Source organism: Vitis vinifera, chromosome 5 (genome assembly GCF_030704535.1).
Source record: "Vitis vinifera cultivar Pinot Noir 40024 chromosome 5, ASM3070453v1".
Lineage (NCBI taxonomy): Eukaryota > Viridiplantae > Streptophyta > Magnoliopsida > Vitales > Vitaceae > Vitis > Vitis vinifera.
Window position 1 is genome coordinate 18,973,129 of NC_081809.1, and position 124,193 is coordinate 19,097,321.

Below are 124,193 nucleotides of genomic sequence, written 5' to 3' on the forward strand. Positions count from 1 at the left end.
ATAAGTCTTTATTTGTTCCGGTTTTTTAAATAATTTTAAAAAATAATTTTTAAGATTTTTCAAAATTATTATATAATGTTTTATAAAATAATTTTTTTTTTAAATCTAAAATATTTTTAACTTATTTTTAAATATATTTTAAAAATAATTTTTATGTTTAGTGTTTTATTTTTAATCATTTTACATGTTTGTAAAATTATTTATTAATACGAAACGATATAAAATAATTAAAATATGTTTTTTAAAAATAACATGTTTTCTATTATTAAGAATAGAAAATAAAAAATAGTTTTTGATTGTGAAACATGTTTCCTAAATTGTATGTTTTGAATAACAAAAGATTGTTTTTTAAAACAGTTATCAAACAATTCCTTAATTTATAGAATTTTGTGTCAAAATGACCTTATACTCAAACAAAATATATTGTCATGAGGCAAATTAAGTCAAGTTTTTAGTTTTTAAAAATAAAAAAAAATTAAAATTTTTTACATGTTTGATGGTAGTTTTTAAGTTACAATTTTAAAAATAAGATTAAAAATAATATTTTTTTAGAGAACAAGCTCAAGTTGTTCTCTATTGTTTTTTATAAGTAAAAGATGATAAAAAAAATTTTAAAAAGAAAAAAAGAAACTCACGATAAAAAGTCATGATAGAGAAAGGAGAGGTTCTTGGTATTCAAAATGCAAAAAGATAGAATGAAGAAGAGACGTGTCTCTTAGGTTAGGGTTTTCCTCTCATATCATGCACATTTCTTTGGCTTCCTCATAAAGATTTCTTCTAGTTTTAACATTTTCCACTTTTTTTGAGTTTATGAACTTTTATTCTTCGTTTTTTGTGTTTGATTTATACATTTTATATATTTTTATTTGCATTGTTAGAGAAATCTAACTTATGATGATTTGAAAGCAAGCCTTTGATTTTTAGATTAGATGTGATGTGGGTTTTGCTTGTTTGGATGCTATTTTTGTGAAATGAATTATATGTTTCGGCCTAATTTTGGTAAATGTATTATGTAATTTCCTAATAATAAATTTTTTTTTCCAATTTTACTAGGTAATTATCAATGATTTTGGTTTGATTTTTCTTATTATGAAGGTTTTCTAGCTAAAGTTAGATTATTTCAAAAGAAAAATTATCATTTGATTGTCAAATTAATCTATTGTAAATATTGTGATATTATATTAAATATCATCTATCATGTTATCTATATTTGAATCATAGAATTGATCTTTTGTAACCTCAACTATATTGTCGTCCTAGACTCGAAAGCTTTGATATTAGTACAAATTTTATTTTCTAAAAGTGATTTTTTTAATGGCATTGAATCTTGTTGTATAGACTTACATGTTGGAAATTGTCTTCCACTTATACCATTTTACATCAATTATATCATCTCTTTTATCTATGTAAAACCCACATAGAGTGGTTACAATCCTTTTATGTTCTAAAAGTACCATATAGGGTGGGTTGGGTGTGAAAATGACCCGAAAGGGTCACTCAATGTGATAGGTCCTCGGAGGGTCAGGAGAAATTTTGAAAATTCCGCCAAATGCCAAACTTTTTTAAATTGCCAAAACTACCCTTAACAACCCAAAAAAAAAAAGAACAAGAAAAGGAACCTATGTGAAGTCAAAACCCTTAAAAAGTTGTTGTCTATGTATATCAAGCAAAGAAAAAAAGGAAAATTACTGATTCGTCCCTAGCAGCGGCAGTGGCAACGGCACCATTTGATTCGGGGTTCGATCCTCGGCAACGGCGCCATTTGATTCGTCCTTAGCAGCGGTAGTGGCAACGGCACCATTTGATTCGGGGTTCGATCCCCGGCAACGGCGCCATTTGATTCGTCCCTAGCAGCGGCAGTGGCAACGACACCATTTGATTCGAGGTTCGATTCCCCGGCAACGACGCCATTTGATTCGTCCCTAGCAGCGGCAGTGGCAACGGCACCATTTGATTCGGGGTTCGATCCCCGGCAACGGCGCCATTTGATTCGTGCCCAATTAGTGTCTTAGCTGATTCGTGTCCAGCTAGTGCTCCTTGATTGAGGGAGTAATCAACAAAATTTATAACCTATTACACCATATACTAGGGTAGCAAAGACAAAGCTACTATAGCATAGTGGCTCTAGGATCGTTCACTGGGATGGGTTTTCACTTTGCAAATGATATTAATTCAAAGCTGAATTGGTGTCTTTTCATTTCAAGGTTAGCTTTAAAAGAAAACATAAAGATGTTTGAATGAAAAAGGTTTAGATTTAAACTAACCAAAAATAGTAACTGATTTTACTTACAAAGAAAAGTGTTTCTTGGAGTTTAGATCACTAGGCTCAGGTTCCTCATACAAAAAGGGAGAGTTCCGGTCACTTGTTTCTTTTCCTCACATTAGAGAATTAACATATAGTTAATTCTCTAACCGGTGTTGTACAGATGCTTCCCATTAATGGGTTCAAACACTAAATCTCTCTCACTGATGTACCTTGCAATGACTCATACCTCTCACCTAGCACTTGCCATTCAAGATGATCTTTAACCTTGGACTTCCCTTCAAAAGCTCGCAAGAGATAACTAATGGATGTCTCCTTGGAGTCCAAAAGCATACCAAGTGTTGGCTATTCCAGAAAATCCTACCTTCAAGTCACCTCCCAAAGGCTCGCAAGAGATAAACTAGTGAATCTTCATGGACGGAGATCACTTGCCTTACCAAGTGTTGGCCCAGGTGATTTAAAGGTGTTTTAAGTTAACTAAAAAGATAAAAACCATTAACGGGTCACACTTTCTCTTCATTAAAAACTAAAATAACAAAACTTCCAATTTATGCATGTGGAAACTTACCCGGATTTCCTCACTCCAAGAGACAAAGAATCTAGCCTCTCATCCTCTAAGGAAAAATCCTCAGAGTTTGGTTGGCTAGAAAATGAAAATGAAAGAGAAGACAAGAATATATATGAAAAACAGAGCAAGTGCTCTGTTAGTTGATTCTATATATGATATATCTATCTATTGATCGATTACATGATCCTATATGATGGATCTCCTGGAACAAGCTCCTCCGAGAGTCCCCCAAGAGTCCCCTTTTTTAGTGTTTACAAGAGAGTTTATATAGGAAGGTAATTTACCCATCCTTGGATACTTCCTAGCTAAGGAATTACATGAGTGGTTGAATACAAGGAGAAAATGGAAATTTAGACACAAAAATCTGAAGAAAAATATCTCAAAGTGTCGGTCGCAAATATCGGGAAGCACTAAGGACCATTTCGCAGGTGAAAACGAGGTCTGCAAGATTTCGCAGACGCACAAAAAGGGCTGCGAAATCACTTCGCAGCAAAAGGTTATTCTCGCAGGGCTGCGAAGTTGGCTTTCATCTTGAGGTGCTCAGCTTCCAACTTGCGGCATATATCGGGCAACTTCAGGAGGAATTTCAAAACACTGTACAAAAAGGCTGCGAAATCATCTCGCAACAAAAGGGTGATTTCGCAACACTTTGCAAATTTCTTCCTTCAGCTTGGAGTGATCGACTTGTAGTGGCTGTAACTTCTTCGTTTCAACTCCAAATTGTGCACCGTTTGAAGCATTGGATTCTTGACTTCCTGAGCTTTGAAATGGTATATAGCATGTACAAAATGGACTTTGGGAAGTACTCCAAAAGTGCGCAAGAAGACTGCAGCTACTGTCCTCTGTTTTCTTCACTCTGTTTTTCCTCTCTCCATTGTTCTTTCCTTGCATACTTTGAACGACTAAGGCAAAGGAATATGAGGCTCCAAAGCTTGGTTCTTCATGAATTTGAGCTTCCAAAAGCTTTGCCATAACTTGTCCAAGTAGCTCCTCCATCATTTGGCATGCTTGAATTGATTCATAAGCTGATAAAAACATGTAAACTTGCCACAAAATGGTTAAAACCAATTACTAAGGACCTTAATGAATTAATTGGGTTAAATGAATATGATTACTACTCAAAGGTGCTTAAAACCATTATAATTAGGTCTACAAAATAACACTTTTTGGTAGTAATCAATTACTATAGCCCAACCTTAGGTTTGTGAACTTCAATTTCTGCAAAAAGTTTTTTTATTTATGAATCCAATAAAGAATCTATCAAGGGTAAGAAGAAATAATTTTTTAAAATACTCAAAAAACACGAAAGTACCCCTGTCTATGAAGTGAAGAATAGATACATGCTTTATTTATTTTTTTCTATATGTAATTTTTTTTTTAAAAAGGAATAGTTTAAAACTTGCATTAAAGAATGAGATGTTCACGATTTTAACAATATAGATCTAATAAATTAGATCTGATAGATTAAAAAGGGTTTAAGAAAAAAAATGTCCATATTTTTTTTATATAAAATGTTGTCAAATATTTTTTCTAATTGTTTGATATGATTTTGGTCATTTTGAGTGTAACGGTCAGAGCATTTTATATAAAAAAATGTCCATATATTTTTTATATAAAATGTTGTCAAATATTTTTTCTAATTATTTGATATGATTTTGGTCATTTTGAGTGTAATGGTTGGAGGCCTTTTTTTTTTTTCCTAAGTGTTTGATATAATTCTCATTGATTCTCATTAAAAAGGTTTTCACTCTAGCTTTGTTGTTAGAGACGGTTTAAAATGACATAGAAAAAAAAATCTCATTTATTTTATGCTTGTTTGAGACCACTTCCTTTGTATAATTGTGAACTAGTTTAGAGTGTCATTGAAAATTGGAATCACTTTGGCTATGTTTTGTTTCCGAAAAATTCGAGGGAAAATGTGAGGGAAAGAAAATAGAAACGAAAAGTGGAAGAAAATAAAAAATGAAGGAAAATAAAAAATAGATTCAAAATTAATAAATTATTTTTACATGTTTCTTCAAACCCATTTCACTTAATTTCCTCTATTATATAAAGATTAAATAATTTTAAAATGTATAAATTTCTAACTAATTTTAATTATATTTAAAAAAATTTATAGTGAAACAAAACATGAGAAAATCATTTTTTTTTTTTTTCTTTCCTTGCTACTTTCCGGGAACCAAACATAACCTTTGTATATGACAACTTTGTCTTTTATTATGAATTTGTTAAAGGATTAGGATCATTATATTTTTGTTATGAATTTGTTACCTTTTGTACGAGTAATATATTTGTATAATGTGTTGGATGCCAACTAGTTTGAAGGTTTTGTAAAATCATTACTTTTATTATAAAATACAAGTACGATACAAATTTGCTATAGTTACAATATAAACACATTAATATTACAATACATTATAATATACCACTTCACAAAATATTGAATTGATTTTTACTCAACTAATATTTGTGCACTATTATGTTGTATTCCTAGTATGCTCAATGTTGTACAACAACCTTGGAAGCCAAATGAAGTAGTAATATGAATTCACAATGATTTTATGCTTTTTATAAAAATTAATTAGTAATTTCAATACATCGGGTTGTTAATAGTAATTCAATAATGTATAAATAGACATCTATAAAATTATTTTTTTTATAAAAAAAAATATATGGGTACAATACAAATACACTACACTTACAATACAAATACAATAACATTACGATAAAATATAATTTTGAAAATTTAAAATTTCTTACAAAACTAGGTAATTGTGGGTTAGTTTGCTATATCTCTAGCATGCCTTATGAATTACAAATATTGTTCTTTATGATACAAGATATTTTAAAATTAATTATGATTTTTATTAATTGGTTTTCTATTTATTATAACATTTACCTTGGTTGTAATATTGTAAAATAAAATGATTTGATTGTCATTGAAATAAGGCTTACTTTTCCATTGGTAAATGGACTTAAGAAATTCTATTTATAGTTACCTTTATGAAGGAGGAGAAATTGTACCTAGAATGATAAACAAATACAATACAAGAGTGAACAACAAAAAGACATACATTGAATTAGGAATGTCATATAATGATTTTGTTTCAAAGGCATGTGAATGGTTGGATATTAATCCAAGTACGCATTTTATTACACCCCTCAGTTTGATCCATCCACACTTTAGCAATTGAATATCTACTATACCATAATTGTATGTGTAAATGTACACCAATGCATAGGGTGACTATTAGAATTTCTAAATCAAAAGATAACCTAAATAAGTTATAATTTTGTTGTCAATATGCTAATATTATAGACAACTATCATATCTTTAAATGGGTGTCCCCTGAAGAATTTGGTGATAATAACACCTACCAAGAACAACAAGAGGTTGTTGAAAGAAGAATGTATGCAGTGAATAAAGATGGCAAAAATATTTTAACAAAAACAGAGTTAATGCATAAAGCAATTTTAGTTGGACTATTTCTTTTATTTTTGGTTGTATGTTTCAAAATTAATTAATTGGATGCTTAATGTCTATTATGTTTTAGACTATATCTATGTAATGTTTTATGCTTTTATATTTGGATGTATTTGTATTTGGAGTTGTTTGTACTTTTGAACATTATCTTCATAATATAGATTTGTGTTAGATTTTTAATGGCAATATGTTAAAGTACTTTTTTGGTACTCATATTACATTTACAACATAAATTTATTAACATTACGATATAGAAGCACTAACATTATAATACATTACAACATGTTCAAATAAAGTGGTCTTATGACTTAATCAAGTCCAAATTCTTGGTTCCACTAGCATTTTTTATTATATATGAAGTAGTTAAATGACAATAGTGGTTCAACAAATATGAATCAATTAAAAGCAAAAAAGGAAAAGTTGATTTGTCATGTCAAAATGAAAAATAGTATGCATTTGCAATTGGAATATATTCGTAACACCCCAGTCAAGTTATTCTTTTGGAAAATTAAAATACTTTTTACATATACAATCGAAATTGTATGGTCTTTTCAACATGACCATAACATAGAAGCTTCAATTGGACAACCTTCACTTTAATGCTCAAAAATCAAGTACCAACTTTTTTTAAACAAAAAAAAAATTCCTATTTTGGAAATAAAGTGAACCAATATAGCAAACAAATAGAACAAAATGAACTTTTATAAATCAAAGTTTTTAGAATATGATATATGCAGTAGTCTAATGAAACAATAGTAACTCACAATTTTTTTATTTTCCCTTAACAAAGATGTTTTGGCAAATAACATTCTTAATATAAAAGCAAATTATAGACAGAAGATTAAACCTACAAAATATGAAGCCCATGGTCCAAGTACCAATAATACAAAATATAACAAAAACTATTGCAGTTTTAAAAAAATAGCTCAATGTTTTTAAAGTTTACATCAAATTGCTTATCATATTGGAATAAAATTCATCCACCCACACTGATCATGAACTAGCTACATTGTCATCTATCGATCAGTAGATCATTTCTCTAACTTAATTTTGTTGAGACACTATCAATTGTACAAACACATTTTCCCTATACTTGTCATCTTGTCATGGAAATGAGAATAAATAATAGAATATTAAAAAAAATCATAGTTTTTTCAATGAAATTAACATGGTTTTCATATTATAGTATGAATGATATAATATATTTGTAATGGAACGAGAAAGTCCATTACTCTATAATTGTATAAACTTGATAATGAATACCCACAATCAATCCTACAAATAATAATTAAGCAAATCTTGAATAATTTACAAAGTAAATATGTACGGTCAAAACCTCCAAGTTTTCTTGTCAATCATACATAATTTATAAAAATTAGGTATGAAATTTAAAATAAGTTGGAACTTGATTTAATCCCATTCAAAAATTTCAAAAGTAAAATACATAAAATATCTTTATAATTTGTTGTACTTCTAGTGTGATTGTGTTGTAAGTGTAGGACATTTGTGTCATACCCTTATTATTTCATATAGTCATTGTTAGTAATCTCTATTGGAATTCCATTCACATTGCTATAAACACACCAAGTCAATGTACTATTGGAGAACATGTATAAGATGTTTATTCTCTATTTACATACAATAGAATTGGTTAAAAGGGTAGTGATTTAGTTAATTGAAATGATTAATAATATTGGAAATTCAATTTTGAAATCTAATTTTCAATTCATACATCATAAATGATTATAAGTAGGTGACCTTATGAATGCAATTGATTTAAAAATTTACTTTTATAAAAACAAGTATGCAAATCAAATTAAGTTGGAACTTAATTTGCCCTCTAATGTCCATTTATGACATAAACCATGCTAGGCTTATGGATAGAGAGTTGAGAACATCAAATTTCATTCAAAATTTTAAAACTTCAATACATAAGGTGAGTTATAATCTATTGTACTACTAGTATAATTGTGTTGTAAGTGCATGACATTTGTATCATGCCCTTATTTATTTCTTATAGCTACTGTTAATATCCTTATTGAAATTCCATTCACACAGCTATAAATATACTAAGTTATTGTATCATTGGAGAACAAGTTTAGAGTGTTTGTAATCTACTTATAAAATAATTGGTTAAAAAAGTGGTGATCTAATTGAATAAGGTTAATTGAAAGGATTAGTAATATTGGAGATGCAATTTTCAAATCCAATTTTCGATCCATACATCATAAATATGTAGGAAAAGGTCACCTCATGAATGTACTTCATTTAAAAAATTACTTTTATAAAAACTAGTGCGTAAATTAAATTAAGTTGAAACTTAATTTTCCCTCTAAGTTCATTACTAACATAAACCATACAAGGCCTATGGAAGGAGAGTTGAAAACATCTAACTGGAGTCAAAATTTTAAAAGTACAATATAGAAGGTATTGTTGTAATCTATTATACTAATAGTGAAGTTATATTATAAGTGCAGGACATTAGTGTGTGTTGTACCTTTATTTATTTCTTACCCTAAAAGTTTTAGATTTTTTTTTATGAAAATAGTATGACTATGTAATACTACAATGTGATGAATAAAAGCTCACAAAGCATCCAAGAATTTTCCTTAAATGAAAAGCTCACATAACATTACCTTTTGGAGATGATAATTGTCTTTCCCAATTAAAACCCCTAAATCAACAATCAAGCTCAACCAAGAAAGAGATGTTTGGATTGAAGGGTACACAGTTGTCTGAATTATAGGGAAACTAAGCAGGTATTCATGATTGAAGGGTACACTATGATTGAAGAGTTTTTGCCTTGATTAACAATTAAATTCTATGTTTGTTTGCTTTTTGGCTTATAGAAGCTAAGGTAAATTGGGAATTAATCTAGTGTGATTAACATCCATACATCTATTAGGCCCTGGAAATGATGACATGATGTAACATATAAAGATTTATTTATAAATTTATTTATTTATATTTTTTGGTTTATCATTATCCCTTTTGCATTAATTGGTCATTTGAGCATACACACCTCATACCACTTGCATTGTACATGACTTGGGTGCATTAGAAATTGCACAAAAGATCCAAGTCATGAGTTCCTTATAGATTGATGAGTTGTCCACAATTTTTTCATGAATTTGGGTAATTCATTTGAGACTGTAGTGTATTACGTTCTAATTGGAGGGATGACTTGTTTTGACTGTCAAAATGGTTTTCCCATAGTGAGTGTACTAATGCATGTGATGCGCACTAGATAGAACCTTCGGTGAATCATGATGCAAGATTATCAATTGTCATAATTTACCAAACTATTATACCACATGGAATCTCAACCTTGAAAAGGTATTAAGTCTATGCCAAGGTCAACAAGAGGCTTTCACCTATGGGTAAGACTCTAAAGTGGTCATATATTCTTATGGATCAAGTCACTATTAATGAAGGCTAGTGACAATAGATACTCTTAATATAGGTACCATGATATCTCATGGATTGAGATAATGTGTCTCCATGGGTGATCCAAAGGACATGTGATCTAAAAGACTATGGTCATAACATTTCCTTTTATAGAAATTTGACATATGTTTTTTGATAAGTGATAAGTGACTCAAATATTGAAGAGGTAATCTTGATAGGTGATAACACTACCTTGTTAGATTACGGACACCCATTCATGGGGAGTTTGCATATAATGGATAATAAGTCATTGACTCGAGCTTCGTCTTGTTGTTATTTACATAGGGTACTAGAGTATAGTAGATTCTCTTTAGTGGAATATTGAATCAACTTCAGAATTGGATTTTGAGGGAGTTAGTACTCCTATGGGTCCTAATGGTCCCTGCTTTGAGCTCATATACCAAGATGACATAGTTCATGAGGGCTAGATTGACTCTTTGGTTCACTCTTGTGCATAAGGGTATTTTGGTAATTATATAATATTGCATAAGGGATAGTGAATAAGTTATATAGATTAGGCTAATTGATTAATTAGATGACCCTGCGTGGTTAATTAATCAATTAAGACTCGTTTTAGGCTAGATTAAGTAACTCAAGCCTTCCTTAGTGGGCTCAAATCACTTAAACCCAGTAGGGATTAGGGTTTCCATCACCCTTTGAGAGATAGTCTTCTTCCACCTCCAGAGAGAAAGATATTAGGATTCCTCACTTCTAAAGCTCACACTTTGGAGTACCAAGATTGTGATTCGAGTCATCGAGTGGAAGATTTAGAGTGTACAAGAACTTCTAATTCTTAAGGCTTCATCTTCACCAAGTGAAATTGACCTAGGAACATCCAAATTGCATGTATAAGTTTCAAATATGTAGTTATTTATTCTAAAATGGTTTTGAAGTTTTTTTTTCTATTATATTAGATCTAGAGATCCCTTGGGATAGATGCATGCCTCTTACGAGATCCAGAGTATGAGAACAGAGTAATTTAGGATTCCCAACATTTTTCTAATAGAAATAATAAAAAGATGATGTTATTTTAATGGTAACTTTTTAGTTTTATATAAATCTTGAAACATTGATGAGAATATGATGAAGTATGACGAAAAAATGAAAATGAATGGAAGGAAACCAAATAATAGATTTAAGGGACTTTTGTTTTTGTTTCACTTATTTCTAATTTATTAATTAATTTAATTAATATATTTAGAGTGTGTTTGACAATGATTTTAGGAAATGTTTCTACCCCTTTTAACACATGAATGATAAAAAATTTCAAGTAGTAAAAATATTATAAACACTTTCTAGAATCACTACCAAACAAGCTCTTAATAAAAGTACATGTAAAACGATTTTTTTGCCAAGATATAAATGGGATAGGACAGGGTTGAGGAAGGCTTCCCCATCCTCATCCTTGTTTGTAAATTTATTCTCCATCCTTGCCCCATCCCAATTTTAAACCATGTGAGGCGGGGATGAGAATCCCTATTAGGCAAATAAATTCCTCATATTTGATGGAGAATTATCATTAATTTTTTTAGTTTTAGAATTTTACATTTAGCTTTTAGTTGTTAAAAATAAAATTATATATAAACTAAACTATTTAATATAAATATTTATGTTTTAAAAATATATAAATATAAAAACTATATGATGTTGGTGATAATAATAGTGAGAAGGTGGTTGGTTTAGGACAAAGAATAGGGGTCCATGTTCACACCCCTTCCCCAATTTTTTAAAATTTTCCTATCCGTAACATTTAACCTTATTCCATCCCATCTAAAACCCTTAAGCCTTTACATTCACCATTTTCCCTTTCCTCTACCCTCTTTCCTTCTACAACATCATTTTCTTTGACTCATTGATTTTCTCTTTGTTGCTTGGAAATTTGAAGTTTTAAGATATAAAATGGTCATGGTTACACTTCTTTCCAAAACTATGGTTATGAAAGGGACTGTCAAATTCATATTCCATAACAATGTGACAAGCCCCTACCACCCATCATTTTGTGGGTTTCTACAAAAGTACATGATTTTTTTAAAATATTTATTAAAATGTCATTGTCCCCAAAATATTTCTAAAACTACAACAATTTGCCTTGAGTGGGATTCCATGTAGACCTTGTATGTTGAAAAGACAAGTTCAATGTAAAATGTAGAACTTGTCTGTTAAGAAGACAAGTTCAATGTAAAATTGAAATTGGTTTTGTCAATAGATGAGTTTAATATAAAATTCAAAACTCGTCTGTTGAAAAAACGAGTTCAGTGTAAAATTGGAATTCATTTTCTCAATAGACAACTAATGTAAAAACTCAGAACTCGTTTGTTGAAAAAACAAGTTTAGTGTAAAATTGGAACTAAGATCGATTAAGTAATTGAGATCTTTGACTCAAATCAGCAAGTGCCACACTCAAATTGATAAATAAATTTTCATAAATATGCACTCTTAGCCATTGCACATATCTATGATCTATCTATGAATTTTAAACCAATAACAAAGCTTATCCTGAAATTTTTCCATTAATTATTACCAATAAACTAGATAGGATCCATCAAAATGTCACTACTAGTAAAACATCACATTTTGGTAAAATGTTTAGTGTAATGATCTCAGATGGAATATTAAATTCTGATTTTCCTCCACCATAAGTAACCATCATTTTGGCATCATCTTAAAGCAAATTGAAACATACCCTCTAACCCTTTTATGGGATAATTTCCTTGCTTAGGAAGCTCAGTTGCATCACATTGAGGATGAAATAGGTAACAAACAACAACCCAATTTAATATTCATTCTTGTCATTTACCAAAGATTTTTCTATCCTTACTTGTATAACTTATTAAAACCAAATGGAAAATGTACAATTGCTAAAATTCACTTCAATACCCATCATTCAGTACTAATCCCATCCCCATTCAAATCATTGTAACTGTATATTAAATAGAAATCCTGTTTAATTTTAATACATTAAAGAACTAATGAGATTTGGGACCATTAACTTTGCTTGTTTTGCAAGCTCCACTACTTGAGTATTAATTTAGTTTCATTTTGCCATCATCTTGCAAGACGAAGCCTAATCATACCCTACTCTGCATCTAACTCAAAGTGGGCTCTAGAGAATTGAGTGCTTGAAAATAATGGTTTAAGATCATAGATTTCATAATCATGTGCCTACTAAAAATGAAACCAATTCCAAAGTTTAAGATGGTCGTACGACCATTTGGTTGAATTATATGATGATGATAATGAAGAAGAGTTCTAATTTCATTTCCTTGCTTTGCAACTCCTCCACATTTACATCAATATGGGTAAGTCCTAAACTTGACCCAGATACAATTTCTTCAAAGTGTAGTGCATTCTTGACAAGCCCTCTTAGGAGATACAAGAGCAATTCATTGTAATCCTTTTTTATGGTCATGTACTTTTTGAAGCTCTACAACAAATTCCCAATACTTTTAAACCAATTATCTGGGAAATGAATTATTGATAGACTTGAAAATTTTATGTAACAAGCTGCAATTGATTCTTAGAAAGGTAGAATTTCACATGTTTAAACAAGTCAAGTCATCTACATGCATTCCCTAAGTATGGCCATTGTTAACTTCTCCTACTTAGCATCTATAGAAATCCCAAATTCATGACAAATCAATAAACTAGAAAATTCAACCATCCAAACCTCACTTTAAGAAGTTTCTCATATTGTTGACAAAACTTGAACTTGACCAACCAAATCGACGATGGTTGTTTGGAACCACCACTGGTTTAGAATGAAGTAGAGTAAACTTGCGAAACAACTCGCCTATTTGATATAAACAAGCTAAAAACAAGTCATATTTTGAAACCTAATAGCTTTACGACACATGCTTCTACATTATGTTTTCCTAATTCGTTACAATAATAAAAAATGAAAGCAATAGAAAATGATGCAACTTATGTTTGTATGCAAATCTTTGATGTGCCTCAAAATCAATGGTAATTAGCTAGGCTAAAAACCTAATTAGCATTGGTGAGATGCATGAGCCACACATAAGCCAAAACATCAGTGAATGTTGAGTAATAAAAAATGGACTACAAACTTCCCATGGATGAAACTCAAAATTCGGTACATTGTGCTTAAGGCATTTTCTAGAAGAATTGCCCAAAAACAAAAAAAAAACCTCCCAACACCTATAATAATTGAAGAGTTAGTATTCAAATCAATATATGTTAAACATGGTTTAAAGTAAATGAAATAATAAGAGGTAGGAATTGAAGAAGTAGCTATACAAAGTTGAGCATAAGTTAATTGACCTAGGAAAAATATTAATTTTTATGTTCTCAATTTCAACCCAGTACTCCTCAATTTGATTTAAATTAGTTGAAAATTTTCCTTACATCACATTGAGAATAAAATTAAAATCTTTGAATACTTATATATGATCTTCAACTTAACACTAAATATCAAAAGCAAAATGTATTCACTAACATCCATACAAAATTAATATGTGCTTATAGAATTCAAATTAAAAAGATGATAGAAATATTTTGACATAAGTTCATGCAAAATTTACTAGGTTGAAGAAAGATGGATCAAGATACTAAACTTGGTTGTTTGCAGCATCTATAGTCTAATTGACTAAGGCAAGACCTTCATCAGTAACACGCTACACCATGGAAATTCTCAAAAGTTTTAGCAAGTGAAAATGATCATATAATAGATGTTTTTTTGAATAATAAACCAATTGACTTGTATAAATATGCTAAAAGCAAGTTCCAAGCCTTGAGGTATTTTATGATAGAGCCTATATATCCTAAAGAGATCATTCACCTAATACAAAAATAAGTGGACAATTTATATATGATTTGTTTATAAATTGCTAGAGCACAATTTTTTTTAAAAAAAAATCAATTGACGAGATTCTACAAAATACCTTGTCATCTCTAAGCAAGGCATGACAATTATATTGCTACTTTCCAAGCAACTGGTTTGCATATACCACTAACAACTCAATTTTCACTTTCTATAAAAAAAAAACATTAATGAAATTGAAAACAAATAGAACCTTACTGAAACCTAAAATATCAAGTATTTAAAGTATTCATTAATTATATTTACAAGTTACTCCATGAGCTCCTTAAGACAAGTTTTACTTCATTGCAAGTTAGGAATTTAATGTCATTATACATATAACATGATCAATTGTTCATGTACTTGGTCTAGATCTACTAGGAATTTATATAAAAACACATCTATATGAATTTATACAAAAGTACTTGTTAGCGGTGCTTGTCTTCCAATCTCATAATGTCTTCACTAATTTCTTCATCCTTCATATATGCTCTGTCAAGATGAAAACAAAGGGAAATGATATCATAGGAACCATTAACAGGTCTCATACCAAAGTTGAAAAGCAGAAAGTGAAACAAATCATTTGAAGTACTGCAATAAGAAAAAGAGGGATAAAGAAAAAAAAAACCGCAACTTCATGCCAAACCCTATAAATAGTCCACTTCCTATCAATAGTTAAACAAAAGAAAACTTGATAAAACCTTAAGCTATAAAAAAATAAAATAAAAAATAAAAAATTAACATAGGATTGTTATGTAACCACACCTAACAATATCTACCACATACCATATCTTAATTACAATACATTCATCAATTGTTCAATGACAATCTCAAGTGTCCTTAAGCATAAAAGAAGTTGTCATTCCAAATAGAAAAAAACAACACATGTAGAGGTAATGTGGACTTAAAAATGCCACATGAAAGGATCAAGTGGCACATGGAGAGGCTCTTCTCTTACATCTTAGATGTCTTTAGTAAGTCACATTAAAAGCATCGATATTAAAAGTAATGTGGACATTTAAAGGAACATCACAAGCAACCTAAACATCACAAACAACTTGAACATCATAAGCATCCTAAACATCACAAGTAGCTTAAACATCACAAGCAATCAAATCAATAGAAGCAATCGGAACATCACAAGCAATCAAATCAATAGAAGCAATCGGAATGTCACAAGCAATCTGATTATCAAAAGCAACCAGAACATCACAAGCAACCTGAACATCAAAAGCAATGGAATCATCAGAAGCAACTAGAATAGCTAAAACAATAGGAACATTAGAAGCATTTACAACATCAGAAGCACTTAGAACATAAAAAATGACATCGGTATCCTCTACATCATTTATAGGGTTTACTACGACATCATCAAGAGGAAAATCGATAGCATGAGAACTAATCCATCATGCTCTGGACGTGTACTCCCTTGTTCTCAACATCGAACTTGATGTTGGCCTTTATGAGGTTCTACTAGAAGTGGAATAGATGAGGATGATATCATGAATGATGTCGATTATTGATGACATGTTGCAATTGGGGTGCTATAAGGCTGAACAAGTGTTTGCCCTGATGTGGATACTCGATCTTGTATAGGAATCTATTCCTAGATAATAGGTGCTATAGGAGTCTAAGAGTGTTGATGTTGCTTCATAACATGTCCTCTACACCCCCCTCTTCTTCTACCTTGTCATGAAGATAACTATGAGACTGTGGTAGTGGGACTAACATGTAATAGACTCATCTCATCCATTGCTTGCAAGGTATTGTAAGATAATGAATGTATATCCTTCTTTGTTGTTGGTGGGGTATTTGGCCTTGACAACTCATTTATTCGTTCCAAGTTGTTGGCCTACATGTCCAAAGTAAAATATGTTAATTAAAATTGAAGAGAAACCAAAAGAGAAAGAATGGAAAAGTGATGTTCTTGAAATTACCATGATATCATGGAAGGATCCCTGCTTAATGATAAATTGACATATGATTGAACGATACCACTCCATATAAGGGGTCATAATATGAAATATCCCCAGATACTAACTCATTACTAATTACATGATCACGATAGTAGCTCCATCTCTCTATATACTCTTTATGCTCAACCCTTCAATCAAGATCATGTCGACCTCGTAAGTCAATGTTATGTATTTTAATGCTAGTATCACATGACTTCAATATATGCTGACTCATACCAAATTGGCATAAAACTCGATTTGGCCTGTCACTCAACAATATGGAAACAAATAAGTGATGATGCAGTACGCTAAATGTCATCACCAATAGTACAATAGTCTGTCCATGTAGACATGATATCAAACGTGTAAGGCTGCCATATAATGTGACTTGGCCTTTGTATTTCAAAGGTAAATCTATATTGGCCAAGGACAAACATAGATACCTCTATGACAGAGAAAACATCTCTTCACCTAAGATTAAGTAGTAACATGTTAGTTGAGATCAAATGTAAGTAAAGTTCTTAATGAATTTTTTATACAAAAAAAAAAATATCAATTGTTGTATATATCGTGCGCCCAATGGAAGTGGTGGGAATGGAAGACCATCATCACCAATTATATCATGTGGAAATACCTCTAATTTCTTATGGACAATACATGGAAATCTCTCCCATGCCCATAGTTGCAATAATATAGGTGGGCCAATTATATCACACGTTTGAACTTGGGATGCTTGACACATCTCCCTATAAAGCCAAGCTAAGCAAGCACTATCCCAACTATACCCACCAAGAACCCTAAAATCTGATAAAAATTGAAGAAACATGAGATGCACAAAGCAACTAGACTTGTATACAAATAAACATCCTCCTATAAGTTGTAAGATATATGCTTTGGCATAATACTAAATAGCAATATCATCAGCTTCAAAGGGTAGAGTGGGAAATTTTTTTGTTAATCATGTTATATTAAGTTGTGATCCATCTATGTCATCCTCTTCAAGTGTGTGTCCTAACAAAGACTCGCATAACTCAAGCCAATATTGTGACTTCAAACGAATAAGAGGAAGTCTATCAACTGGTAGTCCAAGTATAATGATGACATATTATGGAGTAATCGTCATCTCTCCATGTGGCATGTGGAATGCATGGGTCTCAAGGCTCTATATTTCAATTAAGATAATGACCAAGTGCTAGTCCAATGTAACAAATCCAAGTCATGCTATACCATAGAAGCCCATTTGCTGCAAATATGGAATAATTTGTCGATCTAGGGACATTGTATGATGGAATATAGCCTCATGTTGTCTACAATGAAGAATTTGTGTCCTAGCTACCTTTGTATCCTATAAAATGCACGATTGATGTACATGTTGTGAAGATAACACTAATGAGTCATAAGATTGGGGATCCATGAGACTTACAAAACAAGGTTTCTTATTATATGTTTTTTTATATTTTAAAAGTTCATACATATGAAGAGCTCATACATCATTAAGTAAGAGTTCATATATTACCAAAAGTTCATACATCACCAAAGTTCATACATCGATTAAAGTCAATACATTATGAAAAGTTCATACATCAATAAGAGTTACATTGGTAAAAGTTCATACATTACCAAAAGTTCATGCATCACCAAAAGTTCATACATCATTACATATTTCAAAATTTTTTAGGACCTTGTGCCGATTATGACTCTCTTACTTGCATGCACCACACCTAACCTTTACACTAGGTTTTCTCCAATCCATCTCATTTTGTATGCATGATGATCTAGGTCGCCCGTGTTCTCGTAACATTGCTTGATCGAGATGCAAAATTGGGAAATCTGGTTTAGGTTTATAGTCTTCATGTGGTATTGGACTAAATTTTGGGGCATAACAAGCTGCATATTTTTCTATCCTATAATAAGAATCCACAAATTGCCAATTGTTTAACATTGCATACACACAAATAGTTAGGACATAGGAACAAGACAACCCAAATGATTGCCATTTGTTACAAGTATAAGTACCTTCCTTAAGCTTTATGATTTGCTTCTTATTGTCCTTATCCATATGGAACCCATGAACATTAGTGGTTACGTCAAATACCTCATTTGCTTGATGAAATATTGTAATACTATGTCCACTTGCCTTAACTTCCCAAATAATGATTTTATTCTTCACATAAGAAGTATACATTTCATATTTTTTGCGTTTAGATTGTTTTTTTGCTCTATGCCTTCCAATATAGGCAACAGACATATAGAAAGTTAGTTGCACCAATGCAGTAATAGTTAACATACAAGCTCCCTTAAACACCCCATTAATGCTCTCTGCAATATTTGTTGTCATACAACCATACTAAAATCCTTCATCATATGCTTGTGTCCATCCTTTTATCTACTTTATCAAAGAAATGCACTAGTCATTCAACTTCTATAGTTTCTCCATGCACAATTGAAACTTGCGAGGTTGATGTTGGGATCCAACCTTGTACGCTAATTCTTTCAAGACTTTGGTTCTATACTTCTCATTGAAATTGCTTGCCACATGTTTTAGACAATATCTATGATAAGCACGAGGTGGAGTCCATCCAACTTTAACATTCTATACTATTGTCATGATTCCTGCATGACAATAAAAAATTAAAGATATCTCATCTCTTTGAGTAACATGAAACCTTAATGCAAAAAGGAACCAAGACCAACTGTTTGTTGTTTCCTCCTCAACAAGTGCAAAGGTAAAATGGAAGAGATGTCTATTGGTCATCAATTTGAATGATTGACCTACAATGCTTGAATCCTTATATAGGAGCTCTAAATGCCCAAAACAATCTTTTAAATCTTACATTGCCATTAAAGTTTCCTAAGGGAGTTGTTTTCCAAACAACTTTTGTACCATGATTAGTTGCTTGAAGAACATTCATCCACTTGGGTAAAAGGTAGTAAGATGTATCCCAATCACCAAACACTACCATAAGTCTTTTTCTTTTTGCTTCCCAAACTCTTCTATTGTGAACTTCATATCCATATTTATCTTTTATTATATGATGCAATGTTGGTGTTGACATAGATGGATCATTCCTTACAACATTTTGGATCTCTCTAGCAATTAAGATGGACCCCAATTGAGAGTGGTCGTAGGAGAGTTTAGGATATACACAAGGGTGAAAACTTGTGTACTATGTTATCTGAAACAAGTGGTGAGTTTTACATCGAGAAGCATGAAGTTCCCACTTATAACCTTCATCCCACCTCTCGCATTTTATCGACAATAAATGTGACTTTGATTTAACTACAACCACATCCTAATTGTTGTATATGCAATATCTTTTAACAACATACTGTAAGTCTTTCTTATTCTCAAACTATAAGCCTTTGTACAATATATCATGGTCTTTCCACATTCCACTACGTGACTCTAAGTTCTTCAAAGGCATGACATTTATCACATCCTAATTCAACTCACTCAACATCAAGGAAGGGATGACATATTCATGATCAAGGTGTGTAGACTCATTTCCTAGATACTCCAATTTCTCAACACCTATCTTCAACATCATGGTTTCCAAGGGCCTCATAAACATACCATTCACTCATGACCATATCATGCACCGCATTGGAATCTATATTCATTAGAGGATCATCATCATCTTTACTCATTTCAAGTGCATCATCAACATCTACCATCTTTTGTGATGGGATAGGTGGTACATCAATTGACAATTCAATGGTGCATTCAACATTCTCCGTTTGTACTGATAGGATTTCTACATACAACTCAATAGTAGGAGGTGAAAGGAACTTTGTTGCTATACTGAACTTAAACTCACATCATCATTGTCATTTATGGATAATGCTACAAAGTTGAAATTACCATGTCCAAGATTAATTGAATAATGATAAACCAACTTCAACTTCACTTGAGATGAGCCTTTGCATAATGCATCACATAAACATGTAACTAAGTCATAGAATGTTGTGTTGCTTTTTACTAACACAACCTTTGATAGGGAAGAATTGTAGCAAATCCCGTTAAGTACATTGATCATATTACTATTAATGTAATAGAACACCGTGATTGAATTGTCCCCCATTTTTTATCCTAAAGTTTTTAGATCAACACAAGAATTCCATGTTGGTGTCACCAATAATCCAATACACAGTAACCCCACAATAATTCCCAATAACAATATCAATCAAATGATACACAATCAATAGGAACATTTGAGGCTAGAACATGATTCAATCCTAAATATTATTCACTTTTAGATGTTTATCTAAGAACCATTGCAATACCATATTGAAATAAATCTCAAGAATTAAGGAAAAGCTTTAGTATGACCTTAATAACCTCAATGGAATAAAATGTTGTCTAACCTAAAAAAACAATACCAGAACCATATTTTTAATTTTTATTGTCAATTCAATATTTATTTGATTTCAATATGGTTCAATTAGTTCTTTTCTTGGGAGTTATTTTTAATTAGTATTCAACATTGGCAACACATTCATAACTCATAATCATGGTTTTACAATGATGTTTGTAACAATTCAAAAAGCTAATAAAATCTAGGTAGAAAAATAATTACTTTCAAACCCAAGGAGAATTCCATTTCAAATGACACAAGCACAACCTCAACAAGAAATGTATCTCAACATATCATAAGCCATGAGAAGCCTTAAATGGGCTTTACCTACTACTATCAATAGGAAGATGAATAAACATTTACAACACAATTTATTAACTATATTTGCAAAAATATGAAACATCTAATGCCAAAAATTTATTTATTAATTAATTAGCACAATTTTATTGCATGCTTTACCTTAATTTGATTTAAAAATAAATAGTGGAAAATGAAATAAAGTTGGAAAACAACATTTTGGAGACAAAGAATTAACCTTCAACGAGTTTTTACCAAACAATGGATGAAATTGTTTGTGTCATCCTACCCTCATTTGCACATATTTGGGACCCTCCACCTGTATAACAAGAAACCTTAAATCTAAAATTTTTCTAAAATAAATATAGAACTAATTACAAAAAGATGAGGAAAAATTCAAAAAGATGATTTTCAAGCTTACCTTGTTGACAGTTGAAAATGGTGAAAAGTTTTGTGGTTCTCCAACAACTTCTGTGCGAAATGGAGTTAGAATATGAAAGCGTAGAAAATGGATTAGGATTTTTAGAAAATGGGAGAAAGGAACCACTTTACAAATAAAGTTATTAGAGAAAAAAAGGTGATAAAAAGCAAAAGTGAAGAGAAAATCAATGGTCTACAGTAACAAGATCCAGAGAATGATAAGTAAGATGAGCAGATAACTTGATTGAATAAGGAAAAAAAGATGATAACTTGACAACTCCTCCTCAACAACCCATAATCATAGAAATCAGGTGAATCAAGTGAGGAATATTAGGGTGAAGAAAAGGGAATAAGGTTTCAGAAAATGAGAAAAATGAAGAAGAGGTTTTTTGAAATGGGGAAAAAGGGTTTTCTAAATCCTTATGGTGCTTACGTGGCATCCATGTGGCAAAATGTGTCATGTTTCTATCAATAGTTTTTAATGTGCATTCTTTTAAAAAGTATATATTTTTTTAAATATTATATTTTAATATAAAAAATCCATCATTTTGCCCTTAAAATAATGTGGAAAGCAATTTTAAGTTAACATAAAAGGGTTATCTCGCCATCATTATAAATGTTACCTGCTAACATGACCACTTGCTTTTCACCCAAATAATCAATTAGAATGAGATTTAGGTAAATGAAATAACCAAATTCACTTAGTTATATTTGCAAAGAGCTTGGATTATATTGCATGTTCCCTAACATCCATGGTTGACTGCAAATTCATATTTGGTTAAGTTAAACTCACACACATGGATTGAAATATCGGTACTTGGATTTTACGGATATATCGGAGAAATATCAGTGGATTTTTTTACACAAATATTGGTGAGACAAAAATTATCCAAAATTGATGGGAATGCTTAGAAAAATCCAAAGAATGATAAAATAAGTAAGAATATACATGTTAAAGTTATTTTATAAATGTAATTGACATAAATATGGTCAAAGAAAAAAAATCGGTAAATAGTTTACAATACTTGGAATTTAAGAATAGAAAATATGAATTTTGGAATTGTACACTTAGAAAGTTAGAATTGAGTTAAGAAATATTTGATTTTATTAAATGAAAACAATTTATACATAAACATAATACATATGACATTGTAATAGTCCTTAATACCAAAATGTAGATCGATGTGGTTCCATCATATTGTTAGATGAAGGGAGCCCATCTTGTTGAAGACAATATTCATACTAGGACATGGAGTTTCGATAGTATTGATTCCAAGTATGAATATGCCATGCATAAATGAGATAAACATAAAAAATAGTTAAAAATAAAATGATAATATAGATTTAAAATAAAAAAACCAGTTAAAAATGAATAATTTAAAAATAAAAAAAGTTAATATAAAAAAAAAAAGCTTTCAATTTTTTTTCTTTGATATTTCCCTGATATATCAGCGATATATCTGACATATTCGCCGATATATCTGATATATTCACCGATATATTTGATATATTCGTTGGTATATTCAATATATCGCCAATATATCTATGATATTTTGACAGGCTCCTCCATTGCTCTACGCGTCGCTTCACGCTTGATTTTTTTGCCGATTTTATCGTTTTTTTTGCCAATATTCTTCTTGTTCGATAATCGATGTTGAATTTCGTTTTGAAGCCGCTCGATATTTGATATATTGTTGATAAAATCCGATTTTTCAATCCATGCTCACACGTGCGTTAAAATAGAGCTAAGGTCATAATGTGTTAAGCATAAGTAATTATTGAGAATTTAAAGTGGGAAATGTCATGTCTCAAATGCTTAGAGAGTGGACTATCGAGTTGCATGCCGTTTCACTCGAGGCAACCATATTTTAGGTGAAAGACGAGTAGATGGTGGGTCAAAAAGAAAGAAAAGATAGCGAAAAAAGAAAGAGTGAAGTGGAAGACACTAATAAGAATGAGATAATTTTTTTTTATAGATAAATGGTAAATAATTTAGATATGGATTTGGAGATTTTTTACTTTTTTTAAATACCCAAAACGAGTTTAAATGTTTTCTTATCTCATTGTATTTATATATATAATCAAATGAAAAACTAATTCAATTTATTTTATTTTATTTCTTTTTTAACACATTTTTTCTTTAAAAAAAAAAACAAATGATAAAAATGTATAATATTTATTTATAAATTATTATTATTATTAATTTAATAAAAATTCTTGAAAAAATTTACAAAAATAAAAAATTCAAGATGAAACAAGTCCTATTTACTTTGGACAATGATGAAATAAATTCAAATAACGGGGACGAGATTGGAATGAGCGGACCAATCCCAAACTTTGATGTTGTTATCCCAATTGAAGAATATGGTAAAAAGACAATTCCATAATAATTAATTTTTTTTATCCCATTTTATTATTTTTGTTGCTTTCTAATTCAAAGAAAAATTTAAACTACCAAATCAATATTATTAAGCGTTATTACAAATAAAGGAGACAATGATATAAAAATAATAAGAGTAAGGTCGAACCGAGTTGCATAAATATAATTGAATATTAATAAATGTTGATCCAAGTCACGTGCATAAAGTTATAAACCAATCAAATGGATCTACGTCACTTCCCATTCCCCAGCCCATCAATTTTATTCTATAAATTTTATTTCTAAACTTCCTTGCATTCCCTCTGAGAACATCAAAGTTGCAGAAAACAAAGACAACATCATGAGAAGGTAAACACCTACCCATACTTTTCCTTTCATTTTCTTTCATTTTCTTTCATTTTCTTTCATATTCCACACAACCAAACACACAGACACCTGCCTAGATCTTACTTGTTGCTGCTCGTGTTGTTGTTGTTGTTGTTGTTGCAGATACGGGCACCATAGGCAGCCCAAGCATCAGAGTGGAGGAGGATTGAAGGCTGTCTTGGGGAGAGTTTCAGTGGCAGTCACGGCTCTCTTGATCTGCACCGTTTGGTTGCTCTTCTCTTCGTCTTCGGTCAGCAACGGCAATCGTTCCTTTCGATATGGATCTAAGGTCAGTGGAAGAAGAGTGAATGCGAAGCATTTGAATTATTGGATTGCCAGTGATGTTTTTTCAGTGCTGTGATGCTGACATGTTGGTTCTGTTGTTTGGAAGCGGTTTTCAGAAAGTAAGATTTAGGAATAAGAAAAGGAAAAGATTTTATAGGGTTTTTAGCTGAAAAACATGTTTAGGTATGTAAATTGGAGAACAGTTTTTAAAAATGAAAACTAAGTGACACTTGTAACTTGTTTGATTTTATTGGTTGAAAACAATATTACAAACAATAAAGATGGAGAGGTTGATTAAAGCAACAGATTCACAAATAATTTGATTGGAATATTATCGCTTGAGGTTCTCCTTATGGATCTCGGGTGGCATCAGGCAAAGGAAAATAGGAGTTTGATGTTATCTTGTTTGGTTTGTTATGGAAAATACGAGGAAAATTGAACTATAATGAAGCTTATTAGAAAACTTATGCATTTGATTGTCTGTATAAAAGGGTAGTAAAATTGGAGAAGGATGACAAAGAACTTTAATGGGTTGAAACTTATTTTTTCTCTCCCTTTCCCCCCTCTTTCCCTCATGCTTCCATGATTTTTTGAATCTAAGCAGAGCTGATGTGATAAAAGGAAGTAGGAGAAAATCAGTTTTTATTTCTTTCTTGTTATCTTCATCCTGTATCAATAAGACTGGATCCATTGGATTTCTAAATAGGATTAACATCCCTTCATGTGTGGTTGTCAAAGAATTTTTTGTCCAATCATTTCAACCTTTCATCCATAAAAGCAAATAAGAAAGATTGCAAAATAGAACCATGGGATTTGATTTGTTCTTGATAGCCATGAGATCATCCTGTTCTTGTAGCTTTGATTAAAATAGAACCTAAAAAGGCCCTTGTTTGCTATAATAATTCGTATAGCATAATTATAGTAGATAGTATAAATTTTTTCAGAAGCCGTTTCCATTTTTTGTTCCATGTCTTGGGTTTGTGTGGTGTTGTTTTCAGAAAGTTCCCTGTTTTTAGGTCAGGAAAATGTGAAAATGACACAGGTAACACATTTGGTGAAAATGCAATAGGGAACAGATTTAGTGAACATGACAAAAGGGAACACATAACATTGTGTTATCTTCTCTGAAAGCTGCCAAATTTATATTGGGACACAAAATTAGTTTCCCACCTTTTATTTTATAAAGACAATATTTTCTTTTCTTTCTTGTTCCTTGCTGGCAATTGAACTTGGAACCTCCTATCTCCTCACCTTAACACTTTGCTACTTGAGCTAGGTATCGAGGAAATAATTTCCCACTTTTTCATTTTTAATTTCTAAAAATGGAAAAGAAAGTAAAAATAGCATTCTCAAAAGTTATCACTTTGTTTATTTTGTGAGTTTTATCTCACTGTAAGAGAATTCTATAGAAGCACATAAATGGGTGCAAATCCAGTATGTGCTAGGTGTACAAGGGAACTCTAAGTTTGTGGCAGGAGCAGAGTAGAAGTACTTTTGAAGACCTGAAGTTTTGGCGAGGAGGCCTAGGTAGCAAAGGCCTGGAGCAAGAATGAGGAGGTTCAAGGTTCGATTGTAAACACAAAAAAAGGGGTTTAGGGTTTAGGGGGTGCTTATTAGAAACAAATAGAATTTCATGTAGATGATGATGCATAGTGTGAATCTCAATGCTACTCACTGAGCACCAATAGTTATCTCCCACTCAATTCATCAATAAAATGAAAAATATGAACTTTTAAGGTCCAAGCTAGAAGTTGATATTCAAGCAGAAACAGGGCATTAAATCATTCAGTTGATCCCCTTTATGTGTTTTTACTGCAATTGTAAGTTCCCAATGAGCAAATGGGATTAAAATATTGTAACACATAAGATCAATGAACCTTAGCGGATAGAAATAGCAAATGGAAGCAACAGATCCTCTATTACTTTCTTGTTCTTCATTATCACAATTCTTTGCTGTTGTTATTAATGTTATAATGGGGAATCTCAAATATATTTTTGTAAATGGTTGTTTATGTGTTGACACTGCAAATGACAGTTGACAAAGTCAGGTTTGAATCATTGAAATTAAGGGGTTGTTGTGGTTGGGGATCATGCGTTTTATTGGTATGCGGACTAAGTGGATGTTTATGGGCTGGAAGAGTCATTAAGGAGTTTAAACTGACAAAGAACTAAGTAGATCTGGTCATTGGATTTAATGGTTCTCTACTTTAATCCTCATTTGTTTTAAACTTACTAACTTAAATATGCTTGTATATGCTACCTAGTAAGGAGGAGAGGAGATTATGGGAAAGATGGATGTAAACAACATTGTCAAATGTCTTAAATTATAGAAAGAGAGTGTGAGTATTTGACAAGTTAAAAGACTGATGAGGATGAATATCAAAGTTCTAACTGAGAAAGGAATATAAGAAGAAAGAAATCCTAAATTACTCTATCAAGGGTAATTAAGTAACTTTGTTATTTCTTGGGTGTCATAATTAATTAATATTTGGTATTTGAATTTTATTTAGAATTTAGAAAGTTTTAGTTAAAAGAAATCTTAACATTTTCTATTTTCTAAATTAATCTCTTTTTAAAAGGTATCTATTTTGAGCCTTTAGAATCTAGAAGTATTTTTTAGTATAACTTTATTATAAGAAGTTTCTACACCTAACTCTAAAGAGAAAGTTCTGATTTTTTATTTTTTATTTTAGAAGATTTAATAGTCTTAGGAAAGGGATAAAAGTCCTAATAAGTTACTACACGGATAAGGTTAACTTTTTCATAGTTTTATTCAAATTCTAGTTTCTACTACCTATAATTGATGTAAAATGGGATTAAGGATTGATAGTGAAACAATATTAAGTTTTGCATATTTTGAAATTGAGATGCCATTGGTTTTCTTCTTGGTGAGATTCCTAGACGACCTTAATGAGACTCTAAAGTTTCTATCTTTTATTTATTTTTATTTTTTTGTTTTTTATCTTTGTTTTCCTATAGTTTATTTTACTTTTCTCTAGTGGCATAATTTTTATTTGTTCATTTCCTTAAATCCCAGGCCCACTTATTTGATCGTAGACAACTATCTTAGGGTTGTTCTACATTAGTGAGATCCTTGGCTTGAAGGTGCATGCAACTAAGGAGTATAACAATTACCCAAACATGAGCTCTGAGAATCTTAATGATCAAGATTCTACTTCAATATGTTTGGAGGAAATTTCTAATACATAACAATCCCAACAAGGGACATCCTTGAAACTCAACAACTTGGTGGATGATAGAGTAAGACTAATGGAAAGAAGTTTTTTCTTTTGATAAGAAGAGACTATTGAAAATAAGTTAAGAAAAACAATCCATCGAAGGAGGGGGTGGGAACCATCACTATGATCAATCACCTAATAAAGTATGTGAATTGCAAAGTAATTTTATGATGGGTAATCCACCTAGGGGTGCAATAGGTGACATGCATCATAATATGAATATTGAGAGATGCACAAACTTTAAGCAAGATCACGACGTGACAAGAAAGATACGAATTAAAGTTGTTGGATTTTTGGGAAAATTGAATCTTACAACTTCTTCTTGATTGACTTATGCCCATGGAAGACTACTTTGATTAATATACTATGCTTAAGACTATTAAAGTTTGTTTTCTGAAGGCATAGTGTGTTTATGGTGGCGTAATATTGAAGATCAACTCTGTAGAACCAACCAGCTACCTATGAGCACATGGAATGAGATTAAATTAGATATGAAAGAATGCTTTCTCCCAACTGATAATGAACAACTCTTCTACGCTAAGATGTTTAAAATCAAGTAAGGTAATAAATTCTTTGAAAAATATACAAAAAAATTTCATGAGTTTGAGTATTCAAAATAAAGTGAAGGAAGGTAAGGCTCAAATTGTTGCTTGCTATAAAGTTGGACTTCTAATGAAGATCCGACTTGAGATGGCTGCACAAACTTACACCATAGATAATGCTTATCAACTAGCCCTTTAAATTGAATAAACACTATATTTTTGGGTTTTTAGATGTTTGCGGTTACAAAGTGGAAGGCCTTTCTCTAATCAAGGTAGGAAGTAAACACCCAAGTAACACAAATTCCAACACTCATTGTGTGAATGGTAGAGGTGGCAATCAACAATCTTAGAATCCAACTAAGGGAAAGGTTAATAAGGGAAAAACACCCATGAGTGTTGTTGGAAAAAGGGTTAACAACTCCATTATGCTTCAAGTGTGGAGGGCATGGTCATTATTTCATTATTTGTCAAAGTAAAAGGTTACACTTCTGTATTGAAGAAGTAGAATCTGAATCGAAAGTTGATCCAAAGGAAGTTGAAAGCCACAAAAAAGAACAACTTGGAGAAGAAGGTGATTATTTAAAGGGCATATGCTCATGTTAACTAGGCTCATGTTAAATAGTGGATATCTATAGTAAGATTCTCAACACTTGTTAATGGAACTCCCTTTGATTTTTTTCAAAGCTCTAAGGGTTTGAAACAAGGGGATGCTTTCTTGTCGTATTTATTTGTGTTAGCTATGGAAGTGGTGAGTTGCCTCTTGTAAAGGGCCAGGGAGGTTGGTTTTTGGTCAGGTTTAAAGGCAAGGAAGGGTGGTGAGGGTTTGGAGGTTTCCCACCTTTTGTTTATAGATGATACTCTAGTTTTTTGCTAGGATCCTTAAGATCAAATGGTTCATTTGAGTTGACTTCTTATGTGGTTTGAAGCAACCTTAGGGCTGAAAATAAACCTGTACAAAAGTAAGTTAATTCCAAATGGAGGGGGGGTTACCGGATGTGGTGAAGTTGGGTTGCAAGGTGGGAGAGCTTACGTTTACTTATTTAGGTTTGCCTTTGGGTGCTCCATTCAAATCTAGTTCAATTTGGGATGGGGTAGAGGAGACTTTTCGTAGAAGGCCCTCAATGTGGATGAGGTAGTATTTTCTATGGGGGAAGACTCACGTTGATTTGAAACACTTTATCTAGTATGCCTATCTAGTACATGTCCTTATTTGCTACCTTAGAAAGGTAAGGTTGAGACTAGAGAAGATTCAAAGAGACTTTTATAGGGAGGAGGGGCTTTAGAGAATAAGCCTCATTTAGTTAAATGGGCTACTATTTGCATGGATAGGAGGACGAGGGGTTTGGGAATTAGCAGCCTGTCATCCCTTAATTAGGCTCTTCTTGGTAAGTGGAGTTGGAGGTTCGCTTCTAAAGGGGATATTTCTTGGAAACAAGTTATAGAGGGAAAGTATGGAAAGGAAGAAGGCAGTTGATGTTCTTGTGATGTGAGAGGTGAGTGTGGGTTGGTGTTTGGAAAGTTACTAGGAAGGTATAAGGCCTTCTTATTAGTAAGGTGACTTTTGAAGTGCATGATGGTGTGAGGGTGAAATTTTGGGAAGATAGATAGTGTGAGAAGGAGCCCTTGTGTGTGCCCTTTCTCCTTGTTTGCTTTTTCATTGTCTAAAAACGCTTGGGTGGCAGATGTCTGGGATGCGTTGGTTTTGTTTTTTTTTTTGGTTTGGATGGGGGTGGGGTGGGGTTACTAGATTTGTGCTTCTTTAGACGCTTTAATGATTGATAGTTTGATATTGTTGAGTCCTTTCCTCACGATTGCAAGATAATTTGGTGAGGAGGGATGTCACTGATAGAATAATTTGGAAGGAGTTGAAGAATGGTGTTTCAATAGTCATATCCCTTGTCTGTCTTGGAGCCATGGAAGTTGATTCCTTTCCCCTCGGACATTATCTTGAATTCTTGGGTGTTGCCAAAAGTGAGTTTTTTTTGCTTGGAAAACCAATTGGCAAATAGATGTTTTCTTTGTAAAATTGAGGTGGAATTAATGGCCTTTGCCTGGTTTGTGACACATAAGATGGTAAATACCATTGACATGTTACAATTGAGAAGGCCTTTCAAAGCCCTTAGCCTTGATTGGTGCATCATATGTAGGAGTAGAGAGATGATTGATCTTCTTCTCTTACATTGTTTGATTACTTTGGGATTGTGGTGTAGAATATATATTTTTTTTTGATAGATAAAAGCACAGAAATATATTAAAAAGGGGGCATGAAAGGCGACCCAGAGTATACAGGGAGTATACAAGCATCACCTACAAAAACCGGAAACAAAAAGGACAAACCCTTACCAGCCCTCAACAAGAACCCAACCAGTCCACAAAATTTAACAAAGAAAGGGGGCCTTCAACTATGGAAGAATTAGCCCAAGATAAGAGATTACAAATGAAGGAATTTTTCAATCTTTGAAGTGATAGGACCTCATTTTCAAAAACTATCCTATTTCTTTCCTTCCATACCATCCAAAATAAGCAAAGAGGAGCTGCCCGCCAAACCTTACTATGCTTCTTATCCTTTAAGGGAATATGCCAACCTAAAAGAGTGTCTCTAACCGAAAATGGGAGGACCCAATTAACACCAAATAAGGAGAACAAGAGATCCCACAAAGCCTTCGCCTTAGAACAGTGAATAAGGATGTGATTTATCGTCTCTTCTTCATCACAACACAAGGGGCACCTGTTAGCTAAATTCCAGCCCCTCCTCTTTAGTTGGTCTTGAGTGAGCACCTTCCCCCAAGAAGCTTCCCAAGCAAAAAAGCCCACCTTGGTAGGAACAAACGTACTCCAAATAATTCTCCATGGAAACGGGACTGCACTGCTGTGGTCAAGAGAATTGAAACAGGTTTTTAAGAGAAAATCCCATCTTTCGTCTCATTCCACACCATCCTATCCTCCAAATCAACATTCAGCCTCTTTCCTTGAATGATCAGAAGGAGTCTCTCCACCTCCTCCACCTCCCAATCATTGAAGGGTCTAAGGAAGCGGGGATTCCACCCTCCCACTTCCCCCATTGAGTCCCAACAGTCCACAACCCTCGCGTCTTTAGAAACCGCTAAATCAAACAAGGAGGGGTAGGCCTCACAAAGAGGAGTGTTCCCGCACCAAGTATCTTTCCAAAACCTCACCCTTTTACCATCCCCCACCGAAAAAGAAACATTGTTGAGCAACAACAACCCTTCCTTACTGATTTCTTTCCAGAGCCCCACCCCAAAGCCCTCCCTACCCCCGCAAGTGCTCCACCCTCCTCTAACAACCCCAAACTTCGTGCCAATTATAAGCTTCCAATAGGAATCCCTTTCAACCGCAAACCGCCAACTCCATTTGCACAGAAGGGCCCTATTGAGAGTAGTGAGGTCTCTAATCCCCAACCCACCCTTCTTTTTATGAGAACAAACAATACCCCATTTTATTAGGTGGGGCTTCTTCTCCAACGCTCCCCCTCCCCAAAGGAAATCCCTTTGAATTTTCTCAAGTCTTAATTTAACCACTCTTGGCATACGCATTAAGGACATGAGGTAGGTTGGCATACTCGCCAAAGTGCTCCGAATGAGAGTGATTCTTCCACCCTTGGAAATGAATTGCCTCTTCCATAAGGCAAGTCTCTTGCGCATCCTCTCTTCCATTCCGTCCCAAACCATCACCGACTTATGCGAAGCACCCAAAGGGAGCCCCAAATAGGTAGAAGGGAGAGATCCCACTTTACAGCCCAGTTCAACAGCTAGTAATTCAGCGTTCTCCACTCTACCCACCGGCAAAATTTCACTTTTGTTCAGATTAATGTGCAATCCAGAGGTGGCTTTAAACCACAAGAGTAACCAACTTAAAAAAGCCAATTGCTCTTGGGAATCCTCGCAGAAGACCAGCGTATCATCAGCGAACAGCAGGTGTGAAACTTGAATTCCTGCTCCTTCCCTTCCCCTTATCCTGCAGCCTGAAAGATAACCCCCTCTCACTGCCCTATTAATGAGGCTAGTCAAAGCCTCCATTCCTAAAACAAAAAGGTAAGGGGATAGGGGGTCCCCTTGCCTTAACCCCCTAGTGCTTCGGAAAAAACCGGTTGGAGAGCCGTTGATCAGAACAGAAAACGACGCTGTGGATAAACACCATTTGATCCACCCAGCCCATTTCTCCCCAAAGCCCATTTTTTGCATCATTGACAGCAAAAAAATCCCAATTGATACGATCGTAGGCCTTCTCTAAATCCAATTTACATAGAACCCCACTTTCCTTCCTTTTCAGCAAGGAGTCTATGACCTCATTGGCTATTAACGCTGCATCAAGAATCTGCCTATCCTCAACAAATGCATTTTGGGTAGTAGACACCACTTTTCCCACAACCTTTTTCAATCTATTGGCTAAGACCTTTGCAAGCAGCTTGTAGAGGCTTCCCACCAAACTGATGGGTCTAAAATCGGTCAAGTCTTCAGCCCCGCCCTTTTTTGGGATTAAGACAAGGAATGTGGTGTTCAGACTTCGGACAAACTTTCCCATCCCAAAGAAATCTTTGAAAAATCCCATAATCTCGTCTTTGACGAAGTCCCAGCAAAAGTGCCAGAAAGCTAGGGCAAACCCATCCGGGCTAGGGGCTTTGTCCCCATTCAACTCTGAAAGAGCCAGGAAAACCTCCTCCACAGTGAACATTAGCTCCAGCCTAGCTGCCTCCTCTGCCCCAATGCTATCAAACTCAAGATTGTTCACACTAGGGCGCCAGCCACCTGGATCCGATAAAAGAGACTGAAAGGCCCTCACTACTCCCCTTTGAATATCTTGCTCTTCTGACAGCCAGGTGCCATTGACTTTAATTTTTTTCAGGCAGTTCTTCCTTCTGTTGGAATTTGCCATCTTGTGAAAAAATCCCGTGTTCTTGTCACCTTCCTTCAGCCAAATCTGTCTTGATTTTTGTCTCCATGAAATCTCCTCCATAAGCACCCATTTCTTGAAGTCCTCCTTAGCCTCCTTTCTCGCTTCTAACTCCCAGTCATTTAAAACTCTTAGCCGTTCCTGATTATCCCAATAAGACACCTTGTCCAAAGCCAGCCTCTTGTTCACTTCAACTTTGCCGAAAACTTCCGAGTTCCACTCCTTCAACTTAATTTTTAAAGCCTTTAATTTTTCTGTCAAGATAAAACTATAGGACCCACTATAACTGAAACCTTGCCACCAGCCTTTTAACAGATCCTTAAACCTGTCCTCCTTTAACCACATATTCTCAAATCGAAACGGAGTTGGACCTCTCCTCACTCCTCCCCCATCTAACAGAATAGGAAAGTGATCAGACACCGGTCTTGGAAGAGAACACTGGAATACCCCACTGAAGTGATTCTCCCACTTCTCCGAAATTAGAAAACGATCCAACCTAGACCTGGAGATACCATTCAGCCCTCCAGTCCACGTGAACGACCCCCCATGGAGAGGCAAATCTCTCAAGGCCAACTCCTCAATCACCTCCGAAAATCTTTCCATGGATCTAGTGATTCTGCCTTCTCTACTACGCTCACTGGGAAATATGACCACATTGAAATCCCCACCAATACACCAAGGGTCCGACCATAACCCTCGAATGGCACCTAATTCTTCCCAAAACAGCTCCCTATTACGTTTCAAGGTGGGTCCATACACTCCCGTAAAGGTCCACAAGAAGCCATCCTCGCAGTTTTTGAAACGACACGAAATTGAGAAGAGTCCCGCCTCCATGCCTTCTAACTCCAAGACTCTCTTGTCCCAAAACACTACGACCCCACCAGCAGCCCCCCTAGCACTCATAGCACCCTAGCCTAAAAATCTTCCCACTCCAAGACTGTGGACAATCTCCCTGGACATATCTTGAATTTTGGTCTCCTGCAGACACACCAAATCCGCTCTTTGCGATCTGATCAAAGCCTTAATAACCTTCCTTTTGGCCCTATCATTGGCCCCTCTAACGTTCCATGATAGTATCTTTATCTTCATCTAAGAATCGAAGTTCTAACCCCACCAACTCTGACCAAAGATTTCTTCTTCTTCGCATCATTATAATTAACGGACCACTCCAATTTTTTCAACTCACGGTCAAACTTAGTGGATCCAGAAATCTCTTGCTTGATGTTCTGCTCCCTTCTTCTCTTAGTCCTTAGGAGCAGATTCAATATTTCACCTTCAATACCATCCGTCGAAAAACCCAAGAACTTACTGAATCTCGCCAAACAACTATCGTCCCACCGACCTCCTTTTCCTTCCAAATCTTGTAACAAAACCTCAACCTCAACCTCACCCCCCCCCCCCCCCCTCCAACACCACCCAAGGATTTCTCCCCCTCGGTATCCATTTCCCCAGTGCTGCCATTTGCCAGAATAATGCTCAAAGGAATCTGCTCCTTTCCCTCAGTCACCGAGATCAAACCAGACAAGGCTGCCTCCTTCGCTCCAGCCCGGGCAAACCCAGAAGAAAGAGAAGAAGAAGAGAGCACCCGACCCCCCACAGAAAACGAAGAAATGTCGACATACCTGGAGGCTTCGACACGCAACGCTTCGTCGGTCATCTCCCCTCTTACCACCTCAGAGACTTCCAGCGGCTTCGGAGCTCTTGACAAGCCGACAAAAGGGTCAGCGTCACCAGAAGCGCCTCTCGCCAAACTGATCGCTTGAGCCCTAGGACGAGAGGCTAAAGGAACTTTCCTTGGGTCAAGGGGGTCGGCGGCTCCAATCGCTTCTACCTCCAGGCTTGTCGAAATTGCCCTAGGACGAGAAGCCAAAGGTCCTTCCCCAGTTAAAGCCACTCCAGCCACTGCTACGAGGCCTTCGAGCCCAAAGCCCGCGCCCTTCTCCCCTTCTCTGCATCCCAGCTCATCAAGAGAGTTAATGGGCCTGGATTTGTGGCCCACACTCTTTAGAGAAACATTAAGAGGGCCCTGGCTCTCCCCTCTTACAAAGGAAGGGCCCTGAACCACCCCAAAGTCAGATCCGTTGGGCCCAGAATTTGGCCCAAAAACAGAACCATCCAACAAATTACAAGCAGACTGCTTGTCCCCTGTCACACGTCCATCAGCCGAACCTACCCTACCCTCCACTGCAGTGCCTGCATCAGAGAACACAACAGGAGGGGAGGGAGAAACTCCTCCAGTGGACGACACGTCAAGCCTACCCTGCTGTACACTCCATTGCTCCACCTTCTCCCTTTGACTTCCACCATCTTCTTCTCCACCGTTGAGACTTCCCGCCGACACCACCTGCGTGAACCAAGGATGAAGCTCCCACCAAAGTTGCAGGGAATAACATCCCGACCCCACAACGATTTGGACAGAGCTGGGAAACTCCCTTTCCACGCACTTCACAAGGATCCGGGCCCACTGCATCTCAGACGAAGACAACGAGTTATCGTCTAAAGCTACAAAACCTCCACACCCATCCCCTATTCTTTTAAAAATCTCCGTGCTCCACAAATGAAGGGGGAGCCCAACCACCCTTACCCAGACTTCTTTAGCGCTTGAATCCTTGCAGAGACACCCCACCTCAGGGTTCCATCTATTCAAAACAATAACATTCTCCTTAATGTTTCTTACACCTCTAGCTAAAACACGTTTAGCCTCCCTTGAAGATTCGAACTCAAACAACAAGAAGCCTCTGCCTAACATAGCAACCCTTAGATTCCCCTTCAGAGCCCAATGCTGCGACGCCCATCTCCTAACATACTCCAACTCAGGAACGGGAGCTGAGTTGAGACCCCACCAACCTACCAAAAACTGTCTCAACTGATCAATCCTTTCTCGCACCTCTCTTTCCCCCACCTCTAACCAGACAGACTGTCCTACCCTTCTCGGACTTATCTTAACAACTTCTGCATAGGATTTCAGCTCCACCCCTTTCTCCCGCCACTGAACCTTCGATCCTCCTTTCTCCCTCGTCAAGTCCTCTGGTCCTTTGGGAGCCAGAAAGACACCTGATGGGGCCACGCCAAGATCTCTCAACCTCACGGCCAATAAATTCCAACCAAGGGACTGTCCCTTCCCCTCTGGAAAGATTAAACTGAACTTTTTTTATTCAGAGTTGCGCACTGAGCAGAGGATGAATCCCCCTGCCTCATTCAACCGTCGGTCCAACTTATACTTCCTGTTCCCCTCCTCCCAGCCAATGGCCCATCCTCGATTATTAGACTCTCTGCAGCAAGTTTCTACTCCATCCAGTAAGCACCGTAAGCTCGCCTCCCCGAATCTAATCCAAGAGGAGATACCTTTGCATCTCTCCCATATGCACCCTTTCAACTTTCCTCCCAACTCCTCAACCAGAATCTCGAAAGATTTGGACTCCACCACAAAACAGCTTCTTCCTCCCCTGGGGCCACCAGCTTCTCTCCAAGCTCTCATATTAGACTTTCAATTCTTGTGGCGTAGAATATTCTCACAGGCTGGGATGGTGTGGGTTCAGCTAGACACCATTCACGATATGATGGTGATTTCTCTCAAGTGCTTTGAGAATTCTATTAGAGACAAGACTCTTTGGAGGATCGCGTGTCTCTCTTTGTTGTGGATTGTGTGGAGAGAAAGGAATGCTAAGATTTTCGAGGACACTTGGAAAACGTTGGAGATGATGTGAGATTTTCTATGTTTCTTTTTAGGCTTATCATACAGACGTTTTTAAACCCTATCATTTGAGTGTAATTCAACTTAGTTGGCTTTGGATATGTACACGTTTGGGTTAGGCCTATAGGGTCTGGTTCCTAGATGAGTTTCAGGAGATGTTATACTTGAATAGGCCTTTTTGTTCTTTTTGTATAGCCCTCCCTGTATAATGGAGGTTTCTTTGGGTTTTTTTTATCAGGTTTGTATATCATGGGGTGTATTTCACATCCTTCTCATGTTTTATTTATTCTTAATTAATATATCTATTTGTTTTTGAAAAAAAAAAAAAATTAAAAAATCGAGGTGGAATCAATTGATCAAAAGTTTCTTCATTGCGTCAAATCAAGGGTCCAATGGCAGTTGTTCTCTTTATTTGGGGTAGTTTGAGTGCTTCCTTCCACAATTAGACAAACTCTTTTAAGTTGGCTAACTCTTTCCTAGGGAGAAAATAGAAGAAGGTTTGGAAGGCTTGCTCCCCTATGCATATTTTAGATTTGGGGAAGGAAAGAAATCAACAAGCATTTGAAAAATAGGAGATGTCAAATCAAAAGTTGAAATGTTTATTCTTAAGTAACCTCTTGGTATGGGTGGGAATGCACATAAAGGAAGACTCAATGTCTTTGATTGATTTTGTTCATTGGTTAGGATCTTATTGAGAGGGAGAGAGAATTGTTTTTAAGTTCTCTCTTATGTGGCTTTGACTTTTTGTGCCTGTTGTATGGTTCCTGTGTACTTTTTTCTTTTGTGTAGCCTGCTTATATGCGTAAAAGAAGACATTTAATAATTTGTTTCTCTTTTTTATTTTCAATTAAATTAAGAGTGATATGTTATGTGGGTTAACTTTTGAACTTGAGTTACAGAGGAGAGAAAAATGAGGTGTCAACCTTTTTATTAGTATGGATTTTTTTTTTTTTTTGTTTGGTAGAGATCATTATATAAGAAGCCTAAAAAAGTGAGTGCTAACCTTGAGTACACTGCATGTATACAAAGGGAGGCATATGCTAACAAGAAAAAGGAAAATATGAAACCACCTAGCTAATGTGATCCAAAATAATCAATAAAATCTAACAAGGATAAGTAGCCAACTTGAAGAGGCTTTTCTAGATTGAAGGAAAAGATTTTAAGTGATTGACCCTAGTGCTTTGTATCTTTGAATGATTTATGATTGTGCTCTTGCCAAATGGTCTGGAATGGACATAAAAGGTTGTTCTCCACATCTTTCTATGCTTCTTCTGAACAAAACTTCTATGCCAACTGAATAAGAACTCCCTCATTGATTAGTGAAGCACCCAAGAGATATGGAAAAGAAAGAAGATAAAATGCCATACCTAGATTTGGATCATATGTTGGAAGTTGATGATCTTTCCAATCCTTAGGGATTTGGTGCATATTCTGTAATTTAAATTAGTCAAGTTTGCATGTATTATGTTCCTTTCCTTTGTTGTAAAACTTAATCCCTGATTTCTAGGGATCAATTTGCTAGGTAGTTATTTCCTTTTAGGCATATAGGAGAGCTCAATGAATTACTGTACAGATTCATATTCTTAATAATAAAGAGGAATTGTGTTTTCCCACAGGGTATGGGAGCATCTAGGGTTGTTTTGACTTTTCCCCCCTTGATCTTTGGCCTCCATAGCTGAGAGTTATTCTGTGATTGCACGACATTTTGTTGGCAACACAATTTGTCCTTTTTTTCCCTTTGATCATAACAACTCCTCCTTCATCAGGCTTCATAGGCTATGATTTTCAAGTTTTTCATTCCATAAAATCCCGAATTCTTTCTTTGCTTCCTGAATATGTTGCAAACAGCAAAAGCTACCTTTACAGCTGAAGGTTTAAGTGAGAACACTCAATCTTCATCATTAGACGACTACCATAATCTCCAACCTTAAATTCATTTTAATGGCAGAAACTGCCTAGTTTGTTCCCAATTGGTTAAAACATTCGTGAAGGGAAAAGGCAAGTTAAGCCACTTAATCCGACCAGAACCAAAAAAAGAATGATCCCAAGTTTGGTGTGTGGGATGGACAAGACTCCATGATCATGACCTGGCTGTGGAATTCTATGCAACCCGAAATCAGTAGTCTATACATGCTTCTCACCATACCAAAGGAATTTTGGGAGGCTGTATGAGAAACATACTCCAAGATACAAGAAGCAGCCCAAATCTATGAGATAAAGGAGATCACTGACACCAAACCAAGTAACTTATATATGATTGAATATTATAACATTATGAAAAGATTATAGCTTGAGTTCTATTATTACCAGAATTTCAAGATGAAATGTAGTGAGGATGCTACCATGTTACAATTATTTGTTAAACGAGAATTTTTGTTAGCCGATCTTAATGTAGAGCATGGTCAAGCATGCATTCAAGTCCTTGATAAAGAAACTCTGCGTTCTCTTAATGAAGTCTTCTAGATAATACAGGCTGAAGAAGGACAAACAACAGTCATGTTTGGTACTGCATCCCCTGATGGGTTGGCTCTTGTTTCAGTAAAACCCAATGTTGACTTGGTGGAGAACTATAATGGAGGCAATGCAAATATTATGAGAACTGAAGGACCTAAACCACTTCATGGTAAAGGTGGCTTGTGTTGCAATTACTGCAAGAAACCATGATGCACAAAAGAAACCTGCTAGAACCTTCATGGAAAGCCTCAGTCACTAGGCAGAGGCAACTGCAATTGAGGTGGATTGTATAGACAGCAGAGTGGCCAGACCCATATGGCTCATTCTGAACCTTCTTAACAGGGGAGCCCAACACCTAACAGTTAAAAAGTGTGGATGTTTGATAAAGAAGAAATTGAAAAACTTAGAAATCTTCTCACTTCATTAACAAACCGAGTGCCTCATGTTCCTTGGTACTGTTAATTAAGTATCCAGTATCTCATGCTCTTAGTGCCTTCAATGAATGTTTCTTTTTGGTTCCTAGGTTATAGACTCGGGTGCCACCGATCAGAATACCTTCTTTGCAAACTGTTTCACCTCATATAGCCCATGGCTTGGAAATAAAAAATCAAAGTGGCTAATGGTAACCTAGTCGCTGTTGCTGGTTAAGGGACTATCACTCTAACACCCTCTTACCTTCAAATCTATTTTACACATGCCCAAGCTTTTAGTCAATCCCTTATCCATTTATTACATCACTAAAGGTTTTAATTGTGGTGTAACATTTTTTCTATCTCACTGTGTTCTTTCAGACTGAGTTATGAGGAGGATGATTAAACGTGATGAGGAACAAGATGGTCTTTGCCTACTTGAAACCAGTCGTGGAAACGGTGACCAAATACCACTTTCTCATTTTACCGAAACATTTTCATCAAATAAAGACTAAAGTCGACTTCATCACTTTCGTTGGGACATCCACCTTTTCCTTTGTTAAAAACAATTTTTCCTTCACTATTTGAACATTTAGATGTCCATAATTTCACCACCTTGTTTCTTTTCCATTGAGTAGTAAAAGTCTTCTTCTCCATTTGTATTGATCCATACTGATATTTGAGGGCCCTTACAGATTCCAAATATTTTTAGGACTTGCTGGTTTGTATTGTTTATTGATGATTACTCCAGGGGGATGTCGCTCTTCCTCTTAAAAAGTAAGTCTGATTTAAGCAACATGTTTCCCATATTTTATGAAATGGTCAGCAACCAATTTGGTGTCTAGATTAAAAATATCAGGTGTCAAGGGGTACTTCAATCAAACATTATCACTTTTCTTAAAAAAAGAAGACATTGTTCATCAATCCTTGTGTACAAATGTTCCACTGCAAAATGGAGTTGCTAAATATAAAAACTGACATCTTTTGGAAGTCACTTGGGCCTTACTATTTCAGAAAAATGTCTCAAAGTCTTATTGGAGAGAAGCAATGTTAACTGTTGCTCACTTAATCAATCGGCTACCCTCTAGAGTTTTAGGTCGCAAAAGTCCAATGTTTTATTTTTTATTTTTTTGTTTTTTGAGTTTTTCCCTATCAGTGGTGTTTGTCAACTCCCTCCTAGAGTGTTTCTTTGCATAACGTTTGTCATATTCATGCCCACATTGAAACAAACTTGATCTTGAGGCTCTCAAATGTGTATTTTGTGGGGATATTCTGCTATAAAAAGGGGTATTAATGTTATCACTTGGCCTCATGGAAATTTTTTTTCGTATCTATGGATGTAACATTTGTTGAAAACCAGTCCTTTTCAAATTCTTATCTTCATCGGAGCCATTGATGAACGATAAGGAAGATTTGTTGTTTCTTGACCTGCCTTCTAATCAAACCACCAATGTTGAGGTTCCTTATCCTACCGACCTTCTCCTACCAAGCTTACAACTGATACAAAAATTTATGGGGAGAAAGTCGGTGATCTTGTTACGCCACCACCATAGGTATGCTTCAGAAGGAAGCTGCATTGCACAAAATTGGTGCACGTCAAAGAAACTGACCCCAAAAAGGTGTTGAATCTTCTTTACCATCCTCATAATCTCCTTTTCCTATTTTTGATGACTTGAACTTACCGGCTGCTCTTAGAAAAGGAACTAGAAAAAGGTACCCAACACTCCATCTCAAATTTCATTTCATTTAACAAGTTGTCATTATCACACCGAGCCTTTCTTACTCATTTAAATCCTATTGAAATCCCTCAAAACAATTCAATAGGCATTTAGGGATGAGAATTGGAAAAAAGGTATGAGTGAGGAGATGATTGCATTTAAGAAGAATCAAACATGGGAGATTGTAGAATATTCTAAAGGGAGAAAACCTGTTGGGTGTCAATGGGTGTTTGGTGTGAAATATAGAGCTGATGAGACTCTAGAGAGGTATAAGGTTAGATTAGTCGTCAAAGGTTATGCACAAACTTATGAAGTGGATTATCAAGAGACTTTTGCACTAGTAGTGAAGATGAATAGTTTCAAAGTTTTGTCATCTTTGGCAACCAACCTTAGTTGGTCTCTATCGTAATTTGATGTTAAAATCCTTTCTTAGACTGTGATCTAGTAGAGGAGGTTTACATGGAGCCTTTGCTAGTATTTGATAAAAGTTTCAAGTGTATAGACTCAAAAAGGCATTGTATGTATTAAACAATATTCTAAGGTGTGGTTTGGGAGGTTCACCAAGGCTATGGTGGAGATGAAGTTTCAACAAATTCAAGGAGATCATTTTCTCTTCATCAAATGTGCAAATAATGGTAAAGTCACTGCATTGATGGTTATTGTTGATGACATAATTTACAGGTGATTATTTTAAAGAGATAAATCTGCTTAAGGGATGACTAGCCAGGGAGTTTGGGATAAAAGATTTAGGAAGACTTAAGTATTTTTTGGGCATTGAAGTAGCACACTAAAAATAAAAAAGATAAAAAAAATAGTATGCTCGGATGCAAACCAATCGACATACCTATTGAATAGAATCACAGATTAGGTGAGGCAATTGAAGAAATGATGGTAGACTGAGGAAGACATCAATGCCTAGTTGGAAAGTTAATTTATCTATGTCACACCAGGTCGGATATTGCTTATGTTATGAACCAACCTAGAGAAGTGCATTTAGAGATAGTCTACAGAATTCTATGCAATCTAGAGTCCACACCAGGAAAAAGGGATTCTCTTTGAGAAGAATGATGAATCAAGCTTGGAAGCATATACTGATGCATATTAGGTGGGATCAGTGATTGACCAAAGGTTAACCTCAGGTTACTGCACATTCTTGGGTGGCAATTTAGTGACCTGGCATAGTAAGAAGCAAGGGTTGTTGCTAAATCTAGTGCGGAGGCTGAATTTAGAGTTATGACACATGAGATTTGTGAAGTAATTTGGTTGAGGATCATTCTTAGTCATCTAGGAATAAAGTGGAATGGAACAATGAAGTTGTATTGTGACAATAAATCAACCATCAACATTGTTCACAATCTTGTATAGCATGATTGAACCAAACAACATATGGAGGTTAACAGACATTTCATGAAGCAGAAACTGGACAATGACTTAATTTACACTCCATATCTTTCAACCAGAGGACAACTCACTGATATTTTGACCAAAGGACTACCTAGTCACTCATTTAAGCAATTACTAGCAAGCTGGGAATGGATAATATCCATTCTCTAGCTTGAGAAGAAGTGTTGGAAGTCAATGGTTTTTCAAATCCTTAGGGATTTGGTGTATATTCTGTGATTTGAATTAGGCAGATTTATGTGTATTATGTTTCTTTCCTCTGGTGTAAAAGTAATCCTTGATTCCTAGGGATCAATTTGATAGGTAGTTATTTCCTTTTAGGCATATAGGAGAGCTCTATAAATTAATGTACAGATTCGTATTCTGAATAATACATAGGAATTAGGTTTTCTGCATCATATGGAGAGGAACAATAACTCATATCCTCATTTATTATGGTAAATCAAGGCACACCTAAGTTATAGAAATAACTAACTAATGATATAAATTTACTTTTGCCCTTGAGGCTAAGCTCAAGTTGTAAAGGGTTTTGGGGGAGCAACCTGAGGTTTGGGTGCCCATGGAGAGTCCTAAGGGCTTGGCCAAATATTTTTTTTTGATAAGTAAAATAAGAAATGCATTAAGAAAGCTTGGCCAAATATATATCTAGAAAATCTAAATGTACTTTTGAAAACAATGATTAATAATTACTACAATGTGTCTTGTATTTATTTTAGTGGCTCAATTTAAACCCCACCCCCCCCCACTCCCCCCCCCCCCCCCCCCCCCCCCCCCCTTTTTTTTTTAAATAAAAATGTAAACTTAAGTTTTTTAATTTATCTTGGAATGGGAAAAATAAAGGATGAAAATATAGATTTGTTGTGCTTCAACTGTATACCCCCTCTTTGAATTTCCAAAAAGGATGACTTGGACTTTTAGAATAGATGCAGTGCTCATCTCTAAAGAATTGTTTTAGTAGTGATATTGCTTGAATATGCTTAATTAAACTGTGATGTAGAAATGAAAATGTGTCTCTAATGGAACTCCTGTGTGTCACTTTTGAATTTGTATAAATTTGAAGGCTGGATTTGGATTTATTCTGTCATCTTTTGTTAGGTAAGACTTTAACCAACGTGGATTTTGAGTGCTAAGGATATCAAAATTTATTGTCATTGGATTTGGAATAACAGGTGTACCTTGTTATTTTAGATTCTGTACTGCTTGGAAGTAGAAATTTAATGGCCGGATCCAAATCCATGTTTTTAAATGTATTCATATGGAATTCCTCCATGACTGGAGTATGCAACAGTTATGAATTTATTCAGAGATAGAAGGTAAATTTTTTTTTTTTTTTAATGAGAGGGAAAATGATGGCTCTGTAGTTTTGCATGGGAATTCCATTTGTGAACTATTGCTTTTATGAAACATTAAATGGAATGTTGATGTATCGGGTTTACTGTAAAGGTTAAGTTAGAAGTCAACTTTCCTTCAAGTTACTGCTACTCTTAACAAATGAATGACATGCTAGCCTTGCAATTGAATGCATATTATTGGAACAGATGTTAAATTGTTCAGAAATTGTAAGAACCACACTGTTAATTCTTATTTCAATTCTGAATAGATGTGTCCATGTTGTATTCGTGATTTTTTCACAAACAAGTTCATAGTTAGACTTTTGTATGGAATCTCTTTACAAGAGTACATAATATGAACTTGTGAGCAGTATAAATGTTCATTACTGCAGTCGCATCCTGGCACAAATATGATTTCATATTCACATAATTGGATTTCTCTTCTCTTACCTTGTCTATGTTTTTGAATTTAATTTTTTGGATAGGCAAATAGAGCAAAATGCACCTAATAAAAAAGGGGGGCTCAACCCCTATACACACAATGTATACAAGCAACACTTAAAAAATCAGCTAACACCTCATCTAAGCTAGCCAATTCCCATCCTGTCCACAAAATCCAAAAGGGAAAAATGGAATAGCCTATCTCCTCGCAAGACCACAAGAAAAGAGTCTCAACTTTAGACCACTCTTCTAGCTTCTAATTGCTAGTGGTGGTTCACTATCTTTACTGTCAGTAGCATGTATCAAAAACTGACTATTCATTCTCCATGTTTAAACAGATTGACTTGGAAGCACTTTGGGGACCTGCTGATTCTAGTGGTTGGAGGCCGTCCTCTGCTCCACGATCTGATTGGCCCTGTATGTACTTCTCATTTTTTCTCAGTAATTATGCTCTTTCAGAATGATGTTGTGTTATGCAGAAAACCCATTATTATTAGTAAATTCTGATTTTAAGGTGTGCATTTTTTGGGGTTTCTTATTTTTTTCATTTTGCTAGCTCCACCAAGTGAGAGCAATGGTTATTTGCGAGTTCGTTGTAATGGTGGTTTAAATCAACAGCGCACTGCGGTTAGTACCTGATTCTTTTTATTTTATTTTTTATTTTTATATGCTATATCATGTTATTAACATGTGTTCTCTGTTATTTTTCAATTGTTAATATTGTGGCTAACCTACCAAGGTAACCTAGTTGGTTAGGGCGAACATTGGGAAGTGTGGTCCCAGTAAGGGACACATGGTTTCGGGTTCGAATCCTGTTACTGATGATACCCTAAATTTACCCGGTGTTGGTTGTTGTGGGGTAGTCAACACCTAGAGGTTTGGGTCCTTATGGAGAGTCATTAGGGCCAGAAGGTTCCTCGATTCTAAAAAAAAAAAAAAAAAAAAAATTGCTAATACTGTGGCCACAAGTCATGCAGATGCTTGCTTCTTAATTATATTTCTTAATTTCCAACATGAATTTGTGTAAGTAAAGAGACAGGTAGGCAGTGATAAAGACACCATCTAGAGTGATTAGAAAGATGTGCTAAAGAATTTTTGTGCAAAAACTGTGAAGTGTGCCATAGTTTTTCTTTCTTCTTCTTCCTTTTGTTGTTATTGTTGCTTTTGTTGTTTTAAATAGTGGATTAGGAAATTAAAATTTGCTCAAGAGTGTGGTCATTAAAAGTCAAGAGTGATTTTATGATCTTCTATACTAAGAAGTTGCTTGATGACTTGGGAGGGGGAATATGTCTTCACTTAAATTTAATTGAATTTTAGGGTGTCTTGGGATCTTTTTGACATATCTGAGAGGCGTCTTGTTTTTTAGAATAGAAAACAGTTTTCTAACTTAAAAAAACACAATAAATTTTTGACTAAGAACAGTCTTTTGAGAACTTGTTCTGAAAACAGGTCTTTTTTGGGAACAAATTTAAGGTGTTTTCAGGTGATTTTTTAGAGTATTCTGAAAAATAATTGAAAATATAGAAAATACTTTTCAAGGAGCATTGAGGACATGTTGGTTATTTCTTTTAAAGGCTTGGGGAACTCATTAAGAGGCAAGACACTTTGGCAAATTGCTTGCCTTACTTTGATTTGGATGGTGTGGCAAGAAAGGAATAATAGAATCTTTGAGGATAAAGGGAGAACGGAAGAGATGGTTTGGGATTTGATCCGGTTTTATTCTTCTCTATGGGCTTCTTGTACTGAAGCTTTTAGAGGAGTTCCTCTAAGCATTCTACAACTCAATTGGATTGGGGTTTGCGTTTCAAGAGTTTGAAGATTGCTGGTGTTTCTTTTGTTTTTAGTGTTCTATTGTTGGGTGTTTTTCCTTGGTTTTTGTGTAGGAAGGACCTCTTATCCTTCCCTTGGTTTTTTTCTCTTTCTTTTGTCTCTTTTTTCTCTCCTGTATTTGTTCTTTTATTAATATAATCTTCTTCGTTTTTGATAAAAAAAAAAAATATATAGAAAATACTTTTTGAATTTTTTCAATATACATGAGTGCATAGTACTTTCATAGAAACTAAGCTGGGAAAATTGTTTTTCATATTTGAGTTCCCAAATAGAATTATATTCTTCAAAACAACTGAGAATTATTTTTAAGAAGTGTTTGCAGAAATCATTTTTTGAGATATGTTTTGAACATGTTGCCAAACTGGCATGTATATATATTCCTTATTTTTTGTTTATTTTTTGGTCATAGAAAATATTTAGGAAGATTTGTGTTCACTTTTTATGCAAAACTCAACCTAAGGCCAATTTGAATCCATCAAATTGGACGTTACAAGATTATCGTCACGGTGTCCTGTGATCCAATCCAGACTATAATTCTTGGTTTTTTAATACTCTTCACACCACAAATCCATTCATGCTTGCACCTCCTGCTTCCTCATAGTAAATTCTCTAATTCAAATCTCATGAATCTTTGCCTCTCTAACCAACTAAAATATAGAATATATAACATAAATAAAGGACATAAAGAATATGAGAGGCACTATATAGGTGGAACCCTGAAATCCTTGGATAAAAAGCATAGGTGAACCTAATGCCAATTTGAATCCATCAAATTGGATGTTACAAGATTACTATCACGGTGTCTCTTGATCCAATCCAGACTATTATTCTTGGTTTTTTAATACCCTTCTTCACACCACAAATCCACTCATGCTTTCACCTCCTGATTCCTCATAGTAAATTCTCTAATTCAAATCTCATGAATCTTTGCTTCTCTAACTAGCTAAAATATAGAATATATAACATAAATAAAGGACATGAAGAATATGAGAGGCATTATATAGGTTGAACGCTGAAATCCTTGGATAAAAAGCATAGGGGAACCTAAGGCCAATATGAATCCATCAAATTGGACGTCAGAAGCTTACCATCAAGGTGTGTTGTGATCCAATCTAGACTATGATTCTTGGTTTTTTAATACTCCTCTTCACACTGCAAATCCATTCATGCTTTCACCTCCTGATTCCTCATAGTAAATTCTCTAATCCAAATCTCATGAATCTTTGCCTTTCTTAATGGTTGCCATAAAGCCCTTTCTTCTTGTGAACCTTCACTTCTCATGAGTAGCTCTAATTCAAGATGGTTTTTAATTATTTTTTTTCTGAGGGTTTTCTAAAAAATATGTTCAAGAACTAAGCAATGGTGCAAAGAATTTATGCGTTTTTGAAAGGAAAGAATGTATTTCTCAATCTCAAAGCTTTTGAAAATCTCTATTGCAGTAAGCCCTAAAAGGCGTTCAAATGGATTGCATGGACTTTGGAGAGGTGTGGGGTTGTATTGAGTAGAGTTCTTATCCAAACTGAATTAAGAAAAAGGAAAAAAAGATTTCACTTCATTTAGTTGTACCAACAAATGTTTGAACAATCAGAGGAGTTTCAAGAACTTGATCAGTCTTGGAAGAATTAAATCAATCAAGGCTGAATTTCAAGCCTATATCAATTTGTCCTCCAAAACAAATCAACTTATTAATATTTGAACTTGAAAGCTCCTAATCTTGGGTCTGAATAAAATTTGAATCAAACTTCAAACTTTAAGCCTTGTTTGGTTCATGGAATATGAGGAATGAGAATACAGAAGCCTTAGAGCTAATTCCAAGAATTGATATCCCATGAATCAGTACTCCTATTCTAATCTTTGGAACTACTAGGAATTGGAGTAGGAAATTATTTTATTGATCATTCTGCTTTAGTTTATATGAAGGGGGGTTCATTTATGGCTGTAGGATATGGAAAGGAAGAGGGCAGCCCGTAAACATAACTCATCTCCTGTTTGCGGATGATACAATTGTCTTTTGTGAGGCAAAGAAAGAGTCCCTGTTGTACTTGAGCTGGATCCTATTATGGTTCGAGGCCGCCTCAGGTTTAAAAATTAACTTGGAGAAAAGCATGGTCATTCCGGTAGGGGAGGTGGAAGGGGCGCTTGATATGGCTGCGGAAATTGGGTGTAAGGTGGGACAGCTGCCCACTGTTTATTTGGGGCTGCCCCTTGGGGCGCCTAATAGGGCCTCCTCCGTTTGGGATGGGGTGGAGGAGAAAATGAGGAGGAAGCTTGCTCTTTGGAAGCGTCATTTTTTGTCCAAAGGAGGGAGAATTACTCTCATTAAGAGCACGCTGGCCAGCATTCCTTTGTATCAAATGTCACTTTTCCGCATGCCTAAATCAGTGGCAAGAAGACTAGAAAAGCTTCAAAGGAATTTTTTGTGGGGAGGAGCCAATGGAGGGAATAAGGCTCATCTAATCAAGTGGGAGGTTGTATGTACGGATAAAAAGAAGGGAGGGTTGGGGTTAAGAAAGTTAATTTGGTTAAACAAAGCTCTCCTTGGCAAATGGATTTGGAGGTTTGCGCGGGCTAAGGAGGAGCTGTGGAAAAAAGTGCTTGAGGCTAAGTATGGGAAAGAGGAATTTGGGTGGAGAACAAAGAAGGCAAATGGGGTGTTTGGGGTTGGTGTGTGGAAGGAAATTCTGAAGGAGTCCACTTGGTGTTGGGATAACATGGTATTCAAGGTGGGAAAAGGCAATAAAGTAAGATTTTGGATTGATCCTTGGTGTGGAAACAACGTGCTGTCCGAAGCTTTCCCGGACCTCTTCTCCATGGCTGTCCAAAGAAGCGCCACTGTGGAGGATTATTGGGATCAGAATCTGAGTCAAGGAGGGTGGAGCTTAAGACTATTGAGGGACTTCAACGATTGGGAATTGGGGTTGGTGGACAATATGTTAGTTGAGTTGAGGAACTATAGAGTATCTATGGAGGAAGATTCGGTTTTTTGGAGGGGAGGAGCGGACGGGCTGTTTAAAGTTAAGGAAGCTTATAGGGTGTTGGTTAATGCTGATGAAGCGGCCTTCCCCCATAGCAATGTTTGGGTGGCCAAAGTTCCAACAAAAATTATTTTCTTTGCTTGGGAAGCTACTTGGGGGAAGGTTCTTACATTGGATAGATTGCAGAGAAGAGGATGGCACCTTCCTAATCGGTGCTTCTTGTGTGGATGTGAAGAGGAAACTATCAATCATATTCTTATTCATTGTACGGTGGCAAAAGGTTTATGGGATATTATTCTTGCTTTGTGTGGTGTACAGTGGGTCTTTCCTAATTCTGTAAAGGAGGTTCTTAGTAGTTGGAAAGGCTCTTTTGTGGGGAGAAAAAGAAAGAAAGTGTGGAAGTCCATCCCGCTTTTCATTTTTTGGACAATTTGGAAGGAGAGGAATAGGCTCGCCTTTAAAGGGGGTGTGTTAGCCTTTCAGAAATTAAAGACTTCGTTTGTGTATAATTTTTGGGGTTGGGCTAAAGTGCACATTGATATGGAGTCGAATTCCCTTATAGGTTTCTTGGAGTGGATAGCTTCCAAGTAGGGGTGGGGTTCTTTTGTTTTTTGGTTAAGGGTTTGTAGCCTTGTATACTCCCTGTATGCTCTTTGGCTTTTGCCTTCGTTAATATAATCGCTTACTTATCAAAAAAAAAAAAAAAGAGGTTTGGATGGATCCCTAACCATAATTGTCATGCTACACCCTATCACCATGTAACAAGACTTCTATAATGATTTTTCATTAGATTACTTAATTAATTTTGTAACGTATCTTTAAAAAGATTAAAATAAATTAGTCATGTGGCTTGATATAATACATATAATCATGATTTTTCATTATGTTAGGTAATTAATTCTCCTATTTTATATTTTCATAGCATCTAAAATAAAAAAAAAGATACAAGGGATAACAATAATAATTCTCTCTCTCTCTCTCTCTCTCTCTCTCTCTCTCTCTCTCTCCCCAAATCTGTACGTTTATCTTGTTAGAAAAAATGTAGGGTGAGGAGTTTGACATTATATGTTTTCTTCTTATGGAAAAATATTTTTGGTCAAATTTGAAATTTTGAACCACTAGAAGATGAATAGGATTCTCTAAATTTTCTTTTATTTTTGAGTCAAAAAAAAAAAAAAAATTAGTTCTAAATATATCCATTTAAGAAAAACTAAATTTTGTATCAAACTTGATATAAATTGATAATTCTTCAAATGATTATTCAACCATGTTAGACAAAAAATGGAATGAAAAAAAGGCATACTTATCAAAAAAGAAAAAGAAGAAGAAAAAAAAAAGAAGGAAAAAAGGCCATAGACATAAAGAGAATTTGTATAATATTGGATTTGGGATGTCATGTGTGTTTTCATTTTCTTTTGTTTTTAATTTTTCATTCTAAAGATGGGATAGTTTGTATGCGTAATATGTAATTATGAATTTGAACTCAATTATGGATCATAGGAATACAAGTACCATATCAATTACTTGGATTTCCTATCCGAACATCATGAACATAGCAATTCTAGGAGTGATATTTTGATTCCTTCTCAAACCAAACATGACCTTGAAAAGGTTTGGAAGATTGGATATGTCTCATAAGGATAGGTCTAACCTCATTAGCCTCACACTTAGCTCTGCTCTCCCCCTAGACTTGGACACCACACTCTTCTACACAGCTAAGCTCCTCTATCGAAGGACCTAGTCAATAATGTATTTTCCACTTGTGATGGCACCCTTTATTAGTGATTAGCGTTTAACTTACTTAGGTCTTCCATGAAGGGGAATCTAAAGGCAGTTGCGTTTTGGGATCCAGTGATTGATAGGATCTTGAGGAGACTGGATGGATGGAAAATGACCTTTTTGTTTCTAAATGGTAAAATTATTCTAATTCAATCATGCTTGTTCCACACCTTAACTATTTTTTTTTATCTCTTTTCAATATTCCAAAGTCAGTAGCATCTAAGATTGGGAAATTGCAAGGAGATTTTCATTGGTTAGGAGTTGGGGAGGGTAAAAAAGATCATCTTATTAGTCGAGATCTAGTGTGTAAGCCTGAGGAGTATGGAGGTTTAGGACTTGGAATGATCTCTCTGGGGAATTGTGCTCTCTTAGGGAAATGGTTGTGTAGGTTCCTTGGGGAAAATTTTGGCCTTTGGCATTAGGTCCCTTTAAGCATTTATGAGATACATTATGATGGATACACAACATTATAGTCAAATGGTCACATAGGTGTCCCTGGAAGGTTAATGCATAGGTGTTCCAGGTTTTTTCTGATTCCACTCATTTTGTAGTGGGTGACAGGGTGAGAATTTTTTTTTGGGAGGATTTGTGGTGGTGGAAAGACTCATGTCATCCCTCACTCGTGTGCCCTTGTCTTCATCCACCCTAGATGCGAGAGCATGGTCATTGATCTCTTCAGGACTTTTCTTAGTTAAATCATTCTTCATGATTTTGTCTAATATATCAAATATTGTTTTTTTCTCCCTAGCCAAATTTATATGGAAATCTAAAGTCTCATACAAGATCAAGGCCTTTGCTTGGTAAGTGGCACACAATAAGGTAAATACTAACGACATGCTATAGTTGAGAAGAACTTTTAAATCTCTTAAGCCTGATTAGTGTGTTTTATGTAAGGGGAGTTGAGAGTCTATTGATCATCTCTTTTTGCATTGTTTGATAACTTTGTGGCTTTGGCATTGTCTATTAAGACAAATTAGGATTGATTGGGTATTACCCAGGAGTAAATGCGATAAGATGATCATTTCATATAGGGGTTTGGAGGGCTCCATTAAAGGCAAAACCTTTTGGAAAATAACTTGTCATGCATTGCTTTAGATTGTGTGGAAAGAGAGAAATGCCAAAAATTTTTAGGATAAGTGAAGGACGACAAAGGGGTTGTGACATTTATTTCACTTCTATTCCTCTTTCTGGGCCTCATGCATCGAGGCTTTTAAAGGCATTCCTCTCAGTGTTATCCAGCTCAATTGGCTTTTGGTGTGTAAATCAAAAGGGTTTGGACATCCTTGAAAGGAGCTTAGTCAGAACTTGAGCAGTTGACATCTTTGTATGTTGCATTGTGGTCTAAACCTTTTGTATAGATTCCTTGTACAGTAGAGGAGGCCAATCATATTATGATTGGGCTTTTTTGTAATCGTGGGAAGGACTCCTCATCCTTCTCATGTGTTCATTAATATATATATATATAATTTCTACTCTTAATAAATCTATCAATTTTAGAAATTAAGATGGATTTATTTATTTATTTTTTGATAGGTAAATTTTTGTCCCATTGGGAATTGAACCTAGAACCTCCCACAAACACTCCCCAAAATTAAGAAGGATTTATAGTGACTCCTTGTTACTTTACCTTCCATATATAGCATTGTTAAAATATAAAGAACTATGTTTTATAAAGGAAAATTTACTGCATTTACGTTATGCGCCTCTATTTATTGAATGGAATTGTTTAATATGAAATAATAAATATCTGTTGGATGTTCTAGATCTGTAATGCTGTTCTTGCTGCACGAATCATGAATGCTACACTTGTGCTGCCTGAGTTGGATGCAAACTCCTTCTGGCATGATAGCAGGTATCTATTCCTAATGGTTATGCAATGCTTATTTTACGTTATCAATTAAAACCTGGATATAGTATATTTATTTCTAGACCAGTCATCAGTTGTATGACATAATCTGGTGATTATTGTGTTACATGAAGCTTGATGATAGTTTAGGTGTTCCGATGAGGTGTTTGAAACTGAGAAACTTGAGTAGATCAGGAGCATGGCAGTTATTCTAAATGCACCAGGAATTTTGTAGACATACTTGAATAAAACTCAGAGCAATGCAGTAGATGACACAAATAGTAAGTCTATTTTCAATTTATTAGGAACAATATGGTTCATATCTAGAATTGTATGTGTATGTTGCACATTTGACTTGGATAGAGCCGTTGTGGGCCCCAAAATTGATGCACATATGTTTCTCTTCCTGGCCAGGTTGATCTAGTGTTTCTTTCTTTAGGACCCATGGCCCCCAGCAAAAGATATCTCAAATTGTTGGATCCTTAATCTAGCAAGGCACCACTGGCTGGTGGTTTCTTGTTTATTCTAAATATGTATGAATACATCAGAGATCCAATTTAAAATCAAGTGGATCTTTTGTTGCTTAATTTCTTAGTTGCAGTAGATATTTGGTCACTTTATGTTGCCTAAATAGGGAAGGCAATAGACAAGGATTAATGCACCTGTCCTTGCTCTAGCTGTGACTAAGTTGGCATTTCCAAATTGGTTTTCAATGGGGTTCTGAACTTGAGATTGGTTCAGGTTGAGAGTTGGGTTCAGGCATCTTCTATTAGTTTACTACATTTCTCTCTCCCACTTTCCCTGCCTACCTACCTACCTGTCCTTGCTCTTGTTGGGACTAAGTTGTAATTACCAAATTGGTTTTGGATAGGATTCTAAGCTCAAGATGAGTTCAGGTTGAGGTTTGGGTTCAGACACTTTCTATTAGTTTGCTACATTTCTCCCTCCCTCCTTTCCTCCCTCGCTGCCTAACTACCCTTGCTCTTTCTGATAGTAAGTGAGTTAGCAAATTGGTTTTGGATGGGGTCTAAACTCAAGACAGGTTCAGGTTGAGGCTTGGGTTCAGGCATCTTCTATTAGTCTCCTACATTTCTCCTCCCCCTCTTCTCCCTCCCTACTTCTTTCTTGCTCTTGCTGGGACAAAGTTGGAATTACCAAATTGGTTTTGGATGGGGTTCTAAACTCAAGATGAGTAGTTAACTTCATTTCTTTCTTTCCATCTCTTCATCCCTCCTTCCCTACCTATCCATGCTTTTGTTGGGACTAAGTTGTAATTTCCAAATTGGTTTTGGATGGGGTTCTAAACTCAATATGAGTAGTTAACTGCATTTCTTTCTTTCCATCTCTCCATCCCTCCTTCCCTACCTGTCCATGCTTTTTTTGGGACTAAGTTGGAATTTCCAAATTGGTTTAGACTCAAGATGGATTGAGGTTTGAGTCTTGGGTTCAGGCACCTTCTATTAGTTCACTACATCTCTCTCTCCCCTCCTCGCCCCCCACCCATGTATAATCTCTCTTTGCCCCTCCCTCCCTCCCTCCATTCATATATAATATGGAAATCCAGTAGACTTGCTTCTCGGGACCAAGGAGAAACTCAAGTATCGGATTCGGATCCCTCTCTCAAGACTCATGTATCAGGTAAGCCCAGGACTCAGAACTTGAGACCTTTTGATTCCTGGGCATGAGTCCCTGCTAGTTGAGTTGCCTGTGGGGGGCTTGCTACTGTTATTTATTACATTTTTTAGTTTACATATTTGCATATGAACTAAGTATATAAACTTCTAATTGGTTCAGTTGATACCCACTTTGCCCTTACTCAATATGGATGCAATTGGGATGCATGCATGTTTGGTATGAACTTTCAGGTCAGGTTTAGACCAGGTAGAGAACAAGTACAGTTTGGGTTGAGGCCATTGCCTTCCTAGCTCATGTTTTTGTCTCTATTAGGTGGGTAGGATTCAAATTATAAATTGATGATTGAACTCATTTTCAAGGTGATGAGCATCAGAAGAATAGACAGTAGGAACCCTAGAGAACATGGAAAATTCAGGATATGCCAAATGAACCTCATAACATAGGCAATTTGGCACTAAGAAAGAGAACCAAAGAAGTTTGATGGGTGCTTGTGCCAAATTATTGATTTTTGTTTAGAGCTAGGATGTTTCTTCCCTTGGGCTCCTTGCTTAGGCGACCATGCAGGGGATACATTGGTGAAGCGTGGATCTAGCCATTTTGATGTGTAGATAGTTTTGCCTTTCTGAACTAGTATACATTTATGCCCTTTTGATCAAACTATGTATAGAGGGTTTTGTACTTCTTGGAAGGGTTTCTCATCCTTCTTTAATACTTACTATTTCAATGCAATGAAATTGTTGTTTCTTATATGTATGTGTGTGTGTGTCTGTGTGTGTGTGTAAACACCTGCCAGCTGAGGAATAATGACTAGATTATTGACTGTTTCTTCCAAATGCTGCACATGACATTGATTGTCACATTCATAACCCTGCATGTTGAGTTGATTTACTATGAGGAGATCATGTTGTGATCAACAAACTGTGGAGGGCACTTTTTCTTCACCTAAACTTTTCGAAGAAAAATTAAAATCATGAAAACCAAAATTTTGTTTGATTATTTTCTCCTTTTAATTTGAAAACCTGCCTGTAAAGTTTTTTATTTGATAATGTTGTGCCTTCTGTTCAAAGATTTGATGACAACACTATTAGATTCACTTTTATAGGTGTTTATGAACGATGCTAATTTCTCTTACTTTAGTAACTTCATAAAGATGAGCTCATTTCTGAACATTAAGACTCTTTTCTTTTGTTATTCATGAGCAATTATGTTCAGTGAAGCCTTGTTGCTGATACATAAAAAGCATGAATTCTATAAGAGCCATGAGGGTTTTTTTGATTGGAAACGACACAAAGATTTATTGATAGAAAAAAGTACAAAAGAAGGATGAGGAATCCTCCTGCCAAAGACAACTAAACTATAGAAAAATACACTGAAAAACAAGCTATCCCTCTAAAAAGACCACTCCTTATGGAGTACATACAGCTATCCAATCAAGATGTATCGCATTAAGGGGAGTCCCCTTAAAAACCTTGGAACAATAGGCCCAAAGAGAAGCAAGGAAAACAATAGAGTCCCATAGAGACTCTGAATTCCTTGCTTTATCCTCAAAAATCCTCGCATTTCTTTCCCTCCACACAATCCGAATAAGAGCGATGTTTGCAGCTTGCCACAAGGCTATCCCCCTCTTAGTCGAACCAAATCCATTGAATTTGATGTACATCATGTCAAGGATGCTTCTCGGGGGAACCCAATCCATCTTAGCTAACTGAAATAACCTGTGCCATAACCCAATCGTCAAGGAGTAATGAAGAAAAATATGATCAGCTGATTCCCCATGCTTCATGCACAGAATACAAATATCCGGACTAAGGGCTTTGTAGGGTCTTCTCACTTGTAGCATGTCATTAGTATTCACCTTCTTGTGTGCCACTAACCAGATGAAGGACTGCACTTTGAAAGGAATTTGAGAATTCCAAACGAATTTAGAAGGAAAAACCTGAGGAGATCCAGAAAATTGGGATAACGCTAGAAAGAAGGATTTAACTGAAAAAAGCCCTGAAGAAGACAAGGGCCACAATCTGGCATCTGGAACCGAAGGAGATAAATGTACTCCATCAAGAGAACGCATGAGGCCTTCTAAGTCCTCAATCTCAGAATCTGACAAGTTACGACGGAAATTTAAATTCCAAGAGAAAGGACGAGTAGGACCGAGAACTGAAGAAATAGGTATGTTTTTATCCAAGACTACTCTAAATAGACTTGGATATTGGGATCCCAAAGGTTGGTCCCCCCACCACAAATCCTCCCAGAAGCGAATTCTTTCCCCATTTCCTACCACAAATCGAGTAAACGAGGAAAACTCTTGAAAGACTTGAGAAATAGCCTTCCAAGGACAACGATGTGACCATCTGACTATTGTGTTAGCATCCCAACCATTGGAGTGTGAACCATAGATGCTTAGTATGACCTGATGCCAAAGAGCTGAACCCTCTCTAGGGTACCTCCACAACCATTTCCCTAAAAGAGCGAGATTTCTCAGAGAAATATTCCCAAAACCCAAACCCCCTATTTCCTTCGGTTTACACACGACATCCCACCTGACTAAATGATCCTTTTTGCCTTCCCCAATCCCTGACCATAAAAAATCCCTCTGCAACCTCTCGATTTTTGCAGCAACTGAAGCGGGTAACTTAAATAAAGAAAGATAGTAACAGGGCATATGGGTAAGGCAAGATTGGATGAGAGTTATCCTCCCTCCGAAGGATAGGTATGCCTTTTGCCAACCATCTAATCTTCTTGAAATTCTCTCAATCACAGGATCCCAAAAACCACCTGCCCTGGGGTTCCCGCCCAAAGGAAGACCCAGATATAGAATAGGCCAGCCAGAAGCCTTGCATCCAAGTGTCTCAGCCAATCTTGAAATATGAGCATGATCCAAATTGATGCCATAAATATTACTCTTGTCTAAATTGACCTTAAGTCCAGAAATATGCCCAAATGCTAACAAAAGACTCTTGAGAGTCTGCAAGTCTTCCTCCCTAGTGTTAGAAAAGAAGATGGTGTCATCGGCAAATTGCAAATGAGATACCCTAGTTCTGTTTCTACCCACCCTGAAACCCTCCAACATATTTCTCTCCTCAGCTCTCACAAGCATCCTACTCAATACATCTGCTACTAAAGTAAACAAAAAGGGAGATAAAGGGTCTCCTTGTCTTAATCCTCTCGAAGCCTTAACCCAACCTTTAGCGCTACCATTCACCAATACTGCATAAGATACCGAGGACAAGCATCCATTCATCCATTTCCTCCATTTAGGACTAAACCCCTTCTTCTCCAACACTTGATCTAAAAAATCCCACCTTACGTGATCGTAAGCCTTTTCAAAATCAATCTTAAAGACGACTCCTTCCTCCCCTGATCGCCTTCTCTCATCCACTATCTCATTTGCTATGAGGACTGCATCCATTATTTGTCTCCCTTGAACAAAAGCTCCTTGAGTAGAATGGATGGTTTCATGTAAGACCCCTCTTAGACGCCCTGAGAGCACTTTGGCTATTATCTTATAGAGACTAGTGATCAAACTAATGGGTCTAAAGTCTGAGATTTTCTTTGTCGTACTCTTTTTGGGCAATAGAACAATGAAAGAGGCATTAGTGCTTTGATTAATAACTCCGCTCCTATGAAACTCTGCAAACACTCTCACTAAATCCTCCTTAATCACATCCCAGCAGTCTTGGAATACTGCAATAGTAAAGCCATCAGGCCCCGGAGCCTTGTCCCTATCCATCTGAAATATGGCCTTAGAAATCTCTTCTTCTGTAAAAGGGGCAACCAAACTTATTGCACTTTCTTCCGAAATTGAGGGTTTTTCTTTCTCCCTTTTCATTTTTCCTTTTCAAATTCTCAGTTTGTCAAAATATCCACTTTTGTATATAACTTTGATAAAGTCGATTAATGTTCTTGAAAAGATCCAACCTTTTTCTATTTTTTATTTATTTATTTTATTTTTTCAATTAAAGTTTTATTCTAAGTAGTTAACTTCAGTGCTCTGGAAAATTGGATTATAGGTGTGCCTAAGTGCGAGAACAATTTTCCATGCCAGAGACAAGGTAACTGCAACCAACAATCTTGTCCCTCGCCTACCAACAAACTTTCCATCCTAGTTTGGACATTATCTGATTCATTGTTTTTCAAACCCAAGGAAGTCCTAAGAGAATGAAAAATCTTGACCAGGTTGCAACCATCTTACCTCTAGGTTTTGAGGGACAATTTAGCAGTGGAGAAGTGTGTAAGCTAAAAAATCATTGTACAAGTTGAAACAATCTCCAAGGGTGTAGTTTAAAAGATTTGCTTAATCTCTTGTCAAATTTGGATGTTGGTAGAGCTAGGGAGACCATACTTTGTTCATCAAATAATCATTTCAAAAGAAGGTGACCTTTTGAATTTCTAATTGTGTATGTTGATGATATCATAATCATTTAGAGGAGATATAGAAACTGAAAAAGAAATTGGACAAGGAATTTGAGATCAAAGATTTCGGAAATCTCAAGTGTTTTCTTGGCATTGATGTAGCAAGATTGAAGAAGGGAATTTATGGATCTTAGAGGAAGTATAATCTTGATTTATTAAATGAAACTAGAATACTGGGTTGTACACCTACATATACCCTTAGATAAGAATCACAAGTTGAGAGCAACAACGGTAGGAGTACTAGTTGATAAGGGAAGATATAAAAGACTAGTTGGTAAGTTAATTTATTTGTCTCACATATAGCCAGGCATTGCATACGTTGTAAGCATGGTGTTTCAATTTATGCATGCCCCTTTAGAAGATCACATAGAAGCTGTGATGAGGATCTTAAGATATCTAAAGGCTACTTCAAGCAAAGGGTTATTATTCTCTATAAACAATCACATGTGTGTAGAGGCTTATGTTGTAAGACTAGTTGGTAAGTTAATTTATTTGTCTCACATATGGCCAGGCATTGCATATGTTGTAAGGACGGTGTTTCAATTTATGCATGCTCCTTTAGAAGACCACATAGAAGTTGTGATGAGGATCTTAAGATATCTAAAGGCTACTTCAAGCAAAGGGTTATTTTTTTTTTGATAAGTAAAGAGAAGTATAATAAAATGAAAGAGGAAACACCAAACTAGTGTCCTCTAGGTATACAAAGGGTATACAAAAGCAGCCCCTCGAAACTAAACCAAGGAAGCGAGCCAAAACCCCTACCTATAACAAAAACCTAGCCACTCAATAAAGCTAACCAGAGACCGCGGGCTCAAAACTATAAACATCCTCACCCATGACCACATATTACATACAAAAGAATGTTTCAACCTTTGGATTGACAACACTTCGTTCCCAAAAGCCAACGAATTTCTTTCCTTCCAAACTGACCAAAATATACATAAGGGGGCCATTTGCCACACCTTTTTACGGATTTTCCCCACAAACGCTCCATGCCACCCCAGGAGAGTTTCCTTAACTGTACCAGAGAGAACCCACTCCACACCAAAGAGAGAAAAAAGAAGGGCCTGTTTGTTTAGTGTTTTCAAGAACAGTTTTCTGTTCTTGAAAACAAAAAACACCAAAAACTCGTTTGGTTGAGAGAGTGATTTTTGTTTTTGTTGTTTCCCGTGTTCTCAAAATGACACTGTTTAGAGAACAACAAAATCTTGTTTTCCCCGTTTTTTTACTGTTCACAGAACAAAATTAAACCAAAAAAAACAATCTGTTTCCTGTGTTTTTTTTTTCTTCCCGTTTTCATCTCTTCTCCAGCACAGTGGCTCGCCTCTTCTTGTTTCTCAGTTTTGATTCAAGGTTCGTGAAATTTAAATCCAATCGCACAATAGCAAAGAGACCCCTAAAACGGATCCAGAAAACGCAGGGATTTTTGGTTTTCCTTGGGGTTTTTGCTTGGATTTTCTCGGAAATCAAACGAGGATGAATTTTCCCGGAAATCGAATGGGGGATGGGTTTTCTTGGGAATCAAACGGGGGTTGCAGGGTTTTTGCTTGGATTTTCTCGGAAATCAAACGAGGATGAATTTTCCCGGAAATCGAATGGGGGATGGATTTTCTTGGGAATCAAACAGGGGTTGCAGGGTTTTTGCTTGGATTTTCTCGGAAATCAAACGAGGATGAATTTTCCCGGAAATCGAATGGGGGATGGATTTTCTTGGGAATCAAACGGGGGTTGCAGGGTTTTTGCTTGGATTTTCTCGGAAATCAAACGAGGATGAATTTTCCCGGAAATCGAATGGGGGATGGATTTTCTTGGGAATCAAACGGGGGTTGCAAAAAAATAATAATAATAATAACATGATTAGATTAGTACCTGTGAGGATTGAGAGTGGCAGAGGAAAATATGGCCTTTTAGGGATTCTCTCGGCTGGAGGGCAACTTCAGAAAAGGGCTTCCTTCAGAAAAGGGCTTCTTGATGCCCGATCAGAGAAGGGTGGCATTTTGAATTTTATATTTAGTAGAGACAAAAAAAAAAAAACAAATCATGAGAACAATTTTATCTCAATTTAATAGAAAATGCTATAATTTTTAATAAAGTTAAAGATTAAATAAAAAAATATTAATAAAAATGATTTTATTATGTTTGATTTATTTTAAAAAAATATAAAAAATATTTTTATTTTTAAATTAATAAAATAAATAATTTTTTTAATTTAAATGAACTATATATCTAAAAATTATTTATAAATTTATAATATAAAATTACTTGAAGAAAATATTTTATTAATTAGAAAAAAAAAAAATCTTTCAAACGTGTTTTTTATTTTATTTGTTCTAAATTTTTTTTTTATTAACTCAACCAAACATGTTTTTTTGTTTTTGAGAACAAAAACTGTTTTTCAAAATTCAGTTCCCAAACATAATTTTTTTTAAAAAACACCAAAAACTGTTCTTAAAAATTGTTCTCAAAAACTGTTTTCCAGAACAGTTTTCAAAAACAGCAACCAAACAGGCCCGAAGATTCCACAATGTCCTCGTCATAACACAATGGAGTAAAAGATGATCCACCGTTTCTGCTTCAGCAAGACAAAGAAAACACCTATTTGCCAAAGAATAACCCCTCCTCTGAAGTTGGTCTAGAGTTAAGATTTTGCCCCAAGATGCTTCCCACGCGAAAAAAGCTACCTTTGGCGGCACACTCGCTTTCCAAATACCAACATAAGGGAACATAGCTGAACCACCAGGCTCCAAAATGGAGTAGAGCGACTTGACTGAGAAAACACCACTTTTAGATGTTGTCCACACCATCTTATCCTCGTTCTCCCTTTGCACCCTAAAAGCTTGGATTTTAAGCATAAACTGTTCCATCATCTCAATTTCCCAATCATTAAGCGCCCTTGAGAACAAAGGGGTCCAACCATCCCCTACACCATCTGGGTTCCACACTTCCGATACCCACGCGTCTTTAGCCTGAGAAATGGCAAAAAGAGAGGGGAAGGATTCGTAGAGAGGCTCATCTCCACACCACTTATCCTTCCAGAATCTCACTCTCCGACCATTGCCCACACGAAAGGCTAAACTGCTATACATACCCAACCACTCCTTTCTAATAGCTTTCCAAAGCCCTACACCATGCCTCCCTCTTTCGGCCCGAGTACACCAACCCCCCTCCTCTACACCATATTTGTGACTGATCACTTTCTTCCACAACACCTCTCTTTCAATGGCAAAACGCCAATTCCACTTACCTAAGAGAGCTTTATTCATCAACGCTAAGTTTCTTACCCCCAAACCACCTTTCTTCCTTTCCAAGCAAACCAGATTCCACCTAACCAGATGAGGCCTCTGATCAAGAGCACCTCCCCCCCACAGGAAGTCCCTCTGAATCTTCTCCAACTGCATCCTTACTTTTCTGGGCAAAAGGAAAAGAGACATGAAGTAAACCGGCAAACTGGAAAGAGTGCTCCGAATAAGGGTGAGTCTTCCCCCCTTGGAAATATACTGTCTCTTCCACATAGCCAACCTTTTCCTAAACCTTTCTTCAACACAATCCCATACCACCTCTGATTTGAAAGGTGCCCCCAAAGGTAAACCCAAATACCTGGAAGGCAGACCACCCACCTTACAACCCAACTCCAGAGCCAAATCCTCTATACCAGTCACCCTCCCCACCGGAATAAGCTCACTCTTCTCCAAGTTAACTTTCAGACCTGAGCAAGCCTCAAACCACATGAGAAGCCAACTTAGATACGTCAACTGATCCTGGGACTCCTCACAAAACACCAAGGTGTCGTCCGCAAAGAGCAAATGGGATATCAGAATCCCTTCTCCACCCCTACCTCTAACCCTCCATCCAGATAAAAAGCCCCCACTGATGGCCCTTCTCATTAAGCAACTAAACACCTCCATAGCTATCACAAACAGGTAAGGGGATAGGGGGTCACCTTGTCTCAAACCCCTTGAGCTTTGGAAGAATCCGGAAGGAGAGCCATTTATCAGAACGGAGTATCTAACAGTTGAGATACACCACTCTATCCACATAATCCATCTCTCCCCAAATCCCATTTGCTTTAACACAGCCAACAAGAACTTCCAGCCAACATGATCAAAAGCCTTCTCTATATCCAATTTGCACATCACGCCCCCTTGATTGCTTTTCAATCTGGAGTCCACAGCATCATTAGCAATCAAAACTGCATCAAGAATTTGCCTACCCTCCACAAAGGCATTTTGGGGTTCCGAAATCACTTTTCCCATAACCTTCTTGATTCTATTTGCCAACACCTTGGCCAACGACTTGTAAAGGCTTCCCACAAGGCTAATCGGTCTAAAATCTTTCAAATCTTCTGCCCCTCCCTTCTTAGGGACTAAAACCAAGAAGGTTGCATTTAGGGATTTTACAAATCTGCCCTTTTCATGGAATTCTCTAAAAAAGCCCATAATTTCAAACTTCACCACATCCCACCCATAAAGCCAGAACGCCATTGTAAAGCCATCCGGCCCCAAGGCTTTGTCTTTGCCTAGGTCCGTAAGAGCTGCTAACACCTCTTCCTCCACGAAAGGGATCTCCAACCCCTCAGCCTCACTGATATCTAACCTCATAAAAGAGATCCCGTCAACACTAGGACGCCACCCCTCTTCCTCCTGGTATAGCTCTTGAAACGCCCCCACCACACTGTTTCTTAAGTTATTTTCCTCTGAATGCCAACAACCATTAACTTTCAACTTGGACAGCCAGTTTCTTCTACAATGAGCATTCGCCATCCTATGAAAGAATCTGGTATTATTATCCCCCTCCTTCAACCACAACTCCCTAGACTTCTGTCTCCAGAAAATCTCTTCTTTTATCACCCAAGACTTGTAGGCCTCCCTTGCTCCATTTCTTGCTTCACAATCTTCCATATTTAAAACATCATATTTCTCCTTTTCATCCCAGTACTCAACCTGCTTAAGAGCTTCACCCTTTTTAGCCTCAACTAACCCAAACTCCTCCTTATTCCAAATCTTCAAAATATTTTTAAGGGCCCTCAGTTTAGCATCTAAAATGTAGCTGGCTGACCCAGTAAACTTTAAACTCCCCCACCACATCTTCAACTTGTCTTTAAAACCCTCCTCCTCCAACCACATGTTCTCAAACCTGAAAGGGGAAGGACCCCTCTTCAAACCTCCTCCTTCCAAGAGAATGGGGAAGTGATTCGAGACAGGTCTAGGGAGAATGCCCTGCACAGCACCATTGAACATATTATCCCAATTATCCGTCACTAAGAACCTATCCAGCCTAGACTGGACCCGGTTATTCAAACCCCCTCTCCAAGTAAACGGACCCCCCCTCAATGGATAGTCCCTGAGCTCCAGATCCTCTACCACTTCTGAGAATCTCCTCATAGAAGCTGTAAGACCACCTCCCCTGCTACGCTCCTCTGGAAACCTTACCAAGTTGAAATCCCCTCCCACACACCAAGGGTCACTCCATAATCCTTTAACTGACCCAAGTTCCTCCCAAAACTCCTCTCTATCACCACTGCAAACCGGCCCATACACCCCAGTGAACACCCACACAACACCATCCACACAATTTTTGAACCGGCACGAAATTGAGAACACTCCTTTTTCCCATCCCACCAGCTCCACCATCCTGTTGTCCCAGAACACGAAAATACCCCCAGCTGCTCCCCTAGAGTTGACTGCTCTCCACTCTATATTTCTTCCCACCCCCAAACTTCGAACAAGCCCCGTAGACATTTCTTTAATTTTAGTTTCCTGTAAACAAACCACGTCCACTCTCTGGGATTTAATAACTGACTTAATGATCCTCCTTTTATCCCTATCATTAGCCCCTCTAACATTCCATGACAGAATTCTTAACTTCATTTACACCCTGATCCTGAAGCCCCTCCAGACAAGCCCGTGCTAGATCCCATTTTCGCCTTTTTGTAACTAACCGTCCACTCCAACTTCTTGAGTTCCCTACTGGATTTTGAAGATTTTAAGCTCGTCTTCCTAGTCACCCCATCCCTGCCCTTTTGCTCCATTCTCCCCTTCATTCTTCTTAAGAGATATAAGATTTCCTCTTCGAAGCCTTTCGTCGGCATCCCCAAACAGTGGCTGAATTTCGCAAGGCTACTAGTACTCCATCCTTCCCCACTTTCCCCTTCTTCTATGTGACATGCTTCCTCTTCCTCATAGAGACTCATAAAAACCTCCCCAACTGGTACCAGAGCTAGCTCCTTTCCTTTTTTGGCATCACCCGAGTCCCGAAAATGTCCACTCCCATCTCCGCAAGCCGACGCGGCACTGATTCTCCCCAATCTTATCTCGTAACAATCCAACTCCCCTTCCGCACCAAAAATCACCCCCTCCGAAGTCCCGACGGCCTCGGCGATGCCTCCAAAAAGAAGAAGAAGAAAGGTGGGAGTGTCCCCGATGCCCCAACTGAGAAAGAGGAGAAGGACCAGCATCGTACCTGGAAGCCTCCTCCATTAGAGCCTCGTCGGTGCCTCTCCTTCCACGCGGCGTCAACACGACGGCATTTTCAACTTGGAACACCATGAGCTCTGGATCCATCCCCTCTTCAGCCTCCGCTGGAACAGAGGAAGCCCTAGCCGAGGAGGACCGCTCCTCAAACTCCATTCCAGAAGTGGGCTTAGAAGCCCACCCCCAGCCCTCCTTTTTAAAACTAACGGGTAGTGGGCTTTTGGCCCAAAACCTGTCCTCACTTAAGCCCAAGTCACTCTTTCCTTTATAAGCCTGCCCCTTATCATTTCTGGGCCCAAACCCGCTGTTTGAATGGCCCAGATCACCTGCGAAGGGCCTCCTTCCCTCAGCCACCTCTGCGCCTGCCGCCTCACCTTGCCCTCTGCCACACTCAACCTGAACCCCTGACGCCTGAGCCTGCAGACCACTTTTGCCATTTTGAAAACCTCTCACGCTACCACTGGCGCGTGAATCTCCCCTACCCTCATCCCTGACCTCCCGCCTCTCCTCATTAAACCAGGGTGATCTTGCTACCACCTCCGAGAACCATGGAGGATTTTCCCACCAAAGACTCACCGTCCAACAACAGTTCCCGGCTACCACCTGTAACGTACCCTGTCTAATCTTTCCCGGAGCTTTCACCAAAATGCGAGCCCACTGTAGCTCGGAGAAAAAGGCTGTATCCTCATCCACAGCTATGAATCCCCCGCATCTCTCTCCTATACTCTTGAACACTTCTCTACTCCAAAGGTGGAGTGGTAGACCGACTACTTTCACCCACACATCCTTTGGGTGGCTTCCATTTCTGCAACAACCCACTTCAGGTCCCCATTTCTGCAAGAAAAACTCTCTCATCTGAAGACTTCTACTACCCCTTAATAGCACCCAGTCCGCTTCCACCTTATCTTCAAATTCGAACAGCACTAGGGCTCCACCCAACCGGGAGATTTTTAGACCTCCCTTGAGAGACCAACTTTCATACGCCCACTCTTCCAAGAAGGACAAAGGCGGAACATCCTCGACACTATCACCAAAACATCCTACCAAGCAGCGACTAAGCTGCACTTCCCTTCTGGTCAAGTCTCGCTCACCAACATGCACCCATAAAGCTTCCCCTAATTCTCCTTTCTCCATTCTCACAGCATCTGGAAAAACTCATTTCCCTTTCTCCTTTCCTTTACCTCTATAATCTTCCTTTACAGAGGTGGAATTACCCAGTTCAAACTTCTTCATGGGTTGAGTAGTAATTCCAAGAGCTCTTAGCTTCTAAGCCAGCATGAACCAACCACCTACTAATCCCTTACCTTCTGGGAAAACTAGACAAAACCTCTTCGCCTTCGAGTCCCTCACCGAACATAGCAGATACCTACCTGCAATATTTGAACGACACTCCAACCTATATTTCCTTCCTCCTTCTTCCCAAGCTCTAAGGCTCCTCGAGCTTGATTCTTCTCTGCACCACTCTTCCACTCCTTCCAGCAGAGAATTGAGGCTCTTTGCTCCAAATTTTATCCAAGAAGAGAAGCCTTTGCTTCTTTCCAGAATAACCCCCCTCAGTTTGCCTCGAGTCTCTTCAATGGAGATCTCAAATGTCTTTGATTCCACAGCAAACCAGCTCTTGCCCCCCTTCGGAGCTCCTTCCCCCTCCGAGAAGGCAGCCATTTTTGTTTATTCTTATCAATGTATTCAAATGTTGCAAGTCCTAATGCCCAAAGGGTTATTATTCTCTATGAACAATCACATGTGTGTGGAGGCTTATATTGATGTTGACTGGGGAGGATCAATGATCAACAAAAGGTTCACTTCTAGATACTACACCTTTGTGGGATCCAATTTGGTGACTTGGAGGAGTAAAAAGCAACTTGTAGTTGCTAGGTCAAGTGTTGAGGCCGAATTTCGAACTATAGCCTTGGGTATTTATGAACACATGTGGATTAAAAGTTTACTAAAATAATTGCAAGTAGAGATTGAAAGACCTACGAGTCTATATTGTGACAACAAACCTACAATAAGTATTGTTCATAATCTTGTCAATATGATAGGACCACACATATTGAAATAGATATACATTCCATCAAAAAGAGGATTGATAGTGGGCTAATTTTCACTCCTTTCGTCTCATCTAAGCTACAACTAGTTGACATTTTCACTAAAGGAGTTTCCAGTCCAAGTTTCTATTCAAGGGATAGCAAGCTGGAAATGGAAAACATTTTCAAACCAATTTGTGAGGGAGTGTTGGGAATTTGGCAGAGTTCCCAAGTTTAGGGATTTGTTTGTATTGGGCTTGCTGTATTATAATTGGCTGATTTTATTTTATTTTTTGATAAATGATAATTGGTAGAATTAATCAACTATTGTATATGGTAGGACAATTGTATAAGGGTTGAATTATAAGAGTAATTTAGGGGTCGGAATCTGCTATCCTCTTGTATAAATATAGGTATTGTTTCTCTATTAAAATGTAGAATTGGTTTTATCTAATACATGTCAACCTTGAACCATCCTCCATTGAGCTTTCTGGAGAGTGTCTTTGATGGGGGAAAACCTTTTAAAGTTTATTCAAGGAGGAAAGGGAAGACCTAAGTAAACTTTAAGTAGGATTTATATTAATTAGAATTGAATTAAGATTGATATTTGTTGGAGTCTAATTAGGATTAGTTAGTTAAGTTATAATATAATTAGAATTTGAGTTATGATAGGTTATTAGAGTCCTAGCAAACTTTGGATGTTATAATTAGAATTAGAGTTATAATATGTTATTAGAGTCTTAGTAGACTTTAGATTTCTTAGAGAAGCCTATAAATAGGCTAATCACTGTAAATCAAAGGGGTGAATTGATATTAATAATATTATATTTTCTTTCATTGCAATGCAACCCTCAATGGTGAGACTCCATTGATTTTCTTCTAGGTGAGATTCCTAGAAGGCCTTAGTGAGACCCTGAGGTTTTTCATCTTTTCTTCATTGTTTCTTCTTTCTCTCTATTTCTTATCTTATATTTTTCTGTACCATAAAATTTATTCCTTGTTCCTCTCCTTACACCCTAAAAATAAAACCCTAACCCACCTACCCTTGAGTGTAGGCAACCATCCTAGGGTTGTCTTACATCAATCTCCTTCTATTTCCACTTACAACAGCTGTCCACACAAACCAACCACTATGCTAAAGCCTTTTTTCTAAACTTGATCAAATGAGAATATTCTTTCCCTCTAAGGTCAAAGCTTTCGCTTGGCTAGTGGCACACAAGAAGGCAACAACAATGACATGCTACTATTGAGAAGACCCTATAAAGGCCTTAGTGTTGATATTTGCTTTTTGTGTATGGAGAATGGAAAAATGGTGGATCATTTTTTTTTTTACGTTGTCCATTGACTTTGGGGTTATGACACAAACTATTTAGAATAGTTTACTTGGATTGGGTCCCCCCTAGGAGTATTTGTGACATGATGACCATCTCATATAAGGGCTTGGGGAGCTCCATGATAGGCATAGTTCATTGGCAAATTACTTGTCTTGGGTTTTTTGGGTTGTTTGGCAAGAAAGAAATGTTAGGATCTTTTAGGACAAGGTGAGGGCTTGAGAGACTCTTCGAGATCTCATTCCTTCTATTTCTCCTTTTGAGCCTCTTGCTCCATAGCATTTAAGGATATTTCTCTTGATGTGATCCAGAGTGATTGGTATTCAGTGTGTAGATCAAAAGGTTTAAGGTAGCAAGCATAGAAGCATTCCTCTCGTTTAGTTGTTTTTCTATATATTCTTATGTGGTACTGTACTGATGTTTTAGTATTTTGGAGGTTTCAAACATACTTTTTGATTAGTTCATTGTATTTTGGGAGGATTCCTCATCCTTCTTTTGCACTTTTTCTATCCATATTTAATACATTTTTGTTTTTTATTGAATAAAAAGGAATATTCTTTCTTTCTTTTTGTGATTCTGACCTCCGCTTTTTCGTTCACTACATTAACAAAGAAGTTGAAGGATTTTTCTGATTGAAAAAAAAGAATAGCCTTTCCTTCTTTTTATGATTCTCACCTCCACTTTTTCATTCACTACATTAACAAAGAAGTTGAAGGATTTGTTGTCTACTACCCTCTTGCTTTAGTTCACGATTTGGCTTCTAGAGTCGGTGACTTTTGAGACTAGAGTAGAGCTCTTCGTGCAAATACTCTACCTTTGTTCATGTAATTTTTTTGTTCGCAACATTAATAAAGAAGTTGAAGGATTTGGTGTCTACTACCCCCTTGCTTTGTGATGCGACTCATGGTAGCTTAGCTTTAAAGGCGTATCAACAAAATTTATACCTTAAATACTATTACTAAAGTAGCCAAGCTACTATAGCATAGTGGTTCTAGGATCGTTCACTGGGAAGGGTTTTCGCAAACACTAGTGATATTCAAATTAGGAAAATAGGTGATTTTCTTATGGATGTTAGCTTTAAAAGAAGATGTAAATGTTCTAGAAAGATTTAAACTAATCTAAGCTAACATTAAAGACTAAAATGAAAGGGTGTAAAAACAAGTTTCTCAAAGATAGGATAGCTATGCTCTGGCTCTTATGCAAATTGGAAATCTCAGGATAGGCTCCTCGCGTTGGGGTTGCAACTATGGTGATGTTTGCTTCCCGAATTGGTATGGATTTAACAAATCAAGTTTTAATCCTTTAAAATGGCAAAACAGATGGTAGTGAATTTCATCAATGGTTATTCACCTTAGACTTCCTTTGAATGGCTCGTAAGAGATAACTAATGGTCTAAAGCCAAAAGCTTACCAAATATTGGCAACTCAAAGTCATTCCAGGTGATAAACTTCACCTTTCAATGACCATTGAAATTGGTTCTAACGGATTAATGCAAAACTTGGAATTGAAAACCTCACCTTCCAATAGCTCGTAGGAGATAACTAATGGATAGAAATCCAAAAGCTTATCAAGTATTGGCTGTTGGAAGTTGTCCAAAGGAAATAAAAACCAAACTTTGCATTAATGAACCATTAATGAAAAACGACTACCTTACCTTCCAGGTGCGAGAAATTTCCATGGGATTGCATCCAAGCCATCACATAACATCCATACTTTGAGAAACTAAAAGTTTTAGCCAATCATCCTCTGAGGAAAAGCCCTCAGAGGCTGTTTGGCTACTAAGAAAATAGAAATGGGAAAGAACAGGAGAAGAGAGAAAAACAGAGCTTTATATATTTCTAAGTTAATGTACAGAGGATCGATCCCCCAATATCTTTTGGAGGTGTTGTGCACCTCTATATATAGCAAAATTACAAGATAAAGCCTTATGTCGGCTGAATACAAGGTTACAAAAGGAATTTACACAAGAAAATATCAAGCTAAAAATATCTGAGAAGTCAGTGGTGCGTGCGTGGAGAAACAGAGGAAATTTGGCAAGGTAAAAGGCACCTTGCGAAATTTTCGCAAGGTGAATTACTCATGATGCGAAGTGCCATATTTTCGCATCATGAGTAAATTCACCTTGCCAAATTTGGCAAGGTGCATTTTCACCTTGCGAAAATTGCATTTTGGCAAGGTACTTTGCCTTGCCTTGCGAAATGGCTATCCCTTTGTTTGTGCTCGTGTTTCCACTTGAAATTCAAGCCTGTAAACTTCCAAAATCCTTGCTTTAACTTGTCCAAGTAGCTCCTCCATCATTTGGCATGCTTGAATTGATTCATAAGCTGATAAAAACATGTAAACTTGCCACAAAATGGTTAAAACCAATTACTAAGGACCTTAATGAATTAATTGGGTTAAATGAATATGATTACTACTCAAAGGTGCTTAAAACCATTATAATTAGGTCTACAAAATAGCACTTTTTGGTAGTAATCAATTTGGTTCATGATTGGGCTTCTAGAGTCGGTGACTTCTGAGAGTAGAACAGAGCTCTTCGTGCAAATACTCTACCTTAGTTCATGGAATTCATGGAGTGCTTGCTTTATAAAATAGGAAATTTTTAATCACCTTCCCATGCCAGGCATCAATCAAATTTTAAAGTCAGTCTGAACAACATAGTCCTCCCCTTGAGTCGGATATCTAAGCCATAGCTTCATGTCATGATTCTAATATTGGCTTTCAATTTGTGATTTCTGAGTGCTATTTTGATTTCCTAAGGTCATAATCTTTAAATGAGAAATTCTGTAGAAAATAAAAAATGTGTTCAAGTTTGATATATCATTTTGACTTCTATGATTATCCCAAACCTTCAAGTTGCCCATTCATAAAATAATGTATGCAATTTTATCAATCAATCCATTTATTACCATTGACACTTCACACATTTTTTATTCATTTCATGTTGTAGATTTCATTAAATATCTTGACCCATCACAGAAATGATTTCTTGCTACTTGGAAAATGTTCTTACTTCTGGAGTTATTCAATGATTTATTTAGAGCGTGCTATGGTCTTAATTCTTTGACCTACTGGAAGTTAAAATTTTAGTTGAGGCTGATGTCTCTTTTATATACTTTCTTTTCCACTTGGTGTTTTTCCACTTCATTTGGCTTGATCTTAGCTTCCATTATGACAATATCGACATCTTATTTACTTTGCTAGTTCTTTCTTGTTGATACTTCTGTTAACTGTTCTTTTTATTTTTATCTTTATTTTAAAAGTTATCTGTTCTCTGAAGATGGTATTTAATACCAATATCTATATGGTTTATCTCATGGAAACTAATTGCAACCATAATTCTGATCCTATGTGCAGTGGTTTTCAAGGTATATATGATGTTGAGCATTTTATTGCGGTACTGAGGTTTGATGTACGGATTGTGGAAAGCATTCCTGAAACACGCAAAAATGGGAAAACCAAGAAGATAAAAGCTTATCAAGTAGGATATTAACATTTGGTTTCATTAGGTCCATCAAGTTTGGAGCATTTATCATTTCTTTATTTGAGATATTACATTTTTTTTCTTTTTTTCCTTGGTGTCTCAGCTTCGCCCCCCTAGAGATGCCCCCATCAGTTGGTATGCAACAGATGCTCTGAAGAAGATGAAGGAACATGGTGCCATTTACCTAACTCCCTTTTCACACCGTTTGGCAGAAGAAATTGACAACCCTGAATACCAACGCTTGAGGTGCAGAGTTAATTATCATGCTCTCAGATTTAAGCCACATATTATGAAGTTAAGCAATACAATAGTCAACAAACTTCGTGCACAAGGTCACTTCATGTCAATACATCTTCGGTTCGAGATGGATATGCTTGCATTTGCAGGGTATGTTCCTTATCTTAGCATATGGGTTTTGGGAAAATTTTCATTCTTTTTTCCCCTTTTTGTTTGGTATGTTCATGATAATTGGAGTTTGAGGGTTAGAAATCTATATTTGGCATCTTGCAAAATCATTCATGCATTTCGCATTTGCGTATATATGTTCTGTTAGAGGGCGGATGGGAGAAATCTAATAATCTCTTGCCTACAGCCTCTATTATTGAGAGTAATAAGTGCCCCTCTAATCACTCATAGAGCGAGTTTGTCAAAAAAACGATAGAATCCATACGAAACTAGATATAAAGTACAAGGAGACCCATTCTACCTATGTTGTTGAGATTTTCCATGGCCTCATTGTTCATTGAGGTTGTATTTGGACCTTCTCGCGCTTGTGCTGATACTGGATGATAAATATCTTGGATTGGTTTGATTTACTTAGGATACTGTTGTGGTTTGTTAATGTTATAATAGCACAGTGTTCTATAATAACCATAGGTACTTTGAAAACATATTATTTTTTTATGAAAGAATCCATTGATGAATGGATGAAAGGGAAAAAAGAGAAGGCAAACAAAAGTCACCCACTGGAAAGATCTAACAAATATCCGAGAAAGATCTCCTCTTTTCTTTCTGCCATCAGAGCTCAAGAAGCAGTATGCAGCTTGTGCATTGACTACTTCCTGCTCAAGACACTGAACTTCTGTATATAGTATATTTTTATGGGAAATATCCTTGGAAATCTCCACCAATGGGGATGGAAGTAAAAACATGGCAATGGGGAAAAAGAAACTGAAAGTGAAAAAAGAAGAAAAAAAAGAAAAGAAAGAAAATTGTTGGAGTGGACGATATACATTGTGGGCTCAAATCCTACAAGCTTAAGCTTTTAGGAAAATTGGTTGTCTAACATGGTATTAGAGTCTCATATGATGGGAGGTCGTGTGTTCGAATCTTGCTGCATGTTTATTTCCTCACTTTATCAAGCCCACATGTAAGCACAAAAAAGGGCTACCCATAAAAGAAGGCATTAGAGTACATGATATACATTGTGGGTCCTATCTTACAAGCTTAAGCTTTTAGAAAAATTGGTTGTCTAACAAAAACCTTAAAGCCTCTCACTAAGGCCTTCTAGGAGTTGCATTGGAAGAAAAATAATGAAGTCTTACCATTGAAAATTGCAAAGTGTGCGGAAAAATTGGTACTATTCATTATTTTCTCATTTTAAATCAATTACCCTGATCTATGGCTTTGGAAAATCCAAAAAAATTAACAAACTACATAAAAAAAAAAAGATACCATATATATAGTAGCTTATTAAAACTCCTAATTATTTCCTAAAACTTTTAAAACATCCCCTTAAAATAAAAATAAAGAAATAAATGATAAAGACTTTTAGAAAATGAAGATTCCTTAAGAAAATAGAAATTTTTACCGGAGGAGACTTTTTAAAAAATAGGACATTTGAAAATATGAAAACTTCTTTCAATGAGAATTTTTTTTTTTTTTATTGGAAACGACACAAAGATATATTGATAGAAAAAGAAGTACAAGAAGAAGGATGAGAAATCCTCTCGCCAAAGACAACTAAATTACAGGAAAATACACAGAAAACAAACGAACTCCCTATAAGGACCAATCCTTATGGAGTACACACCACTATCCAATCAAGTTGAATCACATTAAGAGGAGTCCCCTTAAATGCCTTGGAACAGAAAGCCCAAAGAGAAGCAAGGAAAACAATAGAGTCCCAAAGGAACTCTGAATTCCTTGCTTTATCCTCGAAAATCCTCGCGTTTCTTTCCCACCACACAACCTGAATTAGAGCGATGCTCGCAGCTTGCCACAAAACTATCCCCCTCTTAGAAGTACCAAAGCCTTTAAATTTGATGGACATCATGTCAGATATGGTCCTCGGGGGAACCCAATCCATCTTAGTTAACTGAAATAACCTATGCCATAACCCAATCGTCAAGGAACAATGAAGAAAAAGATGATCTGCTGATTCCCCATGCTTCATGCACAGAATACAAATATCAGGACTAAGGGTTTTATAGGGTCTTCTCACTTGTAGCATGTCATTAGTATTCACCTTCTTGTGTGCCACTAACAAGACAAAGGACTTCACTTTGAAAGGAACTTGAGAATTCCAAACGAACTTTGAAGGAAAGTCCTGAGGAGATCCAAAAGATTGAGATAATGCTAGAAAAAAAGATTTGACTAAAAAAAAGCCCTAAAGAGGATAATGGCCATAATCTGGCATCTGGGACCGAAGGAGATAGATGCAATTCATCAAGTGACCGCATGAGGCCTTCTAAGTCCTCTATCTTAGAATCTGACAGGTTACGACGGAAATTCAAATTCCAAGAGAAAGGACGAGTAGGACCGAGAACTGAAGAAATAGAAATGTTTTTATCCACGACTACTCTAAATAGTCTTGGATATTGGGTTCCCAAAGGTTGGTCCCCCCACCACAAATCTTCCCAGAACCGAATTCTTTCCCCGTTTCCTACCACATACCGAGTAAACAAGGAAAACTCCTGAAAGACTTGTGCAATAGCCTTTCAAGGACAACGATGTGACCATCTGACTAAAGTGTTAGCATCCCAACCATTGGAGTGTGAACCATAAATGCTTAAAATGACCTGATGCCAAAGAGCTGAACCCTCTCTAGGATACCTCCATAGCCATTTCCCTAGAAGAGCGAGATTCCTCCAAGAAATATTCCCAAAACCCAAACCCCCTATTGCCTTCGGTTTGCACACAACATCCTACCTCACTAAATGATCTCTTTTGCCTTCCCCAATCCCTGACCATAAAAAATCCCTTTGCAACCTCTCGATTTTTGCAGCCACTGAAATGAGAATCTTAAATAAGGAAAGGAAGTAACATGGCAAATGGGTAAGGCAAGATTGGATAAGAGTTATCCTCCCCCCGAAGGATAAGTAGGCCTTTTGCCACCCATCTAATCTACTTGAGATTCTCTCAATCACTGGATCCCAAAAGCCACACGCCTTAGGGTTCCCACCCAAAGGGAGACCCAGATAGAGTATAGGCCAGTCGGACGCCTTGCAATCAAGCATCTCAGTCAATCTTGAAAGATGAGCCTGATCAAGATTGATGCCATAAATACTACTCTTGTCAAGGTTGACCTTGAGCCTAGAAATGTGCCCAAACACTAACAAAAGACTCTTGAGAGTCTGCAACTCTTCCTCCCTTGTGTTAGAAAAGAAGATGGTATCATCAGCAAATTGCAAATGGGACGCTCTAGTTCTATTTCTACCCACCCTGAAACCCTCCAACATATTTCTTTCATCTGCTCTCATAAGCATCCTACTCAGTACATCTGCGACTAAAGTAAACAAAAAAGGGGATAAAGGGTCGCCTTGTCTTAATCCTCTCGATGCCTTAACCCACCCTTTAGCGCTACCATTCACCAAGATTGCATAAGATACCGAGGATAAACATCCACTCATCCATTTCCTCCATCTAGGACTGAACCCCTTCTTCTCTAACACATGATCCAAAAAATCTCACTTCACGTGATCGTAGGCCTTTTCAAAGTCTATTTTGAATACGACGCCTTCCTCCCCTGACCGTCTTCTCTCGTCCACTATCTCATTTGCTATAAGAATCGCATCCAATATTTGTCTCCCTTGAACAAAAGCGCCTTGAGTATAGTGGATGGTCTCATGTAGAACCCCTCTTAGACGCCCTAAGAGCACTTTGGCTATTATCTTGTAGAGACTAGTGATCAAACTAATGAGTCTAAAGTCTGCTATTTTCTTTCTCAAACTCTTTTTGGGTAATAGAACAATGAAAGAGGCATTAGTGCTTTGATTGATAATTCCACTCCTATGAAATTCTGCGAACACTCTCACCAACTCCTCCTTAATCAGATCCCAACAATCTTGGAATACTGCAATAGTAAAGTCATCAGGCCCCGAAGCCTTGTCCCTATCCATCTGAAAAATGGCCTTAGAAATCTCTTCTTCAATGAAAGGGGTGTCCAACCTTAACGCGCTCTCTTCCGAAATAGGGGACCAATCTAATCCTTCAACACCCCAAGGCTCTCCTGTAGGGCTCTTGTAAAGCTTTTCAAAATAAAGTAAGATCTCCTCTATGATACTCTTGGCATTCTTCAGCACTAAGCCCCTCTCATTCTCCAACTCCTTAATATATTTCCTATTTCGCCTGCCATTAGCCACTTTATGATAAAACTTAGAGTTGCAATCCCCTTCCTTGACCCATTTCACCCTAGCCTTTTGTCTCCAATGGATTTCCTCCCTCAAAATTAATTCCTCTAGCTCCCCTTTTCTTAAGGCTCTTTGACTTAACAAATCAGAAGTGAGACCCCCTACCTACTCAATGGCATCAAAGTTAGCTAAATCATTGAGGATACTTTTTTTCTTTTCTTTAAGCTCTCCAAAAGAAAACTTATTCCACTCCTTCAATTTGGCTTTAACATATTGTAGTCTCCTCATGAACTTGTGGCCTTCCCATCCGTTTCCTTGAAACCCGCTCCATCAATTTCTAAAGTTCTCTTTGAAATTAGGGTGTTGTAACCACATATTCTCAAACCTAAAAGGTGTTGGACCCCACATGAACGGGTTGGTATCCATAACAATTGGCCAGTGATCCGAGGTCCTTCTAATTAGGGCTTCTTGAAGGCCTTGGGGAAAGAGCAGCCCCCACTCATTTGAGTAGAGAAAACGGTCCAGTCTCTTACACACGGGAGACTTGCAAATTTGACCAAGTGAATGAAGCATTCCGAAGAGGTGGGTCAAGCAATTCACATTCTCTAATAAAACTATCAAAGTCCCTCATGCTTGATGTTAGACTAGAACCCCCCAATTTTTCTGAGCTTCTCCTTATGACATTAAAATCACCGCTCACACACCATAACGAATAAGTTAGTCCATATATGTCAAAAAGTTCCACCCAAAAATCCTTCCTAAGTGAGGGACTGTTTGGACCATAAACAATGGAAATCCAAAGAGGTCCACAACCGTCCAAAGCGAACTTGACTGAGACCGAGAAAGATCTTATTACCACCTCCTTACTACGCAGATTTTTTGAATCCCAAATGATCAAAATCCCACCTGATGCCCCAGACGCCGGAAGAGCAACCCAGTCCTTATTTCTGACCGTCCAGACACTACCCACAAACCTTCTGTCACATTTCTCTTTTTTTTGTTTCCTGAATCATCACAACATCCGGATTTTCTGATCTAAGAAAATCTTTAACCATCCAACGCTTATTCCTTGAACCCAAACCCCTAACGTTCCAGCTGATAATTTTCATGGAAAAACACAAAGACCCTAACCTTCCAAGCCAAAACCACTAGGTCTCAATAACCTGTGGGGCCTCTGTTCTTCCTCCTGGAATACACCTTAATGTCCAGAGAGCATAAAACCTCTCGCACTTTAGCCATTTTCCTGGGGGACAAGCCATCAATAAGGAGATCACCCGAATCCTCCTTATGCGACCTGACGTTAGACTCCCTATGGGTACAGCTCTTGGTCATCTGGTTTGATAAAGCACACTGGTTCTCCTCCTCAACACGGATAGGGATGTCACCATATTTTAAAGAGTCAATAACACCTTTTTTAGAATTTTTTTTTTAGATAACTTGATTTTCCGTAGGAGACTGAGAAAGAGGGACTGAATTGGGGAGATGTGGACCAGAGGGACTCGACAAGGGAGAATCCAGACTACAAGAAGAAAAAGAAGAAGACTCGGGTGGCTGAGAAGGAGAGGGCTGACATACCTCCAAGTTTTTGGCTCTCGGAATTTCGCAAATCCCCTCAAAGATGAGTCATTTACCTCTGATTATTGAATTAGAAGGTGAAACCATGTCTGAAGAGCCACGAGGATCAAACCCCACTCGTCCCGTTAGCCCTTCTTTGTCTTCTTCGTGGATCGCCGAGGTATCTTCCCTCGAAAAATTACCAAACAGTGGACATCGAAAGAGAGGATTCTCTCTGATTCCTCGCTCCATCTGAAATCCCGTCCCAAATTCCTCTTCCATGTTGCGAACTTCACTTGATGATGATGAACCCCGTAGGAAAAGAGGCTCGCTGCTAGTCCCTGTCGTCGATCAATGCTTGGAGGGAAGACCACATCTTCTTTGAAATTGTCGTCTCTTCCTCCTGCGTAGAATCTCTCATCTGAACCGCAGGAGCTTTCCTCTTTCTCGCTTCGTTTTCTTCCCTTCGCGACCAGACTTCCATACTACAGGACTTCGTTCCTCCTAAGTTTTGGCCCAACCCCGACGGGCCTATTAACTTACAGCCCACGGTGGTGTCTGACAGTGGGCTAGGGTTGGGAAGAGACTGGGCCTTTAACTCAACGGCCCGACCTTCCTCTCCAAAGATAGCTGCGGCGCCGACCCTCTCATCGCTTGGACAAAGCATCACGATCACCTTTGTAGAGGAAACAGCTCGTTGGGGAGAAGGAGACGAAGCCGCTGCAGTCTGGTGGGCTTGAGGAGCTTTTGGGCCAGCTTGAAGCCCACGAATCCTCATCCCACTTTGGGCCATTTCCGTGTGGGCTTTAAAAGAGATCTCAGGCACTAAGGGCCCAATAAAATTTTCTTCTATTGGGCCCAGGCTGCTCCTTCCCCTTCCATTCTCCCCTTTGTCCGCCAAACTTGTCCTTGAGTGTCGATAACGTGCCAGGGGAAGACGCCTCCTTCTGTAGCACTCATTGTCCCTAATACTACCTCGTAGCCCTTCTGCAACTTTTGACTACTGAGAGACGCAACCTTCCGCTTTCACCCACTCGTTCCTGCTACGGGTTGTCTCGGACGTGACAGTGTCGGCTTCATCATCTTCTCCGATGACTGAAACTGCTACTGTATAGGTCCAAACCCCATCTTCCACCTCAAGCAACGCTGGTAACACGACATTTGGAAGCATTTCCACCCATAGCTTTGCCTTCGTCAAGTCCACCAACTTCAAAGTTTCCTTTGCCACCTTCGTTACCCTCCCCCATTTCTTCAAAATGAAGTTCAATTGAACTTCATCCCACAAGTGGAAAGGAAGACCTTTCAATACTAACCAGCCGCTCCTGAATTTTCCGTGAACCACCATATTTTCCTTAGGCGACCATTTCCTTAGGAGAATAGTCCTTCCTTTCACGAAAAGTCTTCCCTGATCATGAACCCGTTCCGCTCTCCTTGTTGAACTCACAAAGAAGCACCCCTTGAAAGCGGAAATGGGATTTATGGACACCATTCCTTTCATACCCATCATCCTCGCGATGGCTTTTCCTTCGTGAGTCCAGTCTTGGACTTTTTCTTGGCTTTCACATATTACAGCTCTGACCCATTTTCTGGCTAACAGCATACCTCCAGTCCTAAAACCAGCCTCTGCCACCACTTCTGCATATGACCGTTCTCCTCTGTAAATGTCCTTATTCATCTGGATATCTCCATTCTTCTCCTTCGAAGCTCCTCCGACTTGATCAGGATACTCTAGCACTGATGGGATCGCCTTCCTAAGATCTTCCCACCTTTTCCCTTTAACACCCTCGGGGACGACAAGAAATAAAGGTTTCCTTTTTGTAACAATTTCTGTAACTTTCATGAACCGCCCTCTGTTATTGAAACATATCTCCATCAAGAGGGTCTTAGTCTTGCCCCTAATCTTTCGTATAATACCCCTGGAAGCCTCCAACTCCACAACTTTCTTCAAATGCTTCGTCAACCAATCCAGCTCCTCCATACCAAATCCTACTGAAACTACAAAACCTCGGCTCCTTTCTGTTACTGATACCCAAGTTCCGCCATTCAATCCTTCAAACTCTACCTGAAAGGACTTTTTCTCCACAATAATCCTTTCAACTTTGCACTTCATCATGTCTGGCTCTAGCATGCCCTCCATGAGAAGATATTCAATGAGAAATTTGCAATAGATACTTCCTAAATTCTAGATAAGACCTTAATACCAACCACTTACTAATTATGATTTTAAAGAAACTTAAAATTTCCATAGGCGTTTGAAGATGGATTGGTGGAGCCTAGAAGCTGGGTGTCTCAAGGAAGGGGTCCCTACTAAAGAAACTTGGGTAAGAGTTTCTAGGCTTCCTGTGCATTTATGGGGAATGGAGTTCTTTAAGAGAGTGGGTAATGCTTGCGAAGGTTTTGTGGCTATAGATGTGGAGATAGTAGAGAAACAACATTTGCACTAGGTCAGAATTCTAGTTTGCTCCAATGGGAAGAGGATGTATGGGCTCTTATATGTGGTAGGAGGGTCTTTAGCCTACACCATTGAGTTATGGTGGGGGTCTACACCAAAGTTGTTAAGGGTTTCATCAATGGAGGATTATAGGGTGTTGGAGGTCAGGGACAATTGTGAGGGGTGGCCATGTGTGACAAGAAGAGTGGGGGTAGATGTTGGGAATCATGGAAATTGTCAAGTGGCATCAACAGGGCCTTTGCATGCCAACCTAGCTTTAAAGGGTGCAATGCCCTCTACTTGCAACAATGCTTTGGAGACTAAAGGAGTTGGGTTAGTGGGCAGAGACTCAAGCTCTACTTCTCCTTTGGTTTGGGAAAAGGGAGGGCCTAGCCTTCCCATTGCTTTTTGGGCTAGCCCGCTTTGGCTTTTGAGTTCTTTGTTTTGGGCTAGGTCTTTTTTGTTGAGGACCCTTGCTTTTGTAGACCCAGTGGTCTTAAGAGGCCCCTCATACTCTCTGGTGAAGGTTTGGGGGTTCAGAAGCTTCCTCCTGATCCTTGCATTTTGTCAACTACTTTATGCCTTGAGTTTGGTTCACCTTCTACTGATGTCGCCCTCTTGGTTGAAGCAGAAGGTTTTGTGAGTTTGGGTTCATTTTCTGCTTTCTTCTTGGGGGGTAGGTCTCTCGCTCTGTCTCCTTCTTCTTCTCTCAAAGACGTGGCTATCGTTGGTGAGGGATAATAACTTGCTTCCTTAGAGGGAGCAAAATGAGGAGTCTCCGATTGAAAGTAAGGTTGAGGGTTGCAAGCCTTTGCTTTTTCCTTCTAAAAAGGGTTTGGAATTGGATTGCTCGATGACTCTTCCTTTTGTTGACAAGAGTGCGAACCCAACCTCATGGTGGTTTTAAGAAAGGGTTGACTAAGGAAAGTCTTGGTGGGGGGGAAGGATGTGGTGTCTGATGAGAACGTCGTCAATTTGGCTTACAAGAATTTCGTCTCCTTCAATGAGTGCTTAGGTTTTCCTAAGGAAGGCTTTGAAAAGGAAGTTGACTCCCTATTGAGAAAATTGGAAGCCCTAGAGTTGTAGAGTGGTGGGATCGAGTTTTAAGAGGAGGCCTTCACCTACTTCTCGGTTGGAAAGAGAACTTCAAAAGTTGGATTGCTCCATTACCTACAATCTCTCAAGCTGTAAAGGGAGAAGAGGTAAGAAGTGTGGGTTGGATTTGGTTTTTGAGTGTCCAGGATATGTTTAAGGTGTGGGGATGGGAGGTGGTGAGGAAAATGTTGTTTCCAATCTTTTCTTTTTGTGTTAGGTTTTCACAGTTGTTGGCTTCCTTGTTTTTCTTGGGGTTGTGGGTATGTGAGCTAGGTAGTGGCTTAGGGGTGTAGCTCTTGGTGAAAGCATGCTCTTGATGCTCATTTTTCTTGGTCGGGTTGTTCTCTTATTCTCTTAGCAAATTAGGGCTTGGTTATATTGGTTTGGAAGCCCTCTGTTTCATTGTTTCTTTGTTTCTTTGTTTCTTAGGACAATGCCTTTGATTTGGGAAGTGGTTTGTTATTTTCTCCTTTCGCATTTGTTTTAGTGCTCTTTGTACACTCGGTGTCCTTGGTAAGTCTTTTTGTTGTGCTTTTAATATATTTGGTTATTTATCTATCAAGGAAAAAAATATTCCTTAAACGACTTGTACATTAAGCTTTCACTAACCTAAAAAATAAATTGGCCCACAAGATTGAGGAGATTGAGGGTTAAGATCTTTCTTTTATTTTCCCTCCTTATAATTAAATAACAGGTCATTAGTTGGTGTTGGTCTGCCATATGAAGTCCTAGGAAGGGTGAATTGGATAGAGTCCCTAACCTCAAGAGTTTTTGCATGAAGCAGCAACTCTCAGGACCCTTGCCATTTCTTCTAATAGTCATGATTTCCGATACATAGACTCTTCAACTTCCCCTGATGTACTTGTGCTGACATGATAAGACAAGATATGTGGGCGTGGGTGTGGGGATCCTTCTTGGATATTCCTATCTTGATTTGGATATTCACTATTTTTTTTTTTTTTTTGTTATATCTTTTCTAAAAATATGGATAAAAGAGAAAAGAAAGAGAACATTGTTTTTGTGAAGGATACCTTAATTATTTGCTTCTAAATTCACTTTCAGTTGATATTTTCTCTTCATTATGTCATATCTCAGTGCCATTCAAGATCATTTTTCAGCCGGACTACTATATCCTAATATTTGAGATGTGAAGGATCAGATATGTAGACACACATCCACACTTGACACCTATACCCAAACCCATTTGAAATAGGTTATAATTATAAAAAATTCTTTCATCTTTCCTTATGGTTGTTATTCCTATCAATAATATGTCACTAAAAAACCAACAAATTATTTCTTTTTCTTGTACAATATATAATTTTCTTTAATATTTTGTTATCTTCTTCTACCATTTCATAGGGAAAAAGACTCAAATTTTTAAGGTTGTAGAGACCCATGTGAACAACTGTTGGAATAAGGATTATAGATGAATTTTGTTCGGTTGAATGGAGGCCCTAGTGGAATATTTAGATCGGTGTATTGTGGGTGCTCTTGCCTTGTTTTCACCTTAGATTTTTGTGGATCATGACTCTTTATTTTCTGGAGGCTTAGCATATGGATTGGTGGAAAGTTCTTGGTGTACCCACATGTGAATTCTATTATCTCAGAGTTTCCTTTATTTTGCCCAATAATTGCTGATTGGGTCATGTTTCAGCTTACAATTGGAAACTGAAGATCCTACAAATATGAATGGTGATACTCCTTCCAATGGTCTTTATTGTTGTTATAATGAACTCTTGCAGATGCTTAGATATCTTTACCCCTGAAGAGCAACGTATATTAACCAAGTACCGGAAAGAAAATTTTGCAGCAAAAAGACTTGTTTATCATGAAAGAAGGGCCATTGGAAAATGCCCATTAACTCCAGAAGAGGTAATCTTTTTTTTTTTTGGTTTTTTTGCCCTTTTTTTCAAGTGCCCTCCTGTCTTGTTGAAGTTGTGCATTTGCCTTGATTGAGTACTATCATCCATGCTTGACAGTGGATTCCTGTAAAGGGAAAGGCATTTTCTAAAAGGAAGCTGGTTTGACTGTAGAAGTAGAGTTGCCTTGTGGCTTCTCAAAGTCAATGAAATTCACTATTTTTGAACAAGTCTTTTCCCAAATTAAAAATTATTGGATGTTTCATGGCCACAATCTTTTCTTTACCTGGTGATGCTGGATCTTTAAAATCTGGCGCCATTTTAGGGATAACCTGATAAATGTTAGGGTTTGTTATAGCTTGGTTTAAGGGTGATTAAGAATTTGGTTAAGAGGATTTAGCATTAGAATAAGGGTTTTGGGGCCTGTTTTGATGATTTACATGTGTAATGTTTTCTAGAACTACAAAACAGTATATAATCACAAAATTCAATCATAGAGAAGGAAAAGGGAGGGAGACAAATATCTAGGTAATCATGCCCTCAAGGCCAAAGGTTAAGCTGAAAATTCTCACTGGATGGGTCATCCTCCCAGCAGTGTTGATGTCCGCCCATTCTTCTTATTTATCCATTAATTGAAATAGCCTTTCCCTTTATTCAATAGTAAGGTAATGATAATACATGAATTCAACCACTACAGCAACCAACAATTCCTGTATTTCTTCTCTCAATCTCTTTGTTTCTCCCTCCTTTAAAAGAGTTAAATGGAAGATAACTAAACCCTCATTTTGTATTTTTACGAAAAGAAATAAAAACGTTGAGTGCTATACCCAAGACACAAGACTTAAAAAACATACATGCCAAAAGCCCAAAACTCATTAACCCAGTGAATATTGAGGCGTAAACTATCATAAAATATTATAAAAAGCACAAAAATGCCAATGCTCATCAAAACTGTCGAGTATTTGAAGCTTAAGCCTCAATAGCTAGGAGGTTGGAATCCTCAATAGCCTTTTAAACACTGAACTTAAATCAGAAAAGAACCAAAAAGCTTGAGCTGATACATTGTGGCATTTGCATGAACTGGGCTGCTGTTGTAATCTTGACCATATTGCATAATAGCAGCACAAAGATTAATGGTACGGTATTTAGTTTTTTTCTTCTCCAACTTTGAATATAAAAACTATTGACAATTGCATCTTGGAATGATGCAACTAAGAAGCCAAAACTCACTTTTTCCAAACTAAAAAGGTTGAGTGAGATGCTGAATCTATTAATGGAATAACATCTTGTGAACTCAGGCATTTGTCACATGATTAAGAATGTGAATGCTAACTGATTTTCCCAATGACTTATCTCAGATACTAATTTCTCTCAACTGCAGGATATGCATGATGATTGTGATCACAATCATCAACAATGAAAGCATGCCTCTATCTGAGGATTATTTGTAACAGTGATAAGGAACAAACAATTGGTGTCATTTCCATGATTTTAATGTTATTCCTTTTCTCACTGCAGGTTGGTCTTGTTTTACATGCACTAGGGTTTGACAATTCTACCAAAATATACCTTGCAGCTGGTGAACTGTTTGGTGGGGAGCGCTTCATGAAACCTTTTCGAGCTCTATTCCCACGCCTTGAGAACCACAGCAGTGTGGAACCGGCAGATGAGCTTTTAGAGAACTCCCAGGGCTTGGTAGGCTCTGCTGTGGATTACATGGTTTGTCTGCTATCTGACATTTTCATGCCAACTTATGATGGCCCGAGCAACTTTGCCAACAATCTCCTAGGTCACCGACTTTACTATGGATTTCGGACCACACTTCGGCCTGATAGGAAAGCTCTTGCCCCAATCTTCATTGATCGTGAAAATGGGCGGTTGGCTGGTTTTGAAGAAGCTGTTAGGCGTGTGATGCTCAACACAAATTTTGGTGGACCCCACAAGCGTGTCCCACCTGAGTCTTTCTATACAAACTCATGGCCGGAATGTTTCTGTCAAATGTCACCAAAGAATCCTGCTGACAAATGTCCACCTGAGAACGTTCTGGAAATCCTAAACAACCGCTTGGAGAGTGAAATGGGCAATGGCTTTGAATCAACAACCACATCAAATTTGACAGTGCCTACGGAAGAAGAACAATGATTTGCCTTAACTTATTAATTGAGGTTACTCTATTTGACCAATGGTGCAAACTCAAAGGCCAAATTAGAGAAAGGAGTGGGCAACTGATATCTCATTCAGCTTTCAGGTATTCCTCTATCTGGATTCCTAACTGGTACAAATTAGCTTTCTGGAGTCCTTGAGTTGCTGGTATAGGAATTTGCTCTATAGTTTGTAAGATATCAAAGATATCCACAGCTGTTTCATTGTTTGTCATGCTTTGTGGATTTACAGTTATATATCCTTATTCCGCCGCATCATTTAATGGCTGCAGGTTCATGCTATCTGGATATTGAACCAAAGATGGAAAAGTTCTACACCGATACATTCATTAGCCAAAGATTTCAAAGCACAGAATTATGTTTAGTGATATGTACTTCATATCTGCTAGAGCTGTACATTTGCTACTTGAAGCCGGTTCTGTAAATCATCTGCTTAGCTTTACTATATATTTTGGGCTTAAAAAAGAGAGCATTACTACCCCTTGTTTTAACATGACTTTACAAGCACGGGGGGTGTGTTTGATTGGTAAGCCTGGCCTCACCTAACTAAAGTTTAATGTCGTTACATTATTTTTGCCGCATGGATGCCCTACTAATGAAAGAAAATAAGTTTATATATTGAGAGTCAACAAAATAATGCTTGTAGCATGCCAGGTGCCAGTATAACAAGATTTGCTGCAATGGAGAATGGTTGTGGCCGAGGCTAAGGCCAATCGATAGCATATCCCCACAATAGTAGTCTAATTTTGAATCACTTATCATTATCCATTTCTCCATCCCTATCAATCCGATGCCATTGATAATATAGTACAGCTTGTAGGATTATGGAGTGAATTAAGCATTTGCCCTGCCTTGGAGCATGATATACATTACGGGTCCAAATTCTAGTAACACAACTTTTAAAACAAATTGGTTTGTTGATCAGCTCGAGTTAAGTGCGGCTAAGATGCATTTCATTCCAGCCCACCCATAAGGACATTCATTTGAGGCCCTAACGCCATAGAAAGAGGCTTCTATCCTTTTTGTCTTAGAACATCCCCTTTGGACAAGGCAACGAGACTATCTCACAATTTGTCAATACAGTTTATAATTCAAATTTGGCTGGGGGAAACTAAAATAAGCAAATTGTGTAATAGGAGAAAGATGGTCACACAAGTTAACAAACTAGTCTGTACATGCCAGAGAGGATGGCATAGTGTGAACAGAGAAAGTCTGCAAATAGTGGAAACCCAAACCCCAATTATAACAGAGTATCCAGTACACTATACCAATCAAAGAATAGGTCTCTTAAGCCTGATTACACAACTCTATTATCTTAATTTAAAATCCAATTAAACTTTGTTGCATCAGACTTCTTGTCTTCTCATGTTAGCTGCTACTTTCAACCAACATTTACATCCAATACATTTTACAAATAATAAATTTGGAATCACAAAAATAATGGAAATAACACAAATGACAAAAAAAAAAAAATGGTTTAACTAGATTAGCCAGTGGATTGAGCACGCAACTTGTTAGCAACATAAAGCAGGTGGCTGATGTTTGTTGAAGGGTAGTTTTGGAGCAGCTTGAGATTCGAAGTGAAATCACCTGCCAACAGTCGCCTCCGGACAAGAATCAGCATTGCACAACATATCCGAAGCAGTGTCTCCTGAAATTGCAATAAAAACTTTTATTTATACATTCGTTTGGTTCTAGACAGATGATTGTCAATGATTATAATATGGAGGGCATCGCCTGGTAGTTAGGGATGGAGGCTGAAAAAGGCTCGGTATAGTTGATTTCAACCAGTTTGGATCTAGACTTTGGATAGTTTGCTCGCTAAAACCCAATTAGGTAAGAAAATGAAAATCCAGAGGTGTGTGACACTTTAATGGATGGTATGTTCTTGGTTTTGTCCCCCTACAACGTCATTTTGTCTTTACCAAAACTAACCACCTTTACTCTACATGAACAAAAGCAAAACAACAATAAAAACAGCATGATAGATGGCTCGGAAGGAACACAAACTTACCTGAGGACCTTCAGGATCACTTAGAAGTGTGTCCCAAATGTGAAGGCTGTCCGCAAAATTGAACTCTTGAGTCAAGAGGAGAGTTATCCATCTAAATGCATAAAATTGGGGATTGACCTGCCATTTGCAAATATAGAGCATCAGACATCTGAGAGATTGACCAACCAAGGGTAAAAATGATGTAATTCACTGAAGTCCAAACATCTGCCAGCTTATGAACTCTTCTGTGTGGACAATAGCCCAAAGTCCAAACAATGCTTGGTGCTATAGGAACAATATCCCATCGTCTGGCCACATAAAAATTGTAAATAAAGAATGGAGCTCAAATTTGATGACTCCCAAAAAAAGATCCAATCATCAGAATCTCATCCACTTGAAAACCACACAAACCATGTTTATCAATCATATCTGGGCTAGAACACGATGCTCTTTTTGCTTATTATTCATTTATTTTTTTCATTTGAAAGAAGAGAATCGGGACTGAATCTTCCATGAGCATTTAAGTAAATTTTGGATTCTGGGTCTGTGTCCTTAGCTCAGCCTTATGGCACATAGGCAGGTGATTGGCTCAGGTAATTAGACCAGTCGATGAACCGACAAGATCACTCGTTTATAATTATTATTATTGGTTGAAAAAGCAGTACATCTGAACATTAAGTTTGATGTACTACATTTTTAACCCTTTTTTTTCTTTTATTTTTTTTTTCACTGGGGAATATTATGGCATGGTACATGGAATGAATATCCACTTCTAATCAGGATAACTGTTTAACCTGGAAGGTGCCTAGGTGATGCATTGAACAGTAAGTTCAATGTCCCTTTTAAGAGGCAGGCAACTAATAAATAAGAGAAAAATATCAAGAAAGAAATACATGAGCACTAGATCAAATGATAATAAATTGAAGATGTATCCATGTCTTACTTTGGTTGTAATCTCAAGATGACGCCAGAGCTCTCCATCATGTTCTTTCAAGAGTTGTGACAACCTTGTAATTGTGGATCGGATACCAACAACACTGTTATCGAGTTGCTGACAGAAATGATCCCTGAATCCGCTTAATAACTCGACAAAACAAAAAAATGTGTCCGCTTCTGCAGAAGCCTGCATAACTTGAAAGTGGGAGATGATCAACAAAGTGAAACCAAAAGCATAAGATAAAGGCTAGATAGTATAGTGATTAGTCATCACAAGAAGAAATCAGTTTCTTTTGGGGGAAAAAAAAACCTAAATATGCAAGGACGGAATAATCTGGATTTATAATTCAAGAAGTGGTGAAACCAACCTAAAAATAGTCTGTAGAAGTGCCAAACAAGATGATTTAAGTGTTTGATTCCAATGAACTACTGAATGGGCTACTGATGTCTGATTTTAGTGATTTGTTTCTGGATGAACCATCAAATGATCTACAGCCTATGCAAAACATACAGCATGCTATTTTTTAGGTTAAAATTTCTTCTTGGCCTAATTTACTTGTGTATCATCAAAGAGCACAGGGAGCGAAAAGCCAAGTGGATGAAAGTACTGTGGATAATACTTTGAATTAGGCCAATGAGCGTATGTTCATGAAACTTCATTTCAGGAACACCAGTTTCCACAGGGTTAGGTTTCGGGTCACTTGAAATTCAGGTCATGACATGTATAATTTTTATTTTTATTATTTATTATTATTTTTTAAAAAAACATTTGAGGCTGTCTCAGATAGGTTCCATAGCCTTACTTCCAATGGGTTTCAACACTGGAACAGCCTAGAGGTAACTCCCAAGGTTTATCAAGCCTATAGAATTTATTCTTGTTTATCCAAGGCAAGTGCTAATTCAAATTGTCCAGATTGGAGACCCTGACTAGAACACAGGACCAAATCTAATTCTGCGGCCACTTTTTGGGTAATTGAGGCCAACTAGGCAGGTACTAGTGGAGCTAGTAGGGACACAAAAGGCAACATCTAGTCCATCTTTTAAACCTGTGTCATTGGCTCTTGCTATGAAAGCAGTTAGTAAAGCTATTGAAGCAATGGGCTCCAAGGAATACATGACAGAAGGGGACTTTTCAGTTTTGATTTCGGATTAACCATGAAACATTAAACTGATGCTGCTATAACTATCTTATGATGACAGCTTGGAACATTGTTGAGAGGTCAGGGGTGAAAGCTATGTGGATGAATGGAGAGAGCAAACAAGAAAGCCTATTTCCCAGAAAAAAAGAGGTGCTTTCACTGAAGACAACTTTAGGGAAAACCATACTCCTTGATTTCAGTTTTGTTTGGATGTATAAGGTGGCTTCAAGCTCTTCCCTATTGGATTTTGATGATTTTCGAGATGAGAAGAGTTGACTTTATAATCTCTCCCTGGTTCTCATTTGGAGGATTTCTCATACTTCTAGCTGCACCTTTTGCAATTAATTCATTCTTCTGTATATTTTTGCTGTCTTCCTTCAAAGAGGTGTTCTGTGTTATTCCTTGGTCAAGTAAAATTATCTTTTGGCTTAAAACTATTTCAGCTTCGTTTCTCAACTTTAAGTTTCTACTAAATCCCATTGTAGGAAAACTCAATACATGTAGGAGAATGATAAAAACTGTGTATTCCAATTCCAACAAATTAATAATTCTTTAGATCAACTCTCTAAGATTACAGTGCATCTTAAAAAAGAAAAAAAATATTACAGTGCAAATGTTATCCTATGATCCCAATCCATATACGAGTTTTTAGGTACCAAAGCCCCCTTGTCTTTGGAGTGCTTAGTAAATCTCCTGCCAACCCCCTCATTCAGGCATCATCACAGTGCCAACAGAGTGGGTTTCAGGAGTCAATGAAGTCCTCATGGCAGAAGCGGCAGGATTTGAAGGTAGGTTTTCCTCCCCCACTTTCTCCTCCAAATGGGTCTCCCTCTCACAATGTCAGGTCAGCATGTTAGGCTAGGGTGGGGCCTCCCTTAAGGTTTCCGAGTCCTGGCTTTCAGCAGTTAAGTTTGTTGCTCCAAGATGGGAGGTTGGTGGATCTCACAGAAGCGTAGAGAAGGATTCCTCGGTATGGATGTGGCGGTTAGGGCTGAGGAGGGGGAGGCCAATAAAGCAATGGAGGCTTGTCGGATTTCAAAGGAGGAGAAGATGGCTATGTTAGCCTTGCCGATCACTTAGTCAAGTTCAGTAGCTTTTTGGGTTTCCCAGTGGCGGGGGTTGAAAAGCAAATCAACTCCCTTCTGACGAAAATGAAGTCAAGAAAAGGTCGTGAAATTAAGGTTGTAGGGGGAAAGAGGAATTTGTTTTCAGCAACTCTTTGGAGAGGGAGATGCAAAAACTGGAATGCTCAATCAATTACAATTGTTCTCCTATTTCAATCAGGGGAAAGGGGAGCAGCAGTGGGATCTCAACCCAAATCAGGACATGGGGTGAATCGACTGGAAACCCAACCCGAACACTGATTTGAACATGGGAGGGAGAGAAGTGGAGGGCATGTAGAAGAGCCCAGAAGGTTTGGATGGATGTGGAGGCTTCATTGTGCGAGTAGAAAAGGGTTGAGATTCTGGTTTTTGTGCAGCCTGAATGGCCTTCAGCAACCCCCATGAGTTGGGGGGCCACCAAATGAAAAATCGCAAGGGAAAATTTCTGAGTGGTGGGGAGTGGGTGCATGGTCTACTCAATATTGTAGAAGAGTCTTGCACAAATCTTTAATTGGGGACACAGCCCAAAATCCGAGCCCATCAATAGAATCCAGGTTGTCTGATATATAGAGCTAGAGGACAGACTCATGAGTAAATGGAGTTGGATTTATCACTGATTTGATGGGCATTTGGGCCTTCGGCCACCATTGGAGATGCTATCTGTCTACACTTCCCTCCTTGGAAAAGAAGCACTTTTGTGAATTAAAAAGTGGGCCTCAAATTATTTTCCTAGAGAAAAAAAGTGGGAAAAAGAAAGAATAAAGGTACCTTCCCTTTGGGAATTACAGGTATTGGGAGGGGTTGTTTGGGAAGAGAAAAGCGCATGAACGCCGCTTTTTTTTATTACAGTTTGTTTGCAGGTTTTTGGTTTCAGATGGTCTTAGGGGTGTTTTCTGTTCTGTGCTAGGCTTTAGAAGTCTCTTTTTGGTGGTGATGGTGTTTTTGCGCTGGTCCCTCCTGCCAAGGAATGTCCGGTTGTTCTTAGGGGTTGTTTTCAAGGTGGTTGGTATTTTCTCTTCCTTCTTCTCTTTGACTAGCCTTTGGGCATAAGTTGTATACTTCGTGTGTACTTTGATGCGCCTTTTTGCTAGCGCTTTTTAATATATTCTCTCATTTACCCATAAAAAAAACAACCATTTTGAGATATAGAGTTGAATCACAAAATAAGGCATACCGCTAAAATTATCTAGTTTAATTAGATAAAACAGTGCAAAAGCCCTTTTGTTAGGAGATGGACAAAATATGCTATAAGACAACCAGAAGTAGGCTTCACTATCAAATCAGAAGTTCAAAAATTTTGAATGCACAGAAATCTCATTTACTAACCGCATTTTCCTCATCAGGGTCATTTTTGAATACATAGAATAGAGGCGCCAAAATTTCATTCATCCCTTGCACATATCTTATACCCGGATTCAACTTTGCAAACACAATCAATATGTTCCTCAAAGCATCCTGAAATACAGGATCCATTTAATTTGGTCAAATGGGTGATGTTTGTATCAAGTCTCATGCCTCAAGTAACAACACATACCTGATTTGTTTTTGCAGATGGCGTGTCCCCAGAGAAGAAGTTCATGTCTGGATGAGTGCGCTTGACATCTCGGTCAATTTGCTCTATGATCTCTGTGTCCTAAAAATGTTCAAATTGTAATAAATAATTCAAAACACCATCAGTGACCATATATCATCTCCTAATACCAATTTATAGTCCAATAGCATAAAGAAATGGGATTCACCTTAATAAGGCCCACAATTATTTTCCCAGACATACCATGGGCACTGCCAAACAAGCTACAATCTAAAACTATTGGACTAAAAATCGAACTGATGCTTAAAAATAAAAAATAAAAAAATAAAAGAATGCTGGTACGGTTTGAAGCATATTTTGTCAAAAACGAATGACAAATCCTACACCAACAAAAAACTATAATCACCATAAGATGTTCCCAGAATAATTCATGGAATTTTATTTACCCTTCTAAGAGGCCGTGACAGGATCCAAAAAGTACTGATGATGATCATCCCCACCCTCTTTATTACAATGTCAAAAAAGGACAAAATAGCAAGCCCTAATAAAGCCAAATGATCATTTTATTTCTTTCTTTCACATGGAATTGCAAAATTAATCCCTTACCCAATACTCACACCGTAATTATAAAATATTTAACATAGAACATCTTATCACTTTAGCATGCATCTAAGAGAACTTTCCAGCAAATGTCACTTGATATGTACCTGGAAGAACTGATTCCAGATGCTGGTCTTTCCAAGGCTCAAAGGATGCTCTCCATGAGTGATTTCTGATCTTGAGAGCATGCCACTGCCTTCAGATTTAGGTTCATCGTCAGGACTTGTAGATTTACCCAACCTCCTTGTGATTTCTGACTGACTAGCCACATAAACATTCAGAAATACAGGAAAAAGAATATTATACAGAAAGGTGCAGTGTAGAAATATAAAAACAACTTGATATATTTTTTATTTTTTTATTTTTTGGTTTGTTATTTTTACTTTTATTTTATTTATTTATTGTGTTGTTACATAAAATCAAACCTAGAATATCCCTTTTCCTGATGTGAACCCCTTGCCACTAGAGCAAAGCCTCAAGGACTTCAACTTATTAGAACAAACACTGAGCTGGCTTTGCCACACACAGAGTAGGGAAGTATTTCTCATCCTTCTCTTGTAATCTCTTATTTTTTATGAATATGTTTTTGTTTTAGACAAAGAAAATGTCCGTCAGGGTGCCCCGTTGGTTAGGGCGACTGCTGAGATGTGTGATAAAGGTGCATGGTCCTAAGTTTGATTCCTGCCACTAGTTAAATGTCTTTGATTACCCAAGTCAACACCCTGAGACTTGGGTCCCGTTGAAGACTCTCAAGGGCTCGGCCTGGGAAGGTTCCTTATTTATCACCCAAAAAAAAAAAAAAGCTCCACAAAGAGAGGCATGTCCTACACATCACAAGAGGAACTGTAACTGCATTGTACCAATTGGACAATGAAAAAAAGAATGGGAAGGAAGGCAGGAAAAGCCTTCTATATTTATTGCCAAAGAAAAAACATGAGATTCAATGTTCATTAGACATAGATTCAGCCATTCCAGTCACCTACACCAATAATAAGTATAAGACAAAAGATTCTATTCCAAATGGCATTTTTCAAGAAAGGAGATGGTGATACTAAAAGCCTTTTCACAGAATGTCTAGCTGGAGAATGAAGAGTAGCTTCCCACATGAATTTGGGAAATTTTTAGAGGATTGAGAAGCCATCTAAGGAGATTACATGATTATTTTGTTTCCTGTTCTCACTGGAATAATTGCCCCAGGGAAGGTTGGATCAGAGGCCTTTTCAGCCTACACAAAGTGGATTTAGAAACCCTTTTAGAGTCAACCTCTATAGCCCTATAGAACAGCAGTTACATTCTAAATAGTTTAGCAGTTCTAGTTCATTTCTTGATGCATTGTTTTTTTTTTTTTTTGATTGGAAACGACACAAAGATTTATTGATAGAAAAAAAGTACAAAAGAAGGATGAGGAATCCTCCTGCCAAAGACAGCTAAACTATAGAAAAATACACTGAAAAACAAGCTATCCCTCTAAAAAGACCACTCCTTATGGAGTACATACAGCTATCCAATCAAGATGTATCGCATTAAGGGGAGTCCCCTTAAAAACCTTGGAACAATAGGCCCAAAGAGAAGCAAGGAAAACAATAGAGTCCCATAGAGACTCTGAATTCCTTGCTTTATCCTCAAAAATCCTCGCATTTCTTTCCCTCCACACAATCCGAATAAGAGCGATGTTTGCAGCTTGCCACAAGGCTATCCCCCTCTTAGTTGAACCAAATCCATTGAATTTGATGTACATCATGTCAAGGATGCTTCTCGGGGGAACCCAATCCATCTTAGCTAACTGAAATAACCTGTGCCATAACCCAATCGTCAAGGAGCAATGAAGAAAAATATGATCGGCTGATTCCCCATACTTCATGCACAGAATACAAATATCCGGACTAAGGGCTTTGTAGGGTCTTCTCACTTGTAGCATGTCATTAGTATTCACCTTCTTGTGTGCCACTAACCAGATGAATGACTGCACTTTGAAAGGAATTTGAGAATTCCAAACGAATTTAGAAGGAAAAACCTGAGGAGATCCAGAAAATTGGGATAAAGCTAGAAAGAAAGATTTAACTGAAAAAAGCCCTGAAGAAGACAAGGGCCACAATCTGGCATTTGGAACCGAAGGAGATAAATGCACTCCATCAAGAGAACGCATGAGGCCTTCTAAGTCCTCAATCTCAGAATCTGACAAGTTACGACGGAAATTTAAATTCCAAGAGAAAGGACGAGTAGGACCGAGAACTGAAGAAATAGATATGTTTTTATCCAAGACTACTCTAAATAGACTTGGATATTGGGATCCCAAAGGTTGGTCCCCCCACCACAAATCTTCCCAGAAGCGAATTCTTTCCCCATTTCCTACCACAAATCGAGTAAACGAGGAAAACTCTTGAAAGACTTGAGAAATAGCCTTCCAAGGACAACGATGTGACCATCTGACTATTGTGTTAGCATCCCAACCATTGGAGTGTGAACCATAGATGCTTAGTATGACCTGATGCCAAAGAGCTGAACCCTCTCTAGGGTACCTCCACAACCATTTCCCTAAAAGAGCGAGATTTCTCAGAGAAATATTCCCAAAACCCAAACCCCCTATTTTCTTCGGTTTACACACGACATCCCACCTGACTAAATGATCCTTTTTGCCTTCCCCAATCCCTGACCATAAAAAATCCCTCTGCAACCTCTCGATTTTTGCAGCAACTGAAGCGGGTAACTTAAATAAAGAAAGATAGTAACAGGGCATATGGGTAAGGCAAGATTGGATGAGAGTTATCCTCCCTCCGAAGGATAGGTATGCCTTTTGCCAACCATCTAATCTTCTTGAAATTCTCTCAATCACAGGATCCCAAAAACCACCTGCCCTGGGGTTCCCGCCCAAAGGAAGACCCAGATATAGTATAGGCCAGCCAGAAGCCTTGCATCCAAGTGTCTCAACCAATCTTGAAATATGAGCATGATCCAAATTGATGCCATAAATATTACTCTTGTCTAAATTGACCTTAAGTCCAGAAATATGCCCAAATGCTAACAAAAGACTCTTGAGAGTCTGCAAGTCTTCCTCCCTAGTGTTAGAAAAGAAGATGGTGTCATCGGCAAATTGCAAATGAGATACCCTAGTTCTGTTTCTACCCACCCTGAAACCCTCCAACATATTTCTCTCCTCTGCTCTCACAAGCATCCTACTCAATACATCTGCTACTAAAGTAAACAAAAAGGGAGATAAAGGGTCTCCTTGTCTTAATCCTCTCGATGCCTTAACCCAACCTTTAGCGCTACCATTCACCAATACTGCATAAGATACCGAGGACAAGCATCCATTCATCCATTTCCTCCATTTAGGACTAAACCCCTTCTTCTCCAACACTTGATCTAAAAAATCCCACCTTACGTGATCGTAAGCTTTTTCAAAATCAATCTTAAAGACGACTCCTTCCTCCCCTGATCGCCTTCTCTCATCCACTATCTCATTTGCTATGAGGACTGCATCCATTATTTGTCTCCCTTGAACAAAAGCTCCTTGAGTAGAATGGATGGTTTCATGTAAAACCCCTCTTAGACGCCCTGAGAGCACTTTGGCTATTATCTTATAGAGACTAGTGATCAAACTAATGGGTCTAAAGTCTGAGATTTTCTTTGTCGTACTCTTTTTGGGCAAAAGAACAATGAAAGAGGCATTAGTGCTTTGATTGATAACTCCGCTCCTATGAAACTCTGCAAACACTCTCACTAAATCCTCCTTAATCACATCCCAGCAGTCTTGGAATACTGCAATAGTAAAGCCATCAGGCCCCGGAGCCTTGTCCCTATCCATCTGAAATATGGCCTTAGAAATCTCTTCTTCTGTAAAAGGGGCAACCAACCTTATTGCACTTTCTTCCGAAATAGGGGACCAATCTAAACCTTCAATACTCCAAGACTCTCCTATAGGATTCGCGTAGAGTTTTTCAAAGTAGAGTAAGATCTCCTCTGTGATGCTCACGGCATTATTCAACACTAAGCCCGTTTCATTTTCCAATGACTTGATATACTTCCTATTTCGCCTACCATTAGCCACTTTATGAAAAAACTTAGAGTTGCAATCCCCTTCCTTAACCCATTTCACCCTAGCTTTTTGTCTCCAATGGATTTCCTCCCTCAAAATTAATTCCTCTAGCTCCCCTTTTCTTAAGGCTCTTTGACCTAACAATTCCGAGGTGAGACCCCCATCCTGCTCGATGGCGTCTAAGTTAGCTAAATCCTTGAGGATACTTTTTTTCTTTTCATTAAGCACTCCAAAAGAAAGCTTATTCCATTCCTTCGCTTTGGCTTTAACAAATTGTAATCTCCTCATGAACTTGTGGCCTTCCCATCCGTTTCCTTGAAAACCCCTCCACCAATTTCTAAAGTTCTCCTTGAAACTAGGATGTTGCAGCCACATGTTCTCAAATCTAAAAAGAGTTGGGCCCCACTTGAACGGATTGGTATCCAAAGCAATTGGCCAATGATCTGAGGTCCTTCTGATAAGGGTTTCTTGAATGCCTTGGGGAAATAGCTGCCCCCACTCATTTGAGTAAAGAAAACGGTCTAATCTCTTGCACACGGGAGACTCTTGCATATTTGACCAAGTGAATGATGCGTTCCGAAGAGGTGGATCAAGTAATTCACTTTCACTAATAAAACTATCAAAGTCCCTCATGCTTGAAGTTAGCCTAGAGCCCCCCAATTTTTCTGAACTTCTCCTTATGACATTAAAATCACCGCCCACACACCACAACGGAAAAGTTAGACCATAAATGTCATAAAGTTCCACCCAAAAATCCTTCCTAAGTGAGGGACTATTTGGACCATAAACTGCAGAAATCCAAAGAGGTCCACTTCCCTCCAAGGCGAATTTGACCGATATCGAGAAAGAGCCTAATACCACCTCCTCCTTGCTCAACTTTTTTGAATCCCAAATGAACAAAATCCCACCAGAAGCCCCACACGCCAGGAGAATAACCCAATCCTTATTTCTGACCGTCCATACACTGCCCACTAGCCTTCTGTCGCACTTCTCCTTTTTTGTTTCCTGAATCATCACAACATCCGGCTTCTCTAACCTAAGGAAATCTTTAATCACTCTTCGCTTATTACTTGAACCCAAACCCCTAACATTCCAACTGATGATTTTCATGGAAAAACACGCAGGCCCTAACCCTCCAAACCAAAACCACCTGGATTCAAACGCCTATGGACCTCTATTCTTCCTCCTAGAGTACACCTTAATGTCCAGAGAGCATAGGACCTCACGTACTTTAGCCATTTTCCTAGGGGACAGGCCATCTATAAGAAAGTCTTCCGGCGGGGATGCCTCATTAACCCCCGGACTGCCTGGCATCAGGTTAGAAGACTTCCCAGGGGTAGAACTCTCGGACATCTGGTTAAAAACAGCTCTCTGATTCTCCTCCTCAACATGGACAGGGATGCCAACAAAATTTAATGGGCCAACATCGCCTATTTTGGGAAAAATTTTAAATTTACCTTGATTTACCGAAGGAGACTGGGAAAGAATTTCTGAATTTGGGAGATGAGGACCGAAGGGACACGGAAGATTCAATGCCAGATTACAGGAAGGAGAGGGATGAGGCTCGGGTGGCTGAGAAGAAAAAGGCTGACTTACCTCCAAGCTTTCCACTCCCGGAACTTCACAATTTCCTCCCAAAATGATGTCTTTACCTCTGGTTCTTGGAATAGAAGGTGACACCGTGACTGAAGAGCTACCAGGATCGTACCCCGCTCGGCCCGTAAATCCTCCTTTGTCTTCTTTGAGTTAGGATTTTCGCGATTCCATCACTCCTCTTGACGTCGAGACTTCCTCCTTCGACCATCTGTTGCAATTCCTTGGCAGAAGACAACGGAAGATGGGACTCCCTCTGATGCCTCGAGTCTGATGAGATCCCTCTTGATGCATTGTTGCGGGGGGAGGAAAACTAGAGAAGCTATTTTCTTGCTTTTTTCTTCCTCTGAAGGGAAGAAAAACATGGATAAGAATGGATCCCTTGGCAGTTATAACTTGACAATAGCAGGTTTTCCAGGTTGTTAGGAGATCTTGAGGGGCAAGATCTTTAAGGTTTTAACATAAGTTTTCTTGAATGGGATAGCTGCATCAGTGCTATCTTTATCACTTTGATCCTTGAGAAAGATAGGTCCATTAATATCTGAATTGTAGATCAATTAGTTTTGTGACTAGCTTTTGTAAGATCATCGCTAAGAACTTCACTAGAAGACCTAGGGAGGTGCTCCAAGATAAGGTATCCCATCCCCAAGTAGTGTTTGTCAAAGGAGACAGATTTTGAATGTGGTCCTAATTCCTGATGACATGAGTGAAAGTGAGAGATATCTTCCCAAGAATGCATGATGACCAAACTAGAATTTGAAGAGGCCAATGATTATGGGAACAAGTATGATAAAAAATAATAATAATTATGGGAACCGAGCTTTTTGGATTATGCTTTGGTGAAGAAGGGCTTTGCAAGGTCATTGGAAAAAGGAGATCAGAGAATGTTAGAGATCAAGAAATTTTGTAATCCTTGATTTTAAGCCTAGAAAGCGGTTCCAAGCAGCCAAATGGTTTAGTCAAGGGCACCATCTCACCCCTATGATTACCCACATTAATGATTAATGTGCATAGCATATTGATCTTGAGGAATTAGGTGGTAGAGATTATTAAGACTTTCAAGTGAGACAGAAAAGAAGTTTCCCATCTTCATTTGCCGATGATACAATTCTTTCCTCAATTTTACCTATCAAAAAAATATAAAAAAATAAAACAATTCTTTCCTTCTTCATGGAAGGAGAATAAGGAACCACATACTTGTTAGAGGTTATTGAATTTATAACACACTTTAGAATTAATATAGCCAAGAGTGCACTTCTTGGCAGCTTAGGTATTATAATTGTGGTAGGACGTCACTTGAACTCTTTTTTTAAAAAAAAAGTGAGAATGTATTAATTTAAAAAGAAAAAGAACAAAGGATGAGATGCCTATCAAGAAAACATAACACACACACAGTCACACACACACACACACAAAGAGAAAGAAAGAGTTGTGCCTCAAAAACAATCAATGAGGATAGCTTTTCCACAATATATCTCAGGGATCTAGCATCCCTGTTGGCCAAACAGTCAACAACCTGGATAGTTAAAGTAGGTATCTAAATAAAAGAAGGGAAAATATCCCTAGCAAGAGCAGAATCCTACTCATCTGATAAACAAGCCCCCATGAACCCTCCTCCAAGGTCAAGATGCTCATAACCAAGGAATCTCCTTCCTCGGAGAAGGCTCAACACACTCGCAAGCAACCTTGTTTAAATCTTCTCAAAGATAAAAGCTGAGCATGAACAATGGAATAATAAATCAACATACCAATGCCTCACTCACGCTCTTGTGCCAAAAAAGAATCAAACCAACAAAATCTTATATTTTAGACGTATTACCTTAGTTACAAGTTTGTATAAGATTATAGCTAAGGTTTTACCAGGACACTTAGTACAGTTCTCCATGAAATCATTTATATATCCCAAGGAGCCTCTATTAAGGGAAAACAAATTTTGGATGATATTATGATTGCCAAAGATATGGTGGATGAGAAAAGGCGATCAAGGTAGGAAGGGGTAGATTTCAAAATAGATTTTGAAAAGGCCTATGATCATGTGGCATGGGGTTTTTTGGATCATGTATTAGAGAGAATGGTTTAGCTCAAAAAGGAGTCTTGGATGAGGGCTTGTTTATCTTCAACATGTTCTGCAATCCTAGTAAATGGAATTGTCAAAGTTTGGGTTAAGGCAATCCGAGGGTTAAGACAAGGAAATCCTCTTTCCCCATTCCTTTACCATTGCAGTTGATGTTCTAAGTAAGATAATGATCAGAGCAAAGGAAAGCGATTTATCAAAAGGCTTTGTAGTAGGCAGGAATAAGACTAAAGTGTCTCTTTGACAATTTGTAGATAACACCATATTTTCTCTAGAGCCTCTATGGAAAATCCACAAAACCTCAAGCTAATCATTTTGGTTTTTGGACAAATATCAAGGCTTTAAGATCAATTTAGAGAAGAAAACTCTCTTTAGTATCAATATAAGTCAAGATCTAGTATCTAGGTTAGCCTTGATGCTTGATTGTGAAGTCTCATAATGGCCTTTATCTTATCTAGGTCTTTCACTAGGATGGAATCTGAAGGCAAGTGGATTTTGGGATCTGGTGGTTGATAGAATCTCAAGGACACTAGATGGGAGGAAAAAACCTTTTTGTCTTTTGGAGGGGAGAATAACTCAAATTCAGTCATGCTTGTTTTACATCCTTAGCTATTTCTTATCTCTTTTCAAGATCCTAACATCAATAACTTTAGAGATTGAGAAATGACAAAGGAATTTTCTTTTGTCAAGAAATAGAAAGGGTAATAAAAATCATCTTATCAGTTGGGACATAATGTGCCAAAGGAGTTTGAAGGTTTGGGGATTGGGAAGACTTCGATGAGTAAGCCTCCTCCCTTAGGGAAGTGGCTTTGGAGGTTTCCTAAGGAAACTTTTGTCCTTTGGCATCAGGTTTTTTCAAGCATATATGGGACACTTTATAATGAATAAATCACCAATATTCTGGTTAAATGGTCACATAGATGTCCTTGGAAAGCCATGGCACAAATATTCCAAGACTTCTCTTCACTCACTTTGTGGTGGATGACAGGGCAAGAATTCATTTTTGGGAAGTTTGTGCTGGGGAAATAAACCTTTGTGTCCACAATTTTCAGGTCTTTATAAAGTTATCACAGTTGAAAACCTCATCATATGATTTATCCTTGGTAACTCCTCTTCACTTTCTGGGAACCTTAACTTTCATTGTAACCCCACTAATTTGGAAATTGAGAACCTTGAGATACTCATATCCTCACTCACTCTTGTGCAATTGTCTCCATCAACTACAAATACAAGAACTTGATCATCATCCTCTTTAGTTTTACTCTTAGTAAAATCAATTTTCTTAGCCTTATCCAATTTATCAAATTCAACCCATTTGCTCCATCTAAAATTTTTTGTAACTCAAAGGCCCTACTAAGATCAAGGGTTTTGCTTTGTTAGTGGGGCACAAGAAGGTAAACATCAATGACATGCTACAGTTGAAAAGATCTTACAAATTCCTTAGTCCTCATTGGTGCATCTTATGCATGGAAAGTGGAGAATCGATTGACCATCTGTCTCTATATTGTCTATTAACATCAGGGCTTTGACACAAGTTATTTAGTCTAGCCAAGATGGATTGGATTCTACCCTAGAGAATGTGACATGATGACCATCTCATTTAGAGGTTTGGGAGCTCTATCAGAGGCAAGACCATTTGGCAAATTTCTTGTCTCACTATGCCTTGGATTATGTGGTGACAAAGAAATGCTAGGATCTTTGAGGAAAAGTGGAGAATGGAAGAGATGTTGAGGAATTTACTTCACTTTTATCCCTCCTTATGGGCCTCTTATACTGACACCTTTAGAGGCATTCTACTCAATGTTATTCAACTTTGTTGGCATCTAGTTTATAAATCAAATGGATTGTATAACAATGAAAGGAGTTGAGTTCGATTTTGAGATGTTACCTTTGTTTATCCTCAAGTGGACTAAAGCTTTGTGTAGAGTTCTCCTTGCATAGTGAAGACGTTTAGGCATACTTTATAATTTTCTTGTATTTTTGGGGGAGCATCCATCATCCTTCTCATGTACTTTTTTTTTTCACAATTAATACATCTTTTGTTTCTAATAAAAAAAATAAAAAATAAAATCCAAGCATCAATAGTCATCCTAGAACTTGCCAATTAGGAAAAAGCCCACAACATCGATGTGTGTCTCTTAATAATCTTTGTCCATCTTCTTCCCTAAGATTCTGGTTAACATAATGAATAGGATTAAAAATAAGAAACTATAAAAATAAAAAATAAAAAACTTGTGGTTTTGCGCAAAGAATAAAAAAGACCATTTAGGGTTTTTTTAAAATAAAAAAGAACAATTTCATTGCATTGAAATAGTAAGTATAGAAAAGGATGAAGAATCCTTCTAGGAAGTACAAAATCCTCTATACAACTAAGAAAATCGAAGAGACCAACAACTTTCGGGTCATAACAACCCTTCCAAAAGGGTTAGAGTTTGTCTCAATTGCTAAAGCTTGACTTGCAAGTCAGCCACACTCCAACCCTTAGCTACCCTAGGTTACCTAAAGAGCACCCATCAAAATGTAACTTAACAAACCCATTGGAGGTGGTAGTTATTCAAAAAGAGTATCTTTAGTCAACCTCATGGTTTTGTAAACTTGGTTCGAATCTAGCAAAATGAGGCTCAAAGGGACATCTGCAAAAGCTTTACTTGTAGAAGTTGAAGAAGAGAAGTAAAAAAAGATCATTTAGTTAATTGGAGGATGGTTTGTCAAGCAAGCTAAAGTATTTTGGTTTTGTAAAGTGGCCTAAGAAAGGTTTCCCTTGTAGGAAATGGCCATGGAGGTTCCTAGAGATCAAGACTCGCTTTAGCACTTATGATCAAAAGTAGGTATTGTGTTAAAGTCATATTAAGATGCTAAAGTAGAAATTTATATCTCAAGGTTTGATTTCCATTTTTTTATCACATTGAATACATCATTAGGGATGATCTAGTATTCCTTTCTCAGAGGATTTCTAGCGAAAGGAAGAGAATTTATTGTCATCGAAAAAAAAAAGGAAATGAAGTTGAAATTGGCAGAGATGCTTGGGTGATTAATCCCTCCGAAGGAATGTTGACAAGGTAGGATTAGTTCAATCCTAGGTTTAGAAGGTGCTTTTTTTGTTGAGAGCTAGATATATTACTGTCTTCCTTTAAGGTTCTCAACTCATTACTGGTAGGCTTAGCAAATAAGCTTGTTTGAAAAAATGGTGCTTAGGGGCTCAAAAACAAACATTCTATTGCTATGAAATAAGTAAATGCAAACAAGGATGAGAAAATTTTCCCTTAAAAACAACCACTACATAACTATCTAATAAAAGCCAAGAAAAAATATCTACTCTAAAGATCAATGGAAACAAGTTGTTACAACTATGAACTCAAAACTTAGGGGTACAAAATCCTCTATAAAGTGATTGATTGATTGGCTTCCTCTTTTATTAACATATTCACCACACGATTAGCTACTTGAGGTATTTAGAAGAATGGACATTCCACTCTAAAGCAATATAAAAAATTTGGCATAACCAACTTTCACCCCTCTACAAGCCTCTCCCTTCTTATTTAACCAAGACAAAACCATTGCAAAATCTCTCTACTAGAAGATCAAATAGGCCATCGGTTTTAGCTAAGCTTTAGGCCTTCAAATAAGATTTAATATTTATGTCTCAATGGCAAGACCTGCTCCAACATTTTCAGAGAATGTTGTCACCAATGTTCCATGATGAGCCATGAACTTCCCTCCAATTCCTATCTATCTCGGGATACCTAAGGAGTACCCATCAAAGTTCAACTTCAAGCAACTCACTAAAAGGGGTATCCATGTGAAAAATATATCCTCAACCAGCTAAGTAGATTTGCAAACTAGGTTTTAGTCGCAATATATGCTAAAAGGGTTGCCCACAAATATTAGGCTAGCCGACACCCAAAGAGTAGAAATAGATTAAATGCTCTTGGTGCATATGTATGGGGTGTGGAGAGTCGATTGATCATATTTTCCTACATTGTCTGATAACTCAAGGATAATGGCACAAGTTATTCAGTATAGCCAAGATGGATTGGGTTCCACCCAGGAGCATTTGTGATATGTTGTCCATCTCTTTTAAAGGATTGGGAAGTTCAGGTAGAGGCAAGACCCTTTGTCAAATCATTGGTCTCACTTCGCATTGAATTGTGTGGTGGAATGAGAAATGCTAGGATTTTTTAAGAAAAGCTGAGGACGGCAGAGACTTTGTGGGATCTACGTTACTTTTATTCCTCATGGGCTTCTTGTACTACTACATTTAAAGGCATTCTCTCAATGTTTTTCTTTTTTTTTATGGGTGCATTCTCTCAATGTTATTCAACTTAATCGATGTTTGGTTTGTAATTCAAAAGGGGTGGACAATAATGAGAGGAGCTTTGTTCGGTCTTGTTTTATAGCCATAATTGGACTAATTTTTGTGTAGGTTTCCATGTATAACGGAGGAGTTTGAGTCATATTTTGATCAAATCTTGTATTTAGTGGGGAGGATCTCTCATCCTTATCTTGATCTATTTATCAATATACAATCTATCTTTGTTTCTGATAAAAAAATTATACATATACAAATAAAAAATAAAAAATCTTCCAAAGTACACCATTTGTCCAAAAAAACTCTTGCATTCTCTCATGTCCTATAGTCTAAATTAATGTGAGATTAGCAATATGCCACAATGACTCCCCTCTCAAAAGACCTCCAAAAATCCAATAAAAAATAGTTAACATCTCCACCACACTCTGAGGTGGAGCCAAGTCAATCCTAGCAAGTCCAAACAACTTATGCCATAATATTAATGCTATAGGGCAGTTAAAAAAAAAATGATCCACTGCTTTCCCAATCTTCTTACACAACACACCATTCAAACCTAAGAGCTTTGTGAAGTCTCTTCATCTATCATAATGCTTCCTTTGTTAAATCTTTTTACAAATCCCAAATTGTGGGTGACCATTATACTCTCTTACTAAAGAGATTTGGGCCTCCAAAGCATCATCTAAGGTAGGTGATGTAGGACAACCCTAGGATGGTTGCCTACACTCAAGGGTAGGTGGAGTAGGGTTTTATTTTTTATGGTGTAAGGAGAGGAATAAGGAATAAATTTTATGGTAGAGAAAATTATAAGATAAGAAATAGAGAGAAAGAAGAAACAATGAAGAAAAGATGGAAAACCTTAGAGTCTCATTAAGGCCTTCTAGGAGTCTCATCTAGAAGAAAATCAATGGAGTCTCACCATTGAGGGTTGCAACCTTGCAATGAAAGAAAATATAATATTATTAATATCAATTCATCTCTTTGATTTACATTGATTAGCTTATTCATAAGCTTCTCTAAGAAATCCAAAGTCTACTAGGACTCTAATAACCTATTATGATTCTAATTCTAATTATAACATCCAAAGTCTACTAGGACTCTAATAACCTATCATGACTCAAATTCTAATTATATTATAACTTTACTAGCTAATCCTAATTAGACTCCAACAAATATCAATCCTACTTCAATTCTAAATAATATTAATCCTACTTAAAGTTTACTTAGGTCTTCCCTTTCCTCCTTGAATAAACTTTAAAAGGTTTTCCCCCATCAATAGGTTTCTTTGTCTGGAAGGCAACATGGGAAAAAACACCTACAACTATTGTTCAATTATGAGGAGAGAGTGGAATATGATCAATTATTGTTGCCTATGCAAGTAAGATGTGGAGTGGGGAGATCATATTATCTTGTTCATTGTAGAGGAGCCTCTAGTTTGAGGACCTCGGTCTTCTCTTTGTTTAAAGCGTCCCAAGTCCTCCCCTAGTTGGTTAAAGATGCCTTGCTTACTTAGCATAGTAGCTTTGAGGGTAGTAATTGTAAGAAGGTGTGAAGCACAATTCCTTTATGTCTCTTTTGGCTTTTAGGGGAGAATGTAACAAAAGATTTCTCAAAGAAGTAAAATGGGAAGATTGGGCTATGAAAGGGTTGTTTCTAAATTCTTTACTTTTTTCGTCTAAAGGGGTGGTGAACAGCAATAATCATTCCCCCTTAGATTTCGTAGATTGCTTAATAGATATAAGCTAGAAGTGTGTTGTTTTTGCTTTCTTTTTGCTACATCCTTTTACATGTCTTGTATGTTATCCATTTTTTTTATAATAAGTAAAACAAGTATCGTATTAATGAAAAGGTATACACGACGTATACATATACAAAAAACCAATAAAGGTGACAATACAACCGCACCCCACGAGGAACCTAACCAATCCACAAAATCTATCAAAGAAGTAATGTTATCCCCATGTATACTCTAACCCAATCCCAAAATAAATACAAAAAAAAACTTTTAAAAGTTTGATCTAAGCATTCCTTATCCTCAAAATCTCTCCTATTTTGTTCCCTCCAAATGGACCAAAAAATGCATAGAAGAGCAACTTTCCAAGCCTTTTTCCTTTTTTTGCCAACCGGGACACCATTCCAACTTAGAAGCACCACCCTCACAGAAGAATGCATCACCCATTGAATATGAAAAAAAGCACAAACCAGCTGTCACAATGTACTTACTTTCGAACAATGCAAAAGTAAATGATCTCCCGTTTCCTCTTTAGCCTTGCACATGTAGCACCTATTTGGCATCCTCCATCCCCTCCTTTTGAGTTGATCCTGTGTCAAATAGCCCAAGTTACCTCCCAAGAAAAAAAGCTAGCTCTAACAGGGGCCAAGAGTTCCACATTGTACTGTGCTGAAAAGGCTCCACTCTCCTACTTGCCAAAGAAGAGTAAAAGGACCGAACTGAAAAAACACCCTCCTTAGTCTCCAACCAAACCATGGCATCAAAAGTACCCAAAACGATGGAGTAGTTATGCAACCTCCCGAATAAGGCATCTACCTCCTCTAACTCCCAATCTTTGAATTGTCTAATAAACCTCAGTCCCCAACTACCCCCATCCCAAACATCTATCACCCAAGCATCCTTAAAGGAAGCTATAGCATAAAGACTCGGAAACTCATCCCTCAATGACAAATCACCACACCATTTATCTTTCAAGAATTTTACCCGATTCCCCGAACCAACCTAAAGCCTTGTTTTATCTTTGAAGGTCTCCCAACCATTTCTAATTGCCTTCCATATTCCTACACCATACCTCCCTCTCACCTCCTCTGTGCACCACTCCCCCTCCTGAATCTTATAGTTACCAACAATTACCTGTTTCCAAAGAGAGTTCCTTTACTTCACAAATCTCCAAGACCATTTACCCAAAAGTGCCTTATTGAAGAGAGGAAGGCTTCTAAAACCCAAATCCCCATTTTGCTTCTCCAAACACACAATCGACCAATTAACCAAATGAGGCTTTTTCTCCAACTCCCCTCCTCCCACAAAAAATCACTTTGAATTTTTTCCAATCTAGCTGCCACTCTTTTAGGGATAACAAATAAAGACATAAAGCAAATGGGCAAACTAGATAAAGCACTCTTAATGAACGTCCACCTTCCACCTTTTGATAGATATTGTTTCTTCCACAAAGTAAGCCTTTTTTGAAACCGTTCCTCCACACCTTCCCATATCCTACTAGAATTGTAAGGAGCACCCAAGGGTAGGCCTAAGTAAGTGGATGGAAGAGAACCCAACTTACAACCTAAGACCTCAACAAACTCCTCCAAATTTGGAACCTCCCCAATGGAAATCAATTAACTTTTCTCCAAATTAATCTTAAGACCCAAGCATGCCTCGAACCACATAAAAACCCAGCTCAAGTACTCCAAGTTTTCCTTGTTTGCATTACAAAAAATGAGAGTATCATCTGCAAAGAACAAATGGGATATCTCGAAACCCGCATCATTCCTCTCTTTAACCCGAAAACCCTCAATAAACCACCACCCTTTGCCCTTGAGATCAAACAAGAAAGGATCTCCATCACCAAAACAAACAAATAAGGAGACAAATGAGCTCCTTGTTTCAACCCTCTAGACCTACTGAAGAAACCAGAAGGAGAGTCGTTGATCAAAACAAAGAAATGGACCATAGAAATACACCATCTAATCCAACTCAACCACTTGGAGGCAAAACCCATTTTATCCATCACCGCCATAACACAATTCCAATTTACATGATCATACGCCTTTTCTATATCCAGTTTGCATAGCAAGCCTCTCAAGTTAGCTTTAAGTCTAGAATCTATGGTCTCATTAGCTATCAAAACCGCATTTAAGATTTGGCTACCCCCCACAAAAGCATGTTGAAAATCCAAGACCAAAGAACCCACCACCCTCTTGAGTCTATTAGCTAGAACTTTGGTTAACAACTTGTACAAACCCCCAACAAAAATCCTTTAACTCTTCAACCCCCCTTTTTTAGGCACCAAAACTACAAAAGTAGCATTTAAACTTCTCTCAAAGCAACCCGACTCATAGAAATCACCAAAAAAAAACCCCAAGACCTCATCTTTTAGAACATCCAAGCAGTCCTACAAATATGTCAAAGTAAAACCATCCGGACCAAGTGCTTTATCTCCATTCAAGCTAGACAAAGCAGAAAAAACCTCCTCTTCAAAAAACAAGAACCTCCAAGGCTACTGAATCTGCGAGCAATAGAGCATTAAAAGCCAGCCCCTCTATGCTCTACCTCCACTCTCCTATCTCAAAGAGCAACAATTGAAAAGATCTTGCCACTCCCTCTTTAATACTATTCTCCCCCTCTAGACAAACACCATTAACCCTTAACTTTTCCAAAAAATTCCTCCTTCTATGAGCATTTGCCATTTTGTAGAAAAATTTAGTATTTTTATCCCCTTCTTTTAGTCATAGCTCTCTTGATTTCTACCTCCATAAAATCTCCTCCAACCTTGCCCATTTTTTAAACCCATCTACCGCTCTCCTTTTCTCCTCAAACTCCTCCACTGTGAGGGCTCTTTCTCTATCCTTTGCATCCCACTGACCTAACCTCTCCAAAGCCTCAAGTTTTTTGGTGGACACATTCCCAAAAACCTCCCTCCACACTTTGAGATCCTGCTTCAAACTTACCTTAAACGCCAAAATATGACTGTGAGACCCCTAGACGCTATATCCCTCCCACCAACACCTTATGAGATCTTTGAACCCTTCCTCCTTTAACCAAATATTTTCAAATCTAAACAGAAATTTTCCATTTATAATCCCTCCCCTATCCAACAATATTAGTGCATGATCAGAGACTGGATTTGGCAGGATTTTTTTAACCAATCCACTAAACTGGTCTTCCCAATCATCAGAGACTAGAAAACGATCCAACCTAGAAGTTGAGTTGTTGTTTAAACCACCACACCATGTATACTCGCCACCGGAAAGGGTAAGGTCTTTAATGCCAAGCTCATCGATCACCTCTGAAAAACATCTCATTGTAACTAACATTCTCAAACAGCCCCCTCTTTCTGCTAGAAATCTCACCACATTAAAATCACCCCCCAATACACCAAGGATCCCTCCAAAGACCCCTAATAGCACCTAACTTAGCCCAAAAATCTTCCCTCTCCTCAATGAGAATAGGTCTATAAACACCCGAAAACATCCACACAAAACTACCCTCGCAATTTGTGAATCGACATGACACTGAAAAGGCACCTACCTCCATCTCATGAAGCTCCAACACCCACTTATCCCAAAATACCGCAATTCCCCTTGCTTGACCTCTAGCATCCATTGCTCCCCAATCCAAACATCTACCCACACCCAGGCTCCCCACCATTCTGGTTGTTATTTGTTGAACCTTTGTTTCTTGAAGACATACAAGATTGGCGGAGTATAAGCGAATCAAAGATTTAATCATACTACGCTTATTCCCCACATTAATACCTCTACATTCCATGAAATAATCCAAAGCTTCATTGACTCACCCTGACTAAATCCCAAAAAATTATCCCCCCTCCTCTCCCACACCTCAAATCGATCTTGTAACTGACTAAACATTCCAATTGCCGAAGCTCCCTCTCCAACTTTGAACCACTCACCTAAGCCTTTTTGGTCCCCTGCCTTACTGTCTTCCTTTTTATTCCTAGTTCCAATTTTTCCGAGAAGCCTAAAATTTCCTCTTCATAACCATCCATTGGAAGCCCCAAAACTTTGCTAAAAACCACTAATCTGCTAAAATTTCCTTGGAAGGCACTTCCCTCCCCTATAACATAAGCCTCTTCCACCTCCCCATTCGAAAGTCTTGATTCCACCACTACGCAGTTTGATTGAAGATTTACCCTCGACTCATCCTTCAAGACCATGGAAAGGGGGCCAGTTCTCACATCTTCTACCATTGGCGAAAGATCTCCCTAGAAAATCATCCCTACATCATGACGAGCCTCCCCGACAACCCCATAGAAAAAAGGAGTAGAAGAGAGAGAAAATGTCGAACCCATCACTGGGCCAAAACCCCTCAACAAAAGGTCGAACAGCCTCACTTATGGGCTCCTTAAACCAAGATGGGCTTGCTTTTACATCCATAGGCCTCTGTAAAGCTGCTCCAGCTACAAATGTTTGACCTTCCTCCCACACAGCACCTACAAACTCCTGCTCCTACACCTCCTACTACAGCCTTCCCTCAAAAGATACTAAAAAGGTTGCCTCTTCTACAAGCCTCATCTTACCAGGAAGCGACACCTTTTCTGCTAGGTTTGACCCCGCAAGCCCCATGCGACTTGTCGCTCGTGTATCACTACTCTTCTTTTCCCCCTCCTCTTAACTCTCAGCACGGGGAACCACCGAAGCTACCCAAGGAGGTATCTCCCACCACAAATTCACTAAAAAACATAGTTCTTCTATCACAAGCTTAAAACTCCCCGGTACCTTGTTTCCATTTGTTTTTATTAAAACTCATGCCCATTGTAAATTTCTACCCCTCGCTGTCTCCTTGTCCACCCCCACATAACCCCCACATGCATCACCCACTAGCTTAAAGAAATCCCTATGCCATAGGCAAAGCGGGAGCCCTACAATCCTCACCTAGTAGGAATTTGTTTGAGCTCTCTCACTGAGACAACATATTGTTGGACTCCATCTTTCCAATTTTAGTGGTCTCTGCCTGAAGACACTCAAGCCTTCTTGTATCGCCTTCTCAGCCTCCCTTGCCAACTTGAATTCAAACAGAATCCATGACCCTCCCAAAAGAAGTAACGATAGATTCCCTTTCAACCTCCAATGGTACTTAGCCCAATCCTCCAAAGAAGATATCAACGGACCCTCCTCCATGTGTTCCCCCCATTTTCCCACCAAGCAACGATTAAGATACTGCATTTTGTTAAACAAGTTAACTCCTCCAAACTACAACCACACCTCTCCCCTTTCACTCCCTTGTTCAGGCAAGGGATAAGCCCCCATAGGCCCTTGACTCTACCCATCTTTCACCTTAAATGCCTCAATCCTACTTTCTCGATGTTCTACTAAGTAGGCCCTCAACTTTTGAGCAAGAACAAACCACCCTCTTGGAAATCCCTTCCCCTCCGGAAAAATCAACACAAACCGGTTCGCCTCCACTGAGAATATCAAACACAACAGGTATCTTCCCGCCTCATTGTTGCACAATTGGAGCTTATAGCTCCTTCCTCCTTCTACCTTAGAGTTTTTGAACTCCTTCGAACTCTCCTTCTGGCAACAGTCTTCCACTCCTTCTAAGAGTAAGGACAGACCCCTCTCTCCAAATCTAATCCAAGCAAAGAAATTTCGACCCCTCTCTGTAATTACCCCAAACAACTTCCCTTTGGACAGTTCCACCAAAATCTCAAAGGACTTGGACTCAACCCCAAACCATGCCCTTCCTCCGACCTTCATCCTCCTCACTCTAAAACTCTCTATGTCTTGTATGTTATCCATGTACAAGAGCCACACCCCTTTTTTTAGTTAGGCACTTTCTAATATATTTTCTATTATCTATCTATTAAAAAATGTGATGTAAGCAAGGGGATGATCAAGACCAACACTATTCTCCTCACCAAAATCCTTCCAAAAACAAATTTCAAATTATTCCCAACAAAACATCTAGTATGATAAGAAAAAAAGGTCAAAACTTGATAAATAACCAATTAAAATCCTAAAATTTGAGTACCTCATATTGATCACTGCGTACCAAAGGAACCTCCTCTAACACTATTTCCTACTAGGAAAATGTTCCTTCAAATAACCTATTCTCTGTCCAACCTATTCAAGTTTAGAATTATAGGTCATCTCCTAATTGACTAAATGATTTATTATGTTCTACTTTTTTCAATCCAATTTACCTCAACTAGAATCATAACAAAGAAAGATTAAAAAGACACACATGGATTAAAGTTGTCTTATCAAGCAAAAAAAAAGGAAAAAATGGGAAAAGAAAAAAACCTAAGCCTTATTCCATGCTAACCAATTCCTTACCAACTCTCCACTGCTTGATCATAAAATTCTTAAGCTCAAACTAAGGTGTTGTTTAGAACAGTTTTCCTCTTTTGGCTTTACCCAAAAGTTAAAAATAAAGCTGAAGCTATAATTTTTAAGGGACAATTGTGTTATTACGAAACTTCACTTAACATAAAATAGCTTCCCTCATAAACTAGAAAGGATCTTCTATGAGAAGCAATATTGCCCTTACAATCCTATTAAGTTCTTTTTAAAGCTTGAAACACTTCCATTACAATCACTTGAACACATAAAAGAGCTCTTATTATGCTTAAGATAGACATCTTAGCTGCCAAGAAGCCAATCCAAACAGGGACTAAGCTTTGTTCCATCTAAACAAACACTTACCAACTCTCTACTACTACTTGATTCCAAAATGTTTTAAGGGCCTTGAAGTGTCTCCAAGTGGAAGCTAAGGAACTTTGGTGATGTTCACCCTTTTTGCATCCCAAAGAATTAGCCTTAGACTAAAGAGAGGGAGATGTTCAGGTTTTTTTCTAAAATCAGTAGTTTTAGATGGCTATTGATACTAAGCTTTTAAGCTCTCTGGTAAGGCTTAATATGTCTACTAGTTTTGGTGTTCCAGACCTTTTTGTGGAAGGAGGTAAGGGAATTCTTATGATCATGTGCGCCTCAAAAGTTTCTTGGAGGTTAAGCTTATTGGATTAGTAGACATTGCTCCTGCTGGAGAATTCCTCTTTGTTCCCTCTTCTTGTGATTAATATAAACTTTGGCTCTTATCTAACAAGAAAAGGTCAGAGAGAAAAAGGAAAAAAAGACAAACAAAGAAAATAACAATAAGTGACAGTCTGGCCCATGCTTGTAGAAGGTTTATCCAACTAAAAAGAAGAAGGCTAATTGAGCACTCTTAACCCCATTACTGCTAACTCTAACCAGTCCATAATTTCAGGTATGTCAGTTCAACTTGAGTTTCCAGCCTTTTTTATGTATACAATTTGATGAACAATTGGTAATGTACAATTTCACAAAATCGCCAATTGCAGCATTGTATCTTTCCTCCCTTATCAGTTTAGTTCGTTCCAAGAGCCAAAACTAGACTAAAATGCAATCATGAATGTACTTAACAAAAAAAAAATTCCCTGATATTCTCTCTTTTTTTTTTAATAGGCAATACGAAAATAAACTTACAGGATTCATCAAAAGCTCTTCTTTGAAATGCTTGTATTGGGACCTCTTTTTAGCCAATTCTGAAGACCAATGTCCACGATCAGTCGGTAAATACCCCAGCAAGAGCTGCCACAATCAATAAATCAAAACTTCAACCTCATAATCTAATTAATTGCTACATATTTCTTCTCTTACCGAAATAAACTGAATAAATTTAAGCATCAAAATCAAGTCACGTAAACAATAAAAAATTTGTTTGGTTTAGTAAATGAAAAACCTAATTAGTTCAGGAAACGAGAATTTTCATCTTATCGAAATTGAAACAGAATTAAACATAAAACTCAAATTTTCAGTTCCTTAAATCCACAGAAACGAAACAAAGCATAAGCAGAAATCAGTACCTTCCACACCGTAGAACGAATCCCAGCGCCATCAGGAATACCCTGCGACGCAAGCCTCCGCAGTTCCCGCACATTTATCACCTTCTTTGATAACTAAATCCAATCATACCAATACGAAAAAAAATCGAATAACCTATTACTAAAGGAAAAAAAATCAAACAAATCCAATTCCCATACATAGCTAGATAGAAACCCTAACCTCCGCCAAGAGCTGAGCCTGGCGAGAAATGTCCTCGGCTGAGTCGTCGGAGGATGCGTCATGGACATTGTTTACGGATTCCTTGGGCTCCGGTTTTGGGGGCTCTTCTTGGACGACGGCAGGAGGGGGCTCGGGGACCGGCGGAGCGACCGGAGAAGGAGGCGTAGGGGTGGAGGGCTTGGAATCGTAGCGCTGGAGGCGGTCATCTTCGGTGGCAGAGGGAGAAGCGGACCAGAGAGAACTGTTGAGCCAGTCTGGCACCCTCTTCTTCACCATGGCCAAATGGAATGAAGATCGGTTTCACCAGAAATGCGTACAGTCAATGTCGCTCTACACAATTTCTCTTTTTCCACCCCGAAACTGTTTGCCCTGGGAACACGAAGACAGGTGGTGGTGCTGAGGATGTTCGCGTCCCCTGCCGGTCAGGGAGGGATTGTAAAGGAACAATTCATAACGACACCTCGCGTCTCTTCATTGGGGCTTTCCTGGGCCTAGTCTCAGTCCTATTAGTATTGATTTTAGAAAATAATTTATAACTTAAAAAGCGTTTAAAAAAAAAGTTAGATATTCAATCAAAATTTAGGAAATAGTTTTAAAAAGTTAAAAATTCTCTTTATATTGCTTTTTAGGAAAGTACTTGATAGATAATTCTTTTAAAAAATATTTTTACAAAATAATATTTAACTTTAATTAAAAGCATTCCCCACGCAGTCCATTTAATAGTGCTTCTAAAAAATATTTCTTGTAATGTCTCACATCGGATAAGGGAAAAAGTTTCTAATACTATATAAATATGGACTCTATTTAATCATGTAAACGTATTTTAAAGTTGTGAGAAATTCTTCATGTCAAAAACGGATAATATCTACACAGTTGAGTGTGATCATTACAAATTTTATCAAAGTTATCATCGACCTTGGTGTTAAGGTTTGTTTTGCCCTATAATCTCATAGGGCAATATCTTTACATGAGGAGTGTTTATAATGTCTCATATTAGATAGGAAAAAAAGTTTTTAGATGCTATATAAATATGAGTTCCTCTTAACCATGTAGACATGCTTTTAAAACTGTGAAGACCTCTTTGAGCTAATGTAAAAAGTGTTTATAAAAAAATTCAATGTTTAGTGAAATTTTAAAAAAGTTGAAAAATCGTTCATAATGTTTTATGGAAAAACATTTTATAAGTGATTTTTCACAAAAATAGTTTTTAAACAAAACACTTTCACTAAAAACACTTCAAATAAAAATATTATTAAACATATTCTAAATTCCAATTGAATGTCATCGGTCTCATGGGACAAACTTACTTGTTTCCTTTTTTTATTATTATTGGTAACTATTTTTTAGAATAATTTTATATTCTCTAGACCAAAAAAAGACATATTTGACAATCATAAAATATGGTATTTTTAGAAAATAAATTTTAATTGTTTTAATTTGTTTTCACTTACTTTTTAGGGGTCATTTTAAAAAATAATTATACATGTTTAAAACCAAAATATTAAAGATAAATATTGTTTCTAAAAGTATTAAAAACATTACGGGTTTTTAAATAAACTTTTATTATATAAAAAACTATTTTTGAAAATAGATACCAAATAGACTATATTTTGATATTTAATTAAAAATTTATTAAAAGAACCTTGTATTTAAATGAAAGTAAAATTATGTAACATAATGAAAGCATATTTGAATTAGCATTTCATTTGTGAAAGTGGCTTAGGCAACACTTAACAGCTTTTATTTGGACACGACAAGCAATCATTTTCTTGAAGGAAGGAGCTTTTACCAGAAGTCAAGTGCCATGTGCTTTCCAGAAAACGTAATATAAAATATTACTAAAAATATTTGAAATCCTAATCAGTTCTAACCTCAAACTTCTTGAAAGCTTCTAATAGAAGTTCCAACCCCACTTTCATAACATAATTCACTTTCGATCCACGTCTTTGCATGATTTTTCCTTCTTCTTCTCTTATCATTTTATCATAATTGTAAGAATTCAAATTTAAAATTGGTCTATGAGAAAACCAAGTTCAAACTACTTAAAAGGCTTAATTGGTAACTATTTTTTAAAATAATTTTCTATTATTCAAAACAAAAAATCCGTTGGAAACAGATTTGACAACCAAAAACTTTTTCTATTCTTAAGAAAATTTGGTATTTTTAAATAATATTAATTAGTTATTTTTTTTGTTTTCATTTATTTTTTTAGGACAACTTTAAGAAATAGTTATACAAACATATAAAATGGTTAAAAATAAAGTACTACATATAAAAATTATTTGAAAAATATATTTAAAAATATTAATCATTGGTTAAAAACATTTTAATTTTCCAAACAAGCTTTTGTTCTACAAAAATCAATGAATAGTTTTTAAAAACTATTTTCAAAAATTATTTTTCATAATTATTTTTGAAAATAATTATCAAACAGACCCTTAATATCAATTTTTGTATTTATGTCATTTTTTCCCTTAGTTTTGCTTAATTTTCTTGTCTTTATATCAATTTTTTTTTTTTTTGAGGTTATGTTTAATTCCCAAAGAAAATTTGAAGAAAAATGTAAGAAAAAAATAAATAAAGAGAAAAAGTAAAAAGAAAAAGAAAATCAAAAAAATAAAAATACATTTAAAATTAATAAATTATTTTTATACACGGTATCAAACTCATTTGACTTATCTTTTCCTTTTTATGTAAAGATTAAATAATTTAAGAATATATTAATTTTTAGCTAATTTTAATTATATTTCATTTTTCTTTCGAATTTTTCATGATGGAACCAAATATGAAAAGATAATTTTCCTAAGCATTTTTTTCTTTTCATTATTACTCTCCTAGAACCAAACATAACTTAAAATTATTTGATACAATGCGTAGCAACGAAGGCTACTGTGTGACTCGAAGATATTGGATCTCTTAATCGGAGCTTTCCTAGTCTAATCTAGATCTTGTTTGGATGTCATGAGTATAGAACGAGCATCCTTCTTTGATTTTTACTCAATTTTTTTAATTAATTGAATGAATAATAAAAATTATACTATCTTACTTTCTTATATTTAATCCCTAGGTCTTATACTTAAGCTTCATATTTAACTTTATATATGTTTATTTTATTGTTTTATAAAAATTTATATACTTACAAAAACTTTTTGAGTCCCCCATTAGACAAGTCAAAAGAGACAATTGGAATAAGTGTTTGTTTGGATGCAACAAACAAAATCATTTTTTTTATTTGATCAAAAATGTGGTTTTGTACGAAATAAGGTGTCATATGCTTTGGACAAAACTTAACATGAAATATTGTAAAGAAGTTTTGAAAATCCTTAACCCATCATAGGCTTCTAATGGAAGTTCTATATCAAATTTTGTCATATTTTACTCATATATTCAAATAAAATAAGAACATGTGTTACATGAGTCACACACGAAGAATGGTGATCTAAGCAATAAATTAATAAATTTTGATAATTAAAAAATAATTATCAAATAATTAATTTTGGGTAGTTACTAAATTGAGATATAATATCATGCTCCTTAAGGAAAGAATCGAACTAAGTAGACATGTACTACCACCTCGATCATATCGAAATATTTTTATAAGTTCACTTAATCGCCTCAATTGTTTGGTAGAAACCTTTTTACGGCTTTTAAATTAAAAAAAAAACCATAAATTTATCTAAAAATAGTGTATGCAAAAATATAACAAAATATATTTAAATCAATAGTTAAATTTAGTGTAATTTTAAAATTATTTTTAGATAATAAAATTATTGTATTAATAAAAATATCGCATATGACAACATGCGATGATATATATTATTTTATGTAATTCAAAATTTTCCTACGACGAAAAAACATGTGTTACAAGAAAATTGACATATAAAATAAAATGTGTTAATTATACAACTAAGCCATACATTTCACATATATTCAAATAAAACAATTATGTGATCAAGATTTTCAAAAATGTCTTTAGAAAATTTAATCATAAATCAAATACATACTTTATACATATTTGTATAAGTTTTCATACATTTCAAATATATCAAAACAAAATGTCGACTTCTCATCAAGTATGATACTAAAATATGCATACTAGAATTAAAAATGTTTTCTCACATTCATGTCATAAAATGAAAATGATGTCATTCTATTAATCTCAAATCTCCAAAAAATTTAAAACACGTTAACTTAGATATTGGTGTACAAAAATCTTATAAATGTAAGATATATTGTCTAAGATATACCACATATTCTCTATATTACAATATTCAAAATAAAATCTTTCTATTCTTCAAAATTCAAATAAAAAAAAACAAATATGTTAATATGTATTTAAAAGAAATTAAATTTCAAAATCTCTTTGTATAAATATAATGTATGTATTCATATGCTTGATAAACTAGATACATAAAATGGAAAATCAAATCATAACCTAATTATATATTAATTCTTGAATCATCGTCATGCAGTTGGTTAATCATTAAGTAATCATATTCAAAAAAATAACTTGAATCCAATCATTTATAAGATAATCTCATGGAAATGAAAACGAAAAACTAAGGGCTTGTTTGAAAACTATTTTTAAAAGTAGTTTTTTGTTTTCTAAAACAAAAAAAAAAAATAAGAAAACACTTTTAACAACCAAAAACTATTATTTATTTATTTTTTATTTTTTAAGAATATAAAATAAAGTGTTTTCAAATAATATATTTTAGTTGTTTTATGTTATTTTTACTTGTTTTATGAGGATTATATTAAAAAATAATTATACAAACATATATAATGATTAAAAATAAAGCACCGGATATAAAAATTATTTTTAAAACATGTTTAAAAATATTAGAAATAAGTTTAAAATATTTTAGGTTTCTAAACAAACTTTTATTTTACAAAATATCATAAACAGTTTTCAAAAACTATTTTCAAAACCTATTTTTCAAAACTATTTTAAAAAACAATTACCAAACATGACCTAATTTTCTCATATAATTTCCATATTTCCAACACAATTTTTAGTGTTAAATTTTCAATACATAAACCCAAACTTTTTTTTTGGTATAAGAGGAGTTTTTATACATAATTCTTAAAATATTTAGAAATTGAAATTGTATACAAACAAATAATAAATATATTATCCAGAATTTATAAAATATAAGTATATGATATCCAGGAATTTCAACTTTCTATATAAATAACAAATATATTTTATTATTATATTTTACTGTAAGTATTAGAAAACAAAAATTTAAATTAATCTCAACTGTTATTTAATATGGAAAGATTATTGTATATTAAACAATTATAATATAAAATTTTCAAAACAAGAATTCCAAGTTACATAATTAGGACAAAATGTAAAAATAATAGTTGTATAGCTTCAAGTTATAAAATATTTTGCTTATAACTTCTAATTATATGAATGTCGTAGTACCCTGTACACAATGGTTAGTTAACAATTTTGTTTTGTCTAACTTTTGGCTATAAGAAAATATATATTAACAACTTTGATATATCCTTTTGATAATACAAAAAATATTAATTTTCTTATCTTCATATCTTCTAATTAGCTTTTAGGTACGTATGATATAAATTTATAATAAAAGACTTTCAATATAACTTTTGGTTATATGAATTTTAGCATATATTAATTTATTAACTTTTTCTATATAGTTTCAAGATATGAATAATTAAAATTTAAATTATGTTGTAAACATAACATAATTGACAAATTGTGACAATTATAAAAAAAATAACAATTATATCGTGTTATAACTTTTGATTATATAACTATGGACCCAGCATTTCGGCTCATGCGTTTCCCACTCGATGGCGAGCTCGATTTTTGGTTAGAAAAATGATTTTTATTGATTAAGAAAAATGACTTGGAGTCGCCACTTATTTTTGTTTTATTTTTAAAGGGTAAACAAAATAAGAAAGAAAAACCTTAAGTGTGACTCCTTGTTTTGGAAAAGGTTGGTCTACGAAAAACCAGATCGGGTTCGGGGGTCAGGTTACTTATCAGGAAGGTACGACAAAGACCGTAGCACCCCTCTAAGTCCATAAAGTCGGGTCTCTACTAATAAAATGAAGCAATTATGGCAATTGATGAGGGAAACAATGAATACTCAGAGTGATCATGCACACGTGAGAATCTAAACATGCATACAAGAAATGACTAAAGCAGATGTGGATGCGTACCTGGGCAGTGATCCATAAAGCGCTATCAAGAAGTGAGGTTAGTGCACAATTGAGGAATAATTTCGAGTATGTCATAGAGCAGAGTAAAATAAATCACGCATGGCAATTAAATCAAACAAATGATCAATCAATCATAAGGAAAACACATATGTTGGGCCCCCACCAAAGCCCATTTATTTTGCACGAATTAATCTCACAAATTCCATTATTCTGAAATTATGAAAATGATATTCATGCTTATTAAAATCTAGAGGAGCGGAAGATTGCGGGCGAAAATGGATCCGGCGAATCGCAAGTGCCTGACGAGCCAAGCTATCCGGGGAAGTTGAATCACCCTCCTCTCCCATCCGGCGTCAGGCGCCAGATATGAAATATCCGGAGAAGGTGGAATGTCGACGGACAAAATTCCGGATGTGAGACATTCGAAGAAGGTGGAATGGCGGCGAATAGAATTCTGGATGTGAGACATTCAGAGAAGGGGGGACGTTGGCTGACAAAATTCCGGATGTGAGACATCCGGAAAAGGTGGAATGACAGCGGATAGAATTCCGAATGTGAGACATCCAGAGAAGGGGAGACATCGGCGGGACAGAATTCCAGATGTGAGGCATCCGGATAAGGTGGAATGACAGCGGATAGAATTCCGAATGTGAGACATCTGGAGAAAGTGGAACGTCGGTGGACAGATTTTTCGGATGAAATGACATCTGGAGAAAGTGGGATGTCGGCCGGACAGAAATTCCGGATGTGAGGTATCCGGGGAAGGTGGAACGTCGGTAGAGAGAATTTCGGATGTGAGGCATCCGGAGAAGGTGGAATGTTAGTTGGACAGGATTCCAAATGTGAGGTATCCGGAGAGGTGGAATGTCGGCCGGACAGGATTCCGGATGCGAGACATCCGGAGAAGGTAGAATATCGGCCGGATAGAATTCCGGATGTGAGACATCCGGAGAAGGTGGAATGTCGGCCAGACAGGATTCCGGATGCGAGACATCCGGAGATGGTGGAATATCGACCGGATAGAATTCCGGATGTGAGACATCCAGAGAAGGGTGGGACGATAAATAAATAAATAAATAAAGGAAATGCAGGCACGACCCCACAAATCAAAAGCATGTGATGAATCTTCTCTCAAAATTTTCCAGAACAGAGAGAATGAGTAAGTATACTCCAAGCATCGAGGATAACCCACAAACAATCAAGAAACAGAGGATAACAGTTTAAAATAGTCGGTGTAAACAAGTTGAAAGCCAAGTTAGAAATCAAGCACAACATGGAGGCAAACGAACTCAGATTCCATAAGAACATAATAAAATCTCCAATGCTCGCATCCAAACACCAAAATAGAATCTTATCGATATCCAAAAACAAAATAGAGAAGATAATGAACAGGGTCCATACCTGAAAAGCTTCCTCGCAGATGAAAGCTCACCTAACTTCGAGCCCTGTTTTTATGACCCCTCCTGAAAGACGCCCAGATCAAGACCTCTTTTCCAAAGGCTACTCTTCGAACTCTCCTCCCCTCCTCTCGTTCTCCCTCTCAGCCCTTTCTTTTCTCTCAGCCCTTTTTTCCCCTCAGCCCTTTCTTTTCTCTCAGCCCTTTCTTTCCCCTCAGCCCTTTCTTTCCCCTCCCTTTCTTGCTTTCTTCTTTTTCTCTCCCTTTCTTTCTTTCTTTGTTGTTCACTGGTCAGCAAGCATGGCTTGCCCAACCACTCTCTGCTGCTGCTGCCCCTGCTACAGCTGGCATCCAGCCCTCAGCTTCATGGCTGCCCATCCCATCTGGTCGGGATTCATGGTCAGAGGGGGGGTCCCCCTCACACTTTTTAAGAATAACCAAACTCCATTCTAACAGCCCAAAAGCTCTTCTGAATCCTCCAACAGGTGTCTCCACCCCATTGCATTTCCAACCCACTACCTGATTCACTGACCACTCAACCAAGAAGCAGCATCTGGCTCTTTAAGAGCCCTCCACTTGGCAAGAAGTGTGACCTGCAGCAAATGAAAAAAAAAAGCCCCATATGGGGGTCTACAATAACATAATTAAAAATTGTCTCTAAAATTTCTGACTATAAAATTAGTAGTTAACAATTTTATTTATAGGATTTTTGGTTATACAAGAGAATAAAAAAAATGTGTGCATAACTTCCTACTATGAAGTGATCATCAATATTGATTGTCTTTGTAACCTCTAGATATAAAAAAATTTCTATATAACTTCTGGTTATTAGAAAATTAAAATATCAATAATTACAAACTTCTAACTTGATTATATAAAATATAACTTACATAACTTCTGGTTATAAGATAAAGTAAATAAAAATTATAATAATAAAAATAGAATATAATGGCATCACTTTTCATATAAATTTTTGAAATAAGAGTGTTAAAAGAAAATGAGGTTGCATACCTATGAGAACTCTTATAGATGAATTCTTTTTTTTTTTCTTTTCTATCCATAATATTGTGTTGATAACATGTTATAAAATAAACATAAAGTTTAAAAGAGAAGAAGAGAACAGGAGAGAATAATTTAATTCTTTATTAAATTATAAACTTTATTTATAGATTAAGGATAATACTAATATGGTAATAGTACAAATATAGTAATAATTTGTCATCCACCACCATAAATATTTATAACAAAATTTAATTTTGAAAAAAA

General features: G+C 36.9%; 3 protein-coding genes across 3 annotated transcripts in view; 1 reads left to right on the forward strand and 2 right to left on the reverse strand.

Annotated features, from left to right (window-relative positions):
* LOC100253856 (actin-related protein 2/3 complex subunit 4) overlaps positions 1 to 15 on the reverse strand; it is a 19,111-nt gene extending 19,096 nt beyond the window's left edge. Inside the window, exon 1 of the mRNA XM_002273096.5 lies at positions 1 to 15. This exon is cut by the window's left edge and continues 393 nt beyond it. The gene's annotated coding sequence lies outside the window, so the exon portion shown is untranslated.
* A 24,095-nt stretch (positions 16 to 24,110) lies between these two features.
* LOC100247000 (O-fucosyltransferase 1) lies at positions 24,111 to 86,876 on the forward strand. Its single transcript, XM_010651984.3, has 10 exons — positions 24,111 to 24,336; positions 24,478 to 24,643; positions 45,119 to 45,197; positions 45,337 to 45,407; positions 53,128 to 53,216; positions 72,441 to 72,564; positions 72,671 to 72,954; positions 83,964 to 84,093; positions 85,599 to 86,328; positions 86,515 to 86,876. Exons 1-9 carry the CDS (start codon positions 24,329 to 24,331, stop codon positions 86,220 to 86,222), a joined length of 1,575 nt encoding a protein of 524 aa, XP_010650286.1. The 5' UTR covers positions 24,111 to 24,328; the 3' UTR covers positions 86,223 to 86,328; positions 86,515 to 86,876.
* A 585-nt stretch (positions 86,877 to 87,461) lies between these two features.
* Positions 87,462 to 115,838, reverse strand: LOC100241872 (uncharacterized). Its single transcript, XM_002271177.4, has 9 exons — positions 115,331 to 115,838; positions 115,132 to 115,224; positions 114,752 to 114,856; positions 93,652 to 93,801; positions 92,948 to 93,046; positions 92,740 to 92,868; positions 89,179 to 89,358; positions 88,257 to 88,373; positions 87,462 to 87,893 (listed from the first exon to the last, which is right to left on the reverse strand). Exons 1-9 carry the CDS (start codon positions 115,604 to 115,606, stop codon positions 87,729 to 87,731), a joined length of 1,314 nt encoding a protein of 437 aa, XP_002271213.1. The 5' UTR covers positions 115,607 to 115,838; the 3' UTR covers positions 87,462 to 87,728.
* Positions 115,839 to 124,193: the final 8,355 nt, after the last annotated feature.

Coding starts and splice junctions, on each gene's coding strand:
- LOC100247000 (XM_010651984.3), top strand. Junction 45,198..45,336: donor TCCACGATCTGATTGGCCCT/GTATGTACTTCT, acceptor TCATTTTGCTAG/CTCCACCAAGTGAGAGCAAT. Junction 53,217..72,440: donor TCCTTCTGGCATGATAGCAG/GTATCTATTCCT, acceptor TCCTATGTGCAG/TGGTTTTCAAGGTATATATG.
- LOC100241872 (XM_002271177.4), bottom strand. CDS start 115,606: ATGGTGAAGAAGAGGGTGCCAGACTGGCTCAACAGTTCTCTCTGGTCC. Junction 115,225..115,330: donor AGGCTCAGCTCTTGGCGGAG/GTTAGGGTTTCT, acceptor GATTGGATTTAG/TTATCAAAGAAGGTGATAAA. Junction 93,802..114,751: donor AAGAGCTTTTGATGAATCCT/GTAAGTTTATTT, acceptor GTGGCTAGTCAG/TCAGAAATCACAAGGAGGTT.